General features: G+C 40.5%; 12 protein-coding genes across 17 annotated transcripts; 3 read left to right on the top strand and 9 right to left on the bottom strand.

Moving 5' to 3' along the window:
- Nucleotides 1-331: 331 nt before the first annotated feature.
- Nucleotides 332-8723, bottom strand: LOC128358644 (SIN3-HDAC complex-associated factor-like). 2 transcript variants are annotated; one of them, XM_053318984.1, is made up of 6 exons: nucleotides 8484-8723; nucleotides 5735-5862; nucleotides 5528-5627; nucleotides 5281-5404; nucleotides 4971-5121; nucleotides 332-2562 (listed from the first exon to the last, which is right to left on the bottom strand). In XM_053318984.1, exons 2-6 carry the CDS (start codon nucleotides 5860-5862, stop codon nucleotides 2229-2231), a joined length of 837 nt encoding a protein of 278 aa, XP_053174959.1. In that variant the 5' UTR covers nucleotides 8484-8723; the 3' UTR covers nucleotides 332-2228. The 2 variants fall into 2 exon arrangements, with proteins under 2 accessions (XP_053174959.1, XP_053174958.1); XM_053318983.1 differs by lacking the exon at nucleotides 8484-8723 and having other exon boundaries at nucleotides 5735-5916.
- A 1137-nt stretch (nucleotides 8724-9860) lies between these two features.
- Nucleotides 9861-26781, bottom strand: LOC128358389 (DENN domain-containing protein 5B-like). Of its 2 annotated transcripts, none has more exons than XM_053318641.1 (21): nucleotides 26570-26781; nucleotides 22189-22298; nucleotides 20754-21468; nucleotides 19931-20118; nucleotides 18129-18635; nucleotides 17751-17982; nucleotides 16571-16721; nucleotides 15968-16058; nucleotides 15764-15883; nucleotides 15523-15675; nucleotides 15291-15369; nucleotides 15122-15197; nucleotides 14855-14983; nucleotides 14615-14736; nucleotides 14308-14453; nucleotides 13830-13948; nucleotides 13183-13367; nucleotides 12912-12994; nucleotides 12108-12234; nucleotides 11747-11921; nucleotides 9861-11243 (listed from the first exon to the last, which is right to left on the bottom strand). In XM_053318641.1, exons 1-21 carry the CDS (start codon nucleotides 26676-26678, stop codon nucleotides 11060-11062), a joined length of 3801 nt encoding a protein of 1266 aa, XP_053174616.1. In that variant the 5' UTR covers nucleotides 26679-26781; the 3' UTR covers nucleotides 9861-11059. The 2 variants fall into 2 exon arrangements, with proteins under 2 accessions (XP_053174616.1, XP_053174618.1); XM_053318643.1 differs by having other exon boundaries at nucleotides 20754-21339.
- Nucleotides 26782-28022: 1241 nt separating this feature from the next.
- On the bottom strand, nucleotides 28023-32509 carry armc10 (armadillo repeat containing 10). Its single transcript, XM_053319650.1, has 6 exons — nucleotides 31942-32509; nucleotides 31234-31379; nucleotides 30956-31090; nucleotides 30674-30850; nucleotides 30375-30446; nucleotides 28023-29891 (listed from the first exon to the last, which is right to left on the bottom strand). Exons 1-6 carry the CDS (start codon nucleotides 32213-32215, stop codon nucleotides 29640-29642), a joined length of 1056 nt encoding a protein of 351 aa, XP_053175625.1. The 5' UTR covers nucleotides 32216-32509; the 3' UTR covers nucleotides 28023-29639.
- A 262-nt stretch (nucleotides 32510-32771) lies between these two features.
- Nucleotides 32772-49891, top strand: fbxl13 (F-box and leucine-rich repeat protein 13). Its single transcript, XM_053319935.1, has 20 exons — nucleotides 32772-32825; nucleotides 32977-33083; nucleotides 34253-34349; nucleotides 34485-34552; nucleotides 39473-39627; nucleotides 39970-40079; nucleotides 41105-41200; nucleotides 41300-41435; nucleotides 44984-45036; nucleotides 45337-45437; nucleotides 45923-46052; nucleotides 46510-46608; nucleotides 46800-46920; nucleotides 47001-47163; nucleotides 47249-47368; nucleotides 47492-47615; nucleotides 47723-47803; nucleotides 48177-48311; nucleotides 48415-48578; nucleotides 48657-49891. The coding sequence occupies exons 1-20, from the start codon at nucleotides 32772-32774 to the stop codon at nucleotides 48859-48861; spliced, it is 2319 nt and encodes a 772-aa protein (XP_053175910.1). The 3' UTR covers nucleotides 48862-49891.
- Nucleotides 41585-46282, bottom strand: LOC128358972 (leucine-rich repeat-containing protein 17-like). Its single transcript, XM_053319378.1, has 7 exons — nucleotides 45993-46282; nucleotides 44556-44828; nucleotides 43972-44445; nucleotides 43472-43686; nucleotides 42751-42906; nucleotides 42103-42244; nucleotides 41585-42016 (listed from the first exon to the last, which is right to left on the bottom strand). The coding sequence occupies exons 2-7, from the start codon at nucleotides 44678-44680 to the stop codon at nucleotides 41734-41736; spliced, it is 1395 nt and encodes a 464-aa protein (XP_053175353.1). The 5' UTR covers nucleotides 44681-44828; nucleotides 45993-46282; the 3' UTR covers nucleotides 41585-41733.
- Nucleotides 49892-50140: 249 nt separating the features above from the next.
- fam185a (family with sequence similarity 185 member A) lies at nucleotides 50141-54202 on the bottom strand. The gene is made up of 8 exons (XM_053319327.1): nucleotides 53708-54202; nucleotides 53054-53163; nucleotides 52056-52148; nucleotides 51709-51847; nucleotides 51012-51053; nucleotides 50821-50916; nucleotides 50588-50722; nucleotides 50141-50420 (listed from the first exon to the last, which is right to left on the bottom strand). Exons 1-8 carry the CDS (start codon nucleotides 54129-54131, stop codon nucleotides 50308-50310), a joined length of 1152 nt encoding a protein of 383 aa, XP_053175302.1. The 5' UTR covers nucleotides 54132-54202; the 3' UTR covers nucleotides 50141-50307.
- Nucleotides 54203-56138: 1936 nt separating this feature from the next.
- LOC128359440 (fibroleukin-like) lies at nucleotides 56139-64766 on the bottom strand. The gene is made up of 4 exons (XM_053319934.1): nucleotides 64458-64766; nucleotides 63212-63323; nucleotides 58088-58714; nucleotides 56139-56836 (listed from the first exon to the last, which is right to left on the bottom strand). Exons 1-4 carry the CDS (start codon nucleotides 64764-64766, stop codon nucleotides 56139-56141), a joined length of 1746 nt encoding a protein of 581 aa, XP_053175909.1.
- A 10597-nt stretch (nucleotides 64767-75363) lies between these two features.
- Nucleotides 75364-89709, top strand: LOC128359139 (lysine-specific demethylase RSBN1L-like). The gene is made up of 8 exons (XM_053319569.1): nucleotides 75364-75827; nucleotides 76101-76229; nucleotides 76617-77323; nucleotides 83921-84058; nucleotides 84169-84311; nucleotides 84863-85030; nucleotides 86716-86824; nucleotides 87279-89709. The coding sequence occupies exons 1-8, from the start codon at nucleotides 75374-75376 to the stop codon at nucleotides 88986-88988; spliced, it is 3558 nt and encodes a 1185-aa protein (XP_053175544.1). The 5' UTR covers nucleotides 75364-75373; the 3' UTR covers nucleotides 88989-89709.
- Nucleotides 89710-91506: 1797 nt separating this feature from the next.
- On the bottom strand, nucleotides 91507-93383 carry tmem60 (transmembrane protein 60). Its single transcript, XM_053319243.1, has 2 exons — nucleotides 93251-93383; nucleotides 91507-92985 (listed from the first exon to the last, which is right to left on the bottom strand). The coding sequence occupies exon 2, from the start codon at nucleotides 92897-92899 to the stop codon at nucleotides 92495-92497; it is 405 nt and encodes a 134-aa protein (XP_053175218.1). The 5' UTR covers nucleotides 92900-92985; nucleotides 93251-93383; the 3' UTR covers nucleotides 91507-92494.
- A 1545-nt stretch (nucleotides 93384-94928) lies between these two features.
- Nucleotides 94929-102724, bottom strand: prr5a (proline rich 5a (renal)). Its single transcript, XM_053318760.1, has 11 exons — nucleotides 102506-102724; nucleotides 101180-101310; nucleotides 98698-98823; nucleotides 98528-98608; nucleotides 97924-97972; nucleotides 97705-97762; nucleotides 97511-97602; nucleotides 97240-97380; nucleotides 96617-96752; nucleotides 96223-96501; nucleotides 94929-96116 (listed from the first exon to the last, which is right to left on the bottom strand). The coding sequence occupies exons 2-11, from the start codon at nucleotides 101308-101310 to the stop codon at nucleotides 95827-95829; spliced, it is 1383 nt and encodes a 460-aa protein (XP_053174735.1). The 5' UTR covers nucleotides 102506-102724; the 3' UTR covers nucleotides 94929-95826.
- Nucleotides 102701-110332, top strand: rad52 (RAD52 homolog, DNA repair protein). The gene is made up of 12 exons (XM_053319622.1): nucleotides 102701-102821; nucleotides 105366-105440; nucleotides 107391-107492; nucleotides 107796-107889; nucleotides 107996-108063; nucleotides 108196-108314; nucleotides 108425-108500; nucleotides 108592-108827; nucleotides 108913-109103; nucleotides 109661-109741; nucleotides 109826-110068; nucleotides 110150-110332. The coding sequence occupies exons 1-12, from the start codon at nucleotides 102759-102761 to the stop codon at nucleotides 110209-110211; spliced, it is 1410 nt and encodes a 469-aa protein (XP_053175597.1). The 5' UTR covers nucleotides 102701-102758; the 3' UTR covers nucleotides 110212-110332.
- A 2652-nt stretch (nucleotides 110333-112984) lies between these two features.
- On the bottom strand, nucleotides 112985-139302 carry LOC128358427 (serine/threonine-protein kinase WNK1-like). 4 transcript variants are annotated; one of them, XM_053318692.1, is made up of 28 exons: nucleotides 139121-139302; nucleotides 136172-137429; nucleotides 127210-127382; nucleotides 126804-127024; nucleotides 125022-125179; nucleotides 123637-123725; nucleotides 123310-123529; nucleotides 123052-123153; nucleotides 122493-122877; nucleotides 122248-122393; nucleotides 122014-122088; nucleotides 121549-121584; nucleotides 120974-121111; nucleotides 119680-119759; nucleotides 119439-119601; nucleotides 119228-119344; nucleotides 118803-118919; nucleotides 118653-118701; nucleotides 118390-118533; nucleotides 117187-118127; nucleotides 117009-117083; nucleotides 116781-116882; nucleotides 116365-116689; nucleotides 115461-115632; nucleotides 115142-115335; nucleotides 114876-115025; nucleotides 114579-114802; nucleotides 112985-114462 (listed from the first exon to the last, which is right to left on the bottom strand). In XM_053318692.1, the coding sequence occupies exons 2-28, from the start codon at nucleotides 136964-136966 to the stop codon at nucleotides 114073-114075; spliced, it is 5781 nt and encodes a 1926-aa protein (XP_053174667.1). In that variant the 5' UTR covers nucleotides 136967-137429; nucleotides 139121-139302; the 3' UTR covers nucleotides 112985-114072. The 4 variants fall into 4 exon arrangements, with proteins under 4 accessions (XP_053174667.1, XP_053174668.1, XP_053174669.1 ...); XM_053318693.1 differs by lacking the exon at nucleotides 139121-139302 and adding an exon at nucleotides 138725-138799; XM_053318694.1 differs by lacking the exon at nucleotides 139121-139302 and adding an exon at nucleotides 138423-138442.
- Between the last annotated feature and the right edge of the window lie 1250 nt (nucleotides 139303-140552).

The raw sequence follows: 140552 nt of genomic DNA, 5'->3' as shown, positions 1-140552 counted from the left end.
GCATGTGTCATTATAGGTAACTGAAAATAGCATTACATACATCTAACAAAAACAGTCTTTCAACTTTGATGTATGAATATGTAACTAAGGAGGCAGACAAGTTTTATAGCGTCAAAAAAACACTTGAAATTAACAGTATTTTTTTATATGCTGGATTGATAATGGACAGGCTAATACTGAGGTAAACACAACATATCTGTAAAATAAAAAGAGCCTACAAGATGAATGGAAAATGTGTGCGGCAGTTTTGCACCTTTTGTAAGTAATTCTAGAAAAAAAAAGAAACTCCATGCATCCAGAAAACTCACAAAATTACTTTTATTGAGGGACAAGTAAAAAAAGTACATGATGTATAAAAAATACAAAACCGCTTTATCTAACTTGTAAGCGAAGTAAATGCATAGCAACAGTACATGCAAGTCTAGAGTTAAGTATCCTACTATTCTGTAACATTTTTAAGCTACAGGCTAAAAGAGGAAAAGTACAGTTTGGTTGCAATCTATCAGTCGTTTCAGTTCTACATGATACAGATCCAAAGTGATGGTAGAAAATAAGTTAGGTTACACACAACTCAAATGATGAGTAAATAAATACTTAACACTTCACAAATATTGACAACCGGTAATTCAACGCAGCATTAAATGAAGCTTGCGTAAGAATTACATTTGATTTCTGATGTACAAAAACCATACTACATATAAGCTTAAAATGAAAAGAGTAGTATTACAATTCTAAGCGAGGGGATGCAGTGATACAAATAAATATGAAATAAATAAATAATGAAACCCATATAAGAACCGTATGGCTCACCCAACCCCTTATATACATAACACCCCCACTGCTGCCAACTACTACATCACATCATCACATATATGAAATTTCATAATAGTGTTCTTTTAGAATACCTTAAACATACATACAAATGACCTCGGACAAGCACAAGTGTCCATAGAAAACCTGCATTGATTTGACATTGGGTGAATTTCAATGTGCTTTGGCTTTCACTTGATAAATAAAGTAATATTAGGCTATATATCACAACACATTTGTGGTATATAAGAGGCAATGGCATAGAATTTCAACTCGTATAAAGTTTTTTTACCATATACTGACCCGGGAATGACAGAAATTACTGATATTGATATTGCTGAATGACTATAAACCGATTGTGTGTTTTGCTGTCATATTGTGTTGTATTATTATGCAAAGACACTTCTATTTTTCCGTTTTCTTTTTTTTTTTTTTTTTACATATAAAAATAAGTTAAAACTTCAGAGAAATGGATCCAAAAAAATAAAAGTAAGATTTACAGTTTATATAAGGCCATGCAATTTAGTATACTCATGCATCAGATCATTAGGTCTTTTGGATGAGTGAGCTTGCCATTCATGCAAAAATGCACTATGTGTTGCTGAGGCCACGATAAATATAGCAACTGTCCCTTTTTGTTCCTTAATACCAATCCAGAATTAACACTAGCACTATCTGTAACACATAATTAAGGCTGGTGTATTTGCTGTTGAAGCTGTGAATAGGCGTTATCTAAATGGGACCCACATATTTGCACACAGAGACACTAATCCAGTCTACAAACACAAACTCTCTGATAGGAGTGGATGTCGATGTGAACAGACACAAACACAAGGGCTACTGTACAGATCTGTGCTCTGTCAATATAAAGTGTCATTCATTCCAAAACAACATAACCACCATTTCAAAAAAAGAGATAACTACTCTCAACAAAAGAAAGCGAAACTAATCCTGTGATATTAGTCAACTTGACATGTATGCTTACAATATTTCCAGATATATGAGAGAATGGGTTCGGCTATACTTTTTGAAATGTTGAGTAATGAGTTTCAAGTAGCACCTTTTTCTGTAACAAGTGGATCTATTGCCTTTTGGAATAAAATCTGTTATGTACCAGCAAACTAGAGCTCCAGCATTTTACCTAAAGTATATCAAAAACACTACAAATGATGGTCCATCATTAGGATGGTAAGAATATTAAATATAAAAAAAGAGACAAAGTGGAAACACAACAGTCCATAAGTTACCGTTTCAACATACTAAACAAACCTCCAACATTATAAACGGAGAAGACCAAAGGATTCGCAGCTGCTTTATGATTGAAGGCCGTCTGAGGCAACTTCTTTCTGTAAGTGCTCAAGAAAAAAAAACGGCACCCCGAGATTTATTCACAGATGTGTGCAGGGGGAGAGGTGACTTTACCACCCTTCTTCTGCCACCACCCCGCTCCTGCCTGAAGGTGTTGTCACGGTAACGCATAGCTGAGCAGGCTCTGCATTTTGCACACAGGTCGGTGCCTCCTTCACTTCCTCTTCGGTCAAGGAATCCATCCTGCTGACTTCCACGCTCACCTGACCCTCCTCAACCTCCACCTCTTCCTCCTCGTCTTCCTCCTCCTCATCTTCTTCTTCCTCGTGCTGCTGCTGCTGCTGCTGCCGCTGTTTGTTGCGGCAGCACGGTTTGAACAAATGAGGGTCGATGAGCACCTCCCCAAAGCGCCCCTTGTAGATTATTCCACAGCACACTTTTTGCCTAGAAAAAACATGACACGTTAATTTATCGGTTACACGTTGTATTCATTCAGGCATATTATGGAGTAACAGCAGATGAATGGCCTGCATGTGTTTTACAGGCTTCCTCTACATTACGATGCAATGATAGCGTATCTGTGACAAACATTCAGTGTCAAAATGAATATCGTCTAATGCACACACGGGTTAAAGGTGTGTAAGAAAATGATGTCGTGCATGTTGTAGTTGTAGATTGGGCACTACCACACTGTGAGCGGTCATGTTTGTTAAAGGTTTTCTGTCACAGACCTTTAGCAGGTGTTAAAAGTGCCTGAAATTGAATTGTTTAACTCATACAAGTACAAATTACATGATGTTTGATATAATAGATTGCACATCTCAAGTTTCAATTCTCTACAAGCATTTTACATAAAAACACAAAAGTTTTTATTATGAATGAAAACCATTGAATTTCACAAACTATTGTTTACTTTAAAAAGCAACAGCGGAAAAACAGAAAAAACTGTTCTTTTAACTTCTTCCACTCCCCAAGGACGCAAGTGTCCTCGGCTGACATCACTGTGTTTCAGATGCTATAGTGGTGGAGCTACAGTGATGACCAAATGCAATCCATAGGTACCAAGCATGTTGGATGGGGAGCTAAATAAGCTAATAATAATGATGATGATAATAATAAGAATAATAATAATAATAATAATAATAATAATAATAATAATAATAGGTGAGGCTAACTTTTGGCAAGGTAAAAACAAGATATCTGAATGAAAATGGGTTCTATGGGTACCCATGAGTCTCCCTTTTATGCTAATCTCATGCAGTTTTTTGCATATAGTATAAATGTTTCATTTTCGCCAATTCTAAAAATTGTGTATTTAATAATAATAACAATAATAATGATAATAATAATAATAATAATAATAATACAATTTATTTGATGGCGCCTTTCAAGTCACCCAAGGTCACCTTACAGAGAATTAAAACAACAAACCTTATTAAAACCAGACATCAACCTAAAAACCTAAAAACTAGTGTAGTGCACAGTGTCAGAGTGAATATGCCAGTTTGAACAGGTGTGTTTTGAGTTTGAATTTGAATGTTGTGATGGAGTCTGACTGTCTAATGTGTGGGGGGAGAGAGTTCCATAGTCTGGGTGCCGAGCAGCTGAAGGCTCGGGCACCCATGGTGCTGAGGCGTGATGTGAGGATGGTTAATAGACCAGCAGAGGTTGAGAGGAGGGTGCGGGAGGGGCTGTAATCCTGGAGGAGGTCGCAGAAGGGGCTAGATGGTGGAGGGCTTTGTAGTGAGGAGGAGGTTTTTATTTTTATAGTTCTGCATAGGGGGTCACTAAACAGTCCTGGAATTGCATGAATTGAAGATGAATAGAAAGCTGAGACTTTTGTGGATTCAATGAGCCCAACTCTATTAATGTGTGTTAATGTTATTCCCCACAGTAGCCAATTCATTGTAGTAAGACTTTTTTTTCATTTCACCTCACTCTATAACCTATTTCCTATTGTGACTTCTATGATAATTACAGCCTCATGAAACTTTACAACCACAAACTACAGAACCAGGGCATTCTGAGGATGTACGTGTTTTCCAGATAAATTGACAATGGGGGGGTTTCTGAGCAATTTCGAGAAGAGTGCTCACCATGCAAAGGCCAAAATGCAATACTTATGCAATACTATGTCAAAAGATTTTGATTCATATCAAAGCATGAACTTTGCTATGATGTTCCTCAATGTCTCTGTCTGAATGTGGTAACCAGTTTTATAAATTCATCAAAGGTCAAAAATTGTTACATTTTGCACCAAATCTGTGTAACAAATGGTTTCAACCCCAAAAATTGCTGCAACAACTTGCTAGTGATAATTGAGCATGGGAATTTGCTGTCACATACTTCTATCATATTCTAAGCCTCTATATACTCTAAACCAGGGGTGTCAAACTCATTTCAGATCAAGAGCCACTTGCAGCCAAATTTGATCTCAAGTGGACCAAACCAGCAAATAATATATATTATAACTAAAATTAGAGCAATTTCAACAATATTATGTCAGTTTTCTTCAGATTATTTTGCACAAAAGCTGCTGATTGACAACATTTTACACAATGTTCAGTATACGAATGGTTTAAATATAACTAAAATATGTATTCATTGTTATTACCAAGAGCATAAAGATGGATGGAAGATTTTTCAAGCTTTTGCAACGAACGTTCACAAAATTTAATGCACATGACCTTCTTGTCTTTACATTTTGAGCATCTGGAATTGCATTAATATTAATGTTTATGTCTCTTTAATTTTGGATGTGATGTTGTAATATAGGTTCAGAAACAATGCTGGCACCTTTAAAGGATTGTTCTTGATTTATGACAGAGTCTGTGCTTCACTGTCTGACTTACCTCTTCCAGTAGGTGAGGTCCAGGAAGGAGAAAACAGGAGAGCGGCTGGACCCGGGACTGAGCTCCGTGTCTGAGCCATCGTCTGACAGGTTGCTGTAGCTGGGAGACTGGGCGGGAGACGCACTGGAGGTAGTGCTGTGGGCATCTGAATCTGGTGAGCAGAACACAGCATGAAAGGTGGAGGTTAGATGCTGAATGCGTTGTGACTTTGAGGGGTCTTGTGTAAGGAATGTGTGTGACAAAAAAAGACTACTCCTTCAAACAAGTCTGAGTGACATTAAAGTTACAAATAAAATGCCAAAACACCCACTGTTTCTTTTCAGCTCTTTCTGCAGCCTGCTGATTTGACTTGGACGTGCTTTCTTCGAGATGGACTTTATCTTCTTCGGCCTGGAAGTTATCTTTAGGCTGGGACCACCTCTGGCATCGACCACCTACATGAGGAAAAGGATGAAGGAAAGGATTATAGACGGAGAGACATTACCACGTTAAATTATTTTTCACATCTTTAAATCAGATATCTCAGTAACAATACCATTACTGTGGCCCAGACTCACATGATTCCAGTTCTTCTTGGTTCCCACAGGTAGTTTTTTCCACCGCTTCACCAGGAGCACACAAGCATTGCAGATTTCTCCAGATCGTGTTTCACTCAATCTGCAAAACAATTACAGTTTGTGAGAAAGAGAAAATATTTGATATCCATAATACACATTACAGGTGGATCTCTCACCAAACCCCACGTGTCCAGCTGTATCTCTTACCCGAAACAGCTCCTGAAGTCTTTCTCATACCGCTTGCTGTCTGTGAAACGAGAGCTTGACGACTTTGCGCGGCAGATGCAGCAGCCGTCCAAACTCCTGTACATTTTCGGCTTATGAAAGCCAAACATCTGCGTGCAAAACATAATTCACATGTGAACAACTCAGGCGCTAATCAGTGTGCACCATTGTTAACTGCAGTACCTCGCTGCGGCTCTGGATTTCTGGTTCATATGAGAGGTGATATTTTATTGAACAATTTCACATTAGCCAAACGTTGTAAATGCTTTACAACGATCAGAGCGGTAAAAACACCCAGAGAAAGCGATTTTTGTTGGAGCATCTCTCCGCTCTGGCCCAAATGGAGGAAGTAGGTCAGCAGTCAGACAGCGTGTCAGACAGATCATGTCAGCATGCTGAGCTCACAGGATGCACGCTTCATTTTGGCAACTCAAAATATGAGCACGCAATTCGTCCCAGCCTCCAGGCTGCATAGGATATTAGGTTATTTGTAGTGGTTGAAACAAACTACGAAATATAAACTAGTGTTGCCAGAGAAATGCATAAAAATATAAATGGCTCTGGGATTATTCACTCGAAATGCAATAAGCACGCCGATGTGTGCAGAGGAATTATGATTTATGTTGCTAGGGAGAAATTTAATCTCCACAGCACATGTAGACCTGAACTGCGGCAAAACTGCGAGCCGCGCCCCCCAGACTGTTTTTTTTTTCATTTGCCATCGTTCCTCAGGGTCTTCTGACAGTGCGGTGCCACAGAGAGCAGACACAGAGCAGGAAAACTGTTAGACCACTCACTCTGATTGTTTTATCAGATGACATTTAAAGTTGGCAAATGTGAAGGGGAATTTATAACAGACACAAAACTATCTACTTATGTATGAAGATATCCGTTGAAGTATAAAAAATGACACAATAAGTTGTCCGGTTGATATTCAGTACAATAGATTGGATAAAGCAAAACACTCGAACTCATTTTTAGAAGTAAGAAATCCGACATTGTATTTTTTTTTAATGTAAAACTATGTGGGACATTACTATTTCTTAACATAGCTTCTTGTGTATTATGTCATTAAGTCTGTAAAACAAAACAATAATACACAGCAAATTCTGTCGAGCACACTGTAACAATGAACAAAGTTGTAAAGATCTCCGTGTAGCCTGTATGCTTCATTGTTGCAGAAAGTTACGCAACTTGCAAATAAAGCCACTGACGTAAGACTATAAGGTAGAGGTCTAATTTACATACAACTTTATTTAAACCGTGAGGAGCCTCACTGAGATCAAATATTTAATAGGCCAAAAGAACCCATAACACGGACAATATTACAACAAATAATTGAATAATAATACAAAATGGATAAAAGAATAGCAGAACAGATAATTAAATAGATAAAATAGCAGCAGTGTGTTTTTTTCTCTTCCAATTTACTATTACAATATAAAAACAATCAGTGTCTATAAAATGTGATATGAAGAGCTCCACATCCAGCCTGGAGTGCCTCATCTGTCCACTGCAGACGATCTCTGCAGCAGAATACAGTACGTGACGCAACTCAACATGGCAACACACTTCAAAGGCGGAGGCAGTGTGGAGAAGGGGGTGTGATGCGATTTTCCATTAAAACTGTTTTAATAAACGCAAAGTGTAAAAAATATCCCGAAAGCAGTACGGACCTGTTCAAAGAACATATCACATTTTAAAAATAAAATAAGACACCGCGAAATGCACTTGTTTTTATCGAGAGAAAAGTGCAAGTCGTCAATTTCACCGCCCACTCCGGCGAGAAAGCATGGCATGCCACACGACCTGCTTCATGCGCACCCATTTTATGACGGCCGTCCTCTGCTCGACGATGCCCGACTTTCCTTATCTACCTTAACTTTAAGTAGTGAGATAAACTACGGCGAAGAGATTTCAAAAGCAAAACATCCCCCGTTCATTGTTTAGGGAAAGGTGTTCTCAAATAATCGTGTAATTTGATCTTTACTCTTTGTTATTCCGTAGCCGCGTCACTGCAACAGTCCACCTACAACTGCATGTGTACGAAGTTCAAAGCGACGGCTTCCTTTAAGTCGGTGTTCCTATACTGTTTTCTCACACTAAACAACATTGTTCATCCAGTTTGAGATTCACAAAGCCTTCATAAATAGTTGGTGTTTGCGGTGGCTGTTTTGTTGACAGCAGCGCCCGCGTGCTGAGACGCATCTCTCGTCCGGGTGGGCGTGAGAGGCTCAACTTGGCTTATTTAGCAGGCGCAGATGTGCAGTACACTGCAGCTGCTATACAACCACAACGTGGACGTAACCATGCTTTTTAGAAGAGTATGTTTCCGACAGTAGCGACCACAAAAACCGACTTCAGTCAAATTTCGGGAGCGATTAAAGGAGTGCTTTCCTCCAACAGCCAGACGCACCAGCCAACAACAACAACAGCCATTACATGCTCACCGTGCTTCCACATGAAGCCCACTATGACACTATTTAACACATCTTGGGGTTTGTCTTGCATTCCCCCTCTTTGCCCGGTCACTTTAACTGTTCATAAAGGTAACCTACACACCAACCGGACCACCCAGTTGGTCTTAACGCAGGCCTAAAATAAGAGCAATTGTTCAAAGACAAATCGGAGCTTGTTTTAAATTACACGTCTGAAAACAGCGTAGACTCCGAACCTCCCTCAAAGCTGCAAAGACTTCACAAAACAAACAGAAACCGACTGCATTAGTTACCTTGTTGCAAGTTGCGTGAAGTTGATACAAAGTAATAGTTCGTGTGCGGCGTCGTTATGATGTGACTATTATCAAAATCAGCCCGCATCGGTAACCCGCTCTTCTCTTGTTGATGTCTGCGCTTATGGACGGGACTGGATAGTTGTGTACACAGTGCGCATGCTCTGTATCCACACCTCCATTTCGGAGTAGAGCAGAAGGCTTTTTTCTTTTTCTTCAATCAAGACATTTACATATACGACGTATGACGTCCCCGTGCGTCTGCGCTCTGCTGGCCTTATAAGGACGGAAACATTGCGCGGGAACAGGGGGCTCGGCCCCAGTTGCCATGGCACATTGGAGAATGTAAGCAGAGGGGCGGAGCCTGTCGTTTTACTACAGAGCGCCAGATGGCGAGGCTGGAGGCCGACGGTTTTTAGGGGGCTCGGCGTCTAGCAGGGAGACGCGCTTTGTTGATCTCAATTGCGTGACAACAGACCAGATTAGTTGTAAATGAAAGGTAGGAGAAACATAGTCTCCACCCAGTGGTGATCTCAGGGCACACAATCACTGTTTTTTTGCTTTTTTGCATACAATTAGCACATCAGTCATGTTACTGCTGTGCATGTTGTTATCACTAGCAAAATGTGGAAAATCATCTTGTGAATTCTACATGGCTATAATGTGCCCTTAAATTGTAGATAGTGGTCAAAATAAACAGATCTAGCTCTCAACTAGAGTTTTAAAACCGTTCAAATACTCATTTCTCTCTCCGTCACAGTGCTATACAGGCAAGGACAATGTTGTAATCAAGCAACCTTAAAGTTTGTCTCTCTGTCACACAAAATCACTCTCTTCATTTAGGTGGATTTTACTCCACGTTTACTGAATTTGATCACTTTACACTGTACATGCACTCATACTGGCTTGTCCTGTGTAGGAGGGTGTTTTCACATGTAATAGCTGCTACACCAAAACCACTACAACAATGCCAGCACCCTCAGACTGATTTTTACTGAGGTTTCTTCCATTTTTCTACAACAAGGTTGTTTGTTTGGGGGGTTTTTTGTTAGGGAGTTTTTCCTTGTTCGAATCGGGAGTCTAAGGACAGAGGATGTCGTATTGCTGTACAGATTATACAGCATCCTGAGGCAAATCTGTAATTTGAGATATTGGGTTATGCAAATAAAACAGACTTTACTTGCTCTATGGGGCCTCTGTTAGTGTGCACTGCAAAACAAGATCAAATTCCTTTTTTTTTTTTTAAAAATCACATGAAATTAGATTTAATTTTGAAACAGAATTTGTTACTATGATCGTTTTTTCAGACAGATCACATATTTTAGGTAAATATCCCAAAAAAACAATACCAAGACGTCAGTTATGTCAATATTAACTTTAATCTTTGACAACACATTTCATAAATAACAAGTCATTATTGCTTTCTCTAATCTGTATTTAAATGATAATAGAGGCTTGGTCATTGAGGGGTTACGTAGTGCTTGCAGGACAGTGCAGGAGACAGCATTTTCATAATTCTTCAACTGTTAAATCAAATGCAACATCAACATAATACCTAGCAGTTTTAAGAACCTGTGCTCTAATTATTGTCTCAACTTTGCAAAGACAATAGACCGGTTTAGAAACAAACAGCATGACTATTTATCCACTTAATCAGTAAAGTGTGCCCATAGTGGAATCTATTGTTTTATACAGACTCAAACAGGATGCCTTTATACAGAAAATAGGCCACAAATTCATTACACCATAATAACAAATGGGCACAAGTCTATCAAAGATCTAAAGAAGCAAAATATTTACAATGTAAAAGGAGGAAAGAAAAAGCTTTCTGACAAAGTGACAAAGACTATTTGAACTGACACAACGGGTACACCAATTTGGTTTCAGTGTTTCACCCACCGAGGATTTCATGAGCACAACTCTGTTCAGCATGTGACCCCAAACTGAATTTAACAATGAGAAACAGGCCAGACGTTACACAGTATAACAAGAGCATAATAAGATAACAGATTAATTATAATATAGACTGAGAACATTGTTTCATAGTATATTTACTAAGATATCCAATGAATTAAAGTCAAGAAAATGTTGATATAGTAAGGCCTGGGTCCTGATATTTCAGATCACAACACACTGAGACATAAACAGATTTGGCCATGCATGTGCTTAGTTTAAAATTCAAGTGCAAGCAATACAGCAGGAGGAGGAGAGTTATAGTTGTCTTAGGGTTCAGGTACAGTAAATGGTGTGAGCTGTGAAGATATGTACTGTCAATGTGAGATTATGAATGACTCCATTTCTCCTTGAGGAAACAGAATTTCACAGTGTAAACAAGCATAGGAAAATCAGACTATTTCCTGAAGCAAATACAGTGTGTAAGACATTTACATCAGTTAACAAGGCAATATGTTTGCAGCTTGAGTTGCCAGCCATTTCATCAGGTCCTCTGTCCATTTCATCATAAAGTCACAATTTTCTTTTCCCAGCACATGGAAAGATGTATATTTTAACCCATCAGCATTCCTGCAGTAGGTTACGTACAGGGGCCAATATACTACAGTGCTTATCCATCAGGGTCAGAGGTCAACCCCTTTGACCAGCGCTGTTTCCAGTGTGATGGTGAACTCATTTAGTGTGTGTAGGATGCGGGAGAGGGAGTGGACAGCAGCACGGTCCCGCAGCAGAGCGCCTTCCTCATAAGTCCGCGCTGTCAGGGAACAGTCCGCCAGCAGGGGGAGCCACTGAGACAGAAGCCGGTCCCTGATAAGACGACAGGTTAATGATGGTCCTAAACTACACATGCGTAATTTAGTTCATAACATTTAAAGCCTGTATGGGGAGTTAGCCGATTTAAAAACAGAATCATCTCTCACTACTTTCCCCTTTAAAACAGCTTGGCTTGAAAATTGATTTGGCTATGAAAAAAAAATGCAACAGCCACAACTGATCAAAGCCTCTTTGAAGTTTGTTCTGCATGATCAATGCTCAGCTACTACAAAACAAAGGCTGAAATGTTACTTCCCAAACTATATGTTACGTAAGGGGGTTAGTGCGAGACAATCTCTGAGTGCCGTCATGCTGCAGGCTACTTCCTCAGAGTCTAAGGAAGGAAACTGACCTTTGCCCAAAACAATGCATCAACCAGGATGCTTTAAATCATTTTCTGACTCTTTTCAGGTTTAAATATAAAATCTTCAGTTTTTTTGCTGAGTTGTTCTCTGTCTGACTTTTTAAAACTTATTTTTCAAATTCAGACCACTCACCTGATTCCCAGGCAGACGAACAGCTGGAACTTGCCCTCTTTTCCAATGTTTCGGGGTGAGGCATTGATTGCATTGACATAATGGCACAATGAGTCGCAGGGTGGACCCTTTGTCAGTGTTGATCCATGCAGGTCACCCATCTGATCATCTGTCTCCATGGAAACCACTGCCTTCTCTGTGGGAAAGAGTTGGTGATAGTTTTAGCTAACAAATTATTAGAATACAGTTACAAAAGCAAACATCTATCATGCTTAGTTGCATGTAATTTGATAGGTCAAATTAATTTCCCCGCCACTAGATGGAGACAGTAAGAAATTAAACATCACTTTAACCAGCTTTCACACATATACACAGTACTTACCCACGAAGTCCCAAACAAACACATTCCTCTGGAAAAGACGGTTGGATTTAAACCCATGGAGGAGGAATTTCTCCAAAGAAAGCACCAGGCCTCCTTCACCACATAGCAAGACTGTCAAGTTTCCCCTCTGCGAAGAGAAAAATGGGACCAGAGTTAATGTAGATATTTTGAACAAAAGGCTCATCTTTCAGCTTTAGTAAATCCTCACATGAGACAGAAAGTGCTGCAATTTTCCAAAATTTTTTGTCCACAGCAGAGAACAATTTGTTTATTTTTTGGATTTAAAAAGGTTCCCCTGTTATTTGCTGTACTAACAGAAGATAAACACACAGAGAATTCTACACTGACGCTTGCGCAGAGGTATTGTCCTGAGCACTATCTGGCCTGCTAGAAAAATTATGATTACAAACTGAACCGGAGGTCCATTACAAATAAAGTAAAGTGTCTGCAGTGCTTTTAACTTGGGGTTGAGATGAGAGAGGCTGAAGTGATACACAAAAAGGCCCAAATGAGGCCCAGTCTGGGTAATGAACCATCCTGTAGATTTTTAAAAATACATTTGCAGTGAGGGCTGACAGGTCCACCACATCGCTGCAGAGATGTTCTTTTATATTAACCGTTTTCTCCCCATTTTAGCTGAGTCTGTCAGTGATCATTACTTTCACTTTAAACTTTGCGACATTACATAAAAGTTTCAGTTTTTATTTCTGCTGATCCTGTATTAAAAAGGACAGTGTGAGCCAACAGATTAAATGAATGTAGGAGCGCCATCGAGGGGACACACACAGTATTACAGTCACATACCTCTTGTTCAAGTTTGTGGAAGTGTTTAACAAGGTTATTTGCCGCCTCCCTCATGTCTTCGTGTACTTCAACAGACAGCACTCCTGACAAGAGATTAAAAAAAGCCACAGGGAGAATAGTTATAAATAGAAACATGAGGATGAGAAACATAATGGAAGAAAAACACAGACAGAAAGGTGATACCGCAGCTGAATCTGTTATTACTATAAAGCTCAATAACAAGTAGGTCACAGCTATTATGTTAAAGAATGTGTTCTTTGTCAGTACGCACTACTACGGTTGCCAAGCGATCCCAATACTGTCCGCATGCTCTGAGAGGGAGAGGCCAGCTCCGGAGGTGTCCCTGTGCACCTCCGAGCATCCTCCTCTCCACCAGGTAACACCAGCTGTCCAATGAGAACTCGCTCCAAACTGCCATCGCCCACGCCTTTCCCCAGCCATCGGCCACATGGGAACCTGACAGGAAAGAAAGAGTTTCATTGTACGCCACATGAAAAAAAAACGTGACTTATTGTACAAGGACAGGTCTGTTCTTATCATCAGCTAACACAGTGTGGTGATTGCTCATTTTTCTAAGTAACTTCAATAACCATATTGTTGGTTTGACATGTTTTACATACAATTCTTCTCTAGATTTATTTCCCCATCTACCAGCAACAGCTGGTTTATTTTGCTATGTTATTGTCATGACATAAAGTAACTGTAAACATTTACTTTGAAAAATATTCACAGGGGAGCGTTCAAGGAAGCTAGGACATCCAGTGTTTGACAGGCAAGACATTAAGATGTCAATGTATCGTAAATGCATTATCACAGCTACTTTCCACAAACACATTGTTGCACAGTCAACTTTTTCTTGCGCTCTAACCACTCAACCAACTTTTTCTGATGAGACTAAGGACAGGGGATGAATCTCACTTGTAGGTGTGTCCAGTGATCTCATTGTACACCATCACACAGTCAATAAGACACTTGGCCAGCAAGCCCGAGTTCTCCTGTCCAAGCTGCAGGGTACTCAGTCTGCCGAGGTTCTTGCACTGACCAAAAAAAAGACAAAAACACACCAGTCAGTGATGTAGCTTTTTTAGCCATCAGCTGAGTGTTTTAGTGCTAATTATTAAATGTTAGCACGCTAACACACTAACTTAAGATGGTGAACAACATTACACCTACATATTATGAGCATGTTAGCATTGTCATTGTGTGCACGTTAGCATGCTGACATTAGCATTTAATTCACAGAACCACTATATAGTCCATGACTGTACTGTATAACTGTAAGACAAATATAATATATAAATCCATGGTACAGTCTCATAGTGCTTCTAGTAGAGATGTGGGCAATGAGTATTGTTTAAATGCATGTAGACCTTACTGCCGAGTTGTGTATACAAACCTGGAAAAAAATTTCTTGTGTGGTCTTAGGGATCTGTCTAACTCCTGAATCACCCATTTCTCCTGACACACACACCCAGGGGTCAACTGTTGCCATCGCAATGCTGAGCTTCTTCATGGGTATTATCACAACACGGTACGGAATACCTAGAGAGACAAAAGACACCCAAAGCAAATGTTTATACAAATTATTAATTTTCTTCATATTTTAATTGGCCAAATTCATGTGGATTACTCATTATTGTGGTTACATTTGTAAAACACAACATAGGTACATGTTGTATTTTTTTCTGCTAAAGTTTACTCACTAATGGAGGTGAAGACACGTGTGAAGCAGAGGTAGTCCACAGTGTTGAGAGAAAGCAGGTGGAATAAAAACTGCTCCCTTTCTTCTTCACAGAGCAGAAATGCGTGGGGTTTATACAGCTGCCTGTCAGGTGACATGCAGATAGTGAAAGAGTCAGAGTTATGGGACTTAATCCAAATGAATTCCAAAATATCATACTTGTGTTGGCTTAGCAGTAGAATAATCGTGCATAATTTGTGACCTGAGCAGCTCCTGGTTTGTAAGCAGCTCTTTAAGGTGCTGGGATAACATTTTCTTCTCCAGAGCCAGATGGATCCAGGCCCTGGCCTGTCCCACCTCAGACAGACCCTCACTCATGATCTGGATAAACCTGAAACAAAAGCAGAAAGGCTGGAATGAGCAGTGAGGGGAAAAAAACCCTGATGTTCATTTGTTTTTTAATATTGTATTTAATAACTCATTTGAAACAAACATAAGTCTTATTAGTTTATATCGCACTTCGCACTACCTCATATCCTGTATTAGCGATCCTCTCAGGATGGGAGCACCATCGTCAAACCCTTTCTGCTCTGAACTGTTAAACCCTAAACATGAAGCAAATTTAGCACCAATGGTCATTAAACTGTTAACTCAGTGATTTACACAAGAAGAACAAATCAGTAGGGTTGTACTCTGACCTGGAGACTCAGCTGGTGCCTCCGTCTTCCCCTGGGCCGCCTGGTAGTGAAGCAGATGAGACCAAAGAGCAGACTTCCCCTGTTCAGAACAAAAAACACTCGTCATTACTCAACTTGCTCACACAGTCGTCTCTGTGTGTTCTTGTGCATGATGTGTATTTGCTCACAGTTCAGTCCAGATGCTTTTTTAGGTCATCTGAGCTGGTGAGGCTTGTTAAAGTCCATGTCTGACCTGTTTCAGATGCAGACCGTGGCCCCAGGTTCTCTCCAGTAAGTCACACAGACCATGGATGAGTGTATTTTCCTGCAGGCCTGTGATGTTGGCTTCACCCTGACCCAGTTCCACACTCTCCTTCCCCATCCTCTCCATCAACATCCGTTTAGTCTACAAAGCCAGGGAACATTATGGCGTCAACCTTGAATAGGTAGTGACATCAACAGTGCCTCCATTATCACGCACAGAGTGCTCTCACCTTCAAACGGCACTCGCTCAGCAGCCCGTCAACAAACTCTCGATGAGTCTGAGTGACGGCTTGAGGTGACGGGTCAAGTAGCTTAGACTGATGGAGGTTCTTCCTCATGAATGTGTGCTTCTGGTGAATAAACAAAAAGGTAAATCAGACATTAGCTTCATGAAGTGTTTGTGTCTGTGTCTGTGTCTGATCACATGCAAGTACCTGTCTCTGTTCATTGTCCATTCCTGAGTGCTCAGAGACTGTTGATCTCTTGGGGTTGGTCCTGCGTGATGCTGTGACACGACTGGACCACCTGTTCAGGTGACATCAAATCAAATTCACAATTACACACGTGTAACCTTTGTTTCTGCAGTTAAAGTATGTGCGTGTATGTTGGTGGGTAAAAAGTAGACTTTGACAAATAGAGATATTTTAGTGCAGTAGTTTGACTTGTTTGACTAATGTACCCCTAAACCTTCAGCTATCAATTTAAACTAGTACTTTTAGGTAATTATTTCAACTGTTTATAAATGACTTGCTTGTAGGTTTTCACCTTTTATAATAACCATTAGTTAACTATTTTGACAGCACACTTGCTTACTAGTTTTCATGTACTCTCAATCACAACACGGTGCCAGGGTGTTGGTGTGTACTGTGCAGTCAGCCTGGTGGCTTACTGGTTATTGTGACATCACATTTCATAAAGTTAAACATCATACCAGTTTAAATCTTATTTTGGCGAGTTCCCCCCTGGACTGGGGGGGACAAGTACCTCTGATTGGGAATCAGTTAAAATTCACTGAATAACAACATGAACAGGCTCACTTGTTTGTGTTTTGTCCCTGTGCCAGCACATCAGCCTGCAGTTTGGGAAAGTAGCCCGGCTGGTGACGACCCTGGCCGATCCTCATGTCCAGCAGGTGAGGGTGTATGGCAGTGTGGTCGGCCTTCAGCAGTCTGCACTCAATGGACTGGGCTGCAGAGACAAATGCAGCAATAATTAAGAGCCTGCTGCAGGACTGTCTACTGTAGATAAGAAGGGAGTCATGATTAGTCATGAAAGTGATGATAAAGACATTTCCAGAGAGGATGACATTTTATGTCACTACTTACACAAATATTAGACTCAGAAGACTGGAGCATACCAGTAGTCTAATAGTATAAACCAAAATGGGTGGAAAAATGTAACTGATAGAACGACTTAGAGATGATGCATATATGAGTCTAAATGTTGAATACAGTGATATGGCAAGATACGATGCAAATACTGCATCGTCTGCAGAGAGGCTGGCAGAACTTCAAAGCAGACATTTTAAAGCAGTTTTTTACAGGACATAAAGCACTGTCCTCCCCTTACATAACTCTCAGCCCCCACCACATACTTTAGTTCACCCCTCTCTAGTTCAACTATACCCCTATTTAACAGATTGTCCAATTGTTTGTTTTATTACAGATTATTTCAATTTCCACTGGAGAAATATTTCCATCAGCTACTATTTGCACCAGTTAAATACTCTATGAGTTACAAAACATTTTCCCCACATTTCACATAGGAGAGAGAGAACAATAACAATGTTGTCAGAAAGGCCGAGCAACATAATCAACATATAACCCCAACCAGGTGAGGGGTGACAGATTGGCAGATTTCTTCTGGCATTCACTTCAAATCACATCATTCAGATCAATCCACCAATGGAGGTTTGAATTTGTTTTCTTTCTGTACAACAATATGTAGATGCTGAGAGGAAACTGCTGAAAAATCATGATCTTTATTAGTTGTAATTTGTCATTAAAATGTACAGCCTTTTAATCATATATTTGTCATTGTAAACTTGTACTTCACTGACAAATATATATTAAATTGTATAGAAATCAAGAGAGGTTGGACTATTGAGCCATATATTTTACGATAAGGATTTACAGTATCTTGTACCTGCGGCCATATGCACGATGTATTATTGTACTTTATTTCAAAGTCTTTTGTTTATGAGTGCTCTCACAGTACCTGACTCAAAGAGCGTGGTGCACTTCCTGTAGCGACAGCCGTGGGAATCCTCCTCGTCAGTGTCATACAGTCGTTCTCTCTCCAGGCGGTTGTCAAACAGCTGCTGCAGCGGCTCCCTGTCAGCCCAACGAGATATCACCTTCCCATCCACAAAAGATGAAAACATGGAGGTCTCCAGGAACCGGGATAAGAAGTGCAAGTGGGTTGCAGGCTGAGCTGAGAGGAAGGAACCCTGAAACATTCAAAACCAAATGTTTCTGTCTCAATCAAAAAGTATTTCAATAACACAGAGAAATGATCATTACATATCTATTTAAAGATAAACACAGTTTATTAGATCTGTCCACTGATGCTGCGCACTAACATCTTCTCTAGTACCTTGTCGAAGCTGAATGTCCCCTCTCTGTTGCTCAACCAGGAGTCCAAATCAAGAGCGCTGTGGATGACAAAGTCCTCATACCTGCCAAACATGGCAGCAAAACGCCCGGCAAACACCTCCCTCAGCTGAATGTTCAGTTTGGCAACCTTCAGCTCTTCCTCCTCCTCTTCCAATACGTTTCCAAGCATCTTCTCTCCATCTGACATTTTTCCTCCTCCGCACCTCCTTGCCAGAGCCTGCAGCCTCTCCAGCACAGCCAGCTCCTCGCCTCCGAGGTTGCCGTTCCTTCTGTCCTCCATGAGATCCTCCAGGACTAGGCTGCTTAGACGAGGAGAGGTGGTAGTGGTGGAGGTGGGCTTAGTGATCACGCTTCCCTGTGGAGGGAACCCGAAACGCAGCAGTATCTCACTCAGTTCCTGGATTAGCTCGGTCTGGTCTGGAAAAACTGGCAGGTCTTCAGGGGCTTCGACAAAGTGGTTGTCAATGTCCACAAAACACAGGTTGGCCTGCACAGAAAAACAGACATGACTGTGAATAACATGCAAACAACTGACTTCAGCAATAAAAACAATGTTCTCACCTGGCTCGTCCATCAGATAATGATTATAGCTTAAACCCGTCACAACGCACATGCTCTTATACATATCACATAGGCAAAGTGAGCAAGCTTTAACAGCACTGGAACAAGTGCACCCAATTAAGATCACACATACAGATTTAAATTTCCTTATTAGATTCTTGGCATTTCACTGTTATAAACCCTCCCAGGATATTAGCATGGAGGATATTAATGTTGAGGATTATCTAAACGATTACTGTTATCACTGCAACAGGAGAATCTGTGGAAACGGGCAAAAATCAGGCTACTGCACCAGCAAACAAATACAACTGTGAAAAAGCTGTGCCTATGAAGCTGCTGAGCAATGAATAATCACACTTTGGGAAAAAGACAAGCACCGATTTAAAAAAAAAAAAAAAAAAAAAGAAAAAAAGCCTTTGTAAGCAGCAGCAGTGGAGCACAGCCCAGTCAGCAGCTACACAACCTTCAGGAGTGACCTCAGACTGTCAGCTTAAAAGCCTTCAGGGGAAGCTGGGAGATGTAATGTGGAGCAGACAGAGGAGCTTCATTCTACTAGCCTTCATTGTCTTTATAATGTCTGTGCATCATCTATTTGGTTCAAAGAGGATATTTAGGCAAAGAAAGGAACCAAAGTCATAGATGCAACAACAGATTCAGAGCTCAAACAGTTTCCCAACTTCTAAACTGGGTTTTCCACATCAATATTATGGAAGACTGCTTAAATGTATTGTTGTTACATTCAACAAATTCCAAACAATTATACATGTTATCATTAAAATATTTCCCCCCTCCTTGCAAATTGCCACCCATAAATCAAACTACACAACTCAAGAAATAAGTGGAGACCCCTAATTCACATTAATTATTCAGCCAGTCCCATTTTTCTGGATCTCTGCTGCTCTGCGGATTTGCTTTCATCCCCCCGAGCTGTCTTTCTACTGCCTCCTTTCTGGGGCAGAGCGACTTCAAAGAGGCTTCAGCGAGATATTCATGCAGCATAAAGTGATCTTGGATTGCAGGATTGGATTTGTGAAAGCGGGGGCAGCTCTGAGGAAATGCATCGTCTCGGTTCGACAGGCCGGAAGATGAGGGCAAATTTAAATTTTTTTATAAACATTTATCTTTTTGTATGAATCTCCTGCACAATCCTAAAACTCTGAGCGGCATGTTCACACAGGAAAACTGTGGATGCTTTTAAACATGTTGTGTTTAGCATTGTACCTCATGTGGTAGGTGGAGGGAGGATCGCTGAGCTCCTTCTCTGCGATGAATGCCCATCAGGAACGGTACAGGAGCGTCCAGCAGGTGATGTAACGGTGCAGAGATGATTGGCAGGTAGATGTGTTGCCACTGGAATGGGAATAGCAAGGTGGTGATGCCCTCTGCCACGGTCATCAAACGCTGGTAGTCTGAGGAGATGAGAAAAACAAGAGAATGATGATTAGCTTGAATGACATCAGCTGCAATACAGCCAGGAAAACCTAATTTTCAAGGACTTTTAAATCAAGCTGTTCATTTGAGTTCCTTATAGAGATATTTCATGCATATTCCTGTTTACATGCTACAGATGATATCCCAAATTATTGGCTGAGGACACACTTTTCTCATTAAGTTAGAGTCCTACAATTACAGCTACAGTATTTAACTCATCTATCATGTTGTTACATGTGTGACTAACTTAATGTGCAAAGCCTGTTTTCATTTTGTGTCATGTCTTGTATAAATAGCTTGTTTATTTCTATTTCACATTTACATTACATAACCATTTTAAAAAGCTTACAAGATGTTAAAAAAAAAAAAAGCCCATATTACCACTTTGTGCTGCCAATTTCACTGATATCCTGATAGATTTAAATCAGTGGAGATGCTCTTAATACTGTCTTAAGACAAATGTCTCAATAACATTAATCATATCTCCCTTCAACTCTGCTTACTCTGACAATGACCTGATTTGCATTGAGATGATCAACAAATGTTTATGTGGTTATTTCATGTTTGGCGTGTCGTTTCAATCATGTTAACTGATGAAGTGAAGAGTGCTTACCATGAGAGCAGAGCAGAACCTGTGTCTCCAGAAGTGCACAGGTAAGTAGTTGAACCATATTGTCCACACCGAGCAGGGTGAATGCCTCTCCAAGGGGGTACTCCCCAAGCGGAAGCTCACCTGGCCCGGGCCGCTGGCACAAGATGGGTCCCTGTACTCCGTGAAACCTCAGCGACCTTCCGGGCGGAGGCAGGGGTACCTCGTACAGGATGTTGTGGATGTAGCTCTCCAGAGGGAGGGGTGGGGCTGTATGTGATGTCACAGCCTGGTGCAGCTGACACAGGAACTGGCGAGCAGCTTGAAGGAAGGGGAGTGGCGTGAGGAGGCAGAGGGCTTTGGACACATATAGGGTGTCACGTGCTGGGTCAAAGGAGCCTGCGCAGCCCAGGCAGGAGGAAACCCCAGCCAGAGACTCGGCGTCCAATTCATCCAAGCTGCTCACAAGTGAGTCCATGCTGGAGGTGGAGGGGGAGGAAGCAGATGAAGACGAGGACGAGGGAGAGGATGAAGATGATGAGGAGTGGTGCTCTACATGATGCATCTGATAGAGTGTCTGCATGGCCGTGATGATCTGAGCACTGGTCACCTCCTCATAGTAAGTGTGGACAAAGCCGTAAGAATGCGTGCCGTCGTCAAAAGCAATAGTGAAGGAGTGGAACTGAGAATCATGTCTGTCTGCTTGAGTGCGGAAGGACAGACCCCTTGGCATGCAAAGCTAAGGACCAAGTAGTAAAGAAAGAGAAGGAAAGAAAGGAGAAAATGTACGAGAGGGTTTAGAATAAAATGGCAGAAGTAGAAATAAATCATAACAATTACATCAATAACTGATAAAGTGCATACAAACAGTAGATTTTCTAAACCATTCTCATGTTTTCTTTTGGTTTTTGGTCTTTGCACTGAATTAAAGCCTTTCTGGGACTACTTTTAAAAGCAAAAACTGAATTGATCCAAGGTAAAATGATTTAAGAGAAAATCAGAAAAAGATTGTATGCTGTATTTGGTCAACTGTCATAAAAATGACAATTGATTTTTTAAAATAATTTCAACATCAACATACTAATGATACCATAAATACATAACATAAAATACAGTATTGTCTCTGAAGCAAGCAAAACTAGGCTGGGTATAGAAATGAATTCATTTCCATGTAACAGCAATCTTTTGAGGCTCATGCTTTCATCATCCTGACCTGCTTTTCCAACAGAGAACAATGAACACCTTCTATGTAAGTATATAAATACACGGCTCCTAGCATGCTTTTGTTCCTGATGATTTTGTTTCCATGTCTCCTTTGTTATTTTTAACATAATTGATTTTCGTTGGTTAAAAGAGCTACAAAACATTCACCCTTCAAAACATGGCACATCATTTCCATCCTTATTCAATCAACTGTTGAAACAGTAAATGACCATTTGGATGAAATCTTAAATCTCACCATGTTGACAGCATCTTTATTGAAGGGGTTCTTCTCTGTGTTTTCAGGGTAGTGAACCAGGACCCTCGACTTAAAGGACCGCCGAATGGGGCTCTGCTCAAAGCTCTCCCCTGAAGGAGTAAAAAGATAGATGTGTTACCACAGAGTGACCTTTAACCTTTTTCACTGCTGAATCAGAATTCATAACAAGACAAAGAGAACAGAACAGAGGACATCACAAAATGACAACAACTTCGATTTATAAAAAAGCACAGACAGTACGACCTTGTCTAAGACTGTTGTTGACATCAAGGGCCACTCTACAGCAAAAGACCCTGCCAAGGATTATGTAACTCAACTCATTACCATAGAGATAGACTGAGAAAGCAGTGCAGCAGCCCTCAGTCCTGACACGCTGCGGTAGGAAACATCTTTACGCTTCTTAGAAGTTCACAAAATAGAAATGTGCTCAGGAGAAAGGATGAGAGATTTCTCTATGTGTGAATGACTCAAACTGCAGTGCATGCAGGAAATGTATTCCTAAATTCACATAGGTGCACATATTTGATGCATTGTGGTGCCTGGCTCAGGTTTCTCCTTGTGTCAGCTTGTAGCTCTAGTTACAGTGCGGTCTGTATGAGCCTGAGTGTGTGGAGAGGAGATAGCAGGCAGAAGAAAGAGACTGCCAGTAGTGAATGAGGGACTTTCATTATTTATCCACTTTCGGAGGGGATGCCCTAGAACAGTACTCTTCACTGTATTACTATAGACTCCCAGGGTTCAGCTGTAACTCACATCACCGCATTACAAGAACAAAAACAACTGAAAATGGAAAACTGTGTTCTCATAGCTGCCAGCCATGACGCACTCATTCAGCACACATCCCACCTCACCTGCCTTTGAGATGACGCACAGGACCCGCAGGGACGAAACAGCGCTGCAGGCCGAGTGAGAATGGAGCACCTCTTCAAGTTAAACTGAGTCAGACTGGTAGGTGAGGGACAGAAGCTAATAGATCACTGTGATGAGAGGGGGAGCCAATGCTCTTTGCTAAGGATACAAATTGGCACTGAGAGGCAGAATTGAGCTTCAGGAGGACTACTAGTTGCCATGGTAGCCATTCCTGCCATGGCCTCAAAGATAGCCATCAAGACAAAGCTTGTCAGCGGTTACGTCACACCAAATTTTAGCAGCTGACCTGATTAAAACCCACTATCCTCTGGACACGAGATCCCACCTAAATACAAACCAGGGTCTTTCTCCGTCTGTGTTAACAGAGCAGAGAAAGAGGGGGGTTTGTTTTAGTGTTTGAATGAAAGCCTAAATACCTGTTTCGAGCTGTAATTAGCAGGTTTCCTCCTCTTACCACACACACACACACGCACGTCACTTTGGGGGACATTATGTAAACTTACATTCATTTCCTGGAGACTTACCTTAACCACCGACCCAAACATCAGCTTTTTCCCCTCCAATTGGACCAGCTGCCCCAATCAACCCATCTTAAGTCTGAAATTTGTCCCCAAAAGTAACCTTTGACAGACCCACACACACTTAAATCTGTAAATGAGCCAATGAGAGGGAAAACTCTTTACATCATCTGTGAGGCTGCAACTAATAACTGTTTTCTTTATTCACTATTTCCTAAAATTCAATATTGTTTTGTCCAACTAGCTGTTCAAAACCCAAATATATTCAACTTATTATCACACAAGACCCAAAATAACAGCACACTCTAACAATTGAAATCCTGTTTTTTTTACTACTTTACTACTATCAAAATAGTTACCAATTAATTTCCATTGTTTCAGCTCTACACGTCAAAGTCCTCATTACTGTTGCTGTAGAATCAACATTTTGAATATTTTTGGATGAAAAAACAAATAAAAAAGTGTTTCATATTGACTTCATAGTTCAGACATTCATCACAAAGAGTTATGGCTCCTAGTGGTCATCCATCCCTAAAACAGGAGCACTTCATCAGAGATGATTGAACATCCATAGAGGTAGACATCTGTCATACTCAGCAGCTGAAATATCCCCAAAGCATCCAGTTCATTACGTCATTTCATGAGTGGATGAGGACAGATTTAAAAGTGGAAAGGGATTGAAATGACAGCAAATATAATAATAGATTCTTTTTCGGGTCAAACTATTGAAATCACGCTGTCTCTCCATTACAGATTAGTCCTTTCACTGAAGGTAAACTGTACAACAAAAACTAACAAAAAAGACTAATTTTGCTTTTCATCTCAGCCTGAGACATGGACAAGATGCTGAGCTGATATGCTTAAAATAAGAAAGAAAAAGAAAAAAAGGATAAAAGTGAGTGTTGAGAACCTAAAAATAAAATGACTCAGGCTTCATATTCTGCTTGCACTTGTAAAAATAAGACAAGTGCGAGATAGTTTCAAGTCTTTCCAGTCATTTCAACAGGAGGCTGCACATCAGCTTCAAATGTTCAGTCAGGGAGTTCTCGCCCTCCACTGATGTCATCCCCCTGTGACAGTCATCTGGTGTGAACGGGCGCTGAAGCCTCGGCCATTCAGCATTCCAACAGACAACGTCATGTGAAATTTGATTAGGCTGCAGAAAACACACAGTGGCATCTATTGAGAAGCCAACAAGAGCAGATTGTCTCTCGGTAGGCCTTCCCTAATTACACACACACACAAAGAGAGAGATATTATGCAGCCTCACACATCTCAGCTTTTATAAGACTGGTGTACATGGAAGAATACACATCTCTTGCTCAACTGCAGCTTATAGAATATATAGATGCAGAAATCCCGTGAAAGGAGCAGAGCCCCCCTGCTGCAGCAGGCATGAGATGACCTGCTGTTACATAAGCAGATTGGTTGAGCTGGGTATACGAGCCAGTGGCGCTGTCACTCGCCACAGGGAGCCAGCTATTAAAGCCCCACTGGTCAGTTAGAAAGCTAAATAATCTGCAATTTGAAATACAGCAGGACTTTACGGTGTTCACTTCCAGCAAATGATACAGACCATGTCCTATATACACACACACACACACACACACACACACAGACATTTTTCCCTTTCTCGATTAGAACAATTATTCAAATGACTTATTGACAGAAAGAGGTAAAAAAAACAAGTTACAGGCATCCTCTCCCCTGAGGAGCTGTGCTACATTTCTACTACAAAGAACACAGGGTGTGACTATTGTTTGTGCTCCATATCTTAAACCTGGAAGTGACTTGAGGGAAAGGTGTTGTTTTTCAGCACATACATGGCTCTTTCTCCTCCCATCACAAAGACCTGGGTAAGGATGCAGGAATCGACACACAGCAGAACACGTGCAGACGTCACAGGACTTCTGCGTAAATCTGTCCCCACTTCACTGAGCCGAGCGTCAACAACTCAGCGTGGAAGAAAACACCACACACCTGATATCTCCATCTCTATCTGTGTTACCCACCGCAAATAAACCATCACGAGCCCTCGACACAGGCAGCATCACTGCAGCTGCCATCACCGTGGCAACCCCCACATCCACCCAACACTGACAGCATCCCTTTAACTTCCTTTTTGGGTTTTGTTGGTGAGAAAATGACTGAAGTTTTTTGGATAGAAAAGTGAAGGGACCATGTGTGTCTAAAATCAGCCATCACAGGGAGATTATCACTGCTTTTAGACAGAACTGTGTAATCTGGCATCGCTTGCGCTCACACACACACACACACACACACACATACACATCACATAGCCCTGGGTTAACCATGAACAGTTGGCTGGCACATCCATCTGTGTCCCAGCTTTATTGTGCAGGAATACGATGCTGTTATCCTCTTTCAATTCAAATCTCACTCTGCTGTGTTCCTTATCCAAGTATAGCAGTGAATGACTTGCAGAAACCAAAGCTATATTCTCAATACTCTTACAAAAAGGATCTTAAAAATCTGATCAAAACACTCTGAACAGTCTTCCTCATGGGATGAATCAATCTTATATTAAATTCAATCAAATTGCTTAAAATTAAAAAAGGAAATCTGGCATTTTCTTGGATTTTGTGTTTTTGTATGTCACTCTTTCATAACAACACCAAAAAAATCCACTGTATATGTTCAGAGATTTGGTAATTGAACAAAACCATGTCAAAATTTTCAGATCATTCAATTTAAATAATTTGTTTATGCTTATATAATCGTAAACATTAAACATTGTAAACAACGCTGTGAAAGAAGCAAATGTGGCGTCTAATCAAAACATATTTAAATGTCACCCCAACACACACACACACACACACACACACACATAGGCTATAAGTGGGCCTGTCAGTGTTTCACCTTCAGTATAATCAGACGTTATCATCGGCTGTGTATGTCTGCAGTAAGGCTTTCTGTTGGTACATCTCATGTTTATTGCACATGTACTGCACCTGTTCCATCGTCCGGCTCCAGGCCCGTCTCTGCGTCCAGTCCGCACACAACAAAATAGTGGGCGAAACGGCAAGAAGCCGATCCTGCTGCCGCTGCGATGCCGTTCATCCTCGACGCGTTTTTAAGGTGAAGGGAGCTCCGTTTGCTTCTACTTAACGTGAAGGATGTTCATAGCTGATGCGGCTTAAATCCTAAATGTCGTCCTCTCCTGAACCGTACGCTGGGTGTTGTTCGCCTGCACTCCCTGATCCGACTGATGGAGCAGAGGATGAACCAGCGCTGGTCATCTCGCCTGTTCACAGGGGGGAGGAGGCTGTGTGTAGGCCGGGGAGGGAGGGGAGAGGAGCGGAGCGGAGAGGAGAGGAGAGGAGAGGAGAGGAGATGGAAACAAAGACCTGAACGCATCAATATACCAGTGGTTGAACAGCTTAATTTTATTATTGAAGAAATTCACCATCAGTGTATACATCAGTGTTTTTCAGTCCTGGTTCTGCAGATGTTTTCCTCCTCAAGCACACCTGACTCAAATGATCATCCCTGCAGAAGCTTAATAACGATCATTTCAATCAGGTGTGTTTGAGCAGGGGAATAACTAAAAGCATGCAGGACCAGTTCCAGGATTAAAAACACACTGTCCTGCACCACAGCAGTCATGATATTTGACATTTTAACTTGGTTTTTATTTGCTTGCCAAGGCAGTGTGTGTGTGTGTGTGTGTGTGTGTTCCCTCCACACACACACTCCTTTAACCTCAGGGACATGTTTTGTTATTTAACAAACAGCATCAAACACTTGGATATGTGATTTCTTTCTTTCTTTCTTTCTTTTTTTTTTTACAGATTACTGAAGAATACTTACTCACTTCTTTTTTACATTTCTTAAGAATTAGACTCATTTAGCTTCCTTTAGCTTAAAGTCTGAGAAAAGATGCATTCAGGGTTGTGTCAGGAGAACTAAAATTATGTACATACAGTGTGGAGTTTGAAACATTGGGGTTTGTCAGGGAACTATGAAACATGTGTTTAAATTGCATTGGAGAAATGTAGTGTCAAGTGTTTGTGGAGCTTGACCCACACTAGGGACTTAGAATATCTCAGCTTCTGCTTTTTTTGATTTTCCACATTCTTTTTTTAATCTGTGTCATGCGAGTCATGTGAGATGGAAATGCTACGTCCATAAATCAGTGGAATAATCCTTTACCTTCAGTGGTGAGGGGAAATTGATGTTATATGTTAGGTTTTCCTCATCTTTTTGGACTCTAGCAACAGTATTTTGAATGAGGGATCCTGAGAGGAGACATTTATACTGATCTGACCTGCTGGAAATTCAAGTGTAGATACAATCCTCTGATTCATTCCTGGACATGAATCTCGTGAAAATGGTAGTATGTAGTGTTTCTACTTTTGTAAACATGAGAAATGATAATAATAATAATAATAATAATGATAATGGGTCACATAGGATATTTATTGAATCACATAGACATAACAAACATATTTCCCATTTTATATGCAAAACACTGACTAACTTTATTAAATAAATATGATAATCTAGGTCACGAGCAAATCAGCCTCCTGCTGTATCTGTTCTGGTAAACCATGTTGCCTGAGAGATATTTAGGATTTGGGTTTAACAAAGTCAGTGTCCAAACATCAAAAATGTGCAGTGTTCACCTGGGCTGGCTCATGCTATAAAATCCTTGCATTAAAAATGATAATTGTCTCTTTTTTTTCATGCAAATTGCAGGTATGCACTTACACCCTACCCTCTTCTGTAAATACTGTTTAACAAAGTCAGCAGATAGGTCCACAGCTCCAGTCCTCCAGCTAACATAAGGATCTATCATTTACAATCTGTTTAATTACAGTAATTGCATAACTTAACATAGTGGGGCTTCATTTAACATTCAATAACTGTTCAACAACCATTTTAAGGAATAACATCCTTCACGTGGTAAACTTCATTATTGTTATTACTACAATGCTGTTTTGATTTCAGAGCAGCATTTATTATTAAGCTTAATTTCTGTGTAGTTTAAACAATCATAACAGTCCAGATCTGAAGGTGTTTCTAGGCCAGCTGAGAGACATAATCGTACCCTGGTGGTTTCCCTACAGGCAGCCAGAGTTGGTGTACCTTCAGAATCAAAGTTTACCTTGTTAGCATCTTTACCAGGTCCCCAAATCACCTCAACTGTCTCCTCTTGATGTGGGGGAGGCAGTGTTTCCACTCCAAGGTCTTCCCGATACACTTGAACACCTTACCTTGCTACATAATTACAGAATGCCAACCACCCTGTGGGTTAACCTCACTGTTACTCTTCAAAAGTCACAAAGTCACTGATTTTCAAATGAAATTTAAGAGTTTTTTTTTTCCATTAAGAAAACACCATGGTGTTGAATCCAACATATCAATATATTAGTGAGGACTAGGGCTGTAGTGCATCCATTCACTGGCATCTCCAAGGAAAGCTAAGGTATGCACTCAGCGACACACTTCTCCAGCTCTCCAGCTAAGTGCCTATCTAAACACTTTGCAACAGAGGGGTAAGTAAATTGGGTCATGCGGCACAGGCCATCCTGACACATTCTCTAGAAAACTTTTGGCAGTAGGTGTGGGTTCAAAAATTTCACCTGGAATATGTCTTAAGAGAAACTGAATGAATTTCTCAGAAGAAAGGGCACCGTGGAGCTCTGAAGAAGAAAAGTCTCTTGCAATGAGAAGAAAACTTTTGGGCAGGAGGAAACAGGGAGAGGTGGCCTGTTTTTACACTACTGAGTAGTTTCTTCCTGCTCCCATCCTTCCACTCATTACTTGTTAATTAAATAAGAAACTGGAAAACAGGGCAGAGTAGCTGGTGAGGTGGAACAGATGATCAAAGCTGTGTGTGGTAATAACATTGATCTAATGGGTGTAAGCCAAGTGTCCATATGAGGCTACACAGCTTGCTCTTTAGCAACTTAATGTTAACAGATTTATAATTGAACTGGAAGGGTGTTAGGTTGCTGGCTTTGGCAAAATATGTGGAAGCGAAAGCTGTGTATGAATACAAGGTGCAGAGAGGGAGATCTATGTCAAGATGCGGGCCACCTGAGCCTGAATCTCCCTGTCGGTGTGTGAAAGCAGCTGGACCAGTTTGCTGTGGAGCTGGGAGGACTCATCTAACATGACCCGGAAGAGGCAATCCTGCTTCCGCCTCAGTTCGTCAGCCACCTGGGCAGAGGGTCTCCAGGCCTTTAAGTTCCCTGCAAACGTCAGCAGTCGTAGAAGCACTACAGGGGCTGTTCGTGCGTCAAATAGCAGCACAACAGAAGCGGGTGCCTGAAGCAGAAAGCACACAAGAAGGATATCAAAATGAGGATTCATAATGACCACAGGCATTGTGATGGTGGCTGTCTCATAAATTATTTACACAAGACTGGAATGAGTCATTAAAAATAATGACTAGTATTTGAGTTACACTGCAGAGGTGTAGACAGTAGAGACTGAACCCTTGTGACTACTGCATGTTTATTTAGGTCTTTCTGTTGCAATGTTGTTTAGCATAGAGTTTAAAAAGTGAAGAAGCAATGTTTACGCAAGACTTACAATTGAGTTTCTGCTCTGTGATTTTTTAACCTGTAGTGTAGTCATCAAAATCAAAAAAGTTAATTATTAAATGTTGATTTGAATGAATATTGGACATTTGGACCCACAGTATTTTGCAGTGCTTATGTCTGTCTTATGACAACTTGCTGTATATAGACTACACAAATTGTTAGACTTTAATGAGGGTTATCAAATATTTCATTCCTTTATGCTTACCTGAGCTTGAACAATGTCATCCATTATATCTGGGTTAGATGACAAATTTACAAGTACTTTCAAAGCCTGAACCTGAAACACAAATATTACAAGTTCTTCAATAATTGATACTGCACTCTCACACCCATATCTTTCTTTCTTTGACTATCTTGAAAAGCACCCTATAAGATAAAAAGACTGTGTTTTATAACTACAGCTACAATCTTTGAACATTACATAATAGTATCAAAACATTACAAATCACTATATAAGTATATTTCTATTTCTATAATATATACTTGATCCAAAAAGTTGCTAACCTGTAAAGCTTCATTGCTCACAACAAGCAGAGAGAGTAACAGTGTAATTGATTCCTTCAGCAAGTGTTGATGTTTGTCTGTAACTGAAAGGTTAGTCAGCAGCCTTAGCGCACCAAGCTGAAGGTCCGAATTCACAGGCGACATCTCAATCAGCTCCAGCACTTGTGGCACATAAACCTGCAGGACAAAAAAGACTTGAAGACACTATCAAGAAGGCAGAGAAGAGGGATGTCACTTATTCTCTGCTACAGGCTAGATGCCAACATGCATGTGGTTATGTACCTTCAGTTGTTCCTGGTTTGAGATGTTCATGCACAGATTATTTAAAGCATTCAGAGTCTGCACTCTAACTTCTGCAGCAGGGTCAGAGAGGAAGCCAGCTATGATATGAATCCCCTCAAATTCCCGTATAAGATTCTGTGAGAAAAACAGCAGAGAAGAAATATAATGAAACAGGTTGTACACAGAACAAAACGACTTAAAAATATTAGGCTTGTTTAGCTAAAAAAAATAAATATACAAAGCAACCTCACACACAGATGGTTATACTTTTACTTTACCTGATTCACAGTGAAGGCAGCAGCGTTTCCTAAAGTCAGTAAAATCCGACACCGGTCTGATGGATTATTGCTGGTCTGTAGACATGACAGCAGCATTTTCAGGTGCTGTGGCTCCAGGTTGCCAGGCGACTGGTGGATGATGTCACCTGTGGAGCAAAATAGGACTTTAACTAGCTTAACATGATTTATTATGTGTGTTTGCAATAGGGGAGACTGATTCTCCACCCAGCTGTAGACAGTTTTTATTACTATGAGTTATTATCAAGCTCTTACACATCAACACTTTCCTTGATTAATCAATGAGATGTTTGTCAATAAAATGTCCGAAAAATATGAAACATGTCGATTACTATTTCCCAAAGCCCAAGATGATGTTTTCAAATGTCTTGTTTTTCTCAACCAACCGTCCACAACCCAAAAATATTCTTTACTTTCACAGAGGACTAAAAAAATTGAGAACAGTCACATTCAAGAAGCTGACATGAGAGAATTTGCACATTTTCTTGCACAAAATTACTCCAAACAATTAATCGATTACTAAAATGGTTGGTAATAGATGATCACTTATTGTAATTCTTGTAGTCTTAATTTAACTTAAGAGGATTGACTGTGGTTGCAGGAGTTTTTAAACATGGGTAATTATAAACAAATCATCTGAACAACTCAGATAAATTTAGATATAGTTACTGTCAGTACTAGCTTGGTTACCTGATGCAACATCTCCTTTATCTGTGTCCACAGGTCGGGTACAGACCACATCCAGCCCGGACACTTTAGCCAGCAGACTGCCCGGCTTCATAGTAACCTGACCGGGCTGACTGCTCCTGACACTAGCACCTTCACTGGTGGCACTTTTCTTGTTTTTCTTGAAGCTTCCCGCGCTGAGAAGTTTGTATATCCCGTAGGAAGCTCCAGCTCCGGCGACTATACCAAGTAGCGCCTTCATGTTGCCGAGCCTGGGAGTAACGCTGCCATCGCCCATACTGCTGCTGTTAGCTAAACTCAGCTAGCAGCTAACGTTAATCTACAGACAAATCTGATCACTTACCAGCTAACTAACCCGGCTCATTAGTTAGCTACCACTGACGACAACCCGTCAAAAACTCAACAAAGCCCTCTAAAGCTAATGCTGACAGCTTCATCGCTCTGTAAACTGGACAAGACAAGCTACAGTTGTCAACAATGTTGGTTGAGCTGCGTTGTTCCGCCGGGCCGCTCTGAGTGGCCGACCAAAAGTTTCACAGAGTGATGAGCAAATACTGTTATTAGATTTAAAAAACACCTTTCTTTCTATCACATATGTAGACTATAATGTGATTTAAAAATACTTAACATGACCAATGTGTTGGCTGGATTGTCATGTGCAGTTAACAAATAAGAGAATGAGCTTTAGTTGTCCAACATTAAATGTCAGTTTGCTTAAGTTTTTACGTCTCGTTACCTAGCAACGCTGAATTGCCACACATAGATGGAGAATAAAGAGTTAAATCTATCAAACCACATTTAATTTAACATTTAAGATTTATACAAGGCACGATATGGCTTTATCACAGACTGCTCTGAAAGATTATGAACTGCCACACCTATATAAGGTAGGTTCTGTTATGTGGAATGGTGCTTTAGTTAGCCTACATGTAACGCATTACAGATAATTAACGTGAATTTAGTCATCATCATCTTCACTTTAGTCAACATTCAATTCACTTTATTTATTTGACAGTGTTTAATTTTCTTTGACAACAGGCCTTATTGACAGCTTCATGTCTGTCATGTCCAGATGACCCCATTCAGTTTCTGAAAAACACTCTCATGGCCCTGCAGGGACATGATAATCTACAGGATGTTGACTGGTAGGTATACCTCTCTCCTTCTTGGTGGTTCAGTGATATTCCCTGAGACAAACACTTGGTGGCTCACTTTCTCAAGTTTTCTTTTACTCCAGGGACTGCAAACCATGGTAGGGCTATCAAATGTGGAGGAGTGAAAAGTCCATGTCAAAGCAAATAGTTTGTTTCTTCTCCCTGAACTGCATTTCACACAGAGAGGAAACAGGAAATACAAAACAAACGAGGCATATGTTTTTGTTTGTGTAAACAGCGTGTCTATCGCATTGGGTTTTCATTTGCAATATGTTCTGTTTCTTTGCTCACATCCGTGCCCCTTTGTACACTATTAGGAATACATTAAATACTCTGTGGATGAACATGGGACTTTTTTTGTTTACCTTTGCCATAATACAGCTTTAGGTGACTCTCAAACATAACACTGCCGGGTTACTAATGACCACCAGTGTCCCCAGCACCGCTTACAATTTCAGGCATCAATCATTTATGACATAATTTATAATGGACAGTAAATGTGTTCTTTGTTTATCTAGATTTTTATTTGAAACATGACTTTTCAAACTTAAATGATCTGTGGTCATTACTGCACACGTGCATTTAAAACACTTCAAAATGTCTGCTCAAAGTGAAATCAACAAGCAGCCAAACCATGTATTACATCTTCTACTAGTGCTAATAACTAATACTCCATTACCATCTTTCAAGGTTTAGAATAATCAGTCAGTTACATCTACTTCTACTTGTGAGGTATAACGTGTAAATCATAAATTTACAAACCTAGTCAGAGATACAAATACAATATTAGGGCTGCAACTATGGATTCATCTGTGGATTATTTTTTTCAATGAATCGATTAGTATTGGTTCTATAAAATGTCAGACAATGGTGAAACATGTTGATCACAGTTTCCCAAAGCCAAAGACGGCGTCTTCAAATGTGTTGTTTTGTCCCGACTAACTGTCTACTGCTGTCACAGAAAAATAAAAAACTGACAATATTCACATTTGAAAAGATGAAATCAGAGAATATTGTTGTTTTTCTCTGTGACTCCAAACAATCCATCAGCAAAACAGTTGGCAATTAAAAAGCAATTGAATAATGAATGGACTAATTTGTGCAGCTCTAGTTAGCATTATTTGTTTTTGATGTTAACCTTATAATATTCTTTTTTGGAGGCACAAGTTTGTTGAAGATGCAGAACAACGCTCTGCAACAACCTCACAGACAACAGCAGCTGTGGACACTACCCATATGGACCCAGATGATAATATGGTACAGTATAGTTTAGATGTTTTCAAGTCATTAAAGTTCAGTTGAGTGCTATATTTCACTGACAAATCATTCAAACCAAACTAAAATGGTTTTAGTGCTTTTTTATGAATATTTATTTTCCAAATTCCCTTCTAGTTGTCCTTTTGTCTGTTCGAGAAGGCCTACACCTGTTACAGGACAAATTTAACAAGCTCTTGCTTCAGGTAGGTTGCAGTGAAGACCAACACAAGCATAATAAGATAGTTTTATTATTCATAGTTTGATTATGAATCATCAAACTATCTTATTATGTGTCAATGTTAATAACTTTAACAATGGTCCATTTCTACTGAATTGTCCCAGTAAGCCATGACAGTGTGACAGTATACACAATACCAGGACCTGAAACTAAAGCAACTGTATGGAATCCAGCCATTATTAATTTTACTTTTTACCCTAACATGTCTGTAACATGTCCGAATATCAGCTGCACAAAAAGGGAAAAACAGGAGACGTGAGCTACATTAGCATTCAGGGAGTTATTGTTTTTCTTGGTTTGTGATACCAAAAGGTTAAAGCTATGTGTTAGCTAAACAAGACTTAAATTAAAAAGCAATTTTAGAAATTGTCACCCTTTGTAAGAGTTCTCAGAAAAGTAATACATTACAACAAATCAGTATAAACAACTTTTTGCTGTTCAGATGCTGGTTATGCTTGTTTCTTTTGTGACTGAACAAAAGTATTATCGACCTAAAACAAAAACTATTGATGAGGGTTATCCCTTATGACAAAAAAACTGTTTAAAATAATAGGATCAGTTTTTCAAGTCTGTCCTAAAACAGTCAGGTTTCCCCAATGAACAATGACACACTCTTCTTGTAATCATACTGACCATTAGAAGATCCCTTCATGATGCACATACAATGTTAGTGATGGAGGACAAAATCTACAGTCCTCCTTCTGTGCTAAAATGTCTTTAAAAGTTTTGTGACGCTTCAGCTGTCAAAATCAGTCAGTCAAAGCTTTCAACATTACAATCTTTATTTCCCATGTTTTGTGATGCTCTTTTCACTGCAGCTGAACAGGAAAACTCTGTCCACTGAGACACAGAGTAATTTTTTAGACCAAAAAGAGAGACTATTTGATTAACTCAAACCGCTGAAGCCTTTTTCAGCAGTTTGCCATTTTCAGGTAAGCTTTTAAGATATTTTCTCAGAATGAGGACTGTAGATTTTGTCTCCCATCACTTACATCGAGAGTGAATTTGGGAGGATCAACAGGAGGAATGATTACAGCAAGCAAAACCTCAGGTGATTGATCCTGTTGAAGAATTTTGTGCTGCCCTTAAATTTTCAGCTCCAATTTCCAGTTGAGCTTTACATATTCTCAACAAGAGTACTTACCATATACAAAAAGGACTGTCAGTTTGACCTTCAATTAAAATAGGAGAAATGATAGCCAAGATTTTCACACGCTAGATACATTTAACAGCTGATTTTTGCTAAAGTCTCAGAGTCTGATTTTAGTTGAATGCAACATCATTCTGTGTCTTAAATCCTTATTTAGTAGTTCACAATGACTTTATAAAAAGGTTTCTATGAAACTTAGAGTGTAAATCTTATTCAGCCACAATGATAGTAAAGGACAGTGAGATGTGAGAAGTAATTTTCATTTAATAGACTGAAGTTCCAACTATAAACACAACAGTTATTTTCACAAGCAAAACATTCTTAAGTTGTTTTTTTCATACCATTTAATGTCTCACTTGAAAAAGTTGATGCTCCTTTACTTTTTTCTTTAGTTCTTTTACATTGTTGTATTTACATTGTCTTTAGGCTGGTTTCTTCTGGTCATTACCAGCCCGGCCTTCAGTCATCAGATGTGGTGTATAAGAGGTCTTTGATAGAGATACTTTGCCCCTTACATAACCGTTTCTGGATTTCACAATGTAAGCGTTTACAGATGGTGGTGACACATTGGGGCCAGCTTGACGAGGAGGCCTTTTTCTATAGCCATCATTTCCCCATAAGATGCTTCTTAAAGTAGAACCAAAAACATTGGCTATAGACATGGGTTTAAAAGGTCGTTTGGGCAATTTTCCAGGCTTTTTATTCACATTGGCTGGACGCTTCTGCTCTTTGGGAGGTTGTATGAAGGTCTGTAGAAGGCCAGCTCTGGTCGCTCCCAGATAGCCTTTATTAAGAGAAATGCCTGGCCTTAGTGATGTAGAAAATAAATCAGAGGGATTTCTGGCACCATATACACCAGTTGGAAACATATCAGATATCATATTCTGCCTGGACATTACTTCATCAACTAATCTTGAAGAGGCTTTCTTTGATTTTGAGGTTGGAGCCAAATTAGCTAGATAGTTGAAACTCACATCTAAGCCATTAGAAAATGGACTCTGAATATTTTTAATCATATGTTTCGGTTCCTGAATGGCAGAGAATAGAGCCTGCTTGGAGAGGTCTGATTTCTCCTCGTCTTTTGCCTGGGAATTAAAAACTGAAGGATGATTAACACTGACACTCTGGTCTTCAAGATGGTCATTATGTCTGCTTGATCCTCGAGGAGAGCTGGAAGGTTTCGCTGTAAACATGAGATGAGATTTGACTGGCTGCTTTCTGCTAAACACTTGATTCTGAGGGTCAAGTGGGCTGCTTGTTTGGACACCCACTTGACCACTGCTCCTCAGTGGTGAGAGGGTATCAAAACTTGAGGAAACAGAGACACTGGATACAGGCAGGTGAACAGACGGAGAGAAGTTTATATCATTAAATTCCTTGCCAGCTGTGAGAGGATATGTCTGAAGTAATGGGGCTGGTCTTTCCCCGTGTGTGGGTTGAAGATCTGGGTATTGAACTCTTGGAGCACTGATATAGAAACTTTTGCCGTAAGAAGATTGGGGCTTTTCTGGAGTCATTTTGCCCAGATTCTCCCTTTGGAAATATTCATGCAAGTCAAAATCAGATGGTTTTTCATACCCTGTTGATACCCTGTCCTCACTGTGTGATGTATATTTGGGCTGTTGGCTTGTTTGATCAGAGATTAGAGGCGCTATACTGGATGTCTTACGTGAATAATATCTGAGATCTGGAGGGTTGAGGGGGGAGTCAGTCACATGGGCCCTGAAGGAAAAATCCTCACCATATAATGAGTTTGAAGAAAATGGAATTTGTTCAGGGAGCATGTAGCTTGTTGACTGGACGTCTTCATTTTGCTCATCAGGAGGATATGTCAAAAAATCAGGGGTTTCTCCCAAAACAGCATTAGAAAAATGTCCATAATTACTTGGCACATGCTCTGTGGCTGCGAACTGAGGGCTGGGATAGAGATAAGAGCCCAGTCCAGAGTCTTGGCTCTCATAAGCTCTGGGAGAAATGAGACCCGTACTGGAGATGACAGGATCAGACACAGGCAGGATTTCACTTGCTGTTTCATAGTTGCTGCCCTGTTTGCTTTGTTCAAATGCTGAATTCATAGGTTCACTCCAGACTTCATTTTCACTGCCATAGTCATGGGCAGATCCTTCTTCTACAGGATCCAAAGACTCTCCTTTAGTATTTTGTGCACCAGAAGCTATTTCATTTTCAAGAGTTTGCTGTGCGGTTTGAAAATGTTTACTCAGGTCACTTCCTGGTATTAAGAAGGAGCTCTTCATAGATTCTATAAATATTCTGACATCTTCGATTGTTGGGAAACTGATGCCCTCCACTGGTTCTCCATGGTCTTTTTGTGTATGCTCCTTCAGTAAAAGGCCAAAGGGATGTTGCTGACCAGAGCTTACTTGCTCATTTTTCTGCACAATGGGAGTGGGGGTGGCCCCATGCTGCTCTGAGTCTATTTCACTTTGCACTTGCATGTCTTCACCAGAGCTAGTAACAGAAATAACATCCTCTTTGTACTCATGGAGGGCTGGTTCTGTTTGAAGGGGGACAAAGTTCTGATGCTGCATATCTTGTGTCTTATCTCTTGGACTAACAGAGTCATGATTCACTCCAGAAGTAAACTGGATTGAGGTTTGTGGACTTGCATAGCTACTGATTTCATCATCATTGAGCGAGTAGCCATGTGCAATGTTGTATCCTGCCATGGAAATAAATAGTGATTACCCTAAATGTATAAAGCTGAACATAAGAGTGACTGAGAAAACATACATACCGTTTAGAGGAGGAAACTGAAGGCAGCCCCATAACAACAGAGTGCAAATCCAAGAAATCCTGAAAAAACAACAAAGTTAGAAAGAAAAAAAGTAACACAGACCGAAATTAGCCAAAACTGCATTTTATTTACCCAAAAGGAAGAGCCATGGTAGTGAGTTCAACCACAGCGTCCACCTGCAGCAGTAGCAACAGCAGCAGACTGCTAATTAAAGGGACCCGCCCAGATATTCATCACTCATTCTCTTTCCTTTCTTGCTCCACAAAGTAAAGTGAGCAAGGAATAATAGGAAAAGAGCAAGGGAGGGTAGGAAAACCTTTCGGATTCTATTTACACTGATTGCAATTAGGCAATTGTAGCCAGCTTGTGCCTTGTGAACATCAACCTAATTAGACGAACACAGGTGGAGCATTTACTCACAGAGCTGCATTCTGATGGCTTAAATGTTTATAAAAAACAATCCAGAAATCCATCCAGAAAGTGCTTTAAAACATCTGTGGCTTTCATGTTGTTCAGTTGTTTTATAAAAGTTTGAGTTGAATGACTATGTACCACTCACACTCGAAGTGGAGGTTAACTTTGTGGAGTTGATTAATAAACATTTATATTTATAAAATATTCATGATGATACCAAGAGAAACTGACTAAGCTCAGCAGAAATTTGACCCCTTAATGTTTTCTCTTCGTCATTGTCAACAAGTTGGCAAGTGCATGAGGTTATTCTGTTTCACAGACTCACTTTCACCTGTCAATTATCAGTGCGGACTAATGCAGCATTGGCCTTTTGTCCTGTCAGTCACTCTATCTGAACCTGCTTCTGTTGAGATAATCATTTAAAAAAACTAATTTGAGATGAGATAATGTTTGCAAATCATCTGTGAATATGATTTCAATGTTGCTGCCTCCTGTCCTGCTGATTTACAGTTCCTTCCTGACAACCTACCTGGTATTGAATTAATGATGAGCTGTGTTTGCTGCAGGAAGTGGAAGAGCTACACCACACAGAGTAAGAGAGATACCGAAGAGCTGGCACTGAAGATGGACATGACAAAGAAGCATTTTGAGAGGAAATGCAAGCAAGCTGCTCTCACCAAATGGTCGAGTTGGGTAAAATTATACAAGAAGATACAGGCTGGTAGGTGAAAAATTCATTGTGAGAAGTATTTGCTGAACTAATGTTCATTTTTGTTTTTTGAAAGCTGTGACTCAAGTATATAGTCAGAAGAAACATACACTTTAGTTTTTTCCTGACAATAATTTCTTTATACACCCACTCCTGTGACTCACTTTGTCCCTTGCACTGTTAAACTGTGAGCCTTGACTTTACAAAGTAACTTAGGATCATAGTATTATTGCCATAATTTAGCCCACATGTTTTCCTCTGCTAACATAGATGCAGATGCACTTGTTTTTGTTTTTTTGGGGGGGTTTTCAAAAGCTTTGGAAATTTTAAGTTTCAAATTTCTTTTCATTTTAGCTGCCATCGGAAAACTTGAGCAAGTAGTTAACACTGCCCGTCTTAAGCGCATCATAGCTGCATGGCAAATTGTTGCAAAGGACTCCAAGAAGACGAAAGAGTACTTCAAGGTATATATTTGTTTGGAATTTTAGTGAAAAATGAGAGGTGCTTTTGTTTCTACATTTGTGTGTGTGTGTGTGTGTGTGTGTGTGTGTTGCAGAGGTTGGAGCAGGGTTTCTTTGAGATGGGCAGCAAAGACCACCAGATTGGGGAAGGATGTGATGGACTTTCAGTGCTCCCCAGCAGCCTCTCGTTGAAGGTATATCCTTTTACAGCAAATTGCATTGAGGTGTTTTTCAGCCAGTTTCTCCATGTGTTACCTCGTAGTTCATGAGCCTGGTTTAGTTCGCATAGAGTGAGATGATGGCCTGGGATTTAAAGCTGGAACAGCTTCGCTTCTCCGTTCTCTAAGCAGGCAACGATGAGATCATATCTCATGTGTAAGACGTTGAGTGAACTTCACTATAAATATGCTCCCAGTCTCTTTGAAGACAGTTGAATAAAATCAGTTGCATCTCATTATGGTCAAGTACACCTTTTAACTGCCCATCTCCTCAGTAAGGACTGTGTTTGTGGGCCAGCTCTCTAGCTATCTATTGCTGTGTTTGGGTTTTGTGCATATAAATAATAGTTTTGTAGTTGTTATGTAATTGTTGAAGTACTTTCATATCAGATGCTCCATAGTTTATAAATATGTTGAAACCTCCACTGAACGTGTTATCCCTTTCACTCTGTACCAGTTGTAGGCCATGTTTATTTTGGCTTCACATTAGCTGGCAAAACTGAGGACTGTTCTGGCATTGTTTGCTCTGGTGTTTCTGTCCAACAGTCTCCCGATAAATAGCTTTTTAGCATGACTATGTTTGGAGAAAAAGAGAGGCTGCTTGTACACTTATTTCACTCTGCCTTACACTATGGCAGTGACAGAAGGGGCATAGAAGCCTCCTGTCGTGATACGGGTGGCCAAATATCTCCAAAAAAGTTGCACCTTTATGAAAAGAACATAATAAGAGAACATAGAAGTTTATTGTGGGAAAAAAGTACCTTGATGCATTTAATATATAAGGATATTTAGATATTTTGTTTTCTCCAGATCTTTCAGTATCTAGAATTACGAGACTGGCTAAACTGTGCAGAGGTGTGTTGCACATGGAAAGCTATCATTCAGTCCGGAACACTGTGGAGCCAGGTCTGTTACCAGATTGCCTTATTATTTAATTCATACTGTTAGTGAATGGTTGTACTGGAAACGGGAGTATAACTGTTTCCTGATGTTTGGCCCTGTCAGATCAACTTCTCTGTGGAAAAAGACTGGATAACAGACAGCACAATGAAGCAGATTCTGCTGAACTACCGCCCATTTGTGATTCATCTCAACCTGCGTGGCTGCACGTCCTTAAAATGGCAGAGCTTGAAATGCATCAGTGAGTATTCCAGATTGTGCCTGATATGATTCCCACTGTTACTACACTTATATAGTGAACTTTTTATAGTGAATGATTTGTGTGTAACATCAACTCATACAGATCATGTTCTAAAAACCTCATAATTAGTCAAAACAGTCAAAAAGCTTATCATTCCTACATTTTTATTAAACAAAACATAAAAACAACACTGTTAAAGGTATTTTTTCCATCTGATACAGACTGTTTTACAAAACTGAAAGGAAATAAAAGAAGGGAATTGAAATAAGTCAAATTTTAGTTCATATATTCACTTGAATCAGGACAGTCTGATGATGTGGTGTCTCTGCGGCGCTCTCAAGTGGCTCGGCTCCAGCTCCTCCTCCAGCTCTCCCTGAGCTTCCAGAGGTGTGTTCCAAAGCTCAGGGTCTGTTTGGTCTTGATCTGTTCTGTTGTGTTGTCTGTCCTTAGGGCACTCTCTATTGTAGGAATTAACGTACTCCTGTACACTCTCACCAGCATGTTCAAGAGGGGAGTGACATAGCAGGCCGGAGTGCCTCACCCGTGGGTGCAGACGCAGCCAGTACACCATGTAGTGAATGCTGAAAAGTGTCGTCAATTTTAAATATGTTGTTCAATTTGTCTCAAGCAAAATTTGATTTGTACACTTATGAGCTGAAGAACCCACCTGTAGTCACACATCCAGGGGTTTCCTACCAGCTTCAGCTGTGACAGGAAGTAAAGGTCTTCAAGAACCCCGTACATGATAAAATGCAGGTTGTTGCTAGACAGATCCAGCTCATTGAGGTGCAGGAGCCCATACAGGGAAGCTGGAAAGAGAGAGAAAGTGATGCATGGTGCACAGTGCATATGCATGCAGTAGTTTCTTCTTTCTCTGAGTACAGTTGTATTTAGACCTGTTGAAGTTATTATTAACCAAGAGTAAAAGTCAGTGGTCCAATCAAACTGAGATTGGAATCTGTTGGCAGAAGGCTGAGGTTGTACAGCCTGTGTCACTTGAGCACAGTGGTTACTTTGTCTGTTACCCTCTCAGCTTTCCCAAATGTAAACAGAACTAATACTGTATATACAAGGATAGCAGAGTGCCCACTGGCTCTAAAAAAGAAAAAATGTGAAACAGAAGTTATCAGCAGTTGCATAACATGTTCTCAACCTTTTGGCCCCATATGTTATTAATAAGACAAAGAAAAACATAACTTTGTGCACGCTGCCATCCTGGATATTACTGGATATATTAATCACATACTCATAACTCATATTCACTGATTATGATTAATAGGTACACAGTAATAATAACACACATGATAGGTCGTACCTGTGTCAATGTGCTCCATATTGTTATTACTGAGGTTAAGCGTTCTCAGGCTCCTTGCACCCTGGAAGTCTCTGGCTTTGAGGTGATGGATTGAATTATAAGACAGATCTATGTGAACAACATCATCTGGAATGCCTGAAGGCACTGTGGTTAGACCTGAAGAGAGGAGGGCGTCATTAAGGGATTACTCAGTCACATTTGATTATTTTACCTCTGCCAAAACACATATCTTTGCTTCACTCATATGTTCAGTAATTACTTTTTTAATTAACTGAAAGTATGGTTGTTTTCATACTATTCACATTGGTTTTACTGACTTCTCTGGTGAATACAACAGGAAATCTTCTTGAGATTCCACTTTTATTACTGCAACCAAAAAATTGGCGTAGAGACAAACCGAGGTTCTGTCTCTATCATCACCTGGATTTGACACTCAAGTCCAGACCTTTTCTAATAGGAGGTCTATTCATAGGTGAAATTAAAATGAAATGGTAAAGAAGCAAGCAACATAACGTTAAATAGAGAACATCTGCCATACCAGATGTGTCTGACTAAGAAAATCCTTTGAGAAATGGAAGTCTCGTCAGTCAAGTTATGCAACAGTAATATATCATCAACATCATACGAATTATCTGACATGACTTATATTTCCTAACCTCTCTGTTGCATAAGAATTGTCAACCCAACCTCATGGCAGTTTGTAGCATGATTCTGAACTTACCTCGCCCACTGCAGTCCATGCGTATTTGGGGGAAAAGGTAGATGTGGCAGGATGTGGTGGCATCTGGCTTGGTGCGAATTGGAATGGGCTCTATAGGGACAATGTGATCTGTGTCTTCATTCTGCGAGTCGTCATTTTGTTCCATCTCTTTACACAGTAACTCAGGGTTGATTTGCTTCAACTTCATGCTTCTTAGCTTGACGGGTTCTGCACACCTGGCAAAAGAATTACAGTTAAATTGTTGGGATGATAGATGGGATTTCGGGAGCTAATCTTCTCTTCTTACGTTTCACTTTTTATTATATTATTGGAAACTGGACTGGCAAAACCTTCTGGATTTCAAGAGATTTACTACAAAGGATATACAGCCTGTTCATCTAGTGTTTTCTAGTAAACGGCTTAATGACTGTTCATCATTCTGAGACACATTAACAACTTGTCCATACAGACTGTCAAAGGCCTTTTTGTGAAAAAAAACCCCAAACAAACCCAAAACTGACCTGGCATGAATTCCCAGATTACGATTGCTTGGGACCTGAATGGTCCGTACCAGACTATCCATTGAGCAGACACAACTCCAGGGATTATCATATAGACGCAGGTAACGTAGGTTTGGCATGGGGATGAGAGCCTCTTCACTAAGTGTACCTAGGTGGTTGTGCTGTAGCAGCAGGGTTGTCAGGTGTGTCAGACCTTCAAAGGCACCCTCCTCCACCAAGGAGATCTTGTTCTGCTGCAGGTCCAGACTGGTTAAACTCTCATAACCAGAGAAGACCCCGTCATGGAGGACTTTGATCCGGTTGCGGGCTAAAAGGAGGTGTTTGGGTTTTTTCAACCAAGTGTCCGAGGCGGGGATGGAGTTGAGGCGCCGGTCTTGACAGTCCACAAAAACATCTCCAGATTCTGTCAACTCTAAACAGTTAGGTGCTCCAAGTCTGAATGGACCCGATCGACTGTGACGCCCACCTCTTACCCTGACAGTTTTAAAAACAAATGAAAAAATATGGCTTGTCAAGGCCTGTACATGGTCATTAGAGCCGGAAAAGATGGGTTGAACAAATTAGACCTGGGAGTAAATCCTTACCTGTCCCGTGTGAGTTTGTGTCGGACTCCTCTGAGGCCTCTTCCCTTTCCCGGTCTTTTCGTCTCGGTGGATGGGAGCAGCAGGATGAGCAGGGAGGCAAAGAGGAGAGAGGAGTTTACATGCATCCTGAGTCCTGCGGGGAATGTCTTTTCAGTAAGAAGAGCTAGAGCAGGAGTTTGGGATTACAACCTTATGACAAACAGACTTGGAAACAGAAATGATGGGTCAAAGGGCAGAAGTGTTGTTGTTGATGGAACGCAGCTGTTTCCGACCCTGTGGAAGAATTGAGAGGTAGTACATTTTGTAAGAGTCCAGGAATGCATAGAACTTGAAGCAAACCAGGAAACACTTCATCTCATTTCTTACATAATGTTTTATGGTACTTTTTTATATTACAGCTTATAATATTTTGTATTCTGTTATCTCAGGTCAATGCAGAAATCTCCAGGAGCTCAATGTGTCGGAGTGTTTCAACATTACTGTAAGTAAAACACTGTTAAGACTACTGATAATGGTTGGTCAATAACAAAAGTCCAACTCTGTTATCCTTTATCATTGTTACACTGTACACTAGTAGCAGCTGACTGATACACAATGGTTCAGTCCCTGGTCTAATTTTTCCAAATGGTTTCAATTAGTTTTATTCATTGTGATATTTACATTAACTTAATGAAAAAATTCATGAAGACACTGTAGCTTGTAATTTACTATAGGACACTGTGTCATGTATACTAGTATCAGCAGTCTTACTGACATAACATTTTCATCTGTGCTCTAACAGGACACGATGATTCAGAGAATCATTGAAGGCTGTCCCTGCCTGCTTTACTTGAATCTTTCTTGCACACTCGTAACAAACAAAACTCTCAGAGAATTGTCCAGGTAAACCTCCACTTGTAGCAAAACCACCATGTCATCAGATTTATGCTCTCAATTGTGTTCCAGCTGACTCGCATATCCAAATGAATAGCAAAGATTCTCCTTTTCACTGGCCTCTCGCCATTCAGTTCCCAGAATTATCCCACTTCTGTTTCCAGTGTGCAGCCCACTGCTTGGACAGATGTGACCCTCATAACTGTGAAATTGTATGATTACATTGTTAACAGATTTGCACACTGCAAATATTTTACCATGAACTGCCAGTTGCTCTGTGTCTTGGCAGTAGTATTAGGGAAACTGTTTTGTAAATATTATACCACATTAATTTGAAGATATTTACTTCCAAATGTGATGTCACTTTTGCTTTCCTTGCAGATCATGTACACACCTTTTTACTCTTTTTAAAAAAACAGCTAAAAAGACTTTAAACACAAATGATCAGTGTTCAGTTTCTTTTGTAAGCTAATTTAATTATTGGTTTTGAACAGAAACTGTCTCAACCTTCAGTACCTCAGTCTGGCCTACTGCTACAGATTCACAGATAAAGGCTTTCTGTACCTGAACACAGGAAAGGGCTGCCACAATCTTATCCACCTCAACCTGTCCGGCTGCACTCAGGTCAGTAGTTAGTCTCCTCTGGGTATATATGACAATCTGGCCAGCTCACAGATTTTTGCCTACTGAAAATCCAAAAGTTTAGTGTTCAGTTCGCATTGGATAAATCCAGCCACTCGTCTCTGCTTGCACGTGTCTCCTCTTGTTTCTGGCTGCACACCATTTGTACTCTGTTCAGTCAGAGCTCAGAGCGAATGAACAGAGATCTGAAGGAGAGGGAGAGCAAATGGAGGTTGGGTTTACACAATCAACTGGGGTCCACCCGCTCACCATGTGCACACACTGTAACATAACACACATTCACCGCAACATGAACTGCACCTCCCTCTGGGAATGTGCCTTAGTTTGGTTCCAGATGTATGGTTTCACTTTATGGGGCCCTGAAACGTTAGCAAAACTGCATCCAGGAGAATGATTGAGATTCCAGTGTGGACACATTTTTTCCTCTATCTCCTCCTAGATGACGGTAAACGGATTCAGATACATTTCTGACGGATGCCCTTCACTCAAAGAGATTGTGGTCAATGACATGCCGACACTTTCAGATAGCTGTGTCTTGGTAAGTTTGTTCATTTCTAACACATTTCAGGTTTCACAGATCTGAAATGTTCAACAGAGAATACTTGACCTAAAAAAAAACAAAAAACAAAGTAGACAGAAAAACTTTGTCAGATCATTAATTATTGTTGATTACACACTCTTAAACCCTTGCAGCAGAGAAAAGTTGAGTTTTTTACCTTAATTTAACAGGCCCTGATTGACAGATGTCGCTGTCTGTCTTCCATTTCTCTGCTGGATGCACCTCATCTATCCGACATCGCTTTCAAAGCCATCGCTGAAGGAGCCAAACTTAAGACTTTCAGCACTGAGGGTAAGATAATTTAGCATTGTGCAACCTTCATTCCCACAGAAAAAGAATTATTCTGCCTGTTCTACACATGTGCACTTTAGGTAACAACCAACTAACGGACCTCAGCTTGAAGGCCTTGTGCAGCAGCTCGCACAACCTCAGCAGACTCCACGCTACAGAGTGCCCCAGAATAACTGATGCCAGCCTCAAATCTGTGGCCATCCTCAAAAACCTGCAACAGCTGGACATCTCAGGTTGCAACAAGTGTGTGTATTTGTGACTGCAGAAGTGTTACATCACACATCTTAGAAGCTGCACCTTTTTCATTTTTGTGTATTATGTATTTCAGAGTGAGTGATAAAGGGATTTATTACCTAATCGAAGGTTCATCAGCCACCACATTGCGAGAGCTGAATGTTAGTTACTGCAATCACATCAGTGATATCTCCGTCATGAGGATTACAAGAAGGTATACAGCATGACTACACACACACACACACACACACACACACACACACACACACACTAACATATCTTGCCATGTTACAGTGTTACAGCAGCTCCTTTGGGTTGAATGTGTATGTGTTATCAGGTTGTGTAAGCTGTACCATCTCAACTTGAGTTACTGTGAGAGACTGACCAATGCAGCTCTAGAGTGGCTGAGTGGCAGCTCTGTCTGCTCTATAGACATCAGTGGTTGCAACATTCAGGATCAGGTACTGTTTGCATGTTACACATTCTGTTTGAAGAAGAGATAACTGGCCTTTGTGGTGAGCAGTCTGTAACTTTGTGTTTTTTTTGTTTTTGTTTTTGTGTCTTTTAGGGACTGGCTGCCCTCGAGAGAGTTCGATGGAAGAAATTAGTTCTTGCTGAATGCGTTCATGTCACAGATATTGGCATTGAGGTACAAATCTAGCTAGAATTTCAAAACATGGCTAAATGTGACATTTTTATAGGCAGGTTACAATATCAGTGCGTCCAAGTTTATGTCCTTGTCCAGTGTTTGCTAACATCAGCAGCTGACAGGAAATAAACTTGTACCCAAACTGTTTCTTGAAAAAACAATTGCAACAAAATAATCAATCATTTGCACAGTTGTTTTACTTTCTGCTATTCCCTCTGGAAAAAAAAGAAAAAACATCTCTATACACTTGATATACTATATGTTAGATGTGGTTCCCAATTTCCTTCCTCATTTATTCTATTTATTTATTTTCGTATTAATTCACATTTTATTCCAAATGTCTTTCAATCTCATTTCTTCTTAATGAGGGAAGAAGCTGTGCAAGAATGCGAGAGATCTGGAGCATGTTGATGTGTCTCACTGTGTAGCTCTGTCTGACCCGGCCATCAGAGCCCTTTCTTTTTACTGCAGAGGGCTAGTCACACTGCGGATGTCAGGTTGTCCGAAGGTACTCACACTCACACACACACACACACACAAACTGTTTGGATAAAGTTGATTGTTTCCCCTTTTCATCTCATGCCACATTTTTTCGTTTCCTTTTGCCCCAGATGACAGATATGGCAGTGCAGTATCTGACAAGTGGAGCTCGGTACCTGCGAGAGCTCGATGTGAGTGGCTGTGTTCTTCTCACAGATCGCACTCTCCGACTCTTAGAGAGGATCTGTCCTCCACTCGGCTCCATCACGATGGCCTGCTGCAGAGGCATCTCCAAGTAAGAGACAAATGTAGAAAAGTACTGCAAAGTCCTGCAGTGGAAATTTTAACGACTGGTGGGTGTGTGTCTCCTCAGGTTGGCCGCTTTAAAACTGCAGCCACATGTGCAGTACTGGGAGCACAGTAATGACGACCCTCCCTACTGGTTTGGATACAACAGGGGCCAAATAGTGCATCCAATCACAAGACCCATCAAGATGGATGACTTGGGGAGGGGAGGAGCAGCACTTGATGATGACAAGAGCAGCAAGTACAGAGAGGATATAAACACATTTAAATAACTCAGGACAACTAATGCACACATTTGACAATCACAGCAGAAATGATTTTGGGCATACTGTATACTTTATATCATAATATATTAAGAGCATCATTACGATACATTTGAAATAATCCACACAAAAATTAATCAGATCTTCACATTCAGTCTGTGTTTAAATATACAAGGCTTGGCAAAAAATCTCAAATCACTGGTTTACAATTAAGTTAAGTCTCAGCTGTCTATCCTCTGTGTACTGTAATTAGGCTTTACGGCTGTCTATAAAGGCCACAGCACTTTCAGTCATACAGTGTTTGTTGACCAGTCAAAATCTTTTAATACTGGGAATCACTCTTGTTTCTACATAAATTATCCACTTATTGGCCTTTTGGGTCATTTACTGTTTTATATGAATGATATAATATTGTTTTTAAATAATTTAATTTATTTTTTATTTTGATTTATCTTTTTTAAACAGTGCATGACTTTTGTATGCACACAACACAGTTTTGTTCCATATATTCTAAAGTGTGCCGTTCTGATTAATAAATCTCTTTATAACTGTTTGTAACAAAATGTCTACATTTTGTTATTAACACTGCTTGTCTGTGGGGTGTGTTTGTCTTTTTCCTTTAGAGATATGTTTGTTTATGCTCTTTACATAAAAAAAGCTACATTATTTTGCATGGAAACCTTGTAACTGCATTAAACCTCACGTTATTTCCACACATTTCTACAAGTTTTTCAAGTGCTTGGATGTGTTTTTTAATGCAGGACCTAAACAGTTAATACTCTCTAATCATAACTAGAGAGACGCAAACTCAGTTTCTGCTTAACGCTCCGATGAAATGAAGCTCATTAATTGAAACAAGTGACAGATCCTGTACATTTTCTCAGCTCATTTGGACCAATTATTTGAAGCACCTTTTTGAATATGCAAAGAGGAGTATGGGAGACGTTGGAAATTATTCATATTAAGTGTCAAGATAAGCATTTTTTAATGAGTAACTTTCATTAACTACTGCCTGGTTATTAAGAGTGAACAGCTGTGATTTATAGAAGGATTTTATGCAGGTGTCTGAACAGTTTCAGTGCTATTGTCACAGTTTGAGACTCAACTGTAGTTTTTATAGTATTTACACAGTGACATACAATTACTGGCAAGTAAACATACAAAAAATATGAACAAGCTGGTTTTAGTTAGCATTCATAACTATTGGACAGTTCAGTGCAAACCAACACCGGTCTGCAGTTACACAGCACGTTTCCTCAACTCAGTGGAGTACAGTGATTTTTAACAGAGAATATTAACATAGAATATTTCTTAAAATATTATAGATGATACAGAATTTCCTCATTTAAAAGTATAGAATAACCTGAGCTCAGAATTTTAAATAGTTAAGTGAAGTAAAGATGGATCCGACATCAGTAAAGCCTCAGTTCAGTGATGCAGGATAAATATGGTCATTCAGCCTCCCAGCTTCAAGGTCTCAAACCAGCTTTGAGTCTTCAGGTGGACAGAGCCTTTGTCTGCCTGAACTTTAACCCACTGGTCCACTGGAGACTCTGTGTTCATGTAGCCTGAGACAGACCGAGAACAAGGGAAATAAGAGAAATACATACGAAACTGGCAGATACTGGAAAGGGTTCGGGTTAGGGGATTACGTTCTGAGTTTATTTACTTGTTAGAGGGTTTTGCATATTATTTGTGGCCTGAAGTGTCATGTAATGAAATATTAATGGCTTACCAGTAACTGTGGTTTGGCCTTCAGTTTTGTTGTTTTGTACTCCATGCAGAACAACCTCTGGGCTGACATCCACCGACCTTCCATTGAGCTCCACCCCTGCTCTTAATGAGGAGGGGACGCGCACACACACCACTCCTACATGAAACATGAGAATGAGGGATAGACTAAGAAAAGGTGGAATGATTCAAAAGACACAAGCTAATTTTTTTTTTTTTTTAATACTATGTTTTTACCTTCCTGGCTGTGGAGATCAGCACTGCCACCATCTCCCACGTACACATCAATGCTTCCACTGTGAGATGAAACATTCAGGAAACTATTTGAACCATCTGCAAAAGCAAAGCAAACCTCAGATGTTTTGCTCTTAGTCACTGATAGATACCATACGTAGTTCATCGTGTAATTAGAGGAACTGCTGACTTACCTATAACTGTATCTCCTGATACGTTCTTCACAGTGGCGTTACCTTTTAACCAATAAAAGCACAAGGTCAGTGCTACCCAACGTTAACTGTATTTGTCAGTTTGTCATCAGCCACCAACAGGCAGACCTCTAAATATTCTGTAGCGTAGCTGACAGGGGAAAAGTCTTCAGCATAGACTGTGCATCACTGAACAAGATAATTATTTCCATGTATTCTGTGATGGAGGCTCATCTGTGTCAGGAATAAATTAAAATTCTACAAGGATGACAAATATGTTTCTCTTCACATTACAGTACTGTCTTCCTGTCTTCCTGTCTTCTTTTTTTTTTTTTTTTTTTTACAACTAAAATGTTTTATGGCTGCCTCCAACACAAACAAGTACTTAGTTTGTGTTGAACTGCAACCACATTGCACCTAAATCAACTCTGTTTGGATCGGAGCAGGCATTCCTAACATACCCAATTCACGACCTGTTTTTAAAAAAACAAACAAGCTACAGTAATGAAGTCATGTTTCTGAAAATGTTGGGATTCACAGGCAGGTTGACCTACACTGGCTCTAGAGTTACTACCCAGGCTAGCGCTAGACTAAAGCCAAATTAATGGTATCAAACAGATTTTTATCTCTCTACACTTGAGATTGGCTGTCAAACTAACCAAGTATAAATGTGGATAAACAGATGCTGCTGTTTGCTCACCATGCACATTACCCAGTTGTAGTTTGCCAGAGCATGAGGAGACACAGCTGGACTCTGCATATATGGCTTTGACCTTCAGCGGGCCGTGTTCTGTTGAAACATTCATCTTGGTGCCCTGCAGCTTCTTGACATCCACTGCCTGCAAACATTAAACAAACTGATCACTGTGCAGGGCTGCAGCCAGGTGATGTACAGTATGTATGCAAACAACCAAGACATTATTTTTTTCAGTTATGTCATCTAACTCAATGCTTTAAAACACATGAAAATAAATCCTGTACTCAGGCTACTGCTGCCCCCTAATGTCTACTGAGTGTAAAAAAAACAATAACGCTATCCTTCCTTACACTGTCTCCACATGTGCTGATGTCCACATTGCCATGGATAGTGCCCACACCTGTAACATGTCCTCCACGAGACTGCACCTCAACCTGATGACCCTAAGATACATCAAAAAAAGAGTGAGAAAACGTCAGCCTGAAACACGTCCTACTAACTCAAGAGCCCTCTTCCATACAGTCCGGAGGGTATTTTAATGTCATCTTGAATTAGGTGATTTCGGTCTAGTTGTGGACTGTTTGTGGCTTCTTTTCTTATGACATATGCTCATGTTTTGTGCTGTAAACCAGCTAAAGTTGTTGTTGCTGCTGGAAAACACTGATATAGGTTTTGAAGCACACTCAGTATTGTGCAAAGGTTTTATGCACTAAAGTTTAAAAGTGAAGTTGCTTTCAAAAATAATGCCATGAATACATTTTATTAACCAATTTACTTCACGCAAAATTCAGTAAACAGAAGGGACCTTAATGAAATCAATATTTGGTTTTGAGCATGCTTTGCCTTTAAAATAGTACCAGTTCTCAGTGCACAAGCTATTTGGCAGGTCGGTTGTCCCTGCAGGAGGGACAACCGGAGAGCTTGTCTCAGTTGCTTCTGTCTCTTCATATAATCCCAGACTGACTCCATGATGATAGTATTACATAATGGATAAGAATCTCAACATTTAAGTGCCTAAAACTTTTGCACAGTCATGTATATTATGCCAGCCATTGAAAACACATATAGCTTATATAGTATCCGTACAAATATAGCTGGTTGAGCTTTTCAGATATGCCTAATTTAAGACCACCATATCTGATTTTGAGGCTAATTTGAAGAAAACTACTTCTATTTCCACAATCAGTCAAATATCCGCAATGTGAATATGATGAATTCAACAAATAAATTGCTTATCAGAAGGTGATATCAGCCAATAAATTACAGTAAAAATGACAACATATCAGACCATCTACTTTTCTTTTTCATGTATTTTCTGCAATAAACATTAGTTAATATTGTCACCTACCCTGATAGAATGCAGCAAACAGTTGCCTTTCTCAGTCTGCACCTTGCAGGTATCACACTCCATTTTCTTCACTTGCACGTTGCCTTTTCCTTTGGTGGTAATAAAGAGATCTGACAGACAAAAGACACATACTGATGTAAAGTACACATACTGTAATGACCCCAAGTGTCATTTAAGGTCACCCTCCACTCAGAAATATGTCTTTTCTTCTTTTTCCTACAGTTGAATGTTTCACTGTAAGCTTCACTGTGCAGAGTTTGACACTTGAAGGCTATTTTCACCTAAATCTGCAAAAAGTAGAAAGGTTTGTCTGAGCTCATTAAAAATCATTTTTGAAGGGATGGGCCAGCATGATTTCTGACATTACAGCTAGTTCTGAAGCCAATCCTGGTCCAATATTCAACTTACACAATGTATGAACTTGGAATGGACTTCACAGTGAAGTAGACATCTTGTGGCCAGCAGTTAAACTTTTGAGATGAAATATGTTTGCATATTTATAGATTCTGGACTTTTTAATTAAGAAGAAAGAGGAGATTTTAAGGATTTAAAAATTGTAGTTATACACCACACACACGCGTTATTGTTATTGTTGTTATCTTAAAATGTGTGGAGGGGATCTTTTAGTATCAGTATTTCATAGGAGATACTCACTACTTTTGATTGGTGCGGTCAGATCAATCGAGAGTTTGCTGTTCACCTGCTCAGCAGAGATGAGCAGCTCCTTGCTCGTCTCATCATACCGGACGTGCAGGAGATCCAGGTTGACCTCTTGACCTCCACCGGCTCCGTGTACTGTGACGAAGGCTCGGTTGGCCTCGGGGAAGGCGTGGGGGTCCAGCGGGCTGACGGATATGCTGCAGTCCAGATGTGCCCGCACTGTGCTGAAGGGGCTCACGTCCAGAGCCCACTGCTTCAGCGGCTGCTTCTTCGCATCATCTTGAGTCACCGTGGATTTCACGCAAGCAGAGACGGAGAAGCAACGTGGGGGGACTGTGAAATAATCGGGACTGGCCGTCAGGCACCAGGAGCGGAGGAGCCCCACACATGTCCGCCGACCTGCTGAGCTCCAAAACATCTCTGTCACCGCCCGGTAAACGAGCTCATTTACACCGCACACCGATGTTGTTACAACTACTGAAACACACAAACTACTCTTGTCATTCAATCAACATGAGCCCTGTTAGCACTGTCAAGTATCTCTTTGATAGATCAACATTTCCGGTCAGTTTTCAGACTAAAAGCGTAATTTACCATCACAACAAACAAGCTCTTCAGCATTGGTATTACCAACTAATTGCTATAATAAAAAATGTAAAGGGGTATTATAAATAAGGCATTAAATATATAAACCTTCACAGCCTTGGTTAAATTGATAGTTTTATGGGAATTTTAAACACACAATAAAAAAGAGAGAGAAAGGTCATAATGGCCAGCTGCAGCATTCCTAATTAATTAAATAATGAATTTCTAGATGTTGACACACTGGCTGTCTTATAACTAGGACCAAGTTTAGAGCATAAACCAATACTCACCGTATGGCTCTCGTGCCAGCTGATATTGTGTCTAAGTGGTGTGTATTTCCAAACAGCGTTTCAGGTAAAATAACACAAACTGTTTGGCATGCAATAAGTCTGGAGCTTTCAGAGTACCTGGATTTCTACCCGGTTGTTAACCAGCATGACACACAAAACATTTCAAGTGCTGAGGAGTGCTCTTGCTTGTGATGAAGAATACACATTTAACTAATGCACACTTCATAATAAACTGTTCTTTGTTACAGCCTGATTCTTTTGATCTAAAGATTTGAATCCACATCTGGAAATTGTTCACCTGGTGCTAATCAAGTAACATCTGGGAACAACTTCCAAACCCTCTTGTCTGATCATTTTATGCTTTTATGATTTTATGCTTTTGTGTTGAGGGAAAAGTCACGTGCTTCCGGCCTTATTCTGCGTCACTTTGAGCAGCTTGACACACCGGATGTACACTCTTGTGTAAATATAGCACCGCCCCTCTTCTGGTATTATCCAATCAGCAAGCGAGGTGAGCAAACTCTAAAGTGACGTAATTCTCTCCGCAAAGGGTGCAGGGAATTTGAGTACTAAAACATTTGTTCGAGTCTGCTGTGTTGGGCTGATCACTGAGAAGCCAAATGTTGCTTTTAAACTATTTTTTAAAACTATATTATATATAATATATATATATATACATACATATATATTATTAGTAAATACAACACACAGTTATTTAATTTATCGGTATTATTGTTAGCAGGAAATTTCAGCAGAAAAAAATAAAGTAATGCAAAGATTTATTAAAGCATGTTTTATTTCTCTTGACAAAACAATCTTAATTAAAAATCTCTTAAATCCACCATCAACTTGCATTCCAGTACTAAAAAAAATCATCTCTGTTAATACATCTGTGATCTTCACTGATAGAAAAATAACTCCTCACAAGAGGATTCTCCTCTCTGGTCAACAAACATGTTCCATTCTCAACATAACTGTTATAATGACAGTTCAATATTCAAAGACTATGAAAAGACGATCCACAATAAAGTAATAACCTTTATATCTACTATGTACATCCTCGATTAGTGTCACATCATCCTGTAAACAAAATAGCATTGCAGTACCACATCCCACCACAAGGCAGCAGCATTGTGTTAACAGTGTACAGTGAGTCACTGCTACTCCACATGTGACTTTTTGACCTTTCACTCCTTTTGTCTGAATTTTTTCTTTTTTTTAACTTTTTAATCATTATTATCATCCAGACACGTTTTCCCCAGTTGACTGTATGGAGATCTATCTGGGAGGTGGGAGTCGCCACTCGTCCTATTTTGTTCTGTTTATTAAATGTTTTGTTTGCTATTAATTATGTAATGTTGTTACTAGTTATTAATGCATACCTTGAACTTCAATAAAACATTGATCATAAAAAAATAGTGTACAATATGTGTGTAGGTAAAACATGTTTTATAAAATACTAAATATTAAGTACTGCATGGAGCTTATAGGAGCTTATGGTTGTGGTTTGTTTTCTTTTCAAACACGCCCTGCTAAAGAGTCAGAGCCACTCATGGTGTGAAGCCCTTTGGTCTGATCATCATCCTGACACTTTTAAAGGACTGTCTGTCGTTGGTGGGGTAATACTCTGTCGATATGTTGTGCCACGTCCCCCAGAAAATCCCATCCCGGATCCCTTTGTATCTTCCTGTATAGTATCTCCCGTTAAGGTTTGCAGCCATGCATGCATCAAACCACCAGCCGGAGCTGTAGTAGGCCCCGCAGTTCCCTGATGGATAGCGGTCATGGTCTCTGTCCGGGGTGGTGAACCACCTGTTGTTGTGATCATAACTTCTGCTGTAGGTAAATGAATCACCTGCAGTGCCAGAGTAACCTCTTACTGACAGCTTGTACCGCAACCGCTCACTTGACACCCTGAAGTGGTCATACTGTGCATACCCCATTCCTCCTTCAAAGTCCACCAGCTCCACAAACAACATCATTTCCCTGTCCCGGGTCAGCAGGTGGATGATGTCGTTGCCCAGCCAAAACTCACCATCCAGCTCACCGAAGCCTGCTCGGTATTGCGCCCAGGTGCGGTTGAAGCTCACACTGCCGTCCTGTCGGTTCTGCAGGACAGTCCATCCTCCACCATGCTGCTCCATGTCACAGAAAACCGAGAGGCTTCTGCCGTCTGGAGTCACCTGATAGACTCCACTTTTAGTCTCTCCCAACAGCAGCAGGTCAGAGCAGTCTCTTGCCACGGTAACTGTAGATAATGACAATTTGATGAAGAAATTATAAAGACTTATAATATTTTTTTTCAAAAGCAAACTTATTAGTGAGTGATCTAAGGTCCTGCCTGCAGATCATCATCTCGCAGCTGGTATGTTGCCCTGAAATGTGTTGGGTGAGGTCACGAGTGCAACAGAGGTCAGTGTAAAACTAGGCCTACTTTAACAACATAAAAAGTGTGTTTTAAGTCTGTCATGGTCAGTCTTCACAGAGGCTGAATTTGAAAGGTCAATGCAGGTGCAGCAACTTTAAAGTATGTTTTACTAGTATTTTTTCTGTTAAATAAGACAGGTAATGCATACTATACAGCAGCCTCCACGTGCGGGTTTCCACATGAGGAGATACCGATGCGAATCTCTGTAAAACTTAATTATAGTGTGTTCCAAACCATTTATTAACTGTTTATACTGCTTATAGCTGCTGTATAGGGGACTTAAAGCAAAGACATTGTATACAGTAATTTGTGACCATCTGTACACTACAACATATAGGGAGGCTGTTATACACATGCATCATTAGAACATTAAAGTATTAAACTGAAGAATCTATATGATTGATGCCAAATTAATTGCTCATTGTGAGCCATGCATGCTGCAATATGTTTCAAAGCTGCTGGTCTATGCATACTTGTGGTTTTATCCATAGTGATTGCACACACAGAAACACACACACATTTTGCACACATATGCAAATTCCACCTCTGACAAATAATAGCTGTGATGTATGGTACAAAAATGATCTCAGACCGCATAATTACGTTATCATTTTTATATTGTTTTTTTGTTTTGTTTTTTTTTTCCATGTGGTCCTCTTAATTAAAATCCTTTCAGCTTAGGTCATACCAGTTTGTTTTATGAGAACACAAAATAAGCACTCAAATACTAGTGCGCAACCTTTTCTTGAGCAGTTTTTCTCTCAGTCTAATGCTTGTGATCAAATGTCATCAAAGGACTTTTATAGTGTTGGTTGTAAATTTCAAAGATTTTTAATGTGAAGTGGCTTCTCTTCTCCTTTTTGTATGTTCCTTTTTGTTTGGTAAATATTACAACATTTCTTTGAGTTAACTGATTCAATTATTGTACATTGTGATGCAAATCAATATTATTTACTGCTACTGCAAACTCTGTCAGTCATAATCACAATTCCTGCAAGAAGTTATTGTAAATTATTGGTAGAGCATGCACACATTGTTCAAACACTGTGACAGTAAAATAGTATGTCTTGCCTTCAGATGGTATCCGTGTTGGGGATTTGTTGCCTCCCTGGTTGTCCTCCAGATGCTCTTTTGGATGCCTGTCCAATGGTCTTCCTTTCGGACTGTTATAGGGGAAAGCAGGCACCTGTTGGATTTTCACACGCAGCTCACGTGCACTGGATGTGGAGGACTCAACAGCTGGGGCCTCGGGGCCAGAGGTGGCCGGGTCTGTTGACTTGAAGTCAGAGCTAACTGTGGGGATGAGTTGAGCATTGGGAGAAAGAATAGTTGTCTTACTGGGTGCTTTTTTTCCTATATTGTGAAGTATCTTAGCTCGTAAGCCGGAGTCACCTTTAGAAGTGGGATTTGGCTTTGTGGATCCTGGACTGGCGCTAGGGATTTCACTTGGGAGGATTCCACGGATGGCTTTGTTTGGCCTGGTTGTCATTGGGATCGATGATGATGGTTGACTGGCTGTTTGTGGCCTCAGATCAGAGGTGATCCTGCTGTCTGGGCTCATTGTAAAGGCCTCAGGGAGAACGTGAAGGTGAGGCAAGGGATCAGCTTCCAGGCTGTTAGGGGTCTTTGAATCCAGACTGATAGTTTTCATCGTGCTGAGACTGAATTCTGTGTTCTCTGGAAAGTGACTCACTTCAGCTGTCAGTTTTAAAGGGACAGAAGTAGGTAGCATGTCAGTGTGAGAGTTTTGGATGCTGTCTGTGGTAGTCCTGCTGATTTGAACAGGAACTATATGTGTCTTGGTTTTTGGGCTTGGCTTTGGTTGCACTGCTTCTTTTGGTCTTTGAGCAGGTGTTGCTTCTGGCAAAAGTGTAGGTCTGGTTGGTGGTCTTTGTCTGGGATGGGGCCATCTTTTGGATGTTTTGTTGGATTCTGCACCAGGGATTTGATGAGACACAGGTTTGGGGTTGATTTTAAGTATTTGGGCAATTCGAGGAACTTTTGGCCCATTATCGGTTTGCAGTGCTTGGTTTGGTTTTGGCTTCACATTTAGTTTAGTCTTCTGGTCTGTCCCCAGCTGTGGGTGTGTTTGGTTAAGTTTAGGCAGTTGGCCAGGTTTAGGCTTCTGGTTAATTTTACGGCTATTCTGACTGGGTTTGGGTTTTTGATCAGGAGGGATGTTATCATGATCAGGTGTAAGCTTTTGTCCAGGAGTTGAGTCTTGGACAGATTTAGGTTCAGGTGAAATATTTTTATCAAAAATTAATTCAGTGACAGCCTTTTGATTAGGTTTTGTTGTATAGCTAATTGTTTGACTCCCTCCAAATTCAGGTTCTTGAGCAGGTGTGAAATCTTGGTTTGATTTAGAACTTTGATCAGATTTAGTTTTTTCTTTGCCTCTCAATTTTGTGTCTCTTGTTTTTTGCTCTTGGTGAGGCTTCGTGATTTTAAATGGACGAACAGTCTTTTTCTCAGGTTTTGAGTTTTGATTAAATATTGGGATTCCATCAGATTCAAGGTCTTTGTCTGAGCTGGTTATGTTGACAGCTGCAGGTCTTTGATGAACAGGAGGATTTGGCTTTTGGCGACTATTTTGCTTTTGGATCAGTAGCTGGCTTTGATTAGTTGGCCTCTCTTGACCATGTTTAGGTATTTGTTTGTTTTCCAGATTTCGATTAGTTGTCCTGTCTTGACCATGTTTATGTATTTGATCTTTTCCCAGATTTTGATCAGGTGTCCTATCTTGACCATGTTTGGGTATTTGTTCGTTTTCCAGATTTTGATCAGTTGTCCTGTCTTGACCATGTTTAGGTATTTGATCGTTTTCCAGATTTCGATCAGTTGCCCTATCTTGGCCATCTTTAGATATTTGATCTTTTTCCAGACTTCGATCAGTTGTCCTGTTTTGACTGTGTTTGGGTATTTGATCATTTTCCAGATTTCGATCAGTTGTAGTGTCTTGGTCGTGTTTGGGTGTTTGGGTTAGTTTGAGATTTGGATCAATTGTCCTGTCTTGACCATGTTTCGGTATTTGATCTTTTTCCAGACTTTGATCAGTTGTCCTGTTATGACCGTGTTTGGTTATTTGATCTTTTTCCAGACTTTGATCAGTTGTCCTGTTATGACTGTGTTTGGTTATTTGATCGTTTTCCAGATTTGGATCAGTTGTAGTGTCTTGGTCATGTTTGGGTGTTTGGGTTAGTTTGAGATTTGGATCAATTGTCCTGTCTTGACCATGTTTCGGTATTTGGTGGTTTTCCAGATTTCGATCAGTTGTCCTGTCTTGGCCATCTTTAGATATTTTATCTTTTTCCAGACTTCGATCAGTTGTCCTGTTTTGACTGTGTTTGGGTGTTTGGTTTAGTTCCAGACTTCGATCAGTTGTCCTGTTTTGACCGTGTTTGAGTATTTGATCATTTTCCAGATTTCGATCAGTTGTAGTGTCTTGGTCGTGTTTGGGTGTTTGGGTTAGTTTGAGATTCGGATCAGTTGTCCTATCTTGACCATGTTTAAGTATTTGTACGTTTTCCAGATTTCGATCAGTTGTAATGTCTTCACCATGTTTAGGTATTTGATCATTTTCCAGACCTCGAACAGTCGTCGTGTCTTGGTCGTGTTTTGGTGTTTGGGTTAGTTCAAGATTTTGATCAGTTGTAGTGTCCTGCTCATTTTTAGGTATTTGATCCTCTTCCAGATTTTGATCAGTTGTCCTGTCTTGACCATGTTTGGGTGTTTGGATTAGTTCCAGATTTTGATCAGTTGTCTGGTCTTGATCATGTTTAGGTATTTGTTCATTTTCCAGATTTCGATCAGTTGTCCTATCTTGGCCATGTTTTGGTATTTGATCGTTTTCCAGATTTCGAGCAGTTGTAGTGTCTTGGCCATGTTTAGGTATTTGATCGTTTTCCAGATTTCGAGCAGTTGTCCTGTCCTCTTCCAGATTTTGATCAGTTGTCTTGTCTTGACCATGTTTGGGTGTTTGGGTTAGTTCCAGATTTTGATCAGTTGTCCGGTCTTGACCATGTTTAGGTATTTGTTCATTTTCCAGATTTCGATCAGTTGTCCTATCTTGGCCATGTTTAGGTATTTGATCATTTTCTAGATTTCGATCAGTTGTAGTGTCTTGGCCATGTTGAGGTATTTGATCATCTTCCAGATTGTGATTAGTTGTCCTGTCTTGATCATGTTTGGGTGTTTCGGTTAGTTCAAGATTTTTATCAGTTGTCCTGTCTTGACCATGTTTAGGTTTTTGTCCATTTTCCAGACTTCGATCAGTTGTCCTGTCCTGACCAGGTTTGGGTGTTTGCGTTAGTTCAAGAGCTTGATCAGTTGTCCTATCTTGGCCATGTTTGGGTGTTTGGGTTAGTTCAAGATCTTGATCAGTTGTCCTGTCTTGACCATGTTTAGGCATTTGTCCATTTTTCAGTTTTCGATTAGTTGTCCTGTCTTGGCCATGTTTAGGTATTTGATCCTCTTCCAGACTTCGATCAGTTGTCCTGTCCTGACCGTGTTTCGGTGTTTGGGTTAGTTCCAGTTTTCGATCAGTTGTCCTGTCTTGGCCATGTTTAGGTATTTGATCCTGACTTCGATCAGTTGTCCTGTCCTGACCGGGTTTGGGTGTTTGGGTTAGTTCCAGATTTTGATCAGTTGACCTGTCTTGACCGGGTTTGGGTGTTTGGGTTAGTTCCAGATTTTGATCAGTTGATCTGTCTTGACTGGGTTTGGGTGTTTGGGTTAGTTCCAGATTTTGATCAGTTGACCTATCTTGACCATGTTTAGGTATTTGTTCATTTTCCAGATTTCGATCAGTTGTCCTGTCTTGGCCATGTTTAGGTATTTGATCCTCTTCCAGACTTCGATCACTTGTCCTGTCCTGACCGGGTTTGGGTGTTTGGGTTACTTTGAGATTTTGATCAGTTGTCCTGTCTTGACCATGGTCGGGTGTTTGGGTTAGTTCAAGAGCTTGATCAGTTGTCCTGTCTTGACCATGTTTAGGTACTTGATCCTGACTTCGATCAGTTGTCCTGTCCTGACCGTGCTTGGGTGTTTGGGTTAGTTCCAGATTTTGATCAATTGACCTGTCTTGACCGGGTGTGGGTATTTGGGTTAGTTCCAGATTTTGATCAGTTGACCTGTCTTGACCGTGTTTGGGTGTTTGGGTTAGTTCCAGATTTTGATCAGTTGACCTGTCTTGACCGTGTTTGGGTGTTTGGGTTAGTTCCAGATTTTGATCAGTTGTCCTATCTTGACCATGTTTAGGTATTTGTCCATTTTCCAGATTTCGATCAGTTGTCCTGTCTTGGCCATGTTTAGGTATTTGATCCTCTTCCAGACTTCGATCAGTTGTCCTGTCCTGACCGGGTTTGGGTGTTTGGGTTAGTTCAAGAGCTTGATCACTTGTCCTGTCTTGACCATGTTTAGGTATTTGTCCATTTTTCAGTTTTCGATCAGTTGTCCTGTCTTGGCCATGTTTAGGTATTTGATCCTGACTTCGATCAGTTGTCCTGTCCTGACCGTGTTTGGGTGTTTGGATTCGTTCCAGATTTTGATCAGTTGTCCTGTATTGACCATGTTTGGGTGTTTGGGTTAGTTCAAGATCGTGATCAGTTGTCCTGTCTTGACTATGTTTAGGTATTTGTACATTTTTCAGTCTTCGATCAGTTGTCCTGTCCTGCCCATGTTTACGTATTTCATCTTCTTCCTGATTTTGATCACTTGTTCTGTCTTGACCATGTATGGGTGTTTGGGTTACTTTGAGATTTTGATCAGATTTCCTATCTTGACCATGTTTAGATATTTGTTCATTTTCCAGTTTTCGTTCAGTTTTCCTATCTTGACCACGTTTAGGTATTTGGTCGTTTTCCAGATTTCGATCAGTTGTCCTGTTTTGACCATGTTTCGGTATTTGGTGGTCTTCCAGATTTGAATCTGTTGTCCTGTTTTGATGTTTTGATACCGGATTGTTTTTCATATTTTGATCTGTGTGTAAACTATCTGGTTTTTGGTCAGGTTTTGAAATTTGGACTCGTTTAGAGTCTTTGCCAGGTTTAGATGTCTTATCAGCTTTGGGTTTTTGCTTTTGGTCATGTTTTGTTTTTTTGTCAGGCAAAGGAGCTTGGTCTGGTTTATTGTCAAGCTTTGAAGTTTTTTGCTTTTGGTCCGATACACGCTTAACTGCAGTTTTATGTTTCTCACCTGGCTTTGGTGCTCGGCTCGGTGGAGATTTCACACCAGTCTTTGTGTCTGAGCTTTGAGATGGCCAAGGGCTACGGTTTTTGGCTCCAGGGAATGCAGTTGTGTATAAGTTCTGATGAGGATTAGAGGTGGTTAAAATTGATGTAGTTGAGCTTTCTCTATTCAGAGAACCAGCACTGGGTATCTTTGGGGTTTTTGCAGGTGGCCTGCTGGTCCTAAAGGCAGAGTCTGCATCATGGTGTTCAGTAATATCAGCTGCCCAAAGGTTTGTGTTTGGGGATGGAAGTCCATTAGCAGTTAATGTCGTCTCTTCATCGACATCTGTGATAAAATGTGAAGTGGAACTGGACAAGGGAGGAGATGGAAGAGATGACGTCATGGTTATAGCTTCATCTGAATTTATGGAGTCAGACCTTTGAGTTAAAATAATGATAGATTGAGGGGTTGGCCTGATTGAAACAAAGTCTGTATTCTTGATTGCTTTGCTAGATGCTAATTCTCCATCACTGTCTCTCTGAACACTCTCAACAGTTTTTTCTTCTTTTTTGATCTCCTTTCCCTCCGCCCCCCTCTCCTCCACCCCCCCCTCTTTTATAGTCCTCCTGTTTTCTGAGCGCCCAGTGCTTTCAGTCTGGTTTGGGTTCTCATTATTTTGCTCCACTTTTATTCCCTTTTCCATTTCCTTTTTCCTCTCCTCCCTGTGCTCGTCTTGCTCCCTATTTGTATGCCCATCATGGTCCCCTGACATCTTTATTCGATCACGGCTATTGTCTTCTACAGTTTGGGTCTTTCTCTCTGTTTCCTTTGTTTCATTTCGCCAAAAGTGATGGTCACTTGCTTCTGCTCTGTCATTTCCACCAGCAGCTGGCACCTTTGCATTCCCCCATCTGTCCTTTCTTTTTGCCCCCTCTGCCTGAGTTTTTCCATCTTTTTCTGCCACTTCTTTTAAAGTTTTTTCTTTCTCATTTTCTTTTATGGCTCCTTTATTGTTCTCTCCTTCTGCTTCCCATCTCACTCTCTCTCTCTCTCTCTCTTCCAAAGTTGTTATATTTTCTTCTTCGATAGTCTTTTCCACTTTAACCCTGTCCATCCCACAATCTCTGTCATTCTCTTGTCTTCTGTCTTGTCTCTCAGTATTTCTCTCATTCATCCAGTTTCTCTCATCCCTATGTTCACGCTTACCCTGAATCAGCATTTCATACTCTCTTTCTCCTTGTCTCCCACACGCTCTCTCACTTTGGCTTACTTTACAGTCTGCACACAGTTCCCTCAGTTGGTCCACATTGTCCTTCAGCTTCTGCAGATCCTTCATGATCTTCTCCAGCTCTCTGAGCTGCTTTGGCAAATGGACAGTCAGCGGAGGCAGACTGAATAGGTAGGGGCACATGCTGTCATCCTGCCCCTGTCTGCACGGCACTGCAGGTCTCAGAGTTGCAGCGCAGGGCCCAAATCCTTTATCCCCCTGGAGGAATCCTTCACCAGTGTCTGCTGTGGTCCAAGAGAGGCTCAAGAAGGCCAGCAGGGTCCCACATATGCACAGTGCTGTTAACCTCATCGCGTCCTCAGAGTAAAGAGTAACAGAAGAGGAGGGGGTGATTGTAAAATAGACCCACCTCAGTTTGTGAAGTGCAGTGACAGTGAGAGGAGGAGGTAAGGTGGGAGGGAGAAAAGGAGGAAGGGGGCAGTGATGGAGCGCTTGAGTGGAAAGTGAGTCTGGGAGAGAAGTGCAGAGCGAGACGCTTTGAGAGGGAAACAGGTGAAAAAAAAACTGGGAGAGGGAGAAGAGGATTGTGTGGATGTACTCACAGTAGATGGTCTGTATGAGATAGTGGATGAGGATCAGAAAGCGTGAGGAAATAGTAAAATATTTCTACTTTCTAACATAAGCAGAATTAGCCGTAACCAAAGTACAGCTTTAGAAAGTGTGTGTCTTATTTTATCCTGTTGTTACATTCCGTTTTGTCCTCACTGTAATCACATCACCTAATGAAGACCATTTGCAATGCATTCTCCCTCCATGCTGTAATAATAAGTATATCAGGGCCTTGAATATTCATGTGGGTCACAGTTGCTTTGGCAGGCATTTCCTAAGCTTCCTGTTTGTGGATGCACAAACATGTGATTGACAGATGCAATAAGTCAAAATATGCATTTGAAGCAAAACACTGGCTCCTGGGCTGGAGCCAAGAGTTTGTTACTCAGATTTGTAAGGACATATTTCATTTAACTGTAAGCTGTGTGGTTTAACTCAGCTCCTGACTAATGAAAGTCAGGAATGTTGGATTTATCCAAGAGGGCTGCTTGATTCAAACGCTATGCCAGGGGAGAGACATGTCTCATGTACTATTGACATTATCCGGACAGTACTAATCCGCGACAAGTGTAGAGAATTGGTGAGGCAATCACTGGGAGGAGAAGCTAAGCTCACTGTGCACAGACTGTAGGTCCATCTAAGCTAATTCATTATGTCTATGTATATTAAAAAAAAAAAAAAAAGGAAAGAGAGAAAACACAGTCACATGAACTAAATGAGGCATCTGCTTGGCGGGGAGTTTAGATAATGAGGCTGTAGTTTCTCATACCCGGCGTGTTAATGTCAGTCCCACCACAGGATATGGGTGATAGCATGCAATGCTTGTGTCTGATGTTTCAGAAATGTGTCCATCTCAATGCTTGTCAGACCACTTAAATTGTCTTATTTTTAGAATGTGATGAAACCTGACCCATGTGCAGTTTTGTTCTCTGTCTTTTTACTGGAAGGTTGTTCTGACTAAACTAAGCTGGAGAGATTTCTCAGCTGTCCTTTAATAATGACAAAGGAAACCATTTGTTTAGCAAGAAGACTGTGGGAAGTATCAGGTTAGAAGTGAAAAGTGAGTTAAGGTGAAAGGAAAAGACTCAATATAGAACATAATTTACCTACAAGTTCATAGTTACATATAGAGAGATAGTTTGCAAAGACATATAAAGTGCTATCTAGCCAAACCTACTGCACTAAATATGATTTTATATTTCAAGTCAGAGCCTTCCTTCTTCTATGCTAACGCAGTGTATGAGCTCATTTGACATTTGACAGCTGTTGGCAGGATAAAAGCCAGGAATAAGTATCCTTTCACCTTTCACAGTCATGTCACTACTACAGTACTTACACCGGGAAATGGTGTGAGAGAAATGTTTACACTCTCGTGAGACTTCTGTCTGAACACTCTGCCATATTGATTAATTATCAGATCCACATCTATAGCAGCCCAGCCAAGCATAAATCTCAGACACTTATGCTTTGTCATAAAAAAACTAAACGTATGCACTGATTGCATGTTAATTGTTATAGCTTTAATGTAGCTGATTTATGTTACTAATGTCAATTCATTTGATAGTAGCTAATCTAAAATACTTTATTCGGCTCTCTACAGCTGCAGGGTACAGCAAGGAACTTATTATTCCCAATAATACCCACACTCTTGGCTTTACCCATTTATGGACAGCAGCTTTTTTTCTCTTCAGGGTGCCCTCTTGGGAAACAGTGTTTTGAATTCCCCCAGTGAGCTGGCTTGGCCCACTCTCTGTCCTGGATCATGTAAACACTGCCATTTTTTTCCGTACAGACTAGAACAAACATCTGACCATCAGTCCAGCTTTGCTGCCTGCTCTTCCTGGCAGACCACTTCATCTTCATCCACTTTGGGCAGAGGAGCCACTGTCGTTGGTTATGTCTGTTATGTGCATAAGTGTCCCATTTCCAACTGAACTGGAGTGAACCCAACGTCTGTCATAGTCCTCTCTCAGTCTGCCTGCCTGAAGGTATAAACCTACCTGGAGAATATTATTCTTCTGACTCCCTGTTTGCATGCTGAGAACAAATAAACATATTTGTCTAGCAAAACAGTCATATGATACAGCATCTGTCTCAATCCCGCGGATCAGTTTGTATCACTTTAATATTAAAGTATCGTTCTTCATGTCCCCTCTCTCTGTCAGACACACACACACTCATACTCACAGTCATATCCACATGAATTGTCTTCTGCCAATTCCTTAATTCTTCAGTAACTGATACATTCCTTTGCCATGTGTGAGAATGTTTTTCATCGCTCAATGACTGATAGTGATTCTTAAAAATGAAACAACCAAGTGTTCCTCACATCTGGGCTGGATTTCCTACAGCTAGCCAACACCAGATAACGTCAGGTCAAATTGTCTCTATTCCAAAAGCCTGGACCTCATTAGGACATTGTTTAAAATTTATATTTAAGAATACTTGTTCTGATAAAGGATATGGAAAACGGGCGTAACGTGGGAACAGGTTATCTGCTGCTGTCACCTTCTGTCCAATGTGGCAAATGTGTCCAAGCGGGATTTTTTGTATTAAACTGCCTCTATAGACATTTGCCACAAAGATATTCAATCACAGCTGTTTGGTTTGAACATTATAACATATTTTGAAGGAGGCTCAGACGGATTTGTGCTGCATTCTGTATATTTCCCAGCTGTGGTTAATAGAAACCAGGCATAAGACACAGTGGAGGAACTCGATGTGAATGCACAGAAAGGTGTGATTGAATGCATTTCAACCCATGTTTGTTGACCTTTTCTCTCCTTTGTACCAATTCCTCCATAATATTTAGAAGAGACTTCAAGCTGGTAAAAGTAATTAAATTTGGATAATAAGTGTTTTTCTTATCCGGAGGTAAAAGTAGTCCTACAACATCATGAAAATACTTCATAACTAATAAGTCCTGCATTGAAAATGTTGCGTAAAGCCCCCCGTTGGTCAGAAAATGTGAGTTACATGTTGTTCCTTCAGTTGGTTGTTTGGGCTTCGCTGTGCACAATGATGTTTGTGCATCTTTTGTTTTCACATTCTTCTGCTGAGGAAGGAAAGTTTCTCTGCGCTCAACTTAAATCTGAGTTTAAGGGGTGGGGCTTTATTGCTATAGTCATCACCACAACTAGTTTAGAGACAATTGTGTAGACTTGAAGCCTCCACACTGAGAACGTACTTTCCACATCTTGTGTCCAGCAGTTAAACTTTTGAAAACATATTGATAGTTTGAGCATTTCTCAATAATAGAGAGGGCGTAGATGAATGATTTTAATGAGGTAATTAAACTTATTTTGTGGAACATTTATATCAGACACATATTAGCGTATAAATCGGATACAGCTGATTCAGAACTCTGCAGCCTGAGTGCTGAGCATGACTCTTTCTGGTCCTTCTGGTTGCGCAGCCTGTTTTAAAACCCTTACTTCGGTTGCCTGTCAGTTTCCATATAAATTTTAAAATTCTTTCACTTGTTTTGAAAGTACTTCATGGTCTTGAACAAGTACGGCCCCTCGGGTCCTCTGGCACGAGCCTGTTAGTTGTTCCAAAGTGCAGGAATAAATAAAATCTTTGGTGAGGCAGCTTTTAGCATTTACGCTCCGAGCTGCTGGAACAGCCTGACAAGGATCTGAGAGCAGCTGCAAGTGTTGAAATCCATAAACATCAACTTAAAACCTAAAACCTCAAACTTACTTCAGTCTGGCTTTCGATTAAGAATGGTTTATACACATTATTTACTTTTTTTATTTACGTATTTAATTATATGTATATACTCTATGTTATTTAATTTAATTTTTTCTCACTTATCAATTTCTTTTCTGTTTTTTTTTTGTCTTTTTAATTTATTTTATCTAGTTTTTTCATCTAGTTTTTATTTCACTCTGTTTTATTACTATTATTATTATTCTAGCTCTTGAATCTAATTTATTACATTTTCCTCATTTTTCTTTCCTTGCGTGCGTCGGAGTCAAACTGTTTTTTGTATTTTTGTCTTTTTTTTGTTGTTTTTGTGGTCTACACTTTTTCTGTCTTATTATTGACTCATCAGTCATCTGTGAAACATCTGTGAAGCACTCTGAGCCGAAAGGTGCTATACAAATAACGTTTGACTGGTTGAGTATTTTTATAACTCTCATAACATGTCTGATAGTATGTTACTGTGTCAGCAAAATGTACTTTATTTTGTAGTACTCAATGAAGGAAATTGTCAAATTGAGTGTTGTAATATTAAATATATAATTGGATTATTATTACTGATACATTAATGTGTAACTGTATACTGTGTACTTCTATAAAAGGATGAGGTGGAAAAGACTTTAACCATTTTATATCCTTTGTTATTTTGTCTTTTTTTCTTCTTTATCATTTGAAAGAATTAATCATATTTCCTAACATTATCTTGTGTTTTCTGTGCAAAATCTTAATCTCCAAACTAACTAAAACTACCAAAATCATAAAGTTAAGTAAATAATACAAAATGTCAAACTCAAATACTACTAATAGTAAAGTATGATCACCTCAGATTTACAGTATTTGAGTAAATACATTAGTTAAATGTCCCCACTGCTGAAGTGGATATAACGGATTACCACTTTGTGCTGCCTCATGTAATGCGAACCAAAAATAATCTTTATTACCCAGCAAACAGTATCTTCTTCTTCTCTGTTTAAGTGCAGCTGTTTAAGTGTCGGTGCTCCGTCATACATACACCTAATGAACATATCTGGGTCAAAAGAAATAAACAAATCTCATTTTAGAGTAAGCTAATGTCATCAACAATGAACACTGCTTTTCCAATCTCTCTGGCAGATACGACAGGAGTAGCAAGTATATGGATGTAAACTGAGAGAGAGGACCATTTGACAGAATGCTTAGCAGAGATGTGATTTTCCACATCTTTTCAGGATTTGTTTTTGCCTACCGTCATAACAAAAAGACAACTTTCATCAAAAATTAATATGTTTTGAAAACACAGCATTTAGGAATTGTGTTGAGATTTTAATCACATAATGTTGACATTAAATGAATAATAGTACTTATCTTGGATTTAATGAAAATAGTGACTAAGTCTTGTTGTGCAAGAGAAATGAATAAATGATCAACAAACGCCTCCCAACATCTGTGCAGCCCCACAGCACAGCTGCGTGAATCATTGCATGTGATAAATGTTGCAGAGGAAAAATGAACTTCACTGCATTTCATTCACATCACTGCCACCTTGTGACATTTTGAGAAGAAGAAGAAATGTCTCTAAATATGTAGATTCACTCTATGCATTTAAGACTTAAGAGTACACTAAATATTTAGTACTATTATTCATCATGAAAACCATGAAGTTACTGTTTTCACTAACTTACCTGAAAGTCACTCAATGTCTTCTATGATCCATAATCTTCATCATGAGGTTTTGTTGTTGATGATGATTATATTCTGGATCTTTCACAGATTGTCAGATTTGAAATTTTGTATAATAAATAAAATTGACTTGACATGTATCGAAAAATGTATCGAAAAAAACAGACAACTGCCTTGACCCCCACTTGACTTCTTGTCTGAAGGATTGGAGGACATTGACTGGGCTCCAATCATCATCTGGGGCCATAATGCTCCTGTACTGGGTTTCAATGATTTCTAACACCTGTAACCAGGGATGTATTAAATATAACTTGATCTTTGAATATATTGTTTGGTTACGATAATTAAGAATTAAAATATTTATGTTATATTGTATAATGGAGAATTATATATAAGATATTCATATTACAATATTACATATTACATATTAAACAACTTTTTCAATATGTAATATGAAAAACTTTTTTCCTCCATATGTGGGAACTGAAACAGGCAGCCCAGCAGAGAAAACTGTACAATACATTACAGTTTTAGTAGTAATCTTACTCAGTGGTGGGCAAAGAAAAAGAAATAAAGAATCTGTTTATTAGCCAAATATGCAGCATACAAAGAATGTGTCACAAACACAACATAGAAGAATAAAAATAGAACAAGTGTAAGGCAGTAATATAATAAAATAAACAAAGTAGCCTAGTGCTAAAATTAAATATATATAACTTAAAATGTGAAATCAATTTATACAATGGAATAATAATTGTATTGAAATAGGATATACAACGTTGATGCATTGACTGTATACAGGAAATATGGACTATGCTACAGACAAAGAAATGAAGTGTATGAAATACATGAAAGTGACAAATGCACAATTGAAATGTGACATGTGAAATAAATAATTGAATGATGTTACAGTGGAGGTTGAATGATGTATTGAAGTCATATACAGGTTGTGTTGTATTCATGGTTATACTGCAGTTAGTGTTCCTACACAGTTTTAGCACAATATAGCTTCTTGTGCTGCAGGCCTGCAAACTGTCTTTTTTATTTACAGTAACTTGTGTGTACAACTTGAGTCTATAATCACAAACATACTACTATATAAATAGTATCAAATTTAACTACGAACACAGATTCCCATCATATTCAAATAATCCAAACAATACATCTTATCTAATAAGAAGTCTGGGTAGATAAGATCAGCAAAAAACCGTGACAGTTTACTCCACTGTTGTTTTGTATGTGTGTTAAAGACCAAATAAATCATCAACGTCATTCTGAGTTTCTGCAAATACTGATTAGTTGGATAAAGCCTGTGGAGCATTTTAAAGGAAATATATTTGAATTCACTAGTCAGAACTATTATGCTGCAATGGTTAAACTCTTTCCCAACACATGTGAAACAGCATGATGAATCAGAGGGTGTAGGCTACTTGTGATGTTTTTTGATAAAGTTGATCGATTGCCTTGTTTTCTTCCTCTTACCTTGCCATGAAAAACATTTCCCAACAATTGTTTCAATTGCATCTAACAGTATGAAGGCTGATCGTCATTTACTTTAAAACACTGAAGAAGCTAAATAAAACAGAGAGGACAGAGTCAATGACAACTGAGAAAGCCTTTAGTGAAAAAGGGATTCATAGAGCTGACCATGTTGGTTGAATACCGAAACAATTAAAAAATGATTACTGAACCATTTTTTTAAAAATAGATTGATTTTTACAGAATAAAACACTGAGGGGAGAAGTTCATCATACCAGCAGCATTTCTTTATGGCATGAAAAAGTTTGAAGGGACTTTTGTAAACATTATCAGTTGCAATAGCAATGGGCATCCTGCTGCTTCTTCATTTGAAACTGTAAGATTGATGGTTGTAGTTTTCATAACTGCCCACAAAGTTTTAAGTTAATTGGATATATCTAATAAGTAACACAGTTACTGTTATAGGAGATTTCAATGACAACATTTTAAAAATCATCAACAATCTGTAAGTTTATAACAGACAAAAGGTATGATCAGCCTGTACAACCCGCAACAAAGAAAGGTATTAACTGACCGTCTGTATGAGGAAACAGCACATTATGGTGTTTAATCAATAGTGTTGCCAACATATGGACTGTAACTTTCCACAATAACCAGAATAACTTCATACTCATAGCAGCTGAGGGTTTAACTATAATATAATATAATATAATATAATGATTTTTGGGGTTCCAGGAAAACACTTGCCTTGCTTCACCCTCTCTTGCTGTATTGGCAGCGGTAGAAAAACACAGTAAAAATACAGTGAAAGCAAATGTTCTGCATTTGATTTTTAATTAAAACTGAAGAGAGTTAATTTTAGCACAATTTCATTAAATTTAATGAACATCTGTTCAAGGTGGAGCTTTTAATTCTTGCAAAAATACTGGATAGTTTAATGAATAATAATAGCTACATTATATTTTAATTGTTATATATTTTTTTAGTAAAATCTGAATCTGCAGCAGAAACGGTAACATTTATCTTTCGGGTAAATGTAGTAGTACAGTGTTTTCCTCTGAAGCAGTAAGTAGGCTCAATTGTATATTTTAAAAATGCTTTTGGTACAATCAGTGACAGCTGGTCAATAGAGGGCGCCACCCCACCACTCCCCACATGAAGAAGAATCACATAGATCTTCAATGAATAAGACTGTAACATGTACAAATGTACAGTGCAGTGCCCGTGCAAAATCTGTTTTTAGTGTGTTTTTACTACAAAGTAGCCTGGGCTATTCGAAGTGTTTTCAGTTTCATCCATTTTTTCGAGGATCTGAAGTGTATTTCACATTTTAGCTGCCAGAGCTCCGCTGTCTCTCTAAAGCCCAATTTCCACCAGGAGCGTCGTGGCACGTCTCAGGAGGCTCTCTGCGCCACAGCGCTATCACTCCGCGTCTGAAGCATTTCTATATTTGACGGTCCGGAGAAGTGTCTAAATCGCGTCAAGGTTAACAGAGCAGATCGCATCAGACAGGAAGTCAGACACAGAATCGGCATAATAAAACTTCCGTTTTTCAAAATAAAACAACCCATTGCAGCCTCCCGATTGTATTTCAGCAACAAACACAAATAAAACAGACAGATAAAAACACCATCTAGCTACGTAGCCTACTGACACATGGTATAAGCACAAAAATCAAATAAAAATACCAAATCAACTAAATTTGAGCAAGTTAACAAAATCGGGCCTTTTAGTTGTGCTGTCTAAAGTTACTAAGAGGCTAGATGACACATTGACATATTTATGTCCTGGGGGGCGAGATTCTTTGCCCATTGACTCTCATTATAAGTTGTGCGCAGTTTAATCTTCTTCAATAAAAGAGACCGGATCTTGTTGGGCACATTTGTCCAATTGCCAAACAGCACTTATATGAAGGCAGCTGATTTACAAACCATCCAGTGGGTGGCAGCAGAAAGCAAGTGGCAAGTTATGATACATCTAGGTTTGTGATTAACTGTATGTGGATGTGTTCTGATACCCATACTACCATACTGTTTAGAATTGCCAGAAAAAGATTTAGTATGTCCCAATAAATATAATGTCAATGCAGTACGCCAAACATACCAGGATGTCTTACTACATCCAGTCGCATTTTGCAGTATGCAAGCCAGCATGTTTTTCTGGTTATTCTGACTCATAATCCCACAATCAATCACAATTGGCACTTTTCCACTATACAGTTCTAGCACTACTTGGCTCGACTCGACTCGGTACGGTTCCAGGAACAACCTTTTCCATTACAAAAGGTACCTACTCAATGTGGGCGGGGTCGTCATAGCACGGCTCTGCGAAACTGCCGTGACTTTGTTTTATACGCGACACAAACACATAAACAATGGAGGACATGGAGGCAGTGGTGTACTTGCTGCTGTATGTGGCTTTCTGTCACACACAAAGCAAGAAAAGAAAAATGACTGTACACTGTATACTGCGGTATTTAAAAATGCCGGGTTTGAATCTTGTGTGGGACGGCTCATGACTCTTCCAGCGACAACTCTTCTGACCAATCAGTGGCCGGCAGTCTGTTGATGTCACATTTAGTATCGGCTCGGCTCGCTTGGAACCTCAGCAGAGCAGGTACAAAAAAAGTACCAGGTACCAGGTACTATCCCTAGTGGAAACGCAAAAAAAAAAACGAGTTGAGTCATGCTGGAACTGTGTAGTGGAAAAGCGCCAATTGACTGAGCTGCCAATAAAATAGAGAACAATGACAGTGATGGAATCCAGGACAATATCAGAAGCCATAATAAACGATGAAGTAATGTCCCAACTGTGTCCATACTGCATGCAACAGTACTTACTTTGTGGGCTGCCTACTTACTAAAAGTAAAAAGTAAAGTATGTGATTGAGAATGCTGCCTGTATCTCAGCAGCAGTTTGCCAAGAAACACTGCACAATGGGCCCAGATGAACTTCAGAGGGTAGCTACAGAGTTCATATAGATACTAAATATGTGGTGTTGGTCTTTTACAATATTTTAATTGCAATGCTGCGGTGTGCATAAAAGTGGAAAACCCACATTGAAGTAGGCCCTATATAATATAATAATCTAGTTTTATAGTGGAGCCACATTAATTTAAAGCATATAGTGTTGAATAATAATACCCACCCCACCCAAAACATACATATTATGGCCCCCAGCCCAAAGAAAAGTTTCACCGGCTGCCACTGGGTACAGTGAGTTAAAAATAGTAACATAATTTAATATTTTTCATATCTAAGCATCATAATAAAGCTGCTTTTAGCCCTTTTAGTTGGGGGCCCCTGGCAGTTGCCTACCACGATATGTCATATTAAAGTCCGCCTCTGCCTCTGATCCTGCAGAGCTGAGTCCTGTCTGCAGCTCTCCCTCCTCCGTGCGTAAGTACGCAGCCCTCCAAGCCCCGCCCCCGGCCTGGCTCTCACGCACCAGTTACGTCTGACCGTAAAAAATAGAAACTTCCAAGATGGCCGAGTCCGTGGACTCCATGCATTTCGCAGCAAACAGCAAAACAAATTCCCCTAAACCCCTAATAGCTAAGCGGCCACCGGAGAGCCGGCCGCAGTCTTCCAGCGACATTTACCCTCCGCCCCCAAAGAAATTGCGTGTGGAGGAGAAGGGGCTGAAGCACCGGGCAGTGAACGGAGAGGTGTGCGCAGCGGACAAACACAACGGGAAGCAGAGTTGTGGGAGCCCAGCGAAATGGAGTTTCGGCCCGGCCAAGGCGAGCCTCTCCACCGCAGCTCCCGCTCGGAAAATCTTCAAGATCAGCAACTTTCTGGCGTCGCCCCACAAAGTGAAAAGGGCGAAGGAGAAACGACACAAGGAGAAGGAGAAAAGCAACGAAGCACAGCGGAGTTCAGGCTCTGCTGTGGAGAAAGTGAGCGCAGCTAGCTGCCATACAAAGACCGAGAACGGAGACGTGAAAATGCTACAGAGAGGTAGGACAGCACCGCCAGCCTGCTCTGCTCAGCTTGCTTTTTACACTTTAGCGTCAAATTAAAAAGTGTGCGTAAAATAACACTGCGATAAAACGTTTTATTGCATTATTACATAATTTGCTGTGCCACAGGCCCCAGTATTTATTAGGCCCAGATGGTGATATTCACACGTGGAAAATGTTTGTTCGTCAGTTCTGTATCAACGTGGATGTAGCAGCATTTCATCTCACTGTGTGTCTGTGTGTGTGTGTTTTTTCTCTCCCTCCACCTCAGATCACCGTGTGAAAGAGAAAGACCGAGAGAAGAAAAAAGACAAGAATAAAGAAGAGTGGAAAAGTCACAAATTGCCACCTGTGCATGACATTGCAAGAGAAAACGGAGAAGTGGTTTCTCCACAGAAAGGTAGGACTGATGTGACCAGCTGGGATCAAATGTAATGTTTTTTAGTTACTTTTAACATTTGTGTTAATTACATTAAGTCCTTTAAATGAGTTAGACAGTTAACTTTAATCAAGTCACTTGTAAATACTATTTGAATAAATCAAGTCAAATAAGAATAATTGAAAACAATGTCACATGTTTTTATTGTAATATTATTGTAATAATAGATAAAACTGCAATGAATTTCCAGTTTATACAACTTAGCCACTAAACATACATTAATATACAGCTACTGTAAATATAAACTAGCGCAACAAATGTATAAACTATTTAAACTTAATCCCCTCCTCAGCGACTGATGCAAACAACTGTACTTAATCGATAAAAATGTCTTATCTACCATCACAGAGTCTAAGGAGAAGCCCAAAGCCGGGTCAGAGGAAGACCTCCTGCTGAAGAAACTCAAGAAGAAGAAAAAGAAGAAGCACAAAGATGGCGAGCGGGTGAAGGAGAGGCACAGCCGACCCAAAATGTACAATCGCTCGTGCCAGACTGTGTGTTCAGGAGTGTCTCTGGGTCTGCCCGAGTTCCTCGGTCGCATCAACGGGAACAACAACAACAGCAGCAGCAGCAGCAGCAGCAACAACAGCAGTGGTCTGCTCCACCCCACAGCACCACAGCAACACCAGGATCCTCCTATCACTGCCGCTACCTCCACCCTTACCCCCACCATGGTCAGGGACCGGCTGGGCTACAGCTCCCCGCTGCACTGTACCCCAGTGCCGGGCATGCCTGGGTCGGAGTTTGGCCATCTGATCCACATCGAGCAGCAGGCCAACGGAGGGGCGTCTGTGGCACACGCCTACACTGAGCAGCTCGCCTGTCTGTCTTCAGCTGAGATGCAGCGTTTCGCCCAGGAGTTTGTGACCCTGTCCTTCAGCGAGGATGAGTCCCAGGCTGCAAATTTTGTGATGGGAATAATCCATGGAGCGGCGTCCTACCTCCCAGACTTCCTGGACTACTTCTCGTACAAGTTCCCCAACGCACCGGTGAAGATGGAGGTGCTCGGGAAGAAGGACATAGAGACGACAACCATGGTCAACTTCTACTCTCAGGTAAGCATTTTACTTTTATTTCTATAATGTTCACGAAAGTTAGAAGAAGTCTCTGCGTGTAAGAGGTTGATGATTTGAGACCACCTCATAGTCCACAAACCAAAACAACACATGAAAGTCTTTGTCTCTGTTGCCCTCAGCCGTCTTTATTCCCGTGTTGGAAGTGTCCAGGTGGTCTTGTGGGGCGTGTGTCGTGTCCTCTGTCTTGCATCTATAGTCCCTTGATAAACTCCTCAGTGTAGAGTTTGATAGTGATTCCAGCATGGTCAGTAGGAGGTGTGTCGCCTGAGGAAGGTTGAATTGTCTTGAGTCAAACAGAGTAAGCTGGATTCAGATCTGCATGAGTTTTGTAGTAGCTGATGTTTGTGTTACATAATTTCACTTGTTCTCAATACTACTGTCATATTCGACAAGGAACGGCAGGAAATTGTCTCATTTGAAAACACGTCATTTTTTTCTTTAAAAAATAACTAAAACAATTATCTGATTATCAAAATAGTCAATAGTTGAATTTTCTGACAATTGGATGATCGATTAATCAACTAGTCTTTGGAGCGATAGTTTCAGTGTGCATCAAAATCTTAACTAGACCAAAGCAAGTGTGGATAGTTTATATCTTTATCTCTTTACGTCTCCACCAGTTCATGAAAATTGTGAGTGATTATTGTTTTAAAATTGTTGAAGTTGTGACATTTGTTTAATCACTTTGCTTTCATATTGAAAAGATTTTCAAAGAGTGCAGTACCTTTTAACAGTCAGACATTAGTTATGTTCATTTGACAAGATGCAAACAGGATTTAGTCATTTCTTGATCAGAAAATATATGATGAAAAACAGACTTCTCATTGTCAAAGTAGTACACCTTTGGCTTTGTTTGTAAGATGTATATATTTTTTAAAGACACTTTTGTTTGTTCTCTACAAGTTATCTTAAACCTTTAATATTTAGTTTTGATTCGCAATCTTTAAAAATAGTTTTTCCTGTAGATGTTAAAGATGAAAGTGAACTCTTTTTTAATGTGGAAAAGTGAAAAACCAAGAATGTTTTTATAAAATTTGTATCAATAATTATGACAAATGGTTTATCAATTAAAGTGTATCATATATATTATCTATTATGTCTGCCATAAACTGTTGCACCCCTACAGTAGCGTTCTACATCCAACTAGACCAAGAAGTCGTGACTCACCTGAGACAGCAGTTAAATTATATTTCTAAAATCCCCAAAAGTTTGTAGCATTTACAAACAGTCATAAATTATGTGTACCACACAATCACAGCGTGCACTCTCGTATAATTTGAACACAGATTGAGAGGCTCCATTTAAGTCAGGCAAACCTAAAATTATTTCGGCCAGGGACCCCTCACTGGGAAGGAAAAATGTTTCCAAGGTCTCCCTCTTGATCGTACTGATACTCAGAGTGCTTTGTAATCAGATATTCTTTAAGCTGGTCTGGCATCGCGATTTCAACCGTACCAACATAAGGCAGATGGTGCTTTTCTTCCTGTTGCTGTTCTCAATAAAAACCAAACTCAATATAACTGTCAACATATTTTCTTCATTTAGCTGGTTTGGGCTTAATGTCAGTTGATAATATGAGCCGTGGACTTTTCCAAACAGAGTTCAGATGGTGAAGGGACAATGTTCAGTGTCCTCTGAGTTATGTGAGTGATTGATTCATGAATGGATCTGCTGTTAACCTGACATGATGTGTCAGAATCAGAGTTTCTACTGGCATTGTAGCGGCCATATTAAGTGTTTTCCAGAAGTTTACACAGTTCCCTCGAGTCTTAATAAAATGCATCTGACATGGCCAAAATACCACAAGGATCAAGCACCAGGGCACAAAATAAGCAGCAGTCAAATGCTGGTAAAATATGCATGTGGCTGGTAGATTTGCTTCACTTACTAGCCAAGAAAACAATAGTAATCTGTTGAGTAGCTGATGAAATTTGAACATTCACTAAACACTTGGCTGCTGCACAAAAAAGTAAATTTTGCACCCAGTGAAGCACCACAGCAGCTTCTCATCCTGTGTAAACAGCCTTGTATGTAAATAAACGGAGAACTAACTGTGATTTAAATGCAATAAACGGATCAAATAGAGGACTGAAATAACTACATCATGATGCCCATTTATAAAAACCCTCAATTTCTACTTTTTCAGGTGTGACAACAAGCTAACAGCTTTTAAAATGAGAGCTATGCTAACATTGGAACAGCTCCATCCTCACTTAAAATAATCATCCAAACTCATAAATATGGCAGTGACATTATTTATACAAATAAATATCTATATACTGTTTAGCTTTGAAATGATATAAACTCCTCAGTCAGTATTTAAGATGTTTATTATTAATGACAGCAGCTGCAGTGGTGTGTGACCCCATCGTTAGCCTAGCTCTGGCTAAGCTAAAAAAAAAAATCTTCTGTTTGTAAACTGGATCAAAGTAGAATTGAGGTTTTTTGTCCTCCAGAAGATGAGACAGCAGCAGCCATGCAGGACCCTTGGGCTCTGCTACTGGCCGGTGCTCTCTGCAGTGCTCTCCGTGGCCCTGCAGCCGTCTGTCAGCCAAAATCAGTACCTCTGTCCCTCGGTCCAGCCCTGCGATACATACAAACTTTTTTGGCCTAGCTTCACCCTGTGTGACGTAAGAAGGGGCATCAAATGTGAACTGCTTGTTGAATCACATGAGTACAGAGCAAGCCGACTAGCACCAAACTGACTGGGTGGTCTTATCACAGTTTGTGTGTTAGAAGGCACATTAGAGACCCAAATACATCTACACAAGCTCTGAAAAAGTGAGCGTTTCATCGTATGGCCCCTTTAATTAGCATGTGAGAGTAATGGATACAGTATTTTTATAACAAAGATTGACTCAAAAGCCTGAAATATTCACTTTTTAATAAAGTGTCTTAGTTTTATCACAGCGTTTTGTTCCTCCGGGCTGTGTGTCACACACTCCAGGGTTCCTCTCTTCTCACTTTGAGATTCACAGTTTTAGAGCATCACAGACGGCGTCCTTGTGATGTTGCAGCACATTTTGACTTTTTCAAATATTGCTGAAGATGTTCAGGGGTGAGAGGTTTGGTGGTGGTTGGTGGGAACGCCGCGTGACAGCCGTCTTTCCTCTCGTAACAGTCTGGAGCAGGTTTAATAGGCTCATTTTCCGGCTGGAGACTGAATCGTCTTTCACATAAAATAATGTCAGAAGGGATGACATGGATCTGCTGTAGAGTACAGTGGAAGTGGTCTAATTGACTCAGCGGAAATCACCAACTCATGAAGAGTTCAAAAATGACTAGGTTTTAATCAGGGCTGCAACTACATATTATTTTCATCATTGATAAACTGGCCGCTTAAGACGAGGCCACAGTGATGTCTTCAATTTACTAGTTTTGTCTAAAATCCTAAAATGTTAAGATAATCAATTAGCTGTCATGTTTGACAAGGAAAAGCAGGGAACTGTCACATTGGAGCAACTCGAACCATCAAATAGTTGGTGCTTTTGCTTAAAGAGAAAACAAGTAGTCAATTAATCCTTTAAGCTATAGTTTCACTGTGCAGACATGCAGCAAAAAAACCTATGACTATTCTGTTATTTGACCTATAATAATATTAAGACTTATATTATTGAAGAAGTTATTTGGAAGTTCTATTACTTAAGTCAACACCTTCTCTAGATGTTGTTATGAATCATTTTAAAATGGAATATGTTGGCAGTACAGGGTCATATCAATATAGTCAACATCTGATGTCACCATTTGTCATTGTTTAAATGCCAACATGTAACTGCTTTAATCTTCCTCTTTATAGAATTTAAATTTTTGACAAATGGGTTAGGGTTAGTTATGGTTAATCATGTGTGTCATACATGATAGTAAAGTGGAACAGACCTTTTCATATGGATTTAAGTAATTATAACCAACATTTTTAACATTAAACATTTTAATAAGCAAAACAATTAATCAAGAAAATATATCAGTAATGAAAATAATCTTTCAGTGTCACCCCAAGATGCTTTCAAACAGCGATGCAGCATCACTCCGCCTCTGCTCTGTGCTCTGTGTTCTCTCCTCTGCTCTCTGTCAGTGTTTGACCGAGGAGGGTATGGCTCAGTTCCTCCACCCACACACATACAGACAGAGACACAGAGACGGAGTGGACAGCAGAGCAGAGAGGCTGCAGCGGTGAAGTGAAAGATACAGTTTTACTCTAGCTGATGACAACTACACATGTGACTGTTACTGCAATAAAACGTTCAAGTGGAAAGCTAAGAAGTAGTTGACCATACCACCTGTTCAACAAGCATAAACAAGCATCATTTGAACCGCTTTGTCCACAAGTGTCACATCCACTGCCAGTATGTCAACGACAGCACACTCCAAGTTAATAGCAAAGTCTTAATCATAACAATAACAAGCTAAAATGAAAGCTGTCTGTATGTAGCTGCTGTAAATGTTTAGCTTAGTTTGCCACGTGTATTGAAACGAGTCAGAGTTTTATAAACTTCGCTGCTCGCTGAGACAAACCAGCCCCTCCGTCTACCAGCGCTACCTGCAGCAGAGGGAGGAGGACAGTGGAGAGGATGAAGGACTGATCCAGCCTGATGACTTTTTCTTCTATCTTCAGCAATATTTACTGAGGTTTTAGATTTGTTTCTAGTGAGATTATTATTATTACTGAATGTATATAGTGAATAAATCAATTGTAATCCTGTTCTGAAAAGGGATTCCTATAGGACACAGTGCTTCCTTCATCAATTAACATATCTGTTTTCTTCCTGCTAAAGCCTGACTGTACTGTGAAAAACTACAACCTGTGCTGTTTTTATTGTCCAAAATGATGAGAATATGACTAGTTTTTAGTCAGATAACATCTCATTTACTTGAGAGTGAACCACCAACTCCCCAAACTGTGTAGAGGCATTACATTGGTTCAATTACACTTGGACATTTATTACAATGACACTTATCAGGATCTCCAGAGCCCATGTGTTGTTGAATGCTCTTGTGAATTACCACACACACACACACACACACACACATATGAATCTATGGACATGGATAAACCAGGCGTGGAACAGTTCTAAGGTGATATTATATTATGATTACTGCGATACATACAGTATTATGATTACAGCTCTAAAATGTGATATTTTGAAATATCTGTATTTTTTTTAAAAAAGAAAACAGTTTTCCATTCAACAGTCTTTTATTTTTAAACATATATAGAACATGATGGAACATTAGTAAATATGTATTTAAAATAAAAAATAATTGAATTCTTTCTAAATAAAAAAATAAGTGCAGTCCTTTTAACTGAGGCTAAACCTGCTCAAAACAACTCAAGTCACGACATAAATGAATTATTTTTAGTGAAATAAACAACACAAAATGCAAATAAATGCAATCACCTAACCTGTGGCTCAAGATCAGAACATAAATAATTGAAAAAAGTAAAAACACTTCTAAGATAAATATGAATAAATGCAGGTAGGAGCTTAAAACTGAATCTGAACATTTTTTGGAGACTTGCTCATTATCATATTGGATCCTTGCACTGCTACTGTCCACAAGCACGTTTTGCACGTAGGGACCTTCTTCCTCCAAGCCGCGGCCGTCTGTCTTTTTACGGTAGCCAAAGTATTCCCATACAGTCAACTTGGTCCTTTTAGACGGGGGGAAAAGTTCGGGGGGCTCGCCTCCTTCAGCCATCATACAGCCTTTAGAGCTACCTGCTTGTAACAGCAACCGGAGGTACGCGAGAGAAGGGGTATACACGACCCACCTGAGGGACTTCCACTTTCTCTCTGACGAGACATCACATTTAAAAAAACCCACTCATACCGCAGGAACAGTATGATGGAAAATTTGAGTGGTTTTGAAACCGTGACTTTTTCATACCGTGGTATACTTTGAAACCGGTAAAGTCTCAAAACAGAAACAAAGATGAACTCTGAAACATGATTACCATTCATGAGCTGCTCTGTAGCATCAGCCCTGTTGCTGAAGCTCTCTGTGCACCGTTAAAGTGACACATTGATTCATCCATTCATCTGTCTTGCAGTCAGCGGCCTGTAACACAAGCAAGGGACCCATGTGAACCTGATGGCTGATTTTTGTTGTTGGTCTAGGTCTGTCAGACCTTTATGATTAGAGTGTCTCTTTCTAATAGATTCATTTGCAGGTTTCAGTTGGTTTATTGTGTAGGAGAGTGTTTCCTTCCTCAGAGTAACAACAGCTTGTCCTTTATTTGTTGTGTGTTGACATTTTGCCTCCTGTGATGACTGCTGAGTGTGTTGGAGCTGAATCAAAGACAAAATCTTTGTATTTGAGGTCTTTTTAACTGGTAAACATATGCTGTTAAGACTTAATGTGAGCTTTATCAAAGACAGGTGCACTAGAAAAGGTTACACTGTTTATGTCGAGAACGCAATGACAGTCCTGGATGAATATGTCGTCTGTTAAAGGTTCATGTGTTTTTTGTTTTTATTTTTCAGCCAGCAGTAAACTACACATCAGGTTTAGTTTTATATTAATTGATACCTTCTTGCTGAAAGTCTGATCTGTCTCCTCTGTGTTCCCTTGCTGCAGGTGAAGCGGACATATTCCCAGGGAACGTACCGTGCCGGGGCCATGCGGCAGGTCAGTCTGGTCGGGGCTGTGGATGAAGAGGTCGGAGACTTCTTCCCCGAGTTCATCAGCATGTTAGAGGAATCTCCCTTTCTGGAGGTAAGTGTGTGTGTGTGTCTTATATCTGTGTGTGCACAGGTCTACAGCCAGTGCATTTTCCGCATTGTGTCATTGTGTAACTGGTAATTTCTCGCCCTGTGTTTACGCAGCGGACTCTGCCCTGGGGAACATTCTCCAGTCTGCGGCTGCAAAGCCCCACTGAGAGCGACGACGGCCCCATCATGTGGGTCCGACCTGGAGAACAGATGATCCCTATGGCTGACATGCCAAAATCACCCTTTAAAAGGAAAAGGTGGGTTGACGTGTCGAGTGTGTAAATATTTACCAGTGCACAGGTGTTATAAGCCCCTTTACACAGCCTGTTCAAGGTGGGAATGTTGTGCCATTATTCCACCTCACCGTTCTTTATAAGAAAGGTACAAGCATAGAATGTGGGGCGGGCATTGTTGCTATTAAGCTGGCAGTGGAGGTAGTGATATCGCTGGATAGCCGGCATGGTGGATGCCAACGCTGTCATGCTACATGTCACGCCTGTGATTCTAGAAACCCGGCATGCTATCTTAAATCACAAACAGGGGCAACATCATGTCAGCTTTGTTTGGTTCAGTAAAAAGAAGTAAAGCTGGCACATTGGCAGATCTTTACAGCAATATCACAGGATCTCTGTATAAAAAGAGCTATAGTCTCTCCAGCGTCCTCATTATTGAAAGCAGAAAATGTAGTTTGAAGTTGTGCTGACATAGTAAGACCTGATCTTTCCACTTTTCCCTGCACATGCTGTATACATAGGCTTTCACATGCACTGAATATATCCTGACTCTTGTAAATACACATATATTTCAGGTCCACCAATGAGATAAAGAACCTGCAGTATCTACCCAGAACCAGTGAGCCGAGGGAGATGCTGTTCGAGGACCGGACGAGAGCCCACGCTGATCACATCGGTCAGGGGTTTGAGAGGCAAACTACTGCTGCTGTAGGTGTGCTGAAGGCGGTGCGCTGCGGAGAGGAGTGAGTATACAGTGGGAGGGTTCATACGCATCCTGGAAAACTTGGGAAAACACTTTGACCAATTTTCCAGTGATTGAAAATGAGAGAAAAAGTAAAAATGTGTTATGTATCAGAAGTCCCCAAACAGATAACACCACCACTAAGGGCTAAGTTACATTTAGGATCACATTAATACGCAAGTGGTAGTTGATGGGCGAGAGTATTTTAAATAAGCTGTTTATGGTTATGTTGTGGAAACGCTGTCAACACACCCCAAAGTCACATCACATGGTAGCACATGCAGGTTGGATGACATTAATGTAAAGTTATAACTTAAGAGGCCGAAACTCTGAATAATGTCAGTTACATTATCCTTCAAATGTAAATATCAATCACCGCTGGCTGGTAACTATGCATAGTTTAACATTGCTTTCTACCCTACTTGTTTTAAATGTTTGAATAATGTTTAGTTCAGTTGCTAAAGTTAACATGCTCGTTAGCTTGTTTTGCCTGCAAGGTTTTAAGCTTTGTGAACTCTAGTCAGAAGCAGCGGTTTTAAATGTGTGTTGGCATTGTTGAGAGTTGCATAATAATAACTGGGAAGACGGAGTGTAAACAGTGAATGGGAAGTCGAACTGTATTTAGTCCGTGTTTGTAGCATTGCGTCTCTTCAATTGCAGCGCTGCATTGTTAAAGTAAAATAGACCATAACATTAAATAAAATGTTTAACTTTTGTAGCGGTATCTCACAGTGAGAGTGATGTATATGTGCAGCACATGAGCTCCCTCGACTCTGTGACCATGGTAACAGAAGCTGAAAGTGCAACAGCAATATTGGAGAAACTCCTACAGGTGCAGAGATGGTACGCTGCCTCCTAGTGTGACAAAGTTCTCGCTCAGAATAAAGCAGAGTTCAAGATTGTGTTTACAGCTGCAGGCTTGATGAATTTCTTTGTCAGTGGCAGAGCAGAGTATGCAGCACTGTGGGACTTAATGAAATGTCTCCGTACACTGTCTCATGGACAAGCTGCAGTAGAAAGATGGTTCCCTGTCAACAACGATATGCCTGTAGAAAACCTGAAGGAGAGGGGAGCATCATTGCAATGGCAAGGCATGCAATAGATGAAGCCAGGCCAAAAGCCCTCATTCAACATTACAAAGGAGCAAGGATGTAGTACCTGGAGGAGGAAAAGAAGAAAAAAACCGAACTGCTAATGAGAAGAAAAGAAAGAACCTCTGACATGAAATGGCAAAGAGTAATACACAGTATTGCAACGATGTAGAAAGAGGCAGATAGTCAGGGCAGAGAAACTTCACGTTACTGTCAAATTCAAAAGCATATCACAAAAGTGTTGCAGAGGAAAGGGGAAGAGTTGGCAGCGCTAGAAAAAACTCTAGAAAACCTGCAAGAGAGTGTTAAGATGCTAAACTCTTTAATCTGCTACTGGAGAAGGTTAAATAATGGTGGATGACACACTTACGATGACTGTAGTAAAAAAAACAAGACAAACACAGGCAGCAGAATGACCCTAACCCTGCAGATGCTGCTCACTTCCGGGTAGCCTCTCAGTCTCAGGATGTCTGCTCTCAGTGACAGCATGTGAAGCTAAAACTGCGCTGTAATATAAGAAATGGTAAGTGATGCGTTTGTGTCCTTGTTTTAATTAAAACCACTGACCATGGCTTTCTGTGTTACCTTAATGCAGCGATGCTCCGGCTCGGATCACCAAAGATGTTGTGTGTTTCCACGCTGGAGATTTCCCAGATGTGGTCATGAGGCTGCAGCTGGACCTCCATGAGCCTCCACTGTCTCAGGTGGGTCTGAGTTCTTTATTTTATCTCTAATTGTTAAAGGGAGCTAAATGGAGAGTGATTATTGGACTTAAATCACAAACACGATTACAAATGAATGATTTGTGTCTGCTGGATGCAACTGTTTGCTAATATGTGTGCAATAACAACTTTATAAGATACCTCAAAGTTGTGTTTTCAACTTGTTTTCTGCCCTCAAGAAGGCAAAAAAGTTAGTTAATGCGGCTTTAAGTGTGAAAAACAGAAAAACCCAAAGATTTTCTTTGACTTCTAACACTCCACATTGACTCTTGGTAATCGATTAGATGGATTTTCCAGTACAATGCCAATAGGTTCTACAAATCATGATCAGCATCAGTTTTTATTCTTTCTACAAAGCACTGTACAATTCTAAATTTTCTCTCTGTGTAATTGAGCCATAACTGAACCTTTCTTGTTCCCGTTGTTGCCTCCCCAGTGTGTTCAGTGGATTGATGACGCCAAGCTGAACCAGCTGAGGAGGGAGGGGATCCGATACGCCCGTATCCAACTCTACCACGATGACATCTACTTCATTCCCAGAGGAGTCGTCCACCAGTTTAAAACTGTGTCTGCTGTGTGCAGTCTGGCCTGGCACATCCGACTCAAACTGTATCACCAACATGAAGAGAAGGACGAGGAGGACGAGGAGGACGAGGAGGAGGTGAAGGTGAAGGAAGAGGAGAAGTGCGCACCTAGAGAAGTCTCCCTTCAAATTAAAGAAGAGGAGGAACATGAGGAGGTGGAGGTGAAGCAGTGTGACCATGCTGCACAGACAGCGATGAAGCTGGAGGATGATGACGGTGAGGGAAGGGAGGGGCCGCCCTCACAAACTCCGACACAGATTTTCAAGGAGGAAGAGCACGAGAGCAGAGCGGAGATAAAGGACTTGTCAACGATACAGTCTCCACCTTTTGTCAAGAAGGAGAGAGATGAAGGTGTACTCGCTCACACACTAACGGAGCCCAAGGCTGAGGAAGATGAAAAGGAGGAAGGTAAGGGAGGGGGAGATGGAGGCGCAGGCCAGACACTGCAGAAGGGCCATGAGGAGGGAGGAGTGGACAGCGCATCCTTAAAGTCACTACAGCAAATTAGGAAGGAGAATGATGTGGAGGAAGAGAGGCAGCAAAAGACAGCTCCACCAGGTCAAAGTCTAAAAGAGAAAAGCAAAGATAGTCTAACCAGCTCTTGCAACACACCACAAATCAAAAAAGAAAAGGATAAAGGAAAGAGAGAGAGAGATGAAAAAGAAAGAGCTAAAGAGAAGGAGAAGAAGGAAAAAGACAGGAGTAAAGAGAAGGAAAGGGATAAAAAGGACAGGGGGAAAGACAGGGATAGAGAGAAGGACAGGGTGAGAGAACAGGAGAAAGTTAAAGCAGAGGGTGGCAGAGAGGGCAGTACGGCCACTCAGCCGTTGCAGCAGATCAAGAAAAAAGAGGACGAGGAGCGGACAAGAGAGGGCAGTAAAGCCTCTCAAAGTTCCCTGCCTGCTCAGCGAGACGAGAAGTGGGATTCAAAGACGCAGCCTCACGTCAAGAGAGAGAAGGAGCACGAGAAAGACAGAGGAGGCACACGGCCAGACAGAGAGGAGGCTCGAGACGCCTGCACGCATAAACACAAGTCTTCACACGGGAAGAAGGAGAAGAGCGGGCACAGAGAGGGCAAGGAGAGCAGTACCTCGACTACACAGGGAGCGCAGGCAAAGTCAGGGAGAGAGGATGGAAAGACGAGCGCTCCCAAACCTGTGAACATTCAGGTAAAGAAAGAAGGAAAGAAGGATAAAGACATCAACAGCAAAGAGGAGAGGAAGAAGTCAAACCCCGCCTCCGGTCCCCCGCCAGCAGAACACAAACCACCAAGGACGCTCATCACCTTTGACCTCTTTAAGCCGATGGAGGCTCACCAAACTCTGGCTCTTTCCTTCACAGACAGTAGACCTAAGACCCACCATCACAGTGACTCTCGAGGCTCTTCTTCTAAGCTGGGATCAGAGAGCCGGACAGTTGTGCCCTCTAAAGGACCAAAAGTAAAGGACTCAGTGCAGGGAAAACCTGCCACGCCCCTACAGGACACTCGGCCGCAGCAACACTCGTTAAAACAGCCCCTCAAAACACACACACCCCAAACACAGAAAGACTTCTTAATATGAATGTCTAGATGTCTGGTCTTCTTTTTTTACTGTACAACTTATGCCGAGGCTTTGTTAAAATATTTGAAGATGCACCCTTCCTTCACACGTAAACTGGTTTCTCTAATAGACGGAGCGGATGCATTCCAATACTTTGTTGGCATGGACGCAGCCGCATTTTACTCCAGTGACGCAGTGAAAAGAGGACGCACTCTCCAAGCATTTTACCAGTGCCCAAGAATGTAAGCTAAGTAGCTCACTTCACGTTTGTTAGCGAATGTATGTAGGCTCTATATAAAAATGTTATGTGACCCGTGTGTCAGTGCCTGTGCACTACTTAGCTTCGCTCTTAAAGCACCTATTTTAGGTACTGGACTAGCCAATCTGAAAACAACCACGCTTACTCCCTGCTATAGGAAAAAAAAAAAGAAGAAAAAAAAACCCAACCTATGTTCACTATTTGGAACATGTCGACAAGTCACTGAACTCCTACTGAAATCCTCTCATGACCACGTCATTTTAGTCGATGGGGTTTGTCATTTAACACTCCAAAACCAGAGCAAGTCGTTGTTTTCAGACTGGACTTTGTTTGACTCATACAGGGCTGTAAATGATACTGTATGTACCAAAACTGTACAGTATAGATGTTATTAGCACCAATGTGAGAAAATGTATACAGAAATTGCATATATTTTTTGTAAGACAAGTTTTATTTTCCATAGAACTTATTTATATCATTTACTGTCTGTTTTTATTTGAAACCAATGTATGTGAAAATTTTGTTGTAAATACATTTTATTTCCTAAGATAAGACTTGGTAGTGTGATTTATACTCTGATCAGAACCTCTCAATAAATGGTTCAAAAATATTGACTTAGTCGATGTCTCCTACATTTCGTATCTGTCCTTTTTTCAGCAGCTCAGCTCAGCAGGAAGATTGGATTGCCATGAAACTTGGTGCAGAAGTTGATGATTTTGTATGTTGTGTCACCGACAGTTCAAAACGTCCACTTCTCCATAACATCAGTTCATATCAGGATAGTCCTCAGCATTACTTCTAGTTTGATGCTAATACACCAACTATAAATGTCTCACTGCATGCATGTTAAAACACTCCTGGTAGCACTTCATCATGATGCACATTTTGGCTACGTTCACACTACTGCAGGCCTTAATGCTCAATTCTGATTCTTTTTTGTTTGGACTTTCATATTACACTTTTAAATGTGGCCTCCTGAAGTGAGCCGCATTGCTCAGTTGATCATTAATGACGTCACGCACAGAACGGTGTTTACGGAAGCGAACATGGCAACAGCTGGTGAAGTTACTGGTAGTCTCATTTATGGTCTAATGTTAAAAACAATGTGTGGCTGCAGCCGGCAAATTTGTGAGCGGCTGATGTTAAAAAGGACAAAGAGGAGAAAGAAAATTAATACTTTAATGGTGTCTTTATGCGGAGCATTAGCTGTGTGTTGCTCCAGAATAACGTCGAAGTCGCATTAAACGCGACCTGACTGTTCAGATTGCAGTCGCATTAAAAAAAACCCGATATGTATCCGATTCAGTACCACATTTGAAAGTGGCCTGAATCGGATTTGGAAATGTCAGATTCAATGTGACTTGTGCTGTTCACATTGTCAGAAACAAATCAAATATGGGTCACTTTTAACTGCGGTGTCGTGTGAACGTAGCCAAAGTCTTGTTGTATTAGCTAAAGTACAGGTGTTGATAATAACAGTAACGATGGCTCTATTGTATTCAAGTGTCCCAATAAACCATGACAGTGTGACTGACAGCCAGTATACGCACCAAACCACGACTGAACCAGGCAGATGGAACCCAGCCATCATTCATTTGTTTATTTACGCTTGTGCTTTAGGGCTGAAACTAACAATTATTTTCAGAATTAATCAGTCGATTACTTTGTCAATTAATCAATTAAGCAGAAAATGTCCAAAGATGGTGAAAAATGTTGATCACTGTTTGCCACAGCCCAAGGTGACATCCTCAAATGATTGTTTGTTTTGGGATTTTTTTGGTTTGATGTGATAGTTACGTGGCAGACAGGAAACGAGAGGAGAGATATGGGTAGGACATGCCAGAAATGCCGCTGGCTGGAAGTGAAACAGGGACAGTTATGTGGCATGCACGGTAACAATTCAGCTACCAGAGTGGTCCCAAATGCCTTTTGTCCAGACTGAACAGCACAAACAGTTCATAACCCAAAAATATCTAGTCTGCTATGACAGAAGACTAAAGTTTAAAAATTGAAAAGCTGGAATCAGAATAGTTGGCAATTAATTTTATGTCTATGGATTAGTTGACCAATTTTGGTTTATTAAGCTGAGATGAAGCTAAAAAGGAGGTTAAATGCTCTTATCGTAAGACACTTTGGATATAAGTGTCAAAAAAGTGCCAAACTGCAAATGATAAAGTGCAGCTGAAGCGGATGGATGCTGAACATGAGTATGCACTATGCAGGATAAAGTACAGCTGACAACTGACAAAAAAGTCTTTTAATTTGAGCTGTAGCTGACAAGGTGAGTCAGGACAAACCCTGTTGATTTAGAGAACAACGTTGCTTTTCAGCTTACAGATGTTTATATTGTATTCACAGGAAACTACTTCTCCTAAAAGATGTAAACTAAAAAATTGACAGTAAAATAGATCTTTGCACAATGCAAAGATGTTTTTTATTTGATATAATGAGAGCAATTACAAAATTTACATCCAAATTGTGTAACCTGCAGAGCGAGATCCTGAGCAAATAGTAATAATGCCATCTTTATGGATGTGGTGTAGTTTCTAACAGGTCAACAGTGATATCAGAGACAGACAGTGAATGGCTCAACGGCTGGCAACACATGCTAGTGCATAACAGTGAAGAGGTGACTTGTATATCAACATTTAGTGTAGCCAGGAACTGATGCACATTTTAGATCACAATAGCTGATCAATACCTCAGTTTGCTAGCAGTTTAAGTGATCTGATTCTAAATTTGCCTGGTTTTCTTCTCCTGCTGCCTAAAGTCAAGCCAGAAGGCAATGCTGTGAACGCCAAAACAGTGTAAAAGCTGTGATTATTCTGAAGATGCCAAAAAAACCCTCCTTCAAACCAAAATGCAACAGAATAACACAATTTAGCTCTTCTGTGGCAGGAGAGAAAGATGCATTGATCCAAGTTTTTACTCTTGTGATACAGATTCCCAGTCCGAAACTGGTGCTACCTGTTTCCGGAAATTTGAAACCTGTACATCACATTGTGTACACCTTATTTGGACCTCAACCTGCTGTGATATATTTAACTTAGAGCAGTTACAGTGATTAATGTTATAATAACACTGACAAACAAACTAGTGTGGATCGTCAGGTGTGGACGATACTCAGTGCGCTCAGTAAGGTCAATATCAGCCCTGATACCAATCCAGTGACTCAGATTGGTGCATCTGTAGTGAGAGAAACTTAAGTATCAAAACCTTGAAGTCCCCTTCCGTACATTTCAACCCGTGTACTGCACAGTGTTCTGGTTCAGTCCCTCCTGTAGTGGAAAACACTGTGTCCCAGCTCCACCAGTGCCCCACCCAGCAGCACCCACAGAGGGACACACACCAAGCTGACCCACATTTCGGTGAGCCTCTCTAGGCGTGAGCATAGAGTCAGACAGAAGGCCAGCTTCAGCAACAAGGCTGTCAAGTACCACAACCTCCGCTTCAGACTCTGCTCACCATCCCTGGGGTCAAAGTCCGGCTTGCAGCGACCCGCCATCTTCACCACCAGCATGAGGATGAGGATGGTGTCAAAAGTCCAGACAGGGAGGAAGATGAGGAACCAGTTCCAGTGGATCTTGGAGTCTAGCTTGAGGACCAGCATGATGAGGAAGATCAGGGCGAAGATCCAGGAAAGGAGCACTCGCTGGGCCAGGGACATCTTCATCTACAGAGGACTGGCACCGAGCCAGTGTCATCAACACCCCAGGGAGACTGTGGAAGAGCCTGAGGACCACAGCCAAGGTGACAGACCTGGAAATACACCAAAACATAACAACAGTCATTTCCAGATGGACACGATGCTCCAGAAAACAGATGCTCGTTTTTGTCAAACACAACATGTCATAGTACATTGAACATGACAGGATGAGTCAAATGTACTCCAAAAATGCCTCTAACCAGCAGCAGCAGCTCTTCCTGTCACTTTCAGACCTGAAACTACAGCAGCTTAGCATAGCAGGCTTCACTGCGGCTAACTTATAAAACACACATATAAACATTACTTAAACAGTCTTACCAGCTAGACCATCTGTCTTCTCAAGGGTTGAACGACCAGCACAAAGACTAATGTCGCCACTTTCAAACGACCTATCCAGTTTTTAGAGCACAAGCAGGTCGTTCATGTGGAGCAGTTCAGTGTTGAGCTTCTGGCTGCTTTAGCTCGCTGCTAGCTTCCGCTAACAACAGGCCTGCAGGACTTCCGCTGGATATCAAAACAAAAGCGGGATGTTTATCTCATCTGTCTGTATCTGATGTTTATGTCGTTATTAAGTCCTTTCAGGACACGCAGGTCACTTCCTCAGTAGCTCTGAGGGGAACAAAGTCGATTTTACGAACAATTAACCCAGAGTCCACTTACTGTTATCATGGAAATGGTTTAACAGCCACATTAAAGGACAGGTTCAAATTTCCAAGTCTGTCTTAAAACACTACAAAACCTCAAATAAGCTTTAAAATAGGAGAATCACATTGTACAAATAAATACTTACACACAATGAGTTTTAGGGCAATCCCACCTATAGAAGACTTTGAAATAGCATTGGGAGATACTTTCTACAGAAAATATAATCAAACTATTAAATATAAAAATAAAATATGGAAATGCAAATTTTTTTCTTGGTCCTCAGTATTTTTAAAATCTTATGACACTGATTATAGACGAGCTTGACCAAACGTAGATAAAACAGAAGGAGATAACTCATGGTTTACATATTATTCAAATTTATTGATTTTTTTACTGGGCTAGTATAACAAATTAATACAAAGTACAACTCTGTAGACATCATAGATTGTCAAAAAAAGTAAAGTACAAAACGCTTGAGGTAAAACATTCTTGAAAAAGATTTGAGTTAAAAAGCCCTTATTAAAATCTCAATTCATTTTAAGGTAAAAGCTCACTTGACACTATCTAGCTGTCCTAAAAACCAACAACGCACTTTTATTTACAAGGTAGCAGTGGTGCAAAATACAGTGTGTGAGACAACATTCAATCAAGATTTTCATGTCTTTGTCGAATGTAAACAATAAACATCATCATATTCCTCAAACTCCGGCTGTACAAAGCTAATATAGAGAAGCAAATGCTGTCACACGATGTTCGGTCTAAGAAAAGACTTCTGCATTAGACCTCTACAGGCATTGATCATAAAAAACAAACAGTTCAACAGTTCCACTTTTTCATAAGAAGCAGTAAAAAAGTGAGAGCAGAAGACCTCATTTCTGTGTTAATGCCAACCGGCATACAACAGAGCGTAAACAGAAACTAGCAGAAATGTTATGAGGTTCAGAATACACACAAATAAAACAAATCCATGAAAAATGTAAAACATGATGATTATGTAAAGCCACTTTTGGCGGCTGTAGTCGCCACCTCCTCAGTGGAGGAAAAAAACTGTGGTGTGGAAACCTTGTAATTCAAATTTTAGTGATTTTTGTGTTTCTAACTGCTGCTGAAGAATTACATGCTCGTCAGCAGGTAAAAGAATATGGCTGGCAATGTTCAATATTTTTGTTATTGTCAACAAAATCCTTAAAAAAGCCAAAACTGAAGATACGTTGATCTCTCTCAGTACTTTACATAAATCTCAGCCGCAAGAGCACTTGTTCATACTGAAGACGTAGATCTTTCAAAATCTGTCACAAGTATGACTTTTTTTTTCTGAAAGGTTAAATAGTTTTATAAAACAGTTGGGCATTGTACATTGCAAACATTCTTCAAACAAAAGTAATTATTGTATTTATTAGGGATTATCTTCAACTGTGGTTTCACACTTGTTTGTGTTCTGGTGAGTATTAACAGTAGAGCGCGACTGATATTGGATTTTTGGGGCCAACACCAATGTGGATATTAGGGAGTAAAAACAAAAGTTGATATATTGGCCAATATTTTTTATACACACACAGTCAGGCCCAAAAGTCTGAGACCATTTTCCCAGTGGTCAAGTAGTCTTTTGGACTTGAATTAGGAAAAATTAAATTAAATTATTGAGTGAAGATTAAATGAACATAAAATGCTGCCTGTATAACTTAAAGAAATTAAAAAAATTGAACATGTACACCAATACTGATATACCTAGCATAGGCTACTATTGGTTGGGCTCTAATTTACCAGGAGCATATATGAGGGATCAAACTACAGTGACTGTGTTAATCCACATGACACCAGTGCAACAGTGTGGTTCATTGAGATGTTTTTAAGAGGCAAAAGTTTTGGTCATTTCATGGGATTTGTTGACCATAAGAAAAAGAGAGTTATCCTTTAAGAAAATGATCTGAGGTTATAAAAACCTTTCAAAGCTCATTTGATAAAGTTACAACTACACTGTCGTCAAAGTTGAAAACACATTAAAACATCTCCAGCATTTTAATAACAATGAAATTAGGCAAGAGTGTTTTTCTTAGCTTTTAGAAAATTACATTTTTAGAGTTACGAGGTTTGCATCCACCAGTGAAAGCAGCAGGAATGACCTCCGCGTACAACAGAAAAGAAATGGTACCCATTAAATGAAATGTAGTTTTAAGAATTATTTTTGACTTTGTCCCAGATTATTACCATACACACGTGAGGGGGTGCGTTCCTAAAGGCAACCACAGCTACACAGTGCTCTGCCTGCTCTCGCGGCTGTACCCCATAGCCTCTGAGGAGTGGGGGGGGAAATCAATAAATATCCCATCGGAGTCTGAGTCTGCAGACTCTAGCACTTGTCCAATTATGGTTTCAGGGCTGGATGATTCACTGGGTGGCGTGGAGGATGCAGCCTTACTGAGATCAGTCATTGTTGTTGTGGCCTCAGTGCCATGGAGGGCTCCTGAGGAGTGAAGGGGAAGGATGGAGGCAGACGTAAGAGGCAAGTCCAGAGCGCTGGCTCCTGCTTGTACGATACCTGTGAACCAGACGGTTATTACTGATTAATACATTATGATTTTTTCTATATAACCAACAGAATGAAATCAGCTTATTAAAAAACAGAAAACAAAAGTGTGTCATACCTTTGAATTGAGAGGCCACACACAGCCTGTTGGAGGAGGGGCCAGACAGTTCAGATCCCGAGGCCAGGTCAGCGTAGGCCAGTCCTTGTTCCTCCAGGCATGATATAATCTCACAGGCCGAGTGGCGCCTAATTCCTCCACTGCCAATGGAGCTGGCATCTGGGTCATACTCAGCCACGGGGGTCAGCAGCAGAGGGATATTGTAGCTTTTCGATCGTACCACTGGGTTTTTAGACAGCTGATCTGCAGACTTGGAACAGCCCCAATGTAAACGCTTCTCTGAAATACGAGAAGAAAAGCAAGGAAGGTGTTGAATAAGTTGTTTTACTTGTCGGACACACACACACACATACCATTGTTAAGCTTTTCTGGGTTTATGCACACACTGTCTCACCCAGAACACAGCATTGAGCCTCTGCGCCATCTCCAGAGTACAGGCCATGGGTGCCCAAGTAGGGCAAGACCACCTTCTGAACAAGAGACTCGAGCCTCAGGTAGTCCTCATTCACACCCCGTGACTCATGGACCCCCTATAAACAGAAGAGACAGACATCAATCACACCTACAGACTTTCTTTCGATTTGATCTGTACTAAAGCTTCTCCATGTCCACGAGAAATGTAAAGAGTGAAAATTCTGATAAATGTCTAATAGAATAAGTAATTTATTAAGTAAAAATATGAAACATTTTCTCTTTTTGCAGTTTCTCATGTGAGGTTTTACGACTGCCTACTAAATATATAAATAATAATAAATAATACATTTTTTATCACAATTTTCATCTTGGCTTTTTTTTGTTTTGATGCTATTCTCTGTCCCGCGAGTTTATATTTATATGTAAGTACAAAACAGTAGATCTGTGTATGAGCTCAGATGCAAATCATGATGCTGTTAAATGTACTTTTTAAACTTTAAAACATAATTTAGTGCTGATTTCCTACATAAGGAACAGAGAGAATAATCAAACAGTACGCCAGTGAACGAGCAATCATGTTTGCATTTGAGTCTGCAGGCCTACCTGTAGAATAAGCAGCATCTGTGTGACAGAAGGGGGCACCCGAGCCCGAGGCCGAGACAGGGCATCCTCTAACTTGACGCTCAGGACTATGGTGTTCCTAAAGTGAAGCAGAGCTAGTTGTCGGACGGACGGTTCCTTACCCTGCACACAGGGAGGAAACAGAAACAACACAACTTAGCAACAATCACCATTATCCAGTTGAGGTCAGACAGTTAAGGTTATTGATCCTTTGGAGTGGTCAGGAGGAAAAACAGCAGACTCTAAGATGTACCTGAACCGGGTGGAAGATGGCCTGCAACATCGAGAGAACATCACAGAAGAAGAAGTCCCAGGTTTCTGCCAGAGAGTCAAGTAACTTCTGACCTGCAATGACCACAAAGAGGCAAACCAAAAAGACAGTTCGATTAAGCTTAATGTACTGATGCTGACCAGCACATAATGTATTCAGACCACGTTCAGTCGTACCTTCGTAGAACCTTATTTTGTCCCGAAGGATGACCATGCCTTTTGTCAGCAACTGGTTCTGTGATATTAAGCGAGAAAATGTCATTAAATAAGAAAATTTGACATGAGCCGAGTGCCAACTTCTGTGAAACGTCTCATATATTTCATGTACCTGAATTATGTTTTTGCAGCCATTTACTGATCCTAATCCTGTTTCATTCAGTATTAAAAGTCTATTACCTGAAGGTATTCCGTGAAGAAAGACCCCAGCTCAGTCTTCAACAAATGCCTGGGAAAACAAACATGTCATCTGCTTCAATATACGACTCAAATACAACGCCAACAGTCCTAAAATGAACAGCATTGACTCATTATTGGAAACTACATGCGTCAGTGCAGCTTTTTACTGGTGAATAAAGTGTTTACAATCTGCAATTAATTACTTAATTACGCTAATTTTCAGGTTACTGCACAATCCAATCAACACCCTGTTTTCCTGCATTATGCTCAGATTTCGACGTGCAGTTGACAAAAATGTGTGTCAACCTCCGTTGTGTGTTTTTCCACACATGTAAATGTGTTTACTGAGCTTTAATGGAGTGTGATGTGATATAAGGGATGTGTCTGGTTTAGAAAGATAATGAGATATCTGGCACGACCACATGACTCTCCAGGCTCGCATACAGTACCCTACACACACAACAAACTCATTCACTCTAATACGTTCAGTCAGCAAACATAGTACAGACAGTAATTATACTAATTATAGCACAAAATGACATCAACAGCATAAAATCAGGATGTTTTCTCTGCACATTGAGTGTGTGAGGCTGTCTAAACTTACCGGACACCTTCATTGAGGACGTAGAGCTCGTTATCTGCCAAGCCTTTCTTCTGGAAGACTGCGATGACGGCGTTGTGGATGCTGCAACACCAAACACACACAGACTTGTGTTTACATTACTGTCCCATTTAAATACAACATTTTTTGCATCTTGGTTTTCTTTGGTGTACCTGTTCCAGGTGGCATTGGCTCCTGCCCTCTTCTGCTTCTCCCCTCTATCCTCCGGCGAACTTTTCTCGCTCTTCCCCAGCTCGCTGAGACTGGGGGAGCTCATCAGCTTCAGCCGGTGCAGAGTCCTCATGAGAAAGAGTTTGAAGGGGTGGAGAGAAACAAGAGTATGCACTAAGTACTGGACAAGAGAGAAAGAAGGTCAGGCTACGAGCTGACACACAGAGACACAGAGAGGGGGGGAAACATGAGGAGATAGCTAGAGGGGCCGAGGAGAACATAAGCAGCGCAAGCCTGAGAGAGAGAGAAAGACAGAGAAAGAGAGAGAGAGAGAAAGAGAAAAAGAGAGAGAGCGTATAGGGAGAACACACAATGACAATACAAAGAGCGGCCGGTGACAGAGGAGGAGAGAAGTAGGACAGAATGATGCATGGTGAGAGAGGGGCAGCACGTTAAGAACAGGATGGGTGGAGCCAAGCCGAGAGGTGGGCCACGCTGTTACCACAAAGCCTGAGGTCTCAGAAGAGAAGGAAACAATAGCACATGCACTGATGGGGCATACTCTTCCTCCCTCTCTGCCTCTCTTCTCTTTTCTCAACACAATACAACCATTGATGCAAACAAATATTTATGCAGAACACAGATGCCAGAGGAACTGCAGGGTAAGCAGACAGGAGCAGCGGGGACTATGTTGCGCTTGTCACTGTACAGCGAGGAGGTGGAGGAGGTAGTCGTGCAGTTTATTGACAACAAAAACAGGGATAGGAAGTCAGTGATACAATACAGGACAATAAAGGAGGTTTTCCTGCTCTCCCATTTTCTGCACAGCTAGTGATGAGTGGTGCAGGATAACAAAAGTAACAAGTAGCACAATGTCGGAGAAACAAGTCTGACCAATACTGGATTCTTGAAGGAAATAATCAGACACAAAGATATTAAACTACACATGCTCAGAGATCATTCATATCTTCCTGTAATGCTCTTAAAGAAATAAGTGTAATATAAGAGTTGCATTTTGTTGTGCTTGTTTTTTGGTTGATGGGGATGTTGTTGTTCTCGTTGTGTTTCCATCATACTATGGATCACTCTGCTGTTTGATGATTAACTGTAATGTCCTTGTTGTTGTCTAACAATTACCACGGACACACAAGGAATGTATTAAACTCAACTTACTATTAACTACTTAGTATTACTTATTAACTATCAGTGTTTGAAAATTTAGAGGAATAGTTATTTTTTTAGGAATATACTAGTTTTATCTTGACCAGAATTAGGTAAGAATTTGGATGTCTGTACAGTCAATTTGAATTTGAAGGAAGCTGCTGGTTAGCTTAGCTTAGCATAAAGACTGAAGGCTAAAAACAAGAACAAAAAACACCATGGCTCTCTCTATATAATAATTTGTGTAAAATTGACAAATTTTAGTTTTACAGGGAGTTATGTGGTAGACTATTTCCTTTGACTTCAGGGAGTTACTGCACCTTACCAAGAAATAGTCCCGCGTTTGCTGTTTTCACACTTTGCTTTTTGTACCTGGATAGCATCAGGCTAGCTGTTTCCCTCTGTTTCCAGTGTTTGTGCTAAGCTAAGCTAACCTACTGGCAACAGTTTCATATTTCACACACAAAAATGAGAGCAATATCAATCTTCTCATCTCATGCTCAGCAAAAAAGCAAAGCAATATACTAAAATTTCAAACAATTTTAAAAAATATGACAACAATATTAGCTAATATTTGTTACTCAAACAAACAATTTTGATGAGTATACCTTAAATTAGTATTTTTTTTCTTAAAAAGGTATGTGGGCAGGACATTCACTACATATCAGCCAACATACAGACCAATTCTGATCTGATATCTATAGTGAGTTGATATGATTGAGTTGTTGGACTGGCTCTCTACAGCTCAAGACATCCTTCCCTTTAAGGATTCTTAAGGATTATTATAAATCCTAACTCCCGGATGTGATCACAGTTATTAATCTTTACTTGCATTCAATGAAGAATGAAAATGTCCTGAGATGAGTGTAAAAACAGAAAACACTGTTTGAATATTTTCAGGGTGAAAACTAGAACTCTGAAGAAGACGAAATGATGAGTTCAAACCCACGCAGTCCAGAAACTCTCTGCTGACAGCAAGGCAGTAAACAACAGACCCCCTTCGACACCCACGCACGTAAACACACACACACACACACAAACACACACATGCAAACATGAAAAGCGAGCATTGTAACACACACACATGTATGAACTAATGAGATGTACACATGTAATAAAATGTGTCAATCAAACATCCCACCAGGAGATCATTATCTTTAGGTTAAAATCTTTAGATCTTAAAGATATTGCAAACAACGCACAGCCAGTTAATGAAATCTTTGGGGGGGGGGGGTTGGATTTTAGTGAATGCTAATGAATATTTCATGCGTTTTCCAGGATGCTGTATGTTCTGAAATGTTAATCCCAGGAACTGATCCTTACCTCCTGATTGGATGTTCACTGCTGCTCTCCATGTCCGGGCTCGGGGGAGGGGCGGAGAAGGTGCTGAAGTTGAGAGAGAGGGGTCGGGGGGAGGGCCGGGAGGCATGCCTCCGCCTGAGTCCATCAAGCATCTGAACACAGGAGGGGAAATGATGTAAAAATGGTTATTATATGATATTATAAGATATGAACATAGAGCCTATGGGCATGATCAAAACGCTTTTTGAGACAACAAAAAATGTCTCAGGCCTTTAATCTAATCCACTCATATCTTCCTTTCAGACAAAGGAGAACATCACAGCACTGAAACAGATACACATAACACATTAAAGCAAATAAGTCCACAAAACTGTGACCTCCTTAAAGGATTTATGATCTGAAATCACACAGCTGGGGTTCCTTATTCTGTCTTAGACTATTATTTCAACACTACTGTGCGAGTATTTTGTAATCATTGCTCAACACTGCAACCTTACCACACACATGCGTAACATTTGGGAAGAAAGGGGAAATGTGTGCATGAGTGTCCATGTACAGTAATGTGTATGTACAGTACATGGTTCCCCTGGAGTATGACATTACAGTATTATAGTCTATTTGGGTGTCACCCCACAGAAGCACACTGTACATAGTAAAACACCATCCTCTGGTCAGAGGGGAGAACAACAGTCTGGGCTGTCACTCTTCAGACAAAAGACACAACACCAGCCTCCTTTCACTGCCACCCTGCATGCAAGTGATAAAATGGGTGACTGGTGTATTTTCAGAGGGATTGGTCTGCAGTATCATTAGAGTAAGTCGCGCGCGCACACACACACACACACACACACACACATACACACACACTGAGGCAGACTACACTGTCTACCCGACATGCCATGCCACGCCAGTCTGGGCATTTCAGCTCCTGTTCGCCCTCCTCGTCTTTTAGGGGCGCCTACAGTCGGATCGATGCCACTTTTTTCTATCACCATTAGTCACTATTGCTTTTCTGGCCTATTGATATCCCACTGCACTGCCCCTGTCATGTTTATTCGACATAAAAGAGCCAATCAATCGGCCAGACACGCAATCAACAGTCCACGTTTATCCTACAGGGAGGAATGTTTAGCCAGTCGTGCGTACGTGGAGGTTTTTCTATTTTTTCTACCTGTGTGGACGACAAAATGAGGAAAAGTACCACTGTAAACAACGCGACTGTCTCATGGACACACACAGACTGGCACAGATGTATCATAAAGTCCACCTATGGATGGAAACTGTATCATAATGGCCACAAAGTTGCCGTATGTCATGCGCCTGTGCCCGCCTGTAGCCTGTACGCACCGTGCCTTCTCCTGTCGCGTTGTTCCTGATTAGATGAATCGCTCATGTAGTCCTGATCAGGAAGTCTTTACCGTCCGGGGCTCATCAGCGGCGGGCTCCTCTACTGTTCCCCGCCAGTCTGCGCACCCATACGGGCATCAGGGTGCTCGCAGATGAGGGGTCCGACCTGCGGTGCAGTGGAGGGGGACTCATTCATGAAGCATGCAGCTCCGCTCGCTCGCTTTCTGGCTCGCCCCCGCTTTGTTTTGACGAGATGCAAAGCGAACCTGCACGCGTGGACGCGCGACTGCGAGCAAGCACATGCACGCGCACCGAGGTCTTTAAGCTGTATGCAAATAAGAGGGCACCAATGTGATTCAAATTATGAGTTTTTGTCCTGCATTGCACATTTATGAAAAATGTCACATTTTATTCATTAGCATTAAAACGGAGAGTCATGTAGGTCACAGATTTACTAAAGGCAATTGAACCCAACCCAAAAACCCTCTAAAAACTAAACAAGTAGGCCTACTGTACATCGTTAGTAAATACAGGTATGCAGAGTAGCCTAGATATTGCTGCTGGAGAAAGACACATTGACCCCAATCTATATCGTTTAATACAGTGTGTGTCTTGCCATCTGTCAATGCAGACGATGGGATTTTGCAGATAATCCCCCATTTCCACGTGTGTTTGGTGTAAACAATTTAGAGCCATTTGCCATTTAACCAATATAAAAATTTCAACGGCCTCCTCAGAATATAAGACTGTATTTTTTATTTATTTATTTGACTGGTGCGCAAATAAGCAAACATCAAATAATGACATTCATTTGCGTGTTGTGACAGTTAATCTGTGCGTGCAGTAAAACGCTCTTATTGGATCAAAGAGATGCACATCAGCACACTGCACAGCACCATAGACTGTAGCACCCATACAAATAAATAAATACAATAAAGGGAATTTCTTTCACGTCAGTTTTCTGCTAATGATTTGCACGATGTATTCAGTGATAACATGTGAAAAGACAAGAAAGATCAAGAAGCCGACGATTTAAAAAAAAAAAATATTAAAAAGGTGAAAAAAATCAATAATTGGATATACAGACAATAATTGGATGTCCATCTTTTTACATTTGTTCACCATAATTAAAAATAACAACAACAATACAGTGCAGGTGGAAAATATCTCTAATTTAGACGAGTAAGAGAAGAAAAGGGAACTATCATTGTTTTTGAATCTTCCTAGTGCATAATTGTAATGATGCATTCAAGTACACCTTGTAAATTCCCATTTTTAGCCCATTAAGAGGGTAAATATCTACGCATTACGATTGTTTTGAGAGAATTAGCCCACAAATCTGCACGGGAAGAAAATATGTTTTAATGTTATTAAATGTTATTCATGTGCTTTAGAGACAGAATGAAGAAAATAAATACAATAAGTACACCCTTTATATGACCCCTTTGATTTTATTCAATATAATAGTTTATCGACAGATTTTAACACATTTGTGAGGGTGACGTTTCGATGGTAAGAGCAACCAGGGGCGATTTTGTGATCAGACCCACAATGTGACATACAATGCCCTGCAAGTGTCAAAAAATACAATCATTATTTATTTATTTTTAGGGGTGCTAAGATCAAGATAAAGGGTCTAAAATACTCTAGTAAAAATACTGCATGAACAATTTGAATTATTAGCAGCAAAAGTAGTGGTTTGGTCTCTCTGACTGATATATTATTATTTTTTATAGTATTAGATTATTAATACTGAAGCATCAGTGTGTAAGGAGCAGGCTACTATTGTAGCTGCTGGAGGTGGAGCTAGTTTCAACTCTTGTGAGGGCTCGCAAAGGCCACCATCAATCTGAGGGGTAATGAGATTAATAAGAGAGGAAAGATGGAAAACCAAAGTTCTGACACACAAATCTGTTTTCAGTTTTTGGACTTTTTCTCTCGTCTTTGATTTTTGCTGAAATATTGGATCATTTGAACAACAGAAGTTTAGAGGGGAAAATCACTATTTGGTGGAGCTGTTAACAACTCATAGACATCTGAAATGTGATCCCGACTACACACTTTCTTTTTGTAAGATGTCAAAAGCCGAAAAGACATTCAGTCTCTGACATAGCCTATTACTCTTTTATTTATTTATTGAGTTTTAGTATAGCCTAATCCGCATTACAAAATAATTGCGCTTGTAAATTATACATTAGGTGTATGTAGTAACATTACGAAACAATAATACAACAGAGTATAAAACAAAATTGTAACAGAACAGAGGAGAAAAAAGAAAACAAATGGAAAGACAGCACTTACGAAAACAACACAAATAAAGTAAAATAAAACATACAAAAAACACACTGACATAGTTTAAAACATATTCATTATGCTAATGATTAAATTCTCTACTACGCTATAGTAAGAATGAATGCAAAAACAGAGCTCAGTGCTTTTAACCATGCCTCTCTAATTTCCGACAACCCCTGAAGGCAGCATAAACTCCACCTCTGGTTGTTCGGCGGGAAGTTCAGATGTTGTTTCCGTCCAACTACAGTAACGATAGCAGGCTCCGACCATACAGTCTATGGCTCCGACTCAGTCATTAAACACAGAAATCACCTTTTAATAAGTGCAACAGGTGAGTTTGTGACATTCAGTCATGGCTGGTGTAAAATTGAAGCCGGTATTAGCTGTACAACCCTTTCATGTGAGCTTCTTTAGACCTGCAGCTCCGGCTTCATTCTTCATTTTTTAGCGTTTAATAAAGATGTTTCCGTCATGAAGTGATGAAAACGTATCTTTGTAGGTTAGATGACCTGGCAGCAGAGTTGTTATTTGGTCAGACAAACGGTCTCATGTGTGTTTACATGTGCAGGTCATGTCTGCAGCCATGTCCACTAACACTGAGGAGAAGAGCACTCCTACTACACCCAGCAAGCGCTTCGGACAGGTAGGTGGAGAAACAACACTGCTTGGACATACTCACATAGAGAGTACGGACACCTTTTAAAGTTGTACTGAACATTTCTGTTACCCAAATGTGGCTCAGGTGTGCAGATTTTAATGTGTTTGTGAAGTAAACGAAGCTACGGAAGCCGAGAAAGGTCGTGAATCTCGAGATCACGATGTAATTACTTAGTTAGACCTTTTAAGATTTTGCTCAATATTTTTTAAATATTTTGTAAATAAATCATGATGTGTGCTTATTTGGAGCACATATGGGCTTAAATGGTGTCACAGTACCAATTAACCCCATGCCAGACCTTTGACCTTTTTCATAAAATATCTTTATTTTATATTCCAAAATGTACATGAACTAATGAGTACATTTTCAAATGAGAGATACATCTTGCTTAAAAGTAATGATCTCCCTTATAAATCATGTCAGTATCCATGACTAACACCTGAACATAGATTTTGGTGGGCTTAATAGGTACAACCTAACCTAACATCTGAAAACATTTGTTAGAAAGTATGACTTTGATTAAGTAATCGAAATTGTTACATTACTGATTACATTTTAAATAGGGTAAGTAGTCATCTGTAAACTATTACATTTCCAAAGTAACCTTCCCAACCCTGACAACCTGCATAATAACACCAGTGTATTTAATATGTACTGTATATGTAATATGTGTGAATCTTTCTTGGCAACATGTTTTGTCCATGCTAAAAAAGCTGTTTGAGATAGATAGATAGATAGATAGATAGATGATCTCATGTACAGTAGGTTTTGTATATTATTGTGATTCAGGGTGCAAAATCAACTTTTCTGTCCACTGGCCCAATGGCTAGTGAGTGTTCCAATTTTACCAGCCACTTGCATATTTTACCAGCATTTGGTGCTAATTTTCTGCTTAAATCAGTTGCTACTGTTATCAAGACAAGATGCCATCTATACATGCAGGCATGGCACTCCTGATCTCTGATAAACATTATAAGTCATAAGAGGAAATTACTTTTTGTTTTCTGGTGATAACAGGTTGATAATCTTGTTATATCAACATAACAAAGCTTGAAGCTTAAAGGTATTAAAAAAATAATTGCAAGCACAGGTCTTGTCAGTCTGATGTTCAAGGCACGAATGAGAACGCCTGGGTTAATCTGTGGCCCTCCAGTCAGGGAAAAAATCTCTTGTGTGAGACAGATAGTGAGATTGATTTTATATTAGAAATGCAGGTAAATACAAGACTGCAATCACCAAGTCCTGAAGTATAATGAAATAACAGAGGATACAAAAACATGACAAAGTTTAAAGTGTATTCTTTTATTATTTATTTATTTACAGGTTAAAAACATGTTTCTGCCCCAGTCTGGATATTTTACCTGTTCATTGCTCACATTCACGTAGATTGGATGCCTTAAATGACACATTGAAAATTTAATAGTCAACTATTTAAGTAATTTTTTAAGAAAAAAATAAAAATTCTCTTGTTTCAGATTCTTAAATGTGAGCATTTTCTGGTTTCTTTATCCTTTTATGACAAAACTTAGACAGTTGATGATGACATAAATAACTAATAAGAATAAAATATGACAACCGACTCACATATTGGTTATGGAAAATAATCATTAGCTGCACCCCCTTAACAACTGTGTAGATGGAAAATCCATTTTGAAAGTGGGAGGGGGGATTTGCATCAGGAGGCAAGAATAACAGAATAGTCATTCATTGTTTTTATTATATAATATTCTTCAGCTTCAGGCAATTCAATTCAAAGAATAGTAATAAATTGTGATTGTTACACATTTTTCATTAAAGGGAAAATCATTACGCTGTATGATTTGAAAATGAAACAACAAGAAGTGTCTGGATGACTGATACAAATATCAGCAGTCACATAACTTCTTATTTTGTGTACTTTTACTTCTCTCTGTCCTCATTGCTCTGTGGTGTCAGTGTACCTACAGTGCTGAGGAGTACCAGGCGGTGAACAGAGCTCTGCGGCAGCGGCTGGGACCAGAGTACATCAGTACCAGAGTGGCTGGAGGAGGACAGAGGGCAAGTCTTTCTTGTTTTTCTCTCTCTGCCTGTCTCGCCTGACTCTTTGTTTCTGTCCAGCAGCTTTGAAACCAGTTTTAAGTAACTTGTAGAAATGTTTCAAATGAACAGAGTTAAGTGTGTTGAAATGTATTTGTAGCAACACATGATTACTCCGCACATGCATTTTCATGGCTGGTTTGTAGTTTCTTTATGCTTTCTAAATAAATAAGAAAACAGAAATATTTTGTTGCAATGCAGGTAAAAATTTAACCTACATTTTCTACTTTGATAAATGAGCATTTGGATGTCACACTCTTCCAGGTGTGCTACGTTGAGGGGCACCGGGTCATTGGCCTGGCCAACGAGATGTTTGGATACAACGGATGGTCTCACTCCATCTCGCAGCAGAACGTCGGTATGAATTGTGGAGCCTCTTAAACACCAGAGGATCACGTTTCACTGTCAAACCACCACACTGCCTCACATTAAGACTAACCAGACCCCGTACTTGTGTTTTACAGACTTTGTAGACCTCATCAATGGGAAGTTTTATGTCGGAGTCAGCGCGTTTGTCAAAGTGCAGCTGAAGGTTAGACTGAAAGACATTGTTTTTCTTTCTTGATTGTGATTATAGCAGTATTTGACATTGTTTGAACCCTTGTGACCCTCTGATGCACATATTGTTGATGGATTTGTGTGACTAGAATAACTTTTTCTCCAGGATGGAGCGTTTCATGAGGACGTGGGCTATGGAGTCAGTGAGGGACTGAAGTCTAAAGCTCTGTCACTGGAAAAAGCGAGAAAAGAAGCAGTTACTGACGGCATGAAGAGAGCACTGAAGTACTGGAATTGTGTTATTTATGCCTCTTTTACATTTACCTAGAAAACAGTAGAAACATTTCTTTAGTTAATAACTCATTAGTTTATGTATTATTGTTGGTCTTGTTGAGGTGCTTCGGTAACGCTCTTGGAAACTGCATCCTGGATAAAGAATACCTCGTAGCTATCAACAAGATCCCTAAACAGGTCAGATGCAGTGAAATCATTCATGTCTTGTGGTTTTTATTTTAATTTTTTCTGTGGATTCTCAATCTAGTCACTTCTCTTGTACACAAAGCCTCGTCCTCCCCTAGACCCTGCCCAGACTAAGCGCTTTGAGGGTGAGCCGTCAGTGGAGAAGGCCCGGTTCGCCAGTCTGGTCCGAGAGGAAAAGCCGGTGTCTGCGGTGGGTCCTGCCAGGGCGCCACTGGAACCGCGAGTCTTCCACCAGAACCAGAACACAAACTGTTCAGAAGTTCACACTCCTAACGTCAGCTCTGCCACTGACAGGAACAGTGAGAACCTCTGTTCCAGGTAAATGGCACCAGGTCTACTTTCTGTTTTCAACAGCACTGAAACCTCCTCGTGTCATTTCATTCCTCCCGTTTCCTCCCCTCAGACCTGACATGGACTTGATGGATGTTGTTGGGGCTGAAACAAACTCGGACCCCAAACAGCTGAGAAAACTGCGGCAGCAGCAGCTACAGCAGAAGTTCAGGAGAGAGATGGAGACTAAGAAGCTGCAACAGAAACAGGATCAAGCCAAGACTGAGGATGCAGAGGTTGCTATTGGACGAGGATCCAGTGGGGGTTAGTTTTTGGTGTTGTGTTTTAATTTCTCCCTCATACCTGCACTAACACTGGTTATGAATAAGTACGTGGCAAACGGCAGCTTTCTGGGACAGGAACCTGTCACAAGAACGCATGAACTGAAAAAGAAACTTTCTTCCAGACGGTTTCCAGACACTCTGTCTAATAAGAGATTTTTTGGTGGTGTGCATACCACAGTAAATCAGAGGGCTGTTTGTGTTTATGTTGTGCAGATTGGCACTGCTAAATAAATATAGCTGAATTGCAAATGTCAAATGTGATGGAGAAATTCTGTTTTTATTCACTGATTTTGAAACCTTGCCTGAAATTGAAATTATTATGCTACAACAAAATAATGAAAGATAAAAAGATAATTAAAAAAAACAAAACAGATTTGTCATTAAACCCTAAACATACCTTATGTAATTGTCTATACATATACATTTTATTGATGAACTTTTCTCTTTTTTTCCCTGGTTCAAAGTGTCTCTTTGTTTTAGGTTTTAAGAGTATAAGTGTGTTTCTACCATCTTCATTGCGATCTCTCTCTCCTCCAGGTCATGATGGTGTAGCAGCTGTCAGTGATGGTGCCGCAGAGGGACGCAGGAAGCCCTGCAGCAGGGACGAGTATTTAGCAGGTGCTGTGAGCCACCACCAGAGGGCTCAACACATAATCCGCCTCGGGTTCCCTTCTTGTAATTCTGGTTTGTGTTTCTCTGCAGATGATCCGGAGCTCTGGGATTTCACCCTGGATGGGATCGAGGAGTTGGACGTCCCCGCAGACGGCCCACCCTCCAAAGGGTTCAGACCCAGCACACCCGGGAATCATCAAATGCAGACACGCAGTAAGACCCCACAAAGAGCCCCTCCCAGCAGACCTCCAGGCGAGGCCCCGTCACACAGCACTGCACATGACCGGACTCAATACAGACCTCAACACCAGAACCAATATCAGGAGGGACAGGGTGAGATATCATTGGAGGAGATCTGTCAGTGAGATGTTTGCTGAGTATCGTGGTGTCTAATTCACTTTTTCAACCTTACAGGTGGATCTCTCAGTCCCTACAGACACGGACAGTACATGAAGAAACGCAAACTGGACACATGAACTTTTAACACTTTCTAGAATCCAGTCATATGATTTAGCTCTGTTTTATATTTATTTCAATGTAAATAAAGTCATAAAGGTCATAGTTCAATGCATTATTGTGCAAATATTGTTTGGTTTTGTAAAGAAAAAGAAAAACCACAAGTTTGCAGCTGCAGGTTTATGTTTTATATTAACAGTGTTATGCAGCAGCTGTAAGGTGGCTGCTCACTGGCCGAGGAACAACAGTCACACCAGGATTCAGGGTTATTATGTTACATACGCTGTGTGCAAATAACATTCAGGTACAAAGGAACTTAACTACATAAAGCAAGTTCACTCTACTCAAAACAAATACTATCAAATGTATATAAAAATGTGTTAGAGTGGTTAGACGGCAGTGAAGAAGAAATTAAGTCATACGCCTGTCAAAAATTCCTAATGCTGATTTAAGAGTGAAAATCTTCAATGATGTTATTTTGTTTGTTTCTTCATTCGCCATGAATACCTAATGTTCAGGTTTTCAGGGCTATTTAATAAAATTTGGTGAACAATTGTGAAATCCCCTTCCACTCAAAAAAACTCAAATTATTTTGTGTTCCCACAGTTGAATGTTTGAGCTTCACTGTGCAGAGTGATGTATGAGCAGAGGTTGACAAAACTAACTTTACAGTGAAGTCGATAACATCTTGTGTCCTGTAGTTAAACTTTTGAAATGAAATATATTTGCATATTTGTAGATTGTAGGTTTTTGATGAGTGAGGAAAAAGTAGATATATTAAGGATTTTAAAGTGGTAATTATACTTTTTTGTGGAAAAACCATAGATACGCATCATTGCTCCAAGAGTATTTTTAAATATCTTAATGCTGTCTGGAGGGGATCTTTAAGCATTTACATAGGAGAATATCATTAGTGCACCCTACACGGAGTTTAATTAGTAACTAGTGCTAGTACAAAGAGTAGTCATCAAAATCTCTAGAAAAAAAAAGCCCCCAAATCAATCAAAGAAGCACAACAAGCACCTTAATTGATATTATTTTTATTTGTTTTTACATTTTGTACAATGTGAAAAACATACACAAAACAGACACTGAATCACAGGAAGTCAGTAAGGAGGGATCAGAAATAAGAGTTCAACAGATATCACTGCGTGTCAGTAGCCTCAAACAGTACTGTAAGGAGGTCTTTGATAATTACTGAAAGTAGCGTAGTAGCACATGGATCATACATGTAAGCTTTGTTGTGAGCTTGTGCTGTACAGTGGCCAGATGTGAGTCGGTTGTCAGTTTTAAGATTAAACACCAGTGAAGCCGGCATGCAGAAATCATACGCTGATATTGAAGTTGTGCCTGTGATATTGGTGAATGGCGATCATACAAATCAACACTTTGTGATGACTCAAAGGCAAAGAATAATTAAGAAAAAAAAAAATCTCTAATATTCCAATATCAAAAACACTGACGTCAGTAACAACCCTCATCAGCATGCAAATGTTTCCATTACCCCTCAGTCCCTATAAAACTTTAAACATTGCATATTCTGCATTGCAGTAACTTATTTTTTCTCTAGAGAAGTTTAACTATTCATCCAATCTAAGAGCAGGCGATAAAGAGTCACAATGACAGCATGGCACTCGTGAGAGGTCGTGACAAAAAGTTGAGTCAGCATGAGAGCATGACGACTTTTGAAACCTTTACACAGCTCACTCGCTGCCTGAACAAGTGCTTCTATGAACTGGTTTAATGATAAATCCACGAAAACAAAACGCCAGCCAAATAACCATGTATGCATGAGCCAGATATAAATACACAGCCGATTACACAACCAACACAAACGTAACTGTAGAGAGAAAAGAAACGATTCCACATTACTCAGTGTGCTCTTTGTGCTGCAGTCCTGTGTGTTGTGTCTAATGTTTCAGAGCGTTGTGACCTCTGAACTGGCCGTGTGACAGTAATGGAGCCGCGTGATGCATTTACGTCATGTACAGGTTTAGTTAACTGGTTTTCTGCAGTACGGTCACAGCTACAGGACTAGATGAATCTGGAACTTGTCATTAGTGAGGATGCAAGGCACTAAAGTGTTCCTCATGTTTACAGGTTAGAGTGCATGTGCATGTCGAGTAGGTTACCACAAGCATACTCTAGTGACTGAGCATCACGTGAAAGCATTTACCTCACATTAACATATATACAATAAAATAGAAAAGGTGGGGTATTGGGAGGGGGGGGGGGCAGGGCAGTCATAGATAGAAGAGCTTAACAGCAGGATCACTCCTGCGTTGTGAATAGGATACCGATAACAACAACCCTGCAATTGCACTTTTTATATTCCTTTAACTACATGTTGTTTAACAACCTTTAATAATAATTACAGTGAAACAACATCAAAATCTGATGGCTGAATACAGGTCCATAAAGAACATTTGTTTGTTTTATTAAATATACGCATACAAAAACAGACCACAGAGAGAGCGAGAGAGAGAACCCCAGACACATGTGATTGGAGAGGTGACAGCTAAATGTTATGAGCTGATATTTTGTGGGTTGACTTAACTAACGACCGGTTGATTTGTGCACTATGCAACATCTGTGTAAACAACTGGGAGAGAGTCTGAGACCTTCCACAAATACTAAATCCTAAAAACTATTTCAGTCTGTATGATATTATAAGCAGATTCTGAACTGCCCACATCTAATAATGAAGTACTGAGTAAATGGTTTTATGTGTCAAGTTGGGATTCTTTACAAGATTTCATTCTTGCATTAAGAAAAAGAACATTTTTTAAAATAAAAAAAAATAAAATAAAAAAAAATCACCCTGCAAATAACCTCTACTCAGATTGTAATTTACAGCAGCATCACCTCTTCAATCCAAACTCATAATGGTGGTCAACACCAGGACAATGCTTTTTATGTTGCAGATCCACTGGCTTATACGTCAGCTGTGCAGGACAAATCTGTATGATATTAAATCTGTATGGATGGACAACTCAAATCACAACAACACCAGACTGTCACAGAGACATAACTATGCTAAACATGGAATCATAACCCAGTGAAGAAATATCTATGTACAAAGTCAATGTTTAAATGTGTTTGGGGATTAAGGCCACAGTTACAAGGGACAGTTTATCTTTGCCATTATTGCATTTTACTTAATAGGTAGCCACTGGGATGTATTCATACTGCAACCTTATCCTAAACACTCCTGCCTAACTTGCTTTGTCTTTTCTTCTTTGACACTCACTATCTTACTTCACCAGCCACACTTCACTAATCCTCTTTCTGTACATTCTCTCCTCTCTGACACTTTATTTATCATCCCAAGTCACTCAGATAGGTCTTTGTTTAGTCAGTTATATGTGCACTGCGTCTGTTATGGTGTAATGACTGTCAGTCAAACTGTTTCAGTCCCAGCTCAGGTTTATGTCAGGACCAGTAAGGATATGAACCAGAATCCCTCCTACCTTCTCCTCTTCAAAGGAATGACAAAATTGCAACATCTGCTCTCAAAAAGACATCTTTGGCTGCTGCTGGTTGTGTCTTTGGGTTGTTACATCGCCAGACACAACCAACCAACTCGTCACGGCTCGATTCCACAGCTAATGGCAAGCTAAGTGTGACACTCTCATGCTGTGGATGTGTATTGCACTCTCCCTCCAATTGCCAGACAGATTTTGTTCTGCCTGAGAGGACTTGAACCACACAGGTCAACTCAATGACAGGATAAACACATAATGATAAAAGTTGAAATAAAAATAAAAAGCACAATAAACCAGCAACCTGCAAAGAGAGCTAGTGGTTCTCGTTCAACGACTGTCTGCCCGCTCTGCCCTGTGTGGCCCTCTGTCTCAGCCTGGACCAGGGCTTGGACTGGGCTACGTAGGCCTCAGGTTTGACCCTCCGGGGCTAACTGATTTCTGGGGGGCTGGCGTGGTTCCCATGTGGTAGCCTTGGTGCAGGGACACCGAGGCAGTCGTGGGCGGCTGGTACTGTGTTAGTGGCTGTGTGGGATTAAGCATGCTGACCTGGCATGTGCCTGTGGGTCCTGCCCACTGAGGAGCGCTGTTGTATGGGGCTGAGGTATACCCATACCCTGGGGCAACTGGGCCCAGCGAGCCTTTACGAGGCCCAAGAGGAACGGAGGGATTGGCAGAGTTGGGGAGGTGAGTGGAGGTGGTAGAGGTGGTGCTGGAAGCTGTGGGAAGTGTTGGGCAGAGGTAGCCTGGAGCTGAATATTTACGGCCCATGTTGGCTGGAGGAACAATCTGTCATAGAGAGAAAAATGGATGTTACTACTGTGTAAACAAGACTATAACTGATAGAAAACAAAAACAAATGTATCACACAGTTTTTACATTCAAAGACAGTACTGAGCGCTTACATCATGTGCTGCCTGTGGTCCAGTTTTAGGGCCTCTCTTGCACTGGGAGAGGCTGATGGCATCCCTGGCCCAGTTATCCACCAGTTGGTGCAGGTCATCGGTGAACGTGCCCTTGCCCTTCTGGGTGTGAGAGGCAGGAGGGGTTGGTCCAGTTGCCTGGGTCAGAGAAGTAGAGTGGTTCTGGCAGTGGCCTGAACCATTTGTGGAGCTGGTCCCGCTTACTCCTGGGAATACAGAAAAGAGAGGTGAGAGGAGAACTAGGAAATAAAATCATCCTTGTTGCTCACTTTTACTTACCTGTAGAGCAAGTACTGAGAATGGGCATAGATGGAGAGGATCTAAGTAGAGACGTCCTGCCACCTGTTTGTGAGGCCTCTGTTGCTGAGGGTGAACCTAGCTTTGGAGGTGAGTCTGAACCATGAAGACTCTGAGCTGAGGATGGAGATCCTGAAAACGAGCACAGCAGTTTTACATTAAAATGGTTATGAATGTAAATAAAACAAAAAAAGCAGTATTGACCTCAAAGTGGACAAAACCCTGAGAAACCAGTTCACTGTTCCTACCTGAGTGTACAGGGCTGGGCTGTCCACTACTGCGAGCAGATTTGTGGCTTTTACTTTTAAGCCTACGTCGACCTCCAGCCATGGCCACAGCAGGAGAAAGGATAGCGGGAGGAGGTGGTTTTCCCATCCGCGTGAACAGACCCTCTATCTCCTCTTTCTGACGACTCTGCAAGGCCTGAATCTCCAGCATGTGTCTATGAGTGGGAGAAGAAAGGCAGAAAATACAGTCATGTAAAAACCACTTGTACTGAAATGTGATGTAACATTCACAAGGAGAAATTAAAGTAGTGTCAAATAGGATCGTTAACATGCGACATACTTCTCTCTGAGACGGCTGATTTCTTTCTGCAAAGCTTCATCCTCATTCTCGGAGTCATCATCATTGTCACTACTGTAATGAGTATGTGCATTATGAGGGTCGGAGGTTGAGGATGAGGGCCCATTCTGCATACTGGAGCCATGTGATGGGCTGGAGCCTGCTGCTGGGGTCACTGAGGAAAACACATTGAACATGTCAATAACTGGCCTGGACTAGGTTGAAATTATTTAAAGATGTTTCTTTAACATTTTGTGCACATGATTAAAAGTCTTTGTTTCATGCAACTGACCAAATAAAAGGATTATATCTGGAAATGATTGAAACAATCAGTTCAATAGTAGTTCAATTCTACTGCATTTGCTATTTTAATGACATTAAAGCTCATAATTTACATTCACACCATTTTCAAGAGACATCTCTAAGTGCATTATTGCCATTATACCATTGTCACAAATCAAAGCTGTGATAAAAATCGTCAAAATTACTTTTCAATTTTTTATGTAGTTTTTATGCAGTTCAGCTACAGTGGAATAACTGGTAAAATATTATGTACTATAATTTTGTAGAGTATTCAGAATGTCACAGTATAGAACAGCCATCTTCAACTTATTCCACAAAGGGCCATGTGGCTGCAGGTTTTCATTCCAACCAAGCAGGAGCACACCTGGCTCAAATCAGCTGAACTCACTCTTCAGTCAGCTGATTGGTGTGCATGTGTGCTCCTGCTTGGTTGGAATGAAAACCTGCAGCCACATGGCCCTTTGTGGAATGAGTTGAAGATGGCTGGTATAGAAGGACCTTGTGTAACATTATTCCCTTGTAAGGCCTTTCACTCATTTATTAAAGCTAGCTTCTGTTACCAAATCTTTGTTTAAGTGCAGTGGACTGTGCATTTGGTACAAACCTGTAACTGAAAAGCGTCCCACTTTAGAACCAGTGGTTTGCCCAGATGTGGCGTTGGCGCTTGCGGAAACATGGAAGCGCCCTATGGTGGTGGGCTGACTGTCAGGACCAGCAGAGACAGATGAGGATCCGTTTACAGTGTCAGGTTTACTGACTCCTCTGGGCAGACCAGATGACCGGTGGAGAGTATTTTCTGGACTTGAGGGGGAGGAGGAAGAGGAAGAAGATGAAGAGGAGGAAGAGGTAGAGGACGGTGGGTGGGAGGAAGAGGAGACAATGCTGGAGGGACCTGGAACGCTGCTGGATCCACCTTCAGCAACTGACACCTAAGCAAAGAGACAAGGGATTTTTAACGGGGTGCACTCCAGGTTTAAGAGGTTTAACCACAATTATTTAGAGCTGCGACTATAAACCTACTTGGAAACGTCCCAGAGTGAAACCTGCTGCTGGAGGCTGGACAGTCTCTGGGCTCAGAGCTCTCCTTAACTGGGCATCCAAATTACCCAGGGGTTGTTGTGACTGTGGAGTCAAACAAACAGAATAACATCAACAATCTAAGCAGAACATAAGTATACCTACAACATCATCTGGTAAAAACCTAAAGAGGTAGAGGGCAGGTAATACTACAGGAAAACAGCAGATCACCTGATTTGGTCCAGGAATTGGGGGCACAAGGTCAGAGGAAGGTGTAGCAGCTTGGTCAAAACCAGTGGGTAAAGTCTGGGGGAAAAAAGACTTATAAGTGAGCATTATTATTGTAATAAACAGCATTTTGGAATTACTCATATCCTTTTTATACTCCTTATATCCTATTTTCTCTCACCTGTGCCCTGGGCTTTGTTGGGGGGGTCTGGGCATGCCCTGCTGAGGTGATTCCCTGTCCTGTGGTGGTTGTGGGGCCCAGGACACCTTGTACCCCAGATGTGAGGGGAAGGTTCGATGGAGGCACAAGAGCAGCTCCAGGCGGAGGGGAGGAAGTTCCAGTCGGAGGGGAGGAGGTCCCTGTGCTCTGTCCAGGATCCAGTGATGCAGAGGAAGCAGAGCTCTGGTCTTTAAAGAGGGAGCGTAACTTTTTATCTAGGGCATGGATATCATCTCTGCCAGCACCTTTGGTCTGGAGTTCAGCCCCGTCTGACTCCCCTGACTGCGGCTGGCTCTGACTGGGTAAAGAAGTAGGAGGTGCAGGCTGAGCAGAAATGGGGACAGACGGAGCATGGGTAGTAACAGCACCATTAAAAGGCTGCTGTTCTGAAGTAGGGACAGAGACAGTATTAGAAGTGCTGCTCAGCTGAGATCCAGGTGCTGAAGCTACAGAGGTCTGCACAGCAGGAGGAGAAAAGGAGGAAGATGAGGAAGGGATGCTAGCAGTTGGTGCAATTTGTGAGGGGGCAGTGTCATGAGAAGACTGGCGTGGTAAACAGGGTTCACTGGGGACAGGAGCTGGAATTTGGGACTGAGATGATATGGGCGGAGGGGAAACCCTCCCAGTTAATGGGGGTGGCGAGGGTGTTGCAGTCGATGTGACAGACACAGCAGGATAACTAGTGCCAGTGGTGGAAGCTGCAGCTTCCAGAGGAGCCAGAACACTGTTAGAGTTTGGGCCGAGTGTAGCCTCAGTGGACGGGACAGTGACTGGTTCCTGATCAGCAGCAGGAGGATCAATGGTGTTGCATCTTTCTAAACGACCCTGCTTCATTTTATTGAAGGCCTGTTGCAGAACCCCAGATGGAGCTGACAGAGAAAGGCCCAATGTTGTAGAGGCCCCTAGAGATAATTGAGAAAAGCAATTTAATTAAAAAAAACAATGAAAATTGACAAAAATGTGGAGAAATATAAGTATTTTGAGAAACAAGACCCAGCCAATGTGATAAGTTGATATTAAATCACAATTTGGTTTCTTCATTGGTTATCCTCATTCTTTCTCACATAAATACTAACAATCTTTTTTTAAAACATATCAATTAATTCTTACAATGTTCAATGTCTGTAATCTGAGAAGCCTTAATACAGTCTTCAGTTCTCTCACCTGGGGCAGCTTCATCTCCAAAGGAGGTATGAGCAGAAGGAGCGCCAAAGAACTGTTCCCTGAGCCGGGACTCTGGCACTGGGCTGACTATGAACCTTCGTCCTGCTGAATGCACCACTTGGGCTGCAGTGCTGGGAGAAATGCCTGAGGAAATGGTTAAAAAAAAAGAAAGAAAAGAAAATGAAAAATAAAGACGTGAAGCAGGAGTTTCTATAAAATCAATAACTGAGAATTAAGCAGTTTATGTTCCGCTGGCTGTTTACCTGGCACCATGGGAACAGAGAGCTCAGGTTGTTGCTGAAGATCACTCATCTGTGGAGAAATCAAATTTAGGTGGTAAATCTTCAGGTTTAGATGAGGATTGAAATTAAAAGTATGAATGTTTCAGAAGTTACTGTGTAGTAAAGAAATACCTTGGGAAAGCCTTCCTTCAAGCCCTCTCCTCCTTTTTCATCAGCCATTTCTATGACTTCTCGGACCTGCTCGATGAAGGTCTCTCGCTCACTTTCCAAGATGAACTCACTGGCAACCTGAAACGGAAAGCTCAAGTTCAACTACTGTAACTAAAACTAAATATAATGTGAGAAAATACTAGCTCAACAACTGTGATGAGTTCTGCTGAAGTTGACGCTACAGATATTTAATATTATTGTAGTTTTGTGTCCTTTGCGCTTGTTTTTGAATCATTTACAGTATGTCAATGGACTGTCAGTTGTCAATTCAATGGTATGGCATGGCATGCAATAATACATCCTCTATGAACATAGAGTGCATATGATACACATATATAGAGTTTCCCATAATGATGGTTTTGTTTATAGAAGAGAATCACTGTTACCATGATTTCTGCAATTTCCTCTGGATTATCACCATCAAGGTCAAATCTGAAGGTGACCATCTTCCTGTTGTGTGTTTCCAGCTGGCACTCTGCTACTCTGTCTCCCATATTAGAGATCTATAAAACATTCATTCAGGTTAAAACTCGTTACATGGAAAAAAAAAATAGCTTAAGAAAGAATATAAATTAACATATCAGCTAAGATTCGTACACTTAGGACATTCAATTTGGCCTTTGCACTCTTGTCGTGGCGGGAACGACTGCGGACGGATCGTCGCTGATGGCGCTTCAGTGAGCGGCCCTCATGGCGGCCTCCTGATGTAGAATTTCCATCGTTGCCGTCACTAAGACCTGAAGCTGCATCTGACAAGCAGCTGAAAGAGACGAGGACCCATGAAAAACATCCTTACAAGGTGTTTGGTGCTGACATTTTTTATGAAGTTCATTCTCACCTTTCCACAGGTGGAGCCACCAGAGCTGAAGAGCCTGCTGGCTGCTCTGCTGGTGTTGACTGAGGAATGCTCACAGGGGCCTAAAACACAGAAAACTTTAATAAACCACTTTGCAAAATGGAAAGTCTTACTGTTTGTGTGTTAATATTTTTAAATGATTTAGGGATGTACAGAGTTAATCAATGACTCTTTATGTGTTACTGCATATTCAATAAATTCTACCTTTGACCATTTATTTTGGTCAAATATTTACAGAAAATGTAATGATTAAAAAACAAACCATCCACTAGATGGAGCTGTTTAGCCTGGTGAGTTGTTGATGGTTGTATCCGGGTACTACAGGTGCCGCCATTATTCAGCTCTCACAGCACAACTGTGCAATGGAGTTTATTTCATTTCCTTTCTGGGTATATACATTTATATACACTACTGCTATTCTATCAATTTCCAGTCATAATAAACTGTGATTTTTATAACTGTGATAAAAAACTGGGTTTAATTAACACCACACATATGTTTATTGGGGCACTGTTTCATGGAGGGCTCACAGCTCCAAGTAAAACCTTTGAGCTGTTTTGATCTGAAGAGTCAGAATGATGTGAAATTGATGACATTGCCTTTTGGTCAAACATTAACAGTCATCAACACAAACACTGTTCTACGCTCATATCTTGGTGTGTGGTGGTGTGATTGTGGTGGAAAAAAAACAACCCTTATTACCCTCTTGAGTACCTGCTTTTTGTTGTTGCTTTATGATGAAATGTATTTAAAGAGTTGTTTTATTTAAACATAAATCAATGAAAAAAGATGAAAAATGTGAATATGTGAACTTATTGTTTAGGATGAATGTGGGGAACACAGAGTAAAGACATGTGGACGAAATGCTTCACACCTGGCCCCCATACACACATATACACAGACACACACATTTATATGTTGTACTGAGTACCTGCAGTACAGAGAGGCACGAGGCCTGATAGAGGAAGTATAGGTGCTCTGCGTTGAGTGGAGGAGACAGGATAGGACTTGGATCATTGGCCCAAGACTAATAGTCATGCAGGAATAAGCAGCATGCAGAGAGGAATGGTGAAAGAAAAAAGTGGACAGCCATGGTAATGAGAAGTGTGTCTCCAGAGAGAAAAGGACAGAGATTTAGAAGAATAGCAAATATAAAAATGGACAGTATGAAATCCATACTGTAGTATGGTAAACAGAGGAACTAATGAGTTAAACACATATCTACTGTATGTCAGCATGCATCTGAAATTATGAGCAGGGTAGGTGTGTGTGTCACCTGTATCTGCTGAGCTCCAGTCTGTGCCTGTGGTAGAATGGAGCCCTGAAGAGCAGTGCAGCTCTCTGGCTGTTGCTGCTGCTGCAGAGGGGGAGACGACTGAGAGGACGGAGGTATCATCACCTGCTGGGTGGGTATCTATAAAAAAAAAAAAAAAAAGGAGAGTCAGAAACATGCTCAAATCAGATAGGTAGAAGTTGAAATTTTTTTTTAAAAACCTGGCACTTATATATGTTCATTTATCTGGATCTGCTTCAAAGCCACATGCACTTACCTGCTGGATAACATAGCTACATAAATCTGATCAATTATCTATTTGACAGAATAGCGTGGCAAGTCAATTATCACTGCACTTCTACTGACCACTTCAGAGACATGTATATTATTATGTCCATTCAAACTGTCTCTATAACTGTCTGCATGCCATAAATTTCATTTTTTGAAAGCATACTACAACTAAGTCAAAACTTGAGTCTAACGCTCAGACCAATATAAAAGTTACATTTACTTTCTTCCCCAGAACATCTGAAAGGCTGTGGGTGTATTTAAAAGTGGTAACAGGACATTTTATCTACCTGAGGGGGAAGCGATGGATTGTAGTAAACTCCATACTATAAGAAACAAAACATAACACAGGGTAAGAGAGGAAAGTCGATAATGAAAAGAAAAGACAAGCAAACCTAGGAAAATAGAACAGAAAGGAAAACTAGGGCATGGGGATTCAGAGCTCTCCGCTGCTTCAACACAGCCGCCTGAAGAGACATACAGACTTAAGCGGTCAACTTAACACTATCTGAAAACATTGTTTTTGCTGACTTTGAGTAGTTGAAGTCCTCACTTTACTGCAGTGATAAAGAAGTGTACTCAGTAGACCCTGACTTTACCACACACACACACACACACACACACACACACACACACACACAGGTGCAACAGATTTGAAACTTTTAATCTCAAAAAGGTCAGTGAAACAAGGCCTCAGTTTGGTGTTAAGTTACTCTTTAAAGGACATTAAAACATGTGGTATGAGGTAAGTTTACCTGCTGAGGTGCCACTGGAACAGACTGGCTACCGGGCACAATTTCAGGCTGGACTCCTTGCATTTGGGGTTGAATCTTATGCAACACAGAGAGTAAAATTAGGCACAAATTAAACTCATGAAAGAGCCTTGTACAGGAAGCCAAAAATCTGTAAAAATGTATTTCTACATAAACACATAAGCTTGAGCATATACCAAACACAGTGGATTACATTATCTATTCAGTGTGACTCACCACCGCCAACTGCTGCTGTTGGTCATTTTGTGTCTGAGGACACGACACCTGGGACTGAAGCTGCTGACTGGGAGGGGTGCTGTAAGACATTTCAGGCTTTGCAGGCTGGACCTCGGAGGAACCGGGTCTGTCTCCAATGTGAGTGGCTGTAAAAGGGGGACAAGAGGGTTTATTTTATATTATTATCATCATCATGCAGTGAGATGTAAATATATATAAGACCATAAATCATCTTTGATACACACCTCCTCCAGCACGCTGTAGATGTTGGTGTTGGTCAGCTTCAGGTTCCTCTGACTCTGGCTGGATGTTAGCCACACTCTGACCGTAAACTGGAGCTAGGACTAGTCCAGCTGACTGGGGGACATATGGGACCACCTGTGTCATACCAGTCAGCTGGGTTGACTGAGGAGTGTTGTAGTTAGTACTCTGAAGGCTCTGCTGAGATGTAGGCAGGACAGCCATTTGTGTGCTGTGTTGGTTTGGTTGTGGAGGTATGTAAGATGCATGCTGTGGCACTGGATGGGACTGAGGCACCTCCACGCTAGATTGTTGGCCTGGTTGCTGTGCTGGCGGTAACTGACCCTGCTGTTCTTCTTCTAGTTTTCTCTTCTCCTGTTCTTCTCTGACCTTCAAGACAAATCAGTGCCAAATATTAAAATCCTTGAAGAGAGCATCAATGGACATAATCTGATCACAGCACAATAACATCCACCATATGGCTGTATTAATAATTTCAGCAAAGCTCCTGAGCAGGCAGTATACATGAAAACACTGGATGCAATACGGTGAGTGAGGACACACCTGCTGCCGTTGTGCTCTCTTGCGACTGATCAGAGACACCCTGTCCTTGATGGCCTTAGCTATGGTCTTGTGGTCACCCTCAAACACATAACCAGACTCCACCTAAAGCATAGAAACAGGATGTACAATTCAGCAATAAACATTTTAAACATTGTGGTAACCCGTTTAATCACACAACAGTGATGGAGTTAATTAATGAAGTGTTGGATTTTTTTAAGACAGAAGTCTAATGACTGTAGTATTAAAAGTTCAAGTCACCATTTCCTGAGCCACATCCTCTGGGACATCTTTGTTGAGGTCAAAGGAGAACTCGATAGCCTCGTTGTCTTTGTACTTCCCCTTGAGCTTCTTCACATCCTCAATTCTCAGCCACAGCTTAATAGCCTCCATCTCTCCATCATCCTCCTCTGCCAGCTCCACACGCACCCCTGTATCTTCCTGGAAGAAGGCATGGTTCAGAAGGTCCTTGATCGAGTACCTAAAAGCACGGAAACAAACATTAAGCAAATGGGAGAGACGTAAAATGTGCATGTTCCTGAGAGTTTGACTACATTTTTTAACATGTGCTCTTCTTAAGTTAGAGACCTCTCATCCTTGTTCTGACGAATACATCCCTCGATGATCTCCTTCACTTCAGGAATGGCCACCTTGTCAAAGCTGCCCGGCTTCACCCCCTACAGGAAACACAGACGACTGAATGAGAATGATTCTCATCTATTTTCAAAACTCTTGGTACTAGCCCATACTTTGTTGTTATTTTCATGTATGTACTACTTCTATAATACTTATAAATGCTGTCATATTCTGAATAACTATTCAGAACCTTTAACAGTACAAACTTCCTCTTTTCATTTTCATTCATAGGGCATCTCAAAAATCACAGTAAGAAGTAGTATCTCGGATAATGTTATAATAATGGTACACACTCTGCCTGGTGGCATTTAAATATGGCAGAATACCCACTGAATGGAAAAGGAGGGCATTAGTCAGTGAAGGACAGTTGATAAGAGGTAATGAATTGAGCCAATAACAACAGGAAACCACCTGGAGCTAGATAAAAATGGAGGACTGGCTGAGCAGCTGAGCTGAATGACAGAACAGGAAGAACAACAGCCCATCTCCCAAAGGAATACTACTGTAACACCAGAGCATGTGACACCACCTAAATGTAGGCTCAACACTACAACAGCACTTTGTTTCTCAAGTGAGCCAACTGTGTTCAGTGCTCTGCAGTATCAACTATTTAAAGCTTTTTTTTTAAAATAACTGAAAAATTCAATATTTAGCAATGTGATAAAAAAATAAAAAACCTCTGTTGAATCATGTGGAAAAGACTTTAGTGAGGATATTGGTATATATTTCAAGGCCCATTTGGTACAATGGGTTCAACCTCTCTATCTATGTGACTGTTGTAACTGCAAAAGTATGAATCATATCAGTAGACCAGTAGGAGTTGTATGATTAGGACCAAAACTATGTATTTCCTTCAATGACAGTTACTGCCCTCCCGGAACTGACACACAACTGAGCTGTTAGCGATTAGGAAAATAACAGGGCTGTGCTTGTTCAGCTTTTCATCAAATCATACACGCCTCAGGTCCACATGTTTCACCAACATATAACAAGTCAGAAGGAAAGGGAAAGAAAAAACAAGATGAGGTGAAGTAAAGGGGCTTTTCTTTGTAAATAAGTTTTCTCTTACAGGTCTTACAAGTTTTGGGGCTGCTTAAATAGGGAAAAGGGGGCCGGGAGATACAGGGAAGTACTTAAATCGAGAGGTGAAATAAAGGTTTAGAATAAATATAATAATATTGTTAAAGAAGAGTCAGGAGGAATGTGATCATAGCAGGTTTGACTATGTGAATAGAAAATGATTTATTCCACAATGTGACACTAGGCCTTCTTGGCACATAGGAAGAGGTGAAGGCAGGGCAGAGGAGTGACGTGGAGGGTTGAATAAGAAGACTTACGCTGGTAACTCTGCGGTAGATCTGTGCAGCATTCTGGCACTCTGAGTAAGGGTACTCTGAGGTGGCCATCTCCAGCATGCACATTCCAAAGGCATACACATCCACTGACTCGTCGTACTTCTCCTCATACATCTCAGGCGCCATGAACTCAGGGGTACCTTAAATCAAAACAACTATTCAGAACTCTCGCACTTCCTTACTGATTGAGTGGGCTTCTCACAACCCATTGCCCCTCTGCTCCTCTAACCCGTGAGGGGTTGAGGAAGAGGAGGATGAGAAGAGTGACCAGCCTGTTGACGTCTCCTGGGGGTAGAACCTGTGAGGTGAAAGTTGGAAGAGAGAGAGAAAAAGAAAAGGGGAAGGAAAGCAAAAAGAGACAGAAAACAAAAAAGGAGGGAGAAGCCGAACTCAGTTAGACTGCTGAGAAGAAGGCACGTGTTTGTCTGTGTAAGACCTTCACATGTTAGGATATAAAGAAAGTAACTGAGTTAGCCAATGTGCAGAACACACTTGTGAGCCAAAATGAGAGTTATCTGCCATGTTTAATATCAGCTTATATAAATAAGGCACTTATGAATAGTACACAGGCCAGAATATAGTGGCAGTTGTTCAAAGAGATGCCAATAATCTCTGAAGGAGAAATAAAGACTAGCTATGGAAGTAACTTTTGTCAACACCTTACCTTAAAACCACAATAACATTACTTTTTATAGTACACTCACCTTTCGAAGTCTGACTTACCGTCTCTTCTTGACCTACGGACTGAAAGTGTTATGGTTAAGGCTGAGAGAAGCAGATCCCATAGCTAGTTACTGTTCTTAGCAGTGTGTCTCGGCACATCAGCTTTGGTTTATTACTTCATCATTTTACGTTCAATCTTAGGTCTTACACAGAAAAACTCATTTGGTTATTTGAATGCAATTGTTTTTGAAATTGATGTGTGTTACAGCACACTGTCAGACTTACCAGGGCCCATAAAAGTTCATACTTACTCAATGACCAGCAGTACCCTATTCATTCCAAACAGCAGAATGGGGCACAGCTGAGGCTAGAGCCTACATTTTAAAAACATACCCAAGAAAAAATGTGAAAGTAAAAAAAAGAAAAGAAAAAAAAGAAAAGAAAAGAAAAGAAAAAGGCTGACAGAGAGAAAGTGGGGAGAGCTCCCTGGACACAAAGATGGAGCAAAAAGACTCTGCGGTCCTGCAATATTTTAAAAGACAGCAAGAGACAAACACTAGGAAAAAAAAACCTGTTGAGGCAAACCCATAGAAAGAGACGTTAAACATTATGGGTATATAACTGGCAAACAGACCACATATTTCCAAACCACAGAACAAAGACCGGTCTAAGACAGAAAGCAAAGACCATACCTTTAGCCATGGCCACATGACAACTATTATAATAATGATATTAATGTTTAACAGTAGGAGAAACATTAGGCTCTACTTACATTCAGTAGGTGCCTGGAAAAAAAACCCTCTCCTTTTTGGAGAAACATACAACAGAAATATTCTAGGGTTGCTGTGAGTCCAAAGAGAGAAAGCCTTGTGGTTATCTGTCTAAGATTATCACAGTATTTGGCCTCCATTTGAGCTGTGGTTTGAGGGACAGCTGAAACTCTGTGGTCTGTTTTTGAACCACATCGTCAGAAAAACAAAGTAAAATACCTTCTTTAAAACACCATCATTCATTTCAATACATAATATCATGACCTCAAAAAAACTTACTGCCCCACAGTAGGACAGGGATTGGGAGGTAGAAATGACTTTAGAGTCGTACCTATAACACTCTTGGCAAAGGATGCGCGCTTCAGTGTGGCCAGTCCCAGGTCTCCAATCTTAACGGATCCTGTTGGGCCTGTGATGAAAATGTTGTCGCACTTCAGGTCCCTATGGATGATGGGAGGGGCCCGAGTATGAAGGAAGTGGAGTCCCTTGAGGATTTGTCTACACCAGCTCCGCAACACTTTAATTTTCATCACCTTGAACCGCTTCAGATATCTATAAGAAAACAAGTCATCATTTTCATGTTTTCTGTTTAGTTTACAAAGTGTCCAAAGAAATAATGGTTAATTTACTTATAATCAATAATCAAGATAATCCGTTTATCAAAATGGGATGGTGCACACTGTATATATGAGTCCAGTGTTCATGCATTTGTTAACCCAACCAAGTTTTAGACTCACGTTTTGAGTGTGCCAGAAGTCATGAGTTCAGTAACCAGTACAATGCACTTCCTGCCTTTGGACGGTCCCTCCCAGGAGTCATAGAAGCGGACAATGTTGGGATGCTGTAGTCCCTTTAACATCCCTGCTTCCTCCTTAAAGCGTTGCCGCTCCGTCTTCGTCAGCTTACGATCCTGCATGGGATAGAAAGGAAATACTTGAAGATTTCACACAACACAGTGGGGCAGCGCTATTTATAGAGCTATAGAGTAAAATAAAAGGTGAGTGAAAAAGTTCAAATGGTTGACAATCACTTGAAGATTGAAGAGGTAGGCTGCTGATGTATTGGTTAGCAAATTAACAGGCGATGACTCAAAATGTTTATTGTATCATGAGTTATGTCACTATTCTCCCTTGATGTGTGAATTATTTATTGGTTTATTAACAGTGTTGAGGGGGAGTCATGCTGCATACATCTAAAAAGGTGACAATTAGCAGCCTGGGATCAGTTTTCCTCTTTCCATATTCACAACTACAATGTTTCAAATGAAATAAAACATGTCTGAAAGTTCGACTGAAGGGTAGTACGGCAGCCATTTCTTCCAGCACACACAAAACTGCATACATGTTCCTGCACAAGCGCACATACGGTTGGGGGCAGAGGGATGTGGCCCTGCTTTCTCTGGCGGATGACTGTGAACCAATAGGAATGTGTCGAGCTTTGTCCTAGATTCCAACCACACCAAAATAAGAAAAGAGCCGCTGTGTGACTCAGAACAAGAGAAGATCAGAGTCTAAAAAAGAAATAAAGAATGAACCGGGATTGTTACACCACAACGGTCCTCTTAGAACTTTTTTATCACCACTATAAAGTAGGTTTAAGCAACGAGGGAACAATTAATATCACCAATAGCAGAGGCCAATATCAAAACATCATGATATATAAGTTTAGATGCTGAAAACTGTTCATTACAGCAGTGGAAAGCTTGTAAATAGAATAACAGACATTCTCAATTACTGAGCATTGTCTTTATCAGTTAAAACTGTGTATTGTAGTAATGAATATGAACATATTTCCAGGCCTTTTACAACAGCCTGACACATCAGGTCTAAAGTAAACCAATGCACTCACGAGGCATGCAGTCTAAACTAAGTTAAGGATTATAAGAGTCAGCAAATGTTCTGGCAGCTGAGTTGACAATGAGTAATAGTTAAATGTATTCAAACTGATATCACTGTTTGACCAACGTAATTTAACAGTCTTAAACTGATCTGCGCTTAAATAAGGACGGGCAATAATGGCTTTTGGATATAGGGTCTTAAAAAACAACTGGAATGTGTAAAAACCACCCTTCTCAAATTTCCTGAGTAATTCCTGGCATGACCTACATTTACAACGTGGATGACTGTTGAGCAGCTAACTCATACCAGCAAGACAAGCCCAGTGAAACTCCGCAGCCAAAGACCTCCCCTGAAACCCCCAGAGACATGGCCACAGGCCAAGTTATCCAGGAAATTCAACCCATTTGTGAGTGAGGAGTGAGCGTTTGAATTGTGTGTGTGTCAGCAACAGCAAGAAGACAGAAAACCTATCAGTGACTGATATCACTTGAAGAGAAACGTGCTGCAAGATTCACTGAAGGGATTTTGTGGCTTTAAGGCTGAATGTTTGTCATGTTTGAGGGTAACCTGACTAAATGAGAAGTCACAGGGAGACATGTGGAAGCGATCAGCAGCACGGGAAGACACTGAATCAGGGAAACAGAAGGTGAGGGAAGATGGGCGAGTAATAGAGGCTGCTCCACACTTTGACCTACTTTCCCCGAGTATTTATCATGTGGGGCAGTGATTCCCCTTTCTCTTCCTGCAAAACAGTCATGAAAACCATACAGGGTAGCATCAAAGCTCCCACCCCAGTGTGTGCAGCACTGCGACCCCCACAAATGCCGAAACTACTCCATCGATGACAAAAATTAATAATCATAGTGTTTACATTTAAGATTAACGCAATGACTTCATGGCTTCAGGCTTATTTTTGGTGAAATTACTCAACAGCTGGAGGTTTTTTCCTGCATTGTGCATCAAGCAGATTAAACTTGACAAAGATCACAGGATGATTATTTTAAGACTGAAACCCACCAAAATAATCAAAAGAGGAGATGTGGTCAGAGTATGTCAGACATGTGATGTGTCCAATGTCTTTGAAATACAGTTTTTAATGTGAAGAAGTTTTTTGCACCTAAATGACCTACACACAAAAAAGTATTTATCTATTATTTAACTCAGACTTTGGACCCTTTAACAATTTCTTCATGAATTACACAACATATGCCAGGATGAAGTAATCACATAGCTCCGACCACTTACTAGTAAACTCCAGGAATTTACAGTCTTTAAAATTCAAACTACCTTTGACTGTAAGTTGAACGAGTTCTTTGGCCTGTGCCACGTCCTGCTCTCACTGTCAGTGACAACAGTGCCTGGCGGTTTCTGGTACATCCACAAAGCCTGAGCGGAGAGGCCAAATATCCACCACTCACTGAACAATGGAAGGGAAAGTAACAGAAATACTGTCTTCCTCCACTGCTAAAGCCAAAGACCAACTATTACCCTGTGAAATTATACTGTTATATATAGCGATATATATAGCGATGAGTCATTTCATAAATGTGTCTGAATCAAGATTTAACAAAAACCATGAGGGGGGCTTCACATTCTTCACTGGACTTGGCTGACTGTGAGTGATGAAGTTACACCATTGGTCGACCGAACGCCGCCACTTCCTGTATCCATCTCAAATTAAAGTACTCTAGGGTTTCGTACACGGTGCAGCCATATATTAGAGTTTGACCTCGTCTTGTTCTCCTGTTTTTGGTTCCAACATATTCAACATGCCTTTTTCAGGGCGAGGCTTAAAATGTCTATAAATTAGGAAATCTGGCAGGCACTCAGAGGACAAGAGCAGCTGCATTTGAATCACAGCAGCTCTATTGAACAGGGTGAGCATGAGTCAGCTCACTAAAAAGTCACCACCAGTCTATGCAGTGTCTCCGCGGCAGCTATGATGAAAAGGTGTGCATGTCAAAACATATATACATACGTACAGGTTAAGTGAGATGAACACTTACTGTTAAGATAGTAATATTTCCTGAATCACCCAAGGCTTCAACACTTTCATCTCTGCAGAATCAGTGTGTTAGCTATGTCTCGAGCAAGCAGTAAAAACCCTATTGTTTTATTTCAGTGTTACGCCTCAACAAGCTTTAGCAGCTGAAGTGAAAGTCCAAGTTATTATCCAAGGTAAAATTACAATGATCAAGCAGAGAGTCCCTTCAAATATTAAATATATACAGCTAGTAGGTGTTCGATATGAGTTTCTTGCCTGTTCGGCAGACACAGAGCCTTGGTGAAGGATAACTTAATTTCCAAGATGCAGACATTTTACAAATTGTACAGGAAAAAAACTGAATTAGATGATCTCAGTCTGGGCAATAGATCAACGAACAGGGCTGGAACAAATCAATGTGATTATTGTATATGTGATTTATGTGATTCTTCATTCCTGCATTTGTCATGCCTCGATGTATGAAGCTATCAGAAATATGCTGCTATTAAAACTGTGATGGTAATATCAACTATAATCGCCACGCCCTAACACTGTCTGGTCAAATATGTGACCTGTGGCATTTCCAGCCACTGTGAATCACATGTCATGGTAGTTAAATGCATCACCAAAGCAGAGCAGAAAAAAGGCCATCATAAATAACCCAACAATCCAAAAAAAGAGACAGTGAAAAAAAGGCCTGTCATCATGCCATGGGCGGCTCTGCCAGGTCCCTGCTCTGAGGTCGACACAGAGAGTTAGATGAAGCTCTCTGAGTAACACTGGTGAGGATCTGTGTAAAGCCTGATGAGTCAGGATGCCATGTTAAACAGATCCACCTTAAAGATTACTCACTTATTGCATTAATTGCAGTATTTCTCAATAGGTAGAAATCTTTGGTGTTACCGTGACGCACGGTAATGAGGTCAAAGACCACTGAGACTCTCAAACTGTCAGCAAAAGATAAGATGACAGAATGCCTTGAATGCCGGTGTGTCGATTAATCTGATTTGAACAGTGTAGAAAACAAAAATCAGGAAATACAGGACCCAAAGAGAGACAACATTACTAACACTTCAAAGCACACTTCTTAAAAAAAAGCAGACATTGCTAACTCAAAGATTCACTGAATGTTCATCTTTTAGTTTGGGATTTTGTTGTTTGTGCAAATCTGAAGCTTCAATAAATATAAATTACTTCTTTTATTCAACAAAAAAGGTGCTAACAACTGTTTTCATCTTGAGGAAACTTACCATGTTTTAGTACACAGATAATGTAGACTGTAAAATAGCATATTCCCACTATATTCTTTATAATTATGAGCCATTTCTTACAGTTGATAAAAACTAATGGAGAAAATATGAAGAGTAACATCTCACAAGTTATTTCAATCAATGGGAAGTATCTGCTGATATAAACCATGAATCTGTGTAATGCGGCGATTGAATACTCAAATTAAGTTTGAAACATGTTCAGCAGCTACAGGCACAGATGAATAAAGACTTTGTATAAACTAGTTAAGGCCCGGTTGAAAACGTGCCTGTTTGGAAGAGCCGAGTGCGTGACCTTCGGACTCTACTTCAATGCACAGAAAAACAATACAGCTGATGTGAGGTGTGAACGAGTGAATACATAAACAACATGAAAGAAACTACCATTCTATAATACATTAATGTTAATAAATACTCTAACAGTAAATATATTTTTTATTCTACTTTCAAGGAGCCTACAATGAAGGCTGCATTTAAAAATCATGTAGTAAGTATTATAAAATAAAGTGGATCAATCATATCGGACTCTTCGATTCTTTTCATTATATTTTATGTGCCCCTCAGTTCAGATTTGAGGGGGTACATTTCCTCCAACGATTTGTGCTTTGTCTATAGCGGTGCTTCATCTAGCGTCGCTGTCTCAGAGCACATGAGACAAACTGGTTTTGAATTACAGTCAATGTGTGCTGGGGTCTGAGTGCTTTCAAAACATGGGTAACAAATAAACGTGTTTATCCATGATATATTTCAGATGATCAAATTATCAAACTAAACCGTTAATTGTACCTGTTTTGCTTTCTGGTCTATTTCGAGTGCTGTGATGCACAAAGCTGGCATTGACCTCAGTTTTCTTACTGGTGTACTTCATTTCATTTCAACGTAATACAACTGCAGATGCATCCGACAGGAAATTATTAGTAAAGGGGAACTCCACTAATAGCACATTGAGTCAGTTTACAGGTTTTATAAAGAAGAGTCAATTATCTTTTCCTTTAGTGGTGCATCTGTTAGTGATGCACTGCTTTGAGACTGAACAGTGAATGAGAAGGAGCTAAGACATTAAACCACTGATTTAATAAGCAATTAGAAACTGAAAATCTTATCTGGTAAAAAATTACCAAATATGACGAGAGACAGGCTACTATGTTATATTACTTGGGTGTAGCGTGTCAGCCAGCTGGATGGGCAACTCACGCAGCTTCTAAAAGATGTCTGGAGCTCTCTCTTTTCAATCTTTCAACGTTTGGCTTAAGTCAGTGACTGAGAGGAAGGAGGTGGGGAGGCAGTGAGTGGATGATGACATGGTTGAGGATGGATGAGTGAGCAAGAAAGGGGAGGCTCCTAAATTTATTCTCTTTTTTTTCCCCCCTTGGCTTCCTCTTCGTGGTGACCTACTTATTGTCCAAACATGTCTGCAACATGAGATCCGACACAAATGTGTGGGTTCGCGGGTGGGTGAAACAGGGTGGGAGCCTAGAAATTCTTAGACGATTGTGGACAGATGGCCTTTCATACTGAATAAACCGGGGCCACTTCACATGAACTTTACACACTGAGGTTTTCGGCCGTGCTCGCAGCGCAGCTCCAGGGAAGGTTATGCTGGTTCGTCAGTCCAGAACTTTGGCCCGCAGTGAAATATCAACAAATACTGAACAGATCGCCACACTAGGTAAAAACTTTCCACTTGTGGTGCTTTCAGGTCCTGTCTGATATGGTCCCTGGCAAATAAACATCAGAAAATATAAAGAATAGCCACATTTGGGTCAAACTTTACATTATTTGTCCGATTAGTGCTATAGACCTGAGAACATCAAAGTAGTCTCTCCATTTCTTGTGTGTAATTAGTATTTGAGTCTCACAGGACAGCTGGTGAGGCTCAACAAATTTGCCACGTTAAAGCGAGATTAAAAAAGGATCTTATGAGGGAAAACCTGTCAGACTTGTTTCATTAGCATACAGGCACAGGTTATGCTGACACCAAATTCCCTGTGAACACACACAGCTGATTATTTTCTGCACCACTGATTAAGCCGTAAAGAGGAAATAAAATGATGAACAGAGCAACTCAACGAGCCTACTCCTTTCTTATACAGCGCCATCTTAAAATTTGTTGCATTTTTTTGGAAAAATATTTACAGGAAAGTAGAAAATACTCGGTATATGTACATCTAAAAGCTCCTCAGAGGAAATGGAAACCAAACTGAATGTGGTAAAAATATCAAAAATTAAGATTATATCCCACTAAATATGCCCGGAGGCTGTATGGAGAATGTAACACGAGCACTTGAGTGATCATGGGACAGCTTTAACAACCATGTGAGAGGGGATTTCAGCCTCTCATGTGTAGTTCAACAGTTTCTAGCACTGAAACTCTTGTCTTGAGTTGGGGGGTGGGGGGGGTGTGGGGGTGGGGGGTGTTGGGTTACATGTGCGTACTTCAGAGCGGACCATGTGTGTGAAACAAAGCTGATTCTGTAGGTGAGCATCAAAAGAGAGGTAGTTACATCTTAGGGAACGCACACTCCTTATGTGGGAGTCATTTTATGTAAACAGGACTGCAAATAAGGATTATTTTAATTATCAATTAATCATTAAGTCTAGAAAATGTCAGAAATTATCAAAAAATGCCATTTATCTAATTTATCAGTCTGACATGCCATCTTCAGCCCAAAAATATTAGTATCCTATGTAATGAAAAAAACAGCAACTCTTCACATTTATGAAGCAAAAGCCAATACATGTTTGGATTCATTCCTTTAAAAGTGACAATGAATATTAACCGATTATCAAATAGTTGCAGATTAAATTTCTCTGAACCAATAAATTAATTAAACTAATTCTACAAACCAACCAAGCAAAAAGAGTATTAATAATAACTTATTCAACAGAAAACTGATGATCATACATTCTTTTAGGCACTTGGTTATGGTAACTTATGAGTTGTGGCCCAAATACTAAACAATAAATATAATTAAGGAGCAGAATATAAACGTTCATACGTAGATGAAGTCAAACGAATACTAACAAAGTTAAAATAACTACTGCAGAAGTTGGCAAACAGTTTGAGGTCAAAAGAAAGAGGAATAGATAATGTTGTAGACTGAAGTTTAAACAGAGATAACTACAAGCACACAACTATCAGCTAAAGGAGGAAGGAGAGCAGTTACATGAAGTGAGTTGTACTTGAAATAAAAAGAGGTTGAAAAAAACAGAAATATGGAAAATGTGAGGAAGCCGAGAGGCTCGGAGGGTGGACTGATAGTCGTGAAGCAGGCCTTGGCAGGCCGAGCTGCTTCACACAGGAGATTCCTCAGTCAGGAATGTGACCCATTTTACATTCACACAAGCATTTAGAGCAGCGACGCACCGAGCATGCGCGAGATTCGCTCTGTGTCGGGGGGGGAGGGGCACGTGTCAGTAATCTTCACATTGTTCTGAAACCAGTGTGCATGTGCAGCTATGGTTGTGTGCGCTGCTGTGTGAGGCCTCTCATGACGAGGGAAAAGCGTGACAGTAAAAGCAAACATTCATGTGGTGAATGAGGTCAAACTTTGCTGTGGGCCATGTCACTGCTTTAACTGGACAGACAGCAGAGCGACATTATTTTCAGCATATTTAAGAGTATGAGTACCAAATGGTCTGAAGCAACAACATTATTAATTAATAAACACAGACACGTTGCATTTAGGTTATCAACAGTGAAATAGGTCCAATAATTAACTCAAGGATCAAAGAATAATTTAAAGATGGGAATAAAACTCAAAATCAGTATTGAGAGGAAGATCTCTGAAAAGTGTTTTTAAAAAGAGTTGATTATAACCACTGTTGCCTGATTTAGTCTTAGCCGTGTCTTTTTATAGTCATTTGAGATGTAACATCTTCAAAGGGTGTTGTAATAACCTCAATTATTCATCATTAATCAATTATTAAAATAGCAGTTTATTTTAAAATGGTATACAATATCCTCTAACACTATGAAAATGTGATACAGGAAATCACTACCATAACTCAATATTGCATTTCCTGTGTCTCAAGTGTTTGATATTCCTTAGTCCCAGAGTGCTATAAACATTCATTATACAAGCCATAATAACCTCTGGTACTTTGCCAGTGCCTTAACGTGAGCTAGACACTTTTCCATTAAAGACAGTCAGTCTCATGTGTTGTCATGCCAACCTGTACGGACTGAGTTGCACCAAAAAGGCTAAATTAATTAAATTAGTTTTTTTTTTATTGTGCTTTGCTGACAAAGGCTAAGTGAAACAATCAAAAGGGAAATGCGAGTCATGTCTCTCAAACCGGAAATGTCAGAGGCTGTCGCTCAGCTAACAATGTGGAAGGAAATTCCATGAATATATTTACTCTTCTGCTCTACTCCGCCATGCTTAAGCCTGTTAAAAGCTAACAGTCGAAACAAAAGTGTACAACAGTCAGGGATAAGTGAATTAACAACCAAAAACAACTGAGGCCCTCTTAGCTGCTTATATGCCAAATCAGTGCACAAGATAAAGTGGAAAATGTATTGAAATGACAGCAGCCATGATGGGTGCGACGGGGGGGGCGGGGTGGGGGTTAAGTAATCAAAACAATAGTTATCAGAATTTCATACCTGCAGCTCACACCAAGCCACCTCTACTGTGGTGTCGGTGTCCAAGCCCTTGTAGACGGTCTTGAAGGAGCCGCGTCCAATTTCGATATCGAACTTTAGGAAACGGCCATCCGGTGATGTTCCCACCGCTTTGGTCTCCGCCTCTTCGATGTCCTCCTGCACTTTCTTCTCAGCTTCTCTCTGCTCTGCCTCTGCTCGAGCCTTGGCAGAGTCCTTATCTTCTTCCTCCCCCTCTTCTCCATGTGCCTTCACCTCAGCAGTGCTTTCAGGTTCGGTTTGACTTGGCAACTCTGCTTCTAAGCATGGTGCAGCACGGGCTGCTATCACAACCTCTCTATCACAGATTTCTTGTACACTGGGAGGCTCCTTTCCTAAAGGCACTACTTCCACCTTGGCTATTTCTATGTCTTTTCCTTCTTCTCTTCTTCTACCACTATCAGCAGACTCCTCATTTGGAGCTAAACTTGGTTCAGCCCGTGGCAAATGATCAGCAGCAACAGCCTGTTGTCGCTGGGGGACAGCTTCATATGATTGAATCCGTAGAGGTGCAGGAATGGGGATCTTGCTGGGTAAAGGGAGGGCCAGTGCTGTGGCATTGGAGTCACTGATGACACTGCGGCGCAGGAAACGGTGTTCGGGGTTACAACGATCACGCTCCATGGTGTGATGCCGCCGCCTCACTTCTGGCGGCCGGCAGTCAGTCACCATGGAGTCTGAACCCGAACTCGGGCCATTTCCACTCTTCTGAGGGGGAGCCAGGAACTTCACCATTTTGTCGTCAGGCTTTTCCGACATCCCACCACCCACACCAAGAGTAAGGGGGTACAATAATTGAGAAATTAAAGTAAGGATATTTCCATGTCTGCCATATAGGCTTCTCTAAGCAGTATCTATCTGTGATTTACAAGGAAAAAATATAGAACGTCTTCCAACTCCTATATTTCACTGTCTTTTTTATTGCTCAAAGACGGTCTTTATATATATAGAGTTCAGAGATTGGAGGTGTAGGATGGGAGGTGTTCTTTTGTAAAAGGAAAAAAAATGAACACCGCAGCAGAACACAGAGTGTTGATGTTGATACACAAGCCCCTTTAAGTCCACACCATCCATCCTGTAAGACGCAGGGTTCGGTTTCTACCAAGCATAAGGAATCACTGGTGAGGAACAAACATGCACAGCCTGCTACAGGCACTGAACGTCTGACTGCAGGGAAAGGCAGGTTGGCCAGATAATCCAAATATAGTCCAGTCCAGTTTCACTGCAAGAGAAAATAAAAAAACAAAAGCTCAATGGCATGTTTCAGAAAGTAGCCAATATTATGTCAAATGTCAACAAGATTACACAACAGTTCACAAGTCGAATTTACAGTATACATAAAGTTTTATAACATTGCCAGTGCTCCAGACATTACCTCGAATGCCATGTGCCTTTTTAAAAAATAAATAAATAGTACTGCAGTAAAGCACCAGGTCATTTTGTATTACACTTTTAATAAACAAAGGTGAAATGTGTCTTTACTTTCTCCTTCTTTAATAAAATCTGCTGTCTTGCCCAAGGGCATGTAGGACACATGCTTACTGTCACAGGGGCTTCACTGCAGGTCCAAATGGGGGTTATACTGCATTATTCAGCTATGCAAAATCAATATAACATTTAGCTAATTTGTAAACTAACGTTTGTAAGTACATAATGCAGTATAAATCATAAATGCGTTCCCTACTCCTTTAAATTTAACTCATTAACCTCTTAATGCTTCACACTTGTTAGAGACTAGACGTAACTAATTGACAGCTGATTATTTCAGTCTCGAGTATGAACGAGAGATCAGAAATACACACAGGTGATCTCAAATTAGCGAACACAGTCTGACTAACAAAGAATAAAACAATTGCAATAATAATTTCTGTACGCTCAACGATAAAGCTGCAAAGCTATAAACCCACCAACATTTAAATTGTAGGTGCAAAGACCGCTGCCATTTTGGTCTGACAATTACTGCAAATGTTTCCACTTTTGCATCCTTTACGGTGTTTTTTTAAGCATGCACGTTTGCAATGACAGCCTTATTACTTATTCGTCATCTAACATATACCTTGCCATGGTTACAGCAATTAACATCGCATAGGCAACCAAAACACCAGAGCCAAATCTGACGATGTTAGCGTCACTAACATCCCAATTAATACAAGGAACTGTAACGGGAATTAATGAAATTGGTATTTTAATTAAACGTAACTCCCGTCTTACGTACCTACTTATTCACAGCCTCACAAGTGACACCACAGCGTTTGAAATGGCAACACCGAGCGATACAAAGCGAGGAGGAGCGACGGCTCTTTGTTAGCACAGAGCTAGTTTAGTTAGCTGGTGTGAGCTAATCCCGGCCTAACCAACGATGAATAATTTCCACGTCACGTCCTTTTTTCCAAGTAAAATCCTCCCAGCTGTCGACAAATTGAGCTCACAGTTCAAATAGATAGCCGGTGTTGCCATTAAAAAAATGGGACCGTTAGCAATATAACACAAACTTTAACTAATTATTGACAACTTTACCGTATTCAGGCCCAGTTTCCATCCCTGAGTGATTAACATAACGAGCCGTGCTGGTGCTAACAAACCGGAAACGTTCACCGGTGTGACGCCGGTTGAAATGCTAAGTTACCAGGTAGCGACAGACAGCGCCGCCGTTACCCAGCTGTAGCTATCACTGTTAGCTAGGCGGGTCTTATCCATGGCCTACAATGCTGGACCCACCTCCGGGGTCTGCCCCTTTCAATTTCACGTTAATATCAATAGCATTATTATTATTAGACAATTATATATACTTTACTAGCTGGTTGAGGGTGAGTCTGACCCTGTGGTTGAATGGTTCACTATTTATTTGAACATTACAGCTAGCCCGTCACAGCTAATGAACAGCGACGCTGGGGGTGGCGGAGAGCGACCTACCTCAATATCCAAAACACGAATGATGATCACCGAGGTTTGAAATTGTCCTCACCGCGGAGATCCGTCTTCGTCTGTGAAAAGAGGACTAATGTTACGTGTACATTATCCATACGTGTCAGAGAGATATGTTGTCCAGTTACTGAATATGACGGAGTTACAGTTTGTGGGCTCTCGGTCGCAGTTTCTACATATTGACGAAGAAACGGCTTCTTTCCTACAGCGCATGCGTCAACGAGGAATGACCTCATAACTCGTATTATTTTTAGGTCATATTTTCAGCTTAATTGACGAGCCTTTTCTTTTATATGATGTTATTGGGGTTTTTTTTATATAACACAATAAAAGTTGATTTCAATGAATTGTCCATTTTTCTTATAGTTGCGATGACTGCATTTATATCCAAAAGCGCCCCAGTTTAGTTTTAGTTTAGTTTAGTTTATATCAAATATACAGTGTAGGGAGAGGCAGAAAACCCGAATGGGCTTATTTAAGGCCTCCACCCAAAAATGTTATTTCACATTACAGAAAATAATATGACCACATAAAAGTGGGAACTAAACAAATGTATTTGACAACAATAACAAAATAAAAACAGAAAAATAAGTGTAAGTGTGTGTGCACATGTGCTTGTGTGTGTGAGGGGGTATGTGTATGGGGGGTGTATTTCAAATTGTGACTGATAACTTTGAAGAAAACATTTTTTTTTGAGGTACCGACATTGTATCAATTTTGTATCTGATTTGTTTTATGATAGTGGATAATGGTATATCACATGCCAAAAATGATTTCATGATAACTTATAACTGTAGGCTATAACCTACGGAAATCTTTAGTTTTGTGTGTATTGCTATTTCAGACGGACTGTCTCCTTCAATCAAAAGACACAGGCCTATAAATTCAAACCATGAATTTGTATCAGTAGTCTAGACATCATTGATTCAACATGCAATAAAACCTATATTCTCAATGAATTGCACAGAAGATAGGTAATTTCAAGGAAAAAACTTTTGGAATCAGTTAATGCAAGGTATTAACTAAAATAAAACTTGGCCATTAATATATAAAACATCAGTATATTCTAAAAGGTTTGAAAAATACATTTTGAAATCCTGCATAACATGATATGCTTTTGTTTCACTCTTCACATTAATCATTCACCCTTCTCTTTTGCATTTGTTATTTTACTGCTGAAATATTGGTCAGATGTAGCTGTATTTTTTACATTGTTAACACATGCTAAATTTGTGTCGTTAAATATGTTCTAATATTTATTGCAAATGTTATGGATTTTTCCCCTGAAAGAATACCGATGTTTACTTCCTGCATATTTACTCTCTAAACAAAGTGTGTACAATTTAATGTTATAATTGCACTTGCAAATACACTTAAATCTAAACTCTCAATTTAATACAACCTGTAACTTCTTTTTTTC

The sequence above is a fragment of the Scomber japonicus genome, chromosome 5, assembly GCF_027409825.1.
Source record: "Scomber japonicus isolate fScoJap1 chromosome 5, fScoJap1.pri, whole genome shotgun sequence".
Taxonomy (NCBI): domain Eukaryota; kingdom Metazoa; phylum Chordata; class Actinopteri; order Scombriformes; family Scombridae; genus Scomber; species Scomber japonicus.
Note: the sequence above shows the minus strand (reverse complement) of the source record. Positions and strands in the feature narration are given on the sequence as shown.

Coding starts and splice junctions, on each gene's coding strand:
- LOC128358644 (XM_053318983.1), bottom strand. CDS start 5,877: ATGTTTTGCACGCAGATGTTTGGCTTTCATAAGCCGAAAATGTACAGG. Junction 5,628..5,734: donor GACTTCAGGAGCTGTTTCGG/GTAAGAGATACA, acceptor ATTGTTTTGCAG/ATTGAGTGAAACACGATCTG. Junction 2,563..4,970: donor GACCTCACCTACTGGAAGAG/GTAAGTCAGACA, acceptor TGTTTTTTCTAG/GCAAAAAGTGTGCTGTGGAA.
- LOC128358389 (XM_053318641.1), bottom strand. CDS start 26,678: ATGAACGGCATCGCAGCGGCAGCAGGATCGGCTTCTTGCCGTTTCGCC. Junction 22,299..26,569: donor GGAGCCGGACGATGGAACAG/GTGCAGTACATG, acceptor TTACTCCTTCAG/GGGAGAGCTTTGAGCAGAGC. Junction 15,884..15,967: donor TGGACAATGAACAGAGACAG/GTACTTGCATGT, acceptor TTTATTCACCAG/AAGCACACATTCATGAGGAA.
- armc10 (XM_053319650.1), bottom strand. CDS start 32,215: ATGGGCGATGGCAGCGTTACTCCCAGGCTCGGCAACATGAAGGCGCTA. Junction 31,091..31,233: donor CTGCCTTCACTGTGAATCAG/GTAAAGTAAAAG, acceptor TTTTTCTCACAG/AATCTTATACGGGAATTTGA. Junction 30,851..30,955: donor CAAACCAGGAACAACTGAAG/GTACATAACCAC, acceptor TTTGTCCTGCAG/GTTTATGTGCCACAAGTGCT.
- fbxl13 (XM_053319935.1), top strand. CDS start 32,772: ATGGCTTTATCACAGACTGCTCTGAAAGATTATGAACTGCCACACCTA. Junction 33,084..34,252: donor AATCTACAGGATGTTGACTG/GTAGGTATACCT, acceptor TCTTTTTTGGAG/GCACAAGTTTGTTGAAGATG. Junction 47,616..47,722: donor GTTGCAACATTCAGGATCAG/GTACTGTTTGCA, acceptor TGTGTCTTTTAG/GGACTGGCTGCCCTCGAGAG.
- LOC128358972 (XM_053319378.1), bottom strand. CDS start 44,680: ATGCATGTAAACTCCTCTCTCCTCTTTGCCTCCCTGCTCATCCTGCTG. Junction 43,687..43,971: donor AATCTGGGAATTCATGCCAG/GTCAGTTTTGGG, acceptor TTCTTTTGCCAG/GTGTGCAGAACCCGTCAAGC. Junction 42,245..42,750: donor TATGGAGCACATTGACACAG/GTACGACCTATC, acceptor CTCTCTTTCCAG/CTTCCCTGTATGGGCTCCTG.
- fam185a (XM_053319327.1), bottom strand. CDS start 54,131: ATGTTTTGGAGCTCAGCAGGTCGGCGGACATGTGTGGGGCTCCTCCGC. Junction 51,848..52,055: donor TCAGCACATGTGGAGACAGT/GTAAGGAAGGAT, acceptor TAATGTTTGCAG/GCAGTGGATGTCAAGAAGCT. Junction 50,723..50,820: donor TGATCTCCACAGCCAGGAAG/GTAAAAACATAG, acceptor TGTTTCATGTAG/GAGTGGTGTGTGTGCGCGTC.
- LOC128359440 (XM_053319934.1), bottom strand. CDS start 64,766: ATGAGGTTAACAGCACTGTGCATATGTGGGACCCTGCTGGCCTTCTTG. Junction 63,324..64,457: donor AACTGTGTGCAGACTGTAAA/GTAAGCCAAAGT, acceptor AATCCTCATCAG/AACTTATACACAACTGCATT. Junction 56,837..58,087: donor AACACGGATACCATCTGAAG/GCAAGACATACT, acceptor CATTATCTACAG/TTACCGTGGCAAGAGACTGC.
- LOC128359139 (XM_053319569.1), top strand. CDS start 75,374: ATGCATTTCGCAGCAAACAGCAAAACAAATTCCCCTAAACCCCTAATA. Junction 77,324..83,920: donor TGGTCAACTTCTACTCTCAG/GTAAGCATTTTA, acceptor CCCTTGCTGCAG/GTGAAGCGGACATATTCCCA. Junction 84,312..84,862: donor TCACCCTTTAAAAGGAAAAG/GTGGGTTGACGT, acceptor CATATATTTCAG/GTCCACCAATGAGATAAAGA.
- tmem60 (XM_053319243.1), bottom strand. CDS start 92,899: ATGAAGATGTCCCTGGCCCAGCGAGTGCTCCTTTCCTGGATCTTCGCC.
- prr5a (XM_053318760.1), bottom strand. CDS start 101,310: ATGCTTGATGGACTCAGGCGGAGGCATGCCTCCCGGCCCTCCCCCCGA. Junction 98,824..101,179: donor AGTGAACATCCAATCAGGAG/GTAAGGATCAGT, acceptor CTTTCTCATGAG/GACTCTGCACCGGCTGAAGC. Junction 96,117..96,222: donor TGTGGCCTCTCAATTCAAAG/GTATGACACACT, acceptor TCTGGTTCACAG/GTATCGTACAAGCAGGAGCC.
- rad52 (XM_053319622.1), top strand. CDS start 102,759: ATGCAAAGCGAACCTGCACGCGTGGACGCGCGACTGCGAGCAAGCACA. Junction 105,441..107,390: donor CCAGCAAGCGCTTCGGACAG/GTAGGTGGAGAA, acceptor CTGTGGTGTCAG/TGTACCTACAGTGCTGAGGA. Junction 107,890..107,995: donor CATCTCGCAGCAGAACGTCG/GTATGAATTGTG, acceptor TGTGTTTTACAG/ACTTTGTAGACCTCATCAAT.
- LOC128358427 (XM_053318692.1), bottom strand. CDS start 136,966: ATGTCGGAAAAGCCTGACGACAAAATGGTGAAGTTCCTGGCTCCCCCT. Junction 119,345..119,438: donor CCAAATTGAATGTCCTAAGT/GTACGAATCTTA, acceptor AATGTTTTATAG/ATCTCTAATATGGGAGACAG. Junction 117,084..117,186: donor CAACAAAGCCCAGGGCACAG/GTGAGAGAAAAT, acceptor TTTTTCCCCCAG/ACTTTACCCACTGGTTTTGA.